General features: G+C 41.8%; 1 protein-coding gene across 4 annotated transcripts; it reads left to right on the plus strand.

The window, feature by feature from the left end:
- The first annotated feature begins 28,433 nt into the window (after nucleotides 1-28,433).
- Nucleotides 28,434-115,513, plus strand: ST6GAL2 (ST6 beta-galactoside alpha-2,6-sialyltransferase 2). 4 transcript variants are annotated; one of them, XM_009184891.3, is made up of 6 exons: nucleotides 28,434-28,647; nucleotides 72,836-73,835; nucleotides 83,026-83,123; nucleotides 84,504-84,605; nucleotides 86,940-87,114; nucleotides 110,203-115,513. In XM_009184891.3, exons 2-6 carry the CDS (start codon nucleotides 72,893-72,895, stop codon nucleotides 110,472-110,474), a joined length of 1,590 nt encoding a protein of 529 aa, XP_009183155.1. In that variant the 5' UTR covers nucleotides 28,434-28,647; nucleotides 72,836-72,892; the 3' UTR covers nucleotides 110,475-115,513. The 4 variants fall into 4 exon arrangements, with proteins under 4 accessions (XP_009183155.1, XP_009183153.1, XP_009183156.1 ...); XM_009184889.4 differs by lacking the exon at nucleotides 28,434-28,647 and adding an exon at nucleotides 28,719-29,083; XM_009184892.3 differs by lacking the exon at nucleotides 28,434-28,647 and adding an exon at nucleotides 29,218-29,725.
- Nucleotides 115,514-144,179: the final 28,666 nt, after the last annotated feature.

Consider the following 144,179-nt stretch of genomic DNA (forward strand, 5'->3'; position numbering starts at 1 on the left):
AGTCAGCCTCCTGGACAATATTGTTCCAGCCCTGCAAGGCATTGCTACCTTGCTGGCACCATAGCTGAGTCTTCAAAAGGCCATGCCAACATTCTATCAAACCAGTTGTTTCAGGATGGCAGAGAACATAGTGGGACTGGTAGATTCCATGAGCTTGGGCCCATCACTACACTTCTCTTGCTGTGAACTCAGTCATTTATCAGAAGCAATGCTGGATGGAATACCATGACAGCAGATATGGCATTTTGTAAGTCCACAGATGGTAGTTTTGGCCAAAGCACTACATACAAGGAAGGCAAATCTTTATCCAGAATAAATATTGAATCAAATAAGGGCAAATTGCTGCCCCCTACATCATGAAATGGTCCAATGTAATCAATCCACCACCAAGTACGTGGCTGATCACCCCAAGGAATGGGGCCATGTCAGGGACTCAGTGTGATCTCTTTTGCTGGCAGATTGGGCCCTCAGTGGCGGCATAGCCAGACTGACCTTGGTAAATGAAAGTCCATGTCGCTGAGTCCATGCATCGACTCCACCCCTGCCACCGTGGCCACTTTTTTCATGAGCTCATTGAGTGATGACTAGAGTGGCTGGAGAAAGAGGCTGACTCATACCACAGAATGGATTGTCACATCCACTTTATTAAAATCCTCTGCTGAAGTCATGTCACAAAAATGTCTCCATATTTTTGCCAAATTCAGAGAAATCTATCCATATACCTCTTTTTGAAATTTCTTTGTGGCCAAGTTTTCCAATTATGTTCTTTCCAAATTCATGACCATCCAGCGAAACCACTGGCCACGACCCATGAATTAGTATATAATTGTCCTTTTTGTTCTTCCTCTTTCCAAGCAAAGTGAGCAATCAGGTGCACTGCTCAAAGTTCTGCCCACTGGGAGCATTTTCCTTCATCAGTGTTCAGGAATGTCCCAGAGACAGGCTGTAGTGCTGCCGCTTTCCACCTCTAGTTGGTGCCTGGATGTTGTGAAGCCCCATCTGTAAACCAGTCTGAGTCCTCTCTTCCTCTGCAGATGGATCCAAAAGAACTCCCCATGAGGCCACAGATGCAGGTTAGGAGAGAGAGGGCAGTATAGCAGGAGCAGGGCCATGAGTACTTGCGCTACTTTTTCATGTAAATTACCTGTGCCTTCAGGGCCTGCTTGAGTTCAGTCTTATATATACCGCTTCTATTTGACTGTTGCTGTGCCTGCCAAACTTAATGGCTTAGTGGATCAGATTACACTGGTTCATGATGGGCAAGACAAGTCTCATAGTAACTCCACGGCCAATGGTTAAATGTTCAGTCTCCACTAAGGCCCAGTAGCAAGCCAAGAGCTGCTTCTCAAAAGAAAAACAGTTATCTGTTCACTGTGATTCACCTGTAGGGACCTGCCAAAGGTGCCAAACAGCATGTCTGTCTGCTACTGATGCTTCAACCACCATTGGATCTGCTGATGACACGGCCCAAGCAGTAGGGCAACTTGTACAGCAGCCTGGACCTGTTGTACAACTTTCTTCTGTTCTGGGTCCCACCACTCACCCTTACCCCTAGTGACCCACTAGCAAACACTAGCAGCTTTCTGGTTCACTCAACAAATGGGCCACAGCAACATATCCGAATGGGAAATACATTGCTTTCAAAATCCCAAGAGGGTCCCTAGGCTTTGTGCCTATTTTTTGTGTGTGTGTGCGTGTGTGTGTGTGTATTAGAAGGGGCCAGATGAAACAACTTATCATTTACCTTAGAGGGGATATCTCAACGTGCCCCACACCACTGGACCCCTAGGAATCGCACTGATGGAAGCCCTCTGAATTTTTATCAGATTTATTTTGCATCCTTCAGCATGCAAATATCTTACAAATTTGTCTAGAATAGTTGCTACTTCTTGCTCACTAGGTACAGTTAGCATAATGTCATCAATGTCATGAGCAACGTTATATCTCAGGGAAGGGAAAGGTGATCATAATCTCTGTGAAATAACGTATGACACAGGGCTGGCGAGCTGATAAATCCCTAAGGCTAACTGCTTACAGTGGATCTTATGGACAGAGATGAAGAAAAAGGGATTTGCCAGACCAATAGCTGCATATCGGGCACCAGGAAATGTGTTAATTTGCTCAAACAATGTAACCACATCTGGCGTAGCAGCTGCAATTGGAGTCACCACCTGGTTAAGCTTACAATAATCCACTGTCATTCTCCAAGATCCATGTGTCTTGTGCACAGGCCAAATAGGAGAATTACATGGGGATGTGGTGGAAATCACTACCCTTGCATCTTTCAAGTCCTTGATGGTGGCACTAATCTCCGCAGTCCCTCCAGGAATGTAATATTGCTTTTGGTTTACTATTTTTCTAGGCAGAGGTTTATTTAGTGGCTTCCACTTGGCTTTTTCCATCATAATAACCCTCACACCATAGCTCAGGGAACCAATGTGGGCATTCTGCCAGTTGCTGATTAAATGTATTTAAATCATGCTTTTCAGAACTAAAAATAACCACAAGATGAATTTGGGGACCCACTGGGCCGACGCTGAAATGTATCTGAGCTAAAACTGTATTGATCACCTGACCTCCATAAGCCCCTACTCTGAGTGATAGACCATAGTGATGTTTGGGTCTCCTAGAATTAGTGTCAGTTCAGAACCAGTGTCCAGCAGTTCCCAAAATGACCGGTTATTTCCTTTTCCCCAATGCACTGTTACCCTAATAAAAAACTGAAGGAAAGATAGGAGAAAGATTAACAATATAAATGTTTGGTAGTATTTAAGGGTTCTTCCTCAACGGAATGCAATGTAGGGTCCCCTTCATCCAAGAGGTTTTGGGTCTGTGAACTGACTCAGGTCTGTAATCGATTCAGGGACTGTGACTCTCTATTTTTATAGTTTAGGTTAGACTTTTGTTCACTTGACCTAGAACTTTCTGCTTATACAGATCAAGTAAACATTGAGTAGGCTTTCTATTTTGGTTCTAGGAACACCGTCATCAGCTAGCCCATGTCCTGGGTCTGCAGTAGTCAAACCCTTCTGCTTGCTGCCTTGACTCTACTGTCCATTGACTTAGTCATGCTCACCTTGCCTTTGATGGTTGAGTGCAGCCCCCACTTGGCCCTTGCCACCCTGGGATTCAGTTACACCCATTGCATTTAGGTTTCCCAATTAAGTGGCCATAGTTCCCACTGAAACGTCTGGCCTACAGAGAAGAGTAATTATGGAGCTCTTCAACAATAATGCGGCTCCCTCCACAAATATATTTCTCACAGTATTGGTGAAAGCAAGTCTTCTTTATCCTCCGTGTGGATGAGTAGGTCTTAAATGACATATCCACTGTAACATTCCACTCTAAGTCTTTGAATCTCTTCCTCCACATTAAATTAGGATACACTAGACATTTCCAATTTGCTCACCATGGGACATCTTTTGGTCTGTATTTCAGCCAACCAACCAGACAGTTAGAACACCTTATGACTCTGCAAGCTACAATATTTAATGCCAAATCTCTACTTAGTGAGCTCATATCAATAAATTTGACCTGATTCAACTTTATTTTCCTTCCACCGTTAGCCCGCACTCTTAGCGTCCATTCCCATACATATTCCCTAGATCAGAAAATTCAAGTCGTTAATTTGGTGTGCAGCACACCTAGTCATGCGTCATACCTTGTAACTTTGGGTCAAAGGTCCAAAGCATATCTTGTCATGGGTCAAAGCACACTTCGTCGTGGGTCATACTTTGTACCATTAGGGGTCTTCTGGGATTTGAAGTAATGGTCTAGGAACAATGAGAGATGGTGTGGTGGGTACTGAGGAGAAACAGTGTTGTCTTGCATAGCAACTGCCTGAGGAGAGGCCATTCCACTTTACTCAGGCAATGCACAATTATATCCCTCAAATGGGGTGTAAAGGCAGATATCACTAGGGGTGGGCTGCTGCCATTGGGATAGAGTAGCTTCTTCCACCAGGGGTGGGGAGACCTCTTTCACTAGCAAAGAAGACTAAGAATGTAGGGGCTCAATTTCCACAACTTCACCAGTACCTTCCTACATGTCTCCAGTTCAACTTATAGAGTCCCATTCTTTCTCAGTCAATGCTCTCAATCTAATAACAGAACACTGTGAGGCAGGGGATTCAGTTCAACCAGTGACAAGATGAGATTCTGCATTTGATTTTCAGCAGTCTCAGCTCTGCCACTACAGGAGATAAGGATTTCCTTCCAGGCACACATTAAAGCCTTTAAATCATTTGTATGGGACTGGAGCCACGAATTCAAATCCCTGAGCTCAACTTTTTCTTTCACCACTTTATCCAGTGACATTAGGAGCAATTAGGCAACCTTACTATGTTCATTAGTTTTCCAAAAATGTTTCCAAATATTATGTACAGTTACCCAGCTTCTTGCTTCTTATAAGTGGTTCATAAAAAGTACCCATGCAGATATATTGTGTATTATTATTGCCAGATCACACCATGAACAGAGTTCTCCTTAGTACTGAAAATAGAGTCATCAGAATTTTTTAGTCTAATTCAAATACAGAGCAAATTTCAGAAACCCCAGAGCAAATTCAGAAAACTCATACTTAAAATTATATTTCTCTATAACTGTTTTTGGTTCCGAAATCCCTGCGAGTCAAGGATCTCCAGAGAAATAAGACCTATAAGTGATATATACATACACACACACACACACACACACACACCTATAGTGCTCTTTCTCTCTATATATATGCATATATGTATCTATATGTGTGTGTACATACATGCATATATATACACACACATCCATGTATCTGTAGATAGATATAAACACACATATATACATACACACACATATATATACACGCATACATATAAAGAAGTTTATTATAAGGAATTGGCTTATGTTATTACGCAGGCTTGTGAGTTCAAAATCTACAATGTGGGCCAGGAGGCTGGATGCCCAGAAAAGCCTATACTGCAGATTAAGTTTGAACACAGTCTGTTGGAGAATTTCCTCTTGTTTAGGGAGGTTAGTCTTTCTCTTCTATTCAGGCTTTCAAATGATTGGATGAGGTTCATTCATATTATGGAGGTCAGTCTGCTTACTCAAAATTCACTGATTTAGATGTTAATCTCATCCAAAATTACCCTACAAGTTTATGCATAAAATTAACCATTGCTCCTGGTGCATTTTATAAAATACTGATGCTCAGGTCCCATCCCCAGAGATCCGGATTTTCTTGGTCTGGGATGCAGTCTGGGCATCTGGAGGTTTAAAAGTTCCCAGGATGTTTGTATTATGCTGCCAAGGTTAAGAACCTCTGGATTAGATCAATTAAGATTTACACCCTAAAACCGGAAGAGAGCCTGGCCTTTCTGGAAGCACAGGCCTCCTGATACCCAAACAAAATTGGGGTTAGCAAGGAAGAAGCAAGAGAGACACGCCACAGTTAGTGACTGGTTTTAGATTAGGAACCCATCATCTCTACCACAAACCTTAAACATAAACTATTTTTCTCATTGTGTATTAATATTTGCCATCCTCCTTGATTTATATGTGACTATTTAAATTTAAGCGTAAATAAATTAAATATAAATAAAACTAAACATTGGATTCATCAGTCACACGAGGTGCTTTTCACATGCTTAGGAGGTACCTATGACCAGTGTCTACCATATCAGTCAGTGCAAAGAGAGGATAATTTCCATCTTCACGGAAGGTCTGCTTGTGCAGCACTGACCTAGAGTGACACATATAAGCCCAGTTCGGTCTTCTCTGCAGCAAAAACCAAAGATACAGAGATTATCAAGGCCCAATTATACCCTCACAAAGCTTACCATGTGACTGAAGGAACATAGGATGAAAATGAATAATTACAATAAAGTGTGATATTAACTATCATAACTCCTTCACTCCACAAATATTTTGGAGGAAAAATGTATCATAATCTATTTCTTCATTTTTTTTTTGTTTTTTTATTAACCATCTACTTTTTAAAACATTTAAGGCCCATTTTTCTCCTAGGTATTAAAACAATACTTTCAAAAGAAGAATGTCTCTAAGCTTAGTTAACAGAGTGAGTGAGATAAAAGAGACCGCATGCGGCATGCACCTGTATTCCCAGCTTCTTGGGAGATAGAGTCTTGCTCTGTCACCCAGGCTGGAGAGCAGTGGTGCGATCTCAGCACCGCAGCCTCTGCCTCCCAAGTTCAAGTGGTTCTTCTTGCGCAGCCTCCCAAGAAGCTGGGAATACAGGTGCATGCCGCATGCCTGGCTAATTTTTGTATTTTTAGTAGAGATGGAGTTTCACCATGTTGGCCAGGATGGTCTCAATCTCCTGACCTCGTGATCCACCCGCCTTAGCCTCCCAAAGTGCTGGAATTACAGGTGTGAGCTACCGTGCCCGGCAGACATTTTTTAAGGTATCTGCCCATCCCACGAAAAACGACCTGCCCTTCGTTTTCCTCAGATCAGGAGTTGACTCATAGCAACCATTTTTGTAAAGCGTGACCACAAACTCTTAGCCATATTTGATGGGATCAGGAAGACTTCCATCTCAGTGCATCTGTGTTGCTATAAAGGATTACCTGAGGCTGGGTAATGTATAAAGTAAAGAGGTTTATTTGGCTCATGGTTCCGCAGACTGTACAAGAAGCAAGGCACCAGCGTCTGCTTCTGGTGAGAGCTTCAGGCTATTTCCACTCATGGCGGAAGCTGAAGGGAAGCTTGTGTGCGCAGAGACCACATAGTGAGAGTTGAGGGAAGAGTAGGGGGTGTCAGGATGTTTGTGGGAAACAACCAGTTTTCAACCTGAGTGGGAATGAGAAGCATGAATCCTGAAAGTTCACCAGGTGTTGGCCCTCCCTTGGAAAAGTCACAAGACACAGAGGTCTGCAACCAGAATGCAGCACGCCAACTCTGACATTTATAGTTAAGCTGATAAAGACATAATTTTACCTGCTCTGGTATAGACAAGCTCCCTGGGCAACCCAGTCATGAAAGAGTTGTGTGGCATTACAGTTATTCCATTTGAAAAGAGCAGTCTGGGGTGGCCTGGAGTGGCCACTGTCACACACACATGAAAGAATACTCATCAGGCTGTCTAGACGTGCCAAGAAAACAGGGACCTCAACAGTGGAAAAGAGAAATGGACCCATTTTGGAAGTTTTGTTTTTTGGTCAGCCAGTGAAATATTCTTTGTCTTCACTCTTTCTTCGGCCACTAACTCAATCTTTGCCACTAAAATTCCCAACAGAGACTTGTTTTAAGACGTTGTGTTAGCTCTTGTTTTTGCCACTCCACACTCCCCTGCACTGGCTGAGATGGATGGTTCCAGGACCCTGGTCTTGCCAATCAAGATCTTCCTGCCTGATGGGTCTGTCTGGAGCTGGCCAGGGGTGGGAGGTGACCAGAGACCTCTGATCTCTGCAGTTGCGGAGCTGACCAAATGAGAAGCTAACTTCAATTCTTGAAGCCCTGTCTCCTGCCATGTGGAGGAAGCTTCTTGCTCTAGCAGAGAATAGTGGGCATTCGGAAACCTTTAGAGGAATTTGCAAACCTTTAAGTGGATTACTAATGCTGTTTTTTCGGAGAGCAGAAATGCTGTAAAGGGAAAATATAAATAGAGAATGAAAGATGTTTGCTTTTCCAATATAGCCTAATGTTATTATAACTTTAATTCTGGGAAGTACATCTAAAAAAAAAATGCTGAAGTGGATTGAATGATGGTCCCTAAAAGATATATTTGAGTCCTAACCCTTGGAACCTATAAATGTGACACTGTTTGGGCAAAAGGTATTTGCAGGTGGAATTAAGGATTGCAAGATGAAATCACCCTAGATTACCAGGTGGGCCATAAATTCAATGACCAGTATCTTTATAAGAGACATACAGAGGAGACAGACCTAGAGATACAGAATGCTTTGTGAAGATGAAGGCAGAGACTGGAGTGATACAGCCTAAACCAAGGAATACCTGGAGCCATCAGAAGCTGAAAGGCACAAGGAGGATTCTCCCTGATAGGGTCTTCAGAGGGGGTCCTCTTACCAAAAGCTTGATTCTTGGGCTTCTGGTTGTCAGAATTGGAAGGAAGTAAATTTCTATTATTTTAAGCCAACAATTTCTTGGCAATTCTTTATAGCAGCCCTAGAAAACTAATACAAATGTTATATAAAAACCATGGTTGGCTGAATCATTCAAAACTGTGGCTTTAGGAGCTATATACCTCAAAACTTTGGCTTTAGGAGGTATATACCTAAAACCAGCTTCCTGTTTGTGTTAATTCTTGGTCTAACATTAAAAGAAAATTCAATAAAATGTTTGGTGTGTATCCAAAAATATTTTCTTTCAAGCTAAGCCAGATTTGGGGAAAGTCCTGGCTTGGTTTCACAGATGGGCTTTGAATTCTATTTGTTAAGTGAAAATCCATGTCATTTTTGACTGCCATTAGAGGTAGCAGATAAAGAGAATTTAAAAGAGAATCTTTATCTTTAAATAAATTTCAGACTGCTTATATAGGGTAAGACGTTTCTAACCATGCGAGTGTTTTGACAGATACACTTATGGCATTTAAAAGGACTTTCCTTGTCAGATTCCATAATCTTACATTTCAGGCTAAGAGAAAACATGCAGAAAGGGTAAAGTTGCTGTTATCCTTTAGGAAATAGGGGACACAGTCTCTTCCATACATTTCTTCATATGTTTACATGTTTCTAAGGCGTGTAGCAACCAAGGAGCAGAAATGGCACCTCCCTCTTAGAAAGCATCATAGGGTCCCCAGCAAGGAAATCATCCTAAGTGATTGTAAGGAAAATTAAGCAATTACATTTTAATTGATTCTTACAATGCCCCAGTGTGGTGGTTCAATATTTTTTCCAATCTCTTGGTGAAGAACTGAAGTGTTAAATGATTTTCCCCACAGCCTGCAGTGGCTCAGGATAGAGCTCTGTCTCCCAGGCATTTGCTTTAGAACACCGGGTCCTAAGTATTCATTTAATCATCCATATTGCTCACCTGCCTAGTCAAATCTTCAGAGAGGCACTGCTTGTCCTTAGTTCGAAGCCAGGTGTGGACTGCTTCCAGAACAGCTGCTTCCAGAATAGCTGTAGGTGGCTACCCATTTGCAGTTGCTTATGTCTGTTATCAACGCCAGAAAAAATCGAAGCTGGCATCTCCCTCCCACCCCACAACAGGCAGCCACTCTCAAAGGCTCAGATGCCTGAATTGCCATTAGATCCTCATTCGCCTCTCAGAATGCAACTCAGCCTGCAGCGATAACACACTCAATTGCTATCATTTCAGCATGGATTTGTCCAATACCATATAAAGAGATGAAGCCTGGGGTTCTTGAGAGCATGGGGATGTTCTTGAAGAAGACTGGGACAGGGAAAGTTCTCACAAAGGGCAGTGGAGATGCTGAAGCATTCCTCCTAAATAATGCTCCCACCACACAGAGAAACAAAAATCACAGAAGAAGGATGCAACTAAAGGAGGCATTTTTTAAAATCCAGGTATTTTATGCTGGCTACCAATATGTGGCAGTGGAGCATTACAGGTACCCTCTAGGTAATGTTGTTGATGCTGTGGTACTGTGCCACCCTGTATCAGGCTTTGCCACTGCAGTGCACCAGGCTGACTTCCAAATGCCATTATTCCTTTCTTTCTTTCTTTTTCTCTTTCTTTCTTTCTCTTTCTTTCTTTCTTTCACTCTTTCACTCTTTTTCCCTCCTTCCTTCCTTCCTTCCTTCCTTCCTTCCTTCCTTCGTTCCTTCGTTCCTTCCTTCCTTTCTCTCTCTCTCTCTCTCTCTCTCTCTCTTTCTTTTTGGCAGAGTCTCGCTCTGATGCCCAGGCTGGAGTGCAGTGGTATGATCTTGGCTCACTACAACCTCCGCCTCCTGAGTTCAAGCAATTCTCTGCCTCACCCTCCCGAGTAGCTGGGATTACACGTGTCCACCACCATGTCCAGCTAATTTTTGTATTTTTTAGTAAAGACAGGGTCTCACCATCTTGTCCAGGCTGATCTTGAACTCCTGACTTCATGATTCACCTGCCTTGGCCTCCCAAAGTTCTGGAATTACAGGTGTGAGCCACCACACCTGGCCCAAATGCCATTATTTCATCTCTGCGCCAGGGAACATCCTCTGGCAGCTGGAGTCCTGTCACTCCAGCTTGGTAACACCCCCTTTATCCCCAGGCAGCCCTTGAACAGAGACTCATGCATCCAAAACCCAGCTGTTCTGAAGCATTCCTCCTAACAGGAACAGAAAATCATGTATCCATACCCCAGCTCCTCCACATTCTGAGCTATGGGTACCGTGCTGGTACCCACAGCAGAGCAGCAAGATCAAGGTCCAATGCCCAGGTTGGTCATTTGCCTCACGGTGCACTTCTTTTTGGCTGTCTTTCTTTCCTGTCTTCCTTTTCCTTTCTATTAGTGTTTCCTGAGATCAGCTCCAAACAAGCACACACTTGTCTCAAGGTCTGATTCTGGGGAAACCAAACTAGGAGGGTTGGCAAAATTGTCTGTAGGGAGAACCTCTCTTCTGCCTAAATGACTTCTGGCTTTGCATTTCCAAAACCTTCTCTGTTGAAGTGTGCTCTCCTTCTTTCAAGAAAAGCTCAACCAGAGTAGTTATCTGGTCTAAATTCACATTTTCCTTCTTGCCTTACGATTTAATTGTTGACAGAGAAATACTTTCAGATCTATCATTTTTAATATACCTAGAAAGGATAATATGCCAGGGTACCAAGGTGGCATGGGGTGGGGGGAGGCCTAGGTGAATACCTAAACTTTCTCCCTACCCAGCAACACCAGGGAGTCTAACCCTGATCCCAGCTATCAACAGAGCCAAATGAAGAACTGGGGCTTTCTCCACCACCTTGAGAATAACCAACTGACTGCCACTTTTCCCCAATGGAATGGTGTCAGATGCACCCTTCTGAAACACAGAATTTAAATAAGATCCTAAATCTTATATTAGTCAAAACACTCAGGTTTCAATAAAAAACATCTCTTGTCATACAAAACACTAGGAAGATCTCAAACTAAATGAGAAAAGACAATACACACCAACACCAAGATGAAATCAACGTGAGAAATATCTGACAAGGGTTCAAAGAAGTCATCATAAAGATGCTTCAATTGCCAATTATAAAAAGACTTAAAACCAATTTTTAATATGAAAAATCTCAGAAAAGATTTGAAGATATAAAGAAGTACCAGAAAAATGTTTAGAACTAAAAAATACAATACTATGGAGAGGTCTACACATATAATTTTGACAACTGAGATGAAATGAACCTATTTCTCAAAAAATACACTATCACAACCCACTCAATGTCAAATAGTTGATGTGAATAGCCCTACAACTATAAAGGAATTGAATTTTTAATTTTAATTCAATTAAAATCTCCAGGCTCAAAGGGGAATGGAGAATTCAAACAGATGTTTTAAAAAGAATTAACACCATTCTAACAACACCTTCCAAAAAAATAAAAGAGAAGGAATAACTTTTCTTTTGGTTCAGGTTAAAGACCTAAATACAAAAAAGAACAAACAAAACCACAGTCCAATATCCCTTAATAATATAGATGTGACAATTCTTAATATAATATTAGCAAATGGAATTGTTGATATTATAAAGACAAGGTAGGTCTTTATGTCATGGCCTAGTAGGGGTTATTCTAGAGATGCAAGACTGGTTCAATATGCAAAAAGCAATCAATGTAATCCACTATATTAACAGGTTAAAGAAGCAAAATCACGTGATCATATCAATTGATACAGGATTGACAGTCAAATATAACACTCACTAATGACAAATACTGACAATACAGAAAGCAATGAATAAAGAATAACTTCCTCAACTTCATAAAGAACATTTCTAAAAACCTACAGCTAATATCATACATAGTGGTAAAAGAGTAAATTCTTTGCCCTTAACACCAGGAAAAGGCATGGATTTCCACTATTAACACTGCTATTCAACATACTACTAGAAGGTCTGGACAGAGCAAGAAGACAAAAAAGGAAGTAAAAGATAAACAGATTATAACAAAGAAATAATGCTGTCTATATTTACAAATTTCATGATAGTCTGCGTAGAAAATACCCAAAAGAATCTACAAAAAACCTCGTAGAAATAATAAGTGAACTCAATGAGTTTGCACGATACAAGATTGACATACAGACATACATTGTATGTTTATATACTAGCAATGAACATGCGGATGAAATTCTTAGAAATAAATCTAAAACCTGTACAGGAGTTGTATGCTGAAAACTACAAAATACTGATGAAAGAAATCAAAGCAGATAATAAATGGAGAGGCATACCAAATTAATAGATTAGAAGACTCAATAGAGTCAAGAAGTCATTTTCCTCCAAATCAATAAACGGATTTAACAAAATTCCTATCACAATCCCAGGAATAATTTCTGTAGATATAGACACCATTATCTTAAAACTTATGTGGAAAGGCAAAGAAACTAGATAAAATAACTAAAACATTTCTGAAAATAAAGTGGGAGGAATCATTTAATCCAATTTTAAAACTTAGATAGCTATAGTAATCAAGACTGTGTAGGACTGGGGTAGTAACAACACATAGATCCATGGTTCAGATCAAAGACTGACAAATAGCTCCACACAATTAGGACCAACTAATAACAAAGGCCTAAAAGCATTTATATGGAGGAGGGCTAGTCTTTCTAACAACTGGTGCTAGAGTGATGGCTATCTATTGGCAAAAAGTGAACCTAGACCTAAGTCTCAAATCTAACTCAATGTAGATTTAAATGGTAAACATAAAACCATTAAACTTTTTAGAAGACAACAGAGAATTTCTTTGGGACCTAGGTCTTGATGAAGAGTTCTAAAATAAAACACTAAAAACATAATTCATAAAAGAAAAATTTTGACACAGTGGACTACAACAATGTTTGAAACTTTTGCTCTGCAAAAGACCCTGTTAAAATGAAAAGACAAAGTAATATTTGCAAATTTCATATATAACAAAAGACTAATCTATACTGTATAAAAAACTCTCAGAAATCAACATTAAAAACATAATCCAATTAAAAAATGGCTAACAACATGAAGAGATATATGAACAGCAAAAATGCACATGAGCAGATGTTCAACATAAGTAACCATTAGGAAAATGCAAATTACGACCATGATGATATATCTGCGCACATGTACCAGAGCAACTAAAATTAAAAATGGGGACAATACCAAATGCTGGCAAGGATACAGAGAAAATGGATCACTCATACATTGTTGGTGGGAATGTAAAATGATCCAGCAATGCTCAAAGAACATGCATTCTTTTGTGTCTGAACTAGTTCACTAAACATTATGTTTGTGAGACTCACCTATGTTGTTGCATGTAGCTATAGTTTACTTATTTTATTATAGTATAATATTACACATATGGATATGTCATTATTTATGTTTTATGGTTGAAGGACTTTGGAATGCTTGCAGATTGGGATAATAGAAATAATACAGTGATGATATTTGTAATTATTGGTCTTGTCAGTCTTTTATTAAATTGTAATAATTCTGTTATGGAAAATAATTACAGATTTAATTTTCATATCTGTGCTTACAAAGGAGGTTGACTATCATTTCAGGTTTGTGGGTCATCTGCATGTCCTCTTTTGGGAGTCACCTGTTCAGTCTTGCTTACTTTCTATAGAGCTGCTGTGCTTCTTCATTTGTAAATGTTGCAAGTGTCTTCTTCCATTCTGTGAATTGCATTTTCTCTTAGTAATGTCTTTGGATGAACCCTTTTTTATACAGTACAGAGAAATTTCCTGTTTCAAGGGAAGAGAGAGGCCAAGGCATTACCATGTTTCCATAAAGATGGTGTAGTTTTGGAAGAAGGATGAAGTCCATAGGTGAGGATGCTTCCTGGTGCACCTTTGGTGTACTGAGGCAACAGTAAGCAGCACCCGCAAACTGTTGTGCCAACCCCAGGACCCAAAGGAGGCACCGACAGCTTGAAGGGCAGACAGTGCTCAGCAAGGACTGAAGCACATGAAAGCTTTTTGAACACAAATGAGATCCTACCCTTCCCTCCTTCCTCCAAATTCAGGAATCCTGGAAATAAAATGAGCAAGACTGAGACTGAGACAATGCAAAGTGTCTAGCAATGAGGAACCAGAAAACGAGCTTGCAAAATTCCACTTGTTAGGGTTGATGGTGCTAGGATATTGTGACCTAGAGGGGAAAAAAAATTAAAGGTGGGCAAAGAAAGAAATACTTGCTCGGATTTCAGAGAGTTACCAGTCTCATGATAGAAGTAACTGTTAGGATATGGTAGTCAAAAGAAGTGGTCAGTGTCAGGAAGGGATAGCTCCATTGGGTTGGGAAAAAAACTGAGATCTAAATAACTTGAGAAAGAGAGAAGTTTAAACGAAAGTTCCTCAAACTGAGTTTATCATGACCATTAACATCTCAGAAATGCTTCAAGGTGCATCTAGGCCAAAAGAAATATCTGATAGTGTAGCTCCATTTAATCATTAGTTAAGTTGGCACAATTTAAAAAGTATCTGTTTTGACAGCTTACAGAGGATCCTCATTATTTGCCTACTTACTACAATGTGTTTGTAATCCCAAGACCAAGCCTCACAGTGCTTTTTCAAGTCACTCAGGGACAAGAACAAGATACTGAACATTTTGAGTCACTTGAGCCACATGTTCCCAGCAGAGGTGACAACGCATTGCTCTGTCTTCTTGTTAAAGTGAATGTACTTTCTGTGGTTTGGTGCCACATTTCTCTCATCTTTTGTGTTTTACGTTAGTGAATTTGCTGTTTAAAATGACCCGAAACATAGTATTGGAGTGCTTTCTAGTGTCCCTAAGCTCAGGAAGGCTGTGATGTAACTTACAGAGAACATATATTTGTTAGATATTCTTCGTTCAGGCAGGAGTTACATTACTGTGCTGTAGGCCAAGAGTTCTATATTAACAAATCTACTCTATATAAAATAGGGTGTTTTTAAACAGAAGCTCACATAAAGCAAGGTTATGTATTGGTTGGTTGATGAAACTGTTGTGGTCAGAAGCTCGCAGGAACCACTCCTGTATTTCCCCTAGGAATAATAGTTCAGTATTAGCGAATTCAGTGTCCGAGGTGACTTTACGGAACATAACTACTGCGGATAATGAGAATTAACTGTAGTTATTTGAAAAGCAATACATATAAATTGAAGGAAAAAATATGCCTTTTCTTCATTCTTAAATATCCCAAATCACTTAAGAATGCGTGTTCTTGCTGAGTGCTATACAAGTTCTCAAACGTGGAATCAGACTGAGAACCACCACGTTCGTTTCTGGTTCCACTTTGCTTTTCACATACATTTAATAACAACAATTGCCGGAAACACAATTTCAAGAAGATGTAACATCTTCAATACAAATATTGCATGCTCTAATGATGAGATAGGCAAGTTACATTATCCCACAGGAATATCGCGTCTTCTGTGCTTCCCTTGGAAATTTAAACTATCCTGCAGAATCTTAGTAAATGTGCTGTGATGTCCTGGGCACCTCAGCACACTCTTTGGGAACTGTGGGTCTAATTAAAGAAAGTATAAAGCCAGAGTGAAACTAAATGCAGTTGGCCAACGAACAACATGGATTTGAAATGCACAGGTCCACGTATACATGAATTTTTTTCAATAAAAGTTACAAGTGACTGCATTGTATTCCATGGTGTATATGTACCACATTTTCTTCATCTAGTCTATCATTGATGGGCATTTGGGTCGATTCCATGTCTTTGCTATTGTGAATAGTGCTGCAACGAAAATACACATGCATGCATCTTTGCAGGGACATGGATGAGGCTGGAGGCCATTATTCTCAGCAAACTAAGACAGGAACAGAAAACTAAACACTACATCTTCTCACTTATAAAGTGGGAGCTGAACAATGAAAACACATGGACACAGGGAGGGGAACAACACTCACTGGGGCCTGTCAAGGGAGGACATGAGAGAAAAAAGCTAATGCATGCTGGCTTTAATACCTAGATTATAGGTTGATAGATGCAGCAAACCACCATGGCACACATTTACCTGTGTCAAACCTGCATATCCTGCACATGTACCCCAGAACTTAAAAAAAAAAGTTTTAAAATATTACAAGTGGAGTGTGCTTCCCTCTCCTGCCTCCCCTTCACTTGCCTCCTCCATCTCCTCCTCCTCCACTGTTCCTGGGACAGAAGGGCCTATACCTTCTCTTCCTCCTCCTCAGCCTACTCAACATGAGGATGCCAAGGATGAAGACTTTTCTGATGATCCACTTCCACTTAATCAATAGTAAATGTATTTTCTCTTTTTCATTGTTTTCTTCATAACATTTTTGTGGTCAAGGATCAACTTTATTCTGTTTGAGAGATAACCAATATGGTTATTTTTCCAATATAGAAAATTTATGAGAAATGGCAAAAATGTGGCTGGAAAACGAATTTTGAACTAGCAGATGAATACCACTTTGAAAGTGTTTAGTTTTTGTTCTGAAGCTAACAGAGATTCAAAGAAAGTTTTAAAGAGGAGAGAGTGGATTGGTAAATCTGTACATCGATATGCTTATATATAGATATATCTATGCATAGAGATAGATAAACTTATGTGTGCACGTGCGTGTTTGTGTGTGTGTGTGTGTGTATTATTGTTAAGTTTTAGGAGCATAACATGGTGGCCATGAGGGGTGGATTGAATTGAGGAGAAATTACAGGCATGGAGACTGGCCCATATAATAATTTTAGTGCAAGTTGAATAAGAATCTTACCCAAAGCATTAGGAAAATACTCTTTTCAAGAATATACTAAATTGGCTGGGTGTGGTGGCTCACACTTGTAATCCCAGCACTTTGGGAGGCCAAGGTAGGTGGATAACCTGAGGTCAGGAGTTCGAGACCAGCCTGGCCAACCAACATGGCAAAACTCCATCTCTACTAAAAATACAAAACTTAGCCAGGCATGGTGGTGTGCGCCTGTAATCCCATCTACTCAGGAGGCTGAGGCAGGAGAATCGCTTGAACCTGGGAGGTGGAGGTTGCAGTGAGCCAAGATGACGCCAACTGCACTCCAGCCTGGTTGACAGAGTGAGACTCTGTCTCAAAAAAATAAATAAATAAAAGAATATATTAAGTAGATTTTGTGAATACAGGGTTCAAAGGATTTAGTTAGTTATTAGAAATAAAGTGATGTGTACGTATCCTCTGACTCCTGGCTTCTTAGATTGGGCAGCTAGGTGGAAGATGATGCTATTAGCTAAGCTATATCCTGACCTGCCTTTCATATTATTTCCACTCCTGTGAGCTGTGGATAAATTAAAATTCAGTTTAGTCCATGTGTCAGGTGATCTCTAACATCACTGCTGGTGTCCATCACTGTTTCATTTTCTATCAATGCCAAACCATATTCCACGCCGAAGACAAGGAATATTGCTAATTTTAGAGTTTCAGGGACCCAAGCCTATACATTCCAGGCTATTTTCAGATTTTGTTTTCGAGTCAAGCCTTATTAAGTCAAACCTATGCCCATTAGTAAAGGCACCCAGGCAACTTTTCTACAATGAGCACACATGTGTAACAGTTAACACTCATCTTCCCTCTGGATTGTAAACACTGCCCATTAAACACAGAGACAGGGCTTACTAGAGGAGAAAGAGGTTGGGGTGAGTTTGACCACAGTCAAAGCCTGAGGAGTTCTAGGTGCCCAGTGGGCAGACACACTCCTGGATCTGGCCTTTGGAAGAGGTCAGTAGGTGCCCCCAGACAGGGAGACATCATCTCAGGAGCAGGCTGGTATCTTGCTGTCCCGCCAAGGAGCTGAGCAGGCCAAGCCTTTCCCTACTGAGGGAAGCCTCCATTTGCAGGGCAGGTTGAGGGAAAGAAACTAAAGCAAGGGCAGCCAGATTTTACAAGCAAGAGGACAGTGTACTTAGATGGAAGCTACCTCATGAATGTCAGGTGAAGAGGCAGAGCTAGCACTGATCATTTGGCATTCGCCTAACAAATATTTACAGAACACAGAACACAATGGATGACATCCTCGCTATTATTGATTCAAGCAGGGAAAGAGATGTCAAAGAATATATGTAATTATACTTTAAAAGTATTTACTGCCTTAAAATATTTAATAAATAGCTCACCTATATGATCATTGCTTCTTGCTATTCCTTCTTCTCCTGATATCCTGGGGCTTGATCCAATTGGATTTTCTCATTCATCTTTTCAGCAAGGATTTCCTTGAACAGCCCTTTAAAAATAGCAAAACTCCCACTCCCAGCATTCTCTGTCTTATTTTTCTCTGTAGCTCTTATCATCACCTAATATAACTATATAATTCATGTATGAATGTGCTTATTGTCTATCTCCTCTTCACCCCACACAACAATGTCAACCCTATAAAACCTGGGATTTTTTTTTTAAATCATATTTTTCACTGCTGTTTTCCAGCATCTGAAATAGGTCCTAGCATATAGAAGACACTCCATAAATACTTCCTGAATGTAGTTACAGTTTTGTTAAATGCAACAAGAAGAAAAAATACTGTATGCCATGACGTTGTATTTCGAAAGAATTTAACATGATCAGTCTGGGGTATCAGTAAGCTTTCTCTGAGAAAATGAGATTTAAGCTGATGATACGGAAGCAGGTAAGGGAAGTGATGGGAAGGGAAAAGAGTGGTCCCTTTAAATGATATCGAAGTGGGGAAGGGTGTGGTCCCGCCTAGGGATCCACCCCCGGGCCTGTGCTCAGTACCTAGGTGAGGACAGGCGTTTTGTTTTCCTGCCCAAATGTTGCATTTCCCAAGACCACCCTGGCCTGCCACGCCCCCATGCTGTGCCTGTAATAACCCTGAGAGCCTAGCAGGCAGACACACAGGCGGCCGGCCGTGGAGAGAAGTACATCAGCGGAGGAACACACTGGCGGCTGCATGTCAAGAGGACGGCACTAACAGGCACTGGCAGGCCAAGAGACCATCCACCGGCAGAACGATGCGGAGTTTGGGAGCGCGGGAGAGCCCCGGCCTCCGAGGGGCCTGACTCCAGGGGAAAACCATGTCCCTTCTGGCTTCTCCATCTGCTGAGAGCTACTTAAGCTCATTCGCCAAGCCTGCATGTGATCCATTTCTTGCGGTACACCAAGGCAAGAACCCCCGGATACAGAAAGCCCTGTCTTTGCAATAAGGCAGGGGTCTAATTGAGCTAACACAAGCCGCCTATGGAAGGCTGAGCTAAAAGAGCATCCTGTAACACACGCCTACTGGGGTTTCAGCTGTAAACATGCACCCTTAGACTAGTACATCCGTGGAGTTGTGGGGTCGGAGCCCAACAGCCTGCCTGTCTGTATGCTTCCCTAGAGGTTTGAGCAGCGGGGCACTGAACAAGCGAGCCACGCCCCCATCGCACACCCTACTTCCCGCTTCACTGAGACCAGAAGGTTGAGAAGAAAGGGGATCAAGGAGGCAGAACGCAGGCACCAGGCAGGGAGGAGCAGGCAGGGGCCGGGCAGGGAGGCCCTGTGCAAGGAGTGTGGGGACGGGTGCGAGCAGGAAGAGGGAGCTGCAAGACAGCCACTGCATGTGAACCTCACAGGCAGGGGAAGGCAATTATTGAGGGCCTTTTTCAAGCTGAACGGAGACTGTGGAGCTCTGGCTATTATGGAGGAGCTGAGCATCCTGGTCACATTTTAGAACATTTTCATGGAAAAACGTGCTCCAATCCTGCACCACAGTGGTTCTTAAACTTTTTCATCTCAGGACTCCTTTCCACTTTTAAAAACCACTGAAGATCCCAAAGAACTTTAATGTTTTTATTTTTATTTTTTTTTAATTTATCTCGTGTGTGTGTGTGTGATGGAGTCTCACTCTGTCACCCAGGCTGGAGTGCAGTGGCGCAATGTCGGCTCACTGCAACCTCTGCCTCCGGAGTTCAAGCGATTCTCCTGCCTCAGCCTCCGGAGTAGCTGGGATTACAGGTGAGAGCCACCACACCCAGTTAATTTTTGTAGTTTTAGTAGAGACAGGATTTCTCCATGACGGCCAGACTGGTCTCAAACTCTTGACCTCAAGAGATCCACCTGCCTCAGCCTCCCAAAGTGCTGGGATTACAGGCCTGAGCCATCACGCGTGGCCCCCAAAGAACTTTTATTTATGTGGGCTTTATCAGCATTATCTATTGATATTTATTGTATTTGAAATCAAAAGTGGGAAATTTTTAAAATAATTCATTTAAAAATAACAAAAATAAGCTATTACAGTAGCCTTGCCATCTTGGTGGGAGATCTGTTTCAAGACCCCCAGTGGATGCCTGAAACCAAGGAAAATACAGAACCTGATGGCTGTCAGTCCCAACATGTTCCCCTTTGTGTCTTCCACCCACAAATTTAATGACTTTTTCACCTTAACTAAGCACCTAGCACTCACTGTGGCCATAACTTCTGCAGTTTGAGATGTGACAGTAAAGCCAGTACAATTTTTTTCTTCATTGGAATTTCATGGATAGAAGATTCATTCTTACTGCAGATCTTAGCAACCTCAGCATCTAATTTTTTTCTTAGTAAGTCAGAAACTCTTGCTTTTGCTTAAAGGAATAAATTTATAGCTTTCTTTTTGGCATCTCCAAATTGCCAGCATCACCACTCTTGTCCTTTGGGACCATTATGAAGTAAAATAATGGTTTCTTGCACAAAAATACTGCAATATTGAGACGGTGTATCTGATCACTGAGACAGCTGAGTGACCAGGGGGTGGGTGGCAGAGACAAACGTGAATGCATTGGACAAAGGGAAGATTCACATCCTGGGCAAGACAGTGGTGCAGCAAAGGTTTCATCACACCGCTTGGAACAGTGCACAATTTAACACTCAGAAATTGTTTATTTCTGGAATTTTCCATTGACTATTTTCAGACAGTGATGGACCGTTTCTGCAGGTTACTAAAACCTCCAAAAGCAAAACCAAGTTTATAGGAGGAATACTGCACATGCTAACTGAAAGCACATATTTTGGCGGAAAAGTCACTCTATTTTTTTAAATCTCATGAGATGAATCACATCATTTCTCGTTTTTGCAAACTGTTTTAATGTCTGGCTTAAAAAAACTGTTAGGTCCTCATGGCTGCATGTGCAGTCACTCTGCTGCAGCATCACATGCCACAACCTCAAGAAAATCCACGTTGCCTCACAAGAGATAGCAAGTGAAAAAGGCAAATAACACTTAGTAATATTACAAAAATAATAAATCTGACTCCACCAGCCCTTTCCAGAGGGCCTTGAGCACCCCAGAGCCCCTGGCCACACATAGAGGCCCATGGCCCCAAGAACCTGCCTGCATGTGGCCAGCCTACGCTGACATGTTTGGACTGTGACTTCTAGAGCATTCTTCCATGGACATTACCATTCTCAACAGTAATAAAATCATGAAGGTATATGTATTTTTCCTCTTATCATCTCTCAATGACTCATAGATAGGAGCATCCGGAGCATCCTCCACCACCCATGTGTGTCAGACCATCCTTGCATTGCTGTAAATAAATGTCTGAGGCTGGGCAATTTATAAACAAAAGAGGTTTACTGGCTTGTGATTCTGCAGGCTGTAGAAGCCTGGCGTTAGCAACTGCTCAGCTTTCAGGGAAGGTTCAGGGAGCTTTTACTCATGACAGAAGATTAAACAGGGTGGATGTATCACATGGCCAGACCAGGAGCAAGAGAGAGAGTTGGGGAAGATGCTGCACACTTCTAAGCAACCAGATCTCTTGAGAATTCACTCACTATCAGAGGACAGCACCCAACAAGAGGGATCTGTCCCCATGTCCCAAAAACCTCCTACCAGGCCCCACCTCTACCACAAAGGATTAAATTTCAACATGAGATTCAGAGGGGACAACCTTCAAAACATTATCAGCATGTAAACTATAAAACAAAAGGGCACATTTTAAAAAGTGCTAACCTTTTCAGAACAAATGATTCATTATGTCTCATTAATACTGCCACTGTAAGTTATCTGAACTAAAAGGGTAGAAGAAATTTATTCCATCTCTCTAACATTTCTACATGTCACAAGATAATTAGTTTCCCTAGTCAAGTCACTCAAAAATTTAAAAATTATTTCTTGCATGTAATGTGATGCAGTTTACTTTGGTATTTTTTTCACTTTTGTTTATTTTTTGAATTAAGAAATTTATGGCTATCTAGGCTTGGCACGGTGGCTCATGCCTGTAATCCCAACACTTTGGGAGGCCGAGGCAGGTGGATCACAATGTCAGGAGATTGAGACCATCCTGGCTAACACGGTGAAACTCCATCTCTACTAAAAAAACAAAGACAAAATTAGCCGGGTGTGGTGGCGGGCGCCTGTAGTCCCAGCTACTCCGGAGGCTGAAGCGGGAGAATGGTGTGAACCCGGGAGGTGGAGCTTGCAGTGAGCCGAGATCGCACCACTGCACTCCAGCCTGGGTGACAGAGCAAGACTCTGTCTCAAAACAGCAACAACAAAAAAAGACATTTGTGGATATCTGAATTGTGCTATTTAATATATAACTTACGATCAATTGCAATCATGTAAGAATACTCTTGGGAAACATGTATTGATTTTAAGCTGTGTTGGAGACCTAGAAATATGTTGGGGGGAATAACTTGAGCTGAACAAGAGAAATATGAAACAATCTAGTAGTACTTTTAAAAAACTGTGTAAAGTTTTTTTTTTTTAATTTAGTCCAAAGTTTCTACTTTGTATTCATGCTTCTGATGTCTCTTAAATTAGCGTCATTATTATCCATTAGTTTCTATAACTAAAGCTATTTTATAGTAGTTCTATCATTGACTGAAAAAAAAATTTAAATTGCTGTAGGATTTAGACTTCTGAAATGGAATGGTGTTTTCAACTCTGCTGTAATTGTGCGTCAGTGCGGGCTGCTTCACCTTAGAGTGATGAGGGTTTTGTGAGAGATGTATAACAAATTGCAGGGCTAATCAAGGGAAAATTACCCAGCAGTTGAGGTGGGTTTTAATTAATTATATTGCTAGCTTGTTAGGGAGAGGTCTTTGAAAAGGTAATCAAAGAAACATCACATATGGGTTATTTGTTCTCTTAGCACTATTTTTAAAATGGAAAATTCTCTACTACTCTTTAGTCCATCGTCAAAGCCTCTCAAGGTCTTGGAGTGGAGCTAGGTGTCCTTCTGGTAACTTTCTGATTTGTCTCCCTTCTCCCTGTGTGGAAATAAACAAAAACCACTGAAATAAGAACAAACGAAGGGTGTTTGTTCAGAGCTTGCCATAGCAAGGGAGTTGGCCACCATCACTTGTGTTGGCAGAGACTCAAAGGCAGGCAGAGGAGTGGGAAACCTTCTTGGTGGAAAGAGGGGAGGGAAGGCTCCAAGCATGCCCTGATTGGAGGCTGTTGGTGTGGAGGAGCTGGAAGTGACTAACTAGAAATAGGGTCTCCTGTGTGATTGGTTAGGGGGGGTATGTTTGGCTTACTCTCTTTCCTGGAAAATATACAAGATAGTAAGAGCAGGCACCTGTTCCATTATTAACATCTATATCCACAAACTCTAGAACTGAACTCCTCTTTAAAGGGTGACCAAAAGCACTTGCACATGGCGGGGACGCAGTGGCTCACGCCTGTAATCCTAGCACTTTGGGAGGCTGAGGCAGGTGGATTACTTGAGGTCAGGAGTTCGAGAACAGCCTGGCCAACATGGTGAAACCCCATCTCTACTAAAAATACAAAAATTAGCTGGGTGTGATGGTGCATGTATGCCTATGATTCCAGCTACTTGGGAGACTGAGGCAGGAGAATCGCTTGAACCCAGGAGGTGGGAGTTTGCAGTGAGCCAAGATCGCGCCACTGCACTCCAGCCTGGGTGATAGAGCAAAACTCTGTCTCACAAAAAAAAAAAAAAAAAAAAAAAAACCTCTTCTTTATAGCAAAACACCAACCACAAAGTGCAAAGGAGCAATGGAAGTAGAAAATCACCAGCGTTGCTAGTGGAACCATAAATGACGGCTTAAACTAGCAGTGACTGTTTCTTTCTGTTTCTCTTTGAGACAGCCTCCAAGTATGTCCACGCACATTACCTTTTAATTTGAAAGGAATGAAACTAGTAACTTCACAGTGGGGAAAACGGGTAGGTACCACCTTAACCAAGTAACCAGTTAATCTAATCCAGGATTGGAACAAATAAACATAGCCTTTTGCAAAGTATGCACTGAGAGGAACATAACACTCAGTGGCCTTCCTGGTGAAAAAGATAAAGATACAGGATAAAAAGCATAACCTAAATTTAATCTAACTCTGATCACGTGGGAAACAACAGATGAGCCCGAATTGAGGAACATTTAACAAAACAAATAGTTTGAATTCTGCAAAAATGTTAATGTCATGTAACCAGTACACAGAGGAACTGTTTCAGATTAAATAGGCTAAAGAAACATGACAGCTAACTAGCACACATGATTCTGGATTGGATCCTGAACGGAATGTGGGGTTTCTGGTTTGTTTTTTGCTTAAAGGACATTAGTTGGATAATTGGTGAAATTCTAATAAACTGATATTAGATAATATTATTATCTATTTCCTTAATTATGCTATTTCCCTAATTATGATAACTGCACTCTGGTTACATAAGACACTGTTCCTGCTCTTAGGAAACACAAAATGAAGTATTTAGGGTTAAAGGGGTATGTTATATGTCACTTGCTTTCTGACAGTTCAGGAGGAAACATAAACAGTCGAAGAATGCTAAAGCAAACACAGGAAAGTGGTGATATTTGGGAAATATGGACAACTGGTATTATTTAGATTTTCTGTAAGTCAGAAAGTATTTCAAAATAAAAAGTTAAATGTGAAAGAAGTTAAAATTAAACCTGTTACGAGGATTAAATGAGTTAATGCTTACAAAGGATTTAGAACATAGACCTTCAAATATTAATGATTAGATGTAATTATTATTATCATAGAATTAAGAAGTGGCAAGGCTACCTCTATCTGGCCTATAAACCATTATCCTTAATTCCCTCATCCCTGAACTTCATCATTCAGAGTTTGGAGAAATCCAATGAGATATGGATAGAAAAGTCTTCACATAAACTGTGAAGTGTTGTGGTTTGGAGAATGCCTGTAAGCTTGGATATGAACTCAGATTCTTGTGTGCAGCTATCTGATGACCTTTGTCTCTATTGCTGATGAGGTTCTTTGAACTCAGAAAGTTCAAATAACATCACTGAAGGGACAAAGTCAGAACTAAAACCCAGAGATCCCAGCTTTCAGTTCCTGTCTTTTTAATATTGGACAGTGGGTTACAAGGAGAAGTTTGGGAAAGGATAGTTTTTCTCACATACCCACGTTTTTCTATTGCTCTCTCTGGTAGAGCTCACTGCCAGCTGAGGTCAGGTTGTGGCCCCAGGACCCCACCTCTGAGACCAGCCTCTATTTCCCGGACGGGAGCCCACAGACTAGCGCAGGTGTCAGCAAGCCTAAGGGCAACCAATTGCATTTTGGTGTTATCTTTCCTACTGCTGATACTGAAAATGGCATCATTCCTATATCTGAGGCTAAAAAATACTGTTTTTCTCTCCACCTGAAAATGTTGACAGAAAGCTAGGAGAAGCTCCTGTTGGTCGAGGATTTTGGCCCCTACACATATCCAAATACCTGAAGCGTTTTTTTCTAATGGTGGTCTATTTCCTTATGAATATTTCCAAAGACAAAGGGAACTATTTTTTTAAAAAATCTATGAGTTGGCTAGGAAACAAATGTTTCTACCTAATCTTAGCAGTGGATAATGGGTTCCAAAAAGCAAGAATCTGAAATTTTTTTTTTTTATACTGATCGGCCACATGAAAATTTGTTTCACTGATTAAATAGGAGGAGCCCAGATATTGAAGATTTTCCTTTCTGAGGTACTAATTTCCCAAGCAAGGGAAGAAATCAATGTGTTTCTGCAAAGCTACAGATGGAAAATCTCAGGTAAATCAGAAAAAGAAGACATCATGTTTAGAGAAAATGGTCCTAAAAGTTTCTATCGGTGAGTTTTCTCATCTGTAAAATAATCTATATAGGTTTATTGCGAAATTCGAGTAGCATAATGAATGGGAGAAAAATATATTGATATGAACAATAGTTAAGTGAAACAAAATAGCCCAGATTCACCAATGGTGGAGTTAGAAAATATTTACTCTTCATCCCTGGCCCACCTGAGTGCTTCTCAGCTGAGTAACTGAGCTTCCTGATTTGGTTCATTGTTCATGATGTGCTTCAAATTCCTGATATGGGAAGGAATTGTCCCTGTGAAAGCTTAGCTGGTTAGTTAACACGGGGTGAGAAAAGGAGAACTGAGAAACCCTGAATTTAAAAAAAGAAAGGAAATTCATGTTATTATGAGCAAATGGATAACAGCAAGTGGATTTCTGAATGCTGCCTATCTGTAGGAGTAAGTTTGTTGTGGTTTGTTGTTTTTGATGATGTTTTTAAGGAAAATAATATTATAGTGCCAGAGGAGCTCAGGAATTCCTCATGAATCTATAGACCAATAAAATAATTAAATAATCTGCTCCTGGTGTCTCTGAGCAATTAAAGGGTGCCAAAATATTTTATTTACCATTACACTTTGACAGACGCAGTCATCAGCATATAGCTTTCTGTATATAAACTGGCATTGTGGTTTCGTTGGGAAGCAATAGATTTAAGTCAGTTGAGTGACTGTGTATTTACGGCCTCGATCATAAGTAATGAACTCAATGCACTTAAAATTTTACAACAGTAGTTTGCATATTCTCCTTAAGATGGTAGTTTTTCTACTTCTATAAAGTTGACTGTTATTGGGACACTTTTATTTAACTCATTAAAATTTCTTTAAGACATCAACTTTGGCAACGTTTATGCAGAAAGGATAGTAAGTGTATAAAATACATATACACTATAAGAAGTGTATAATTTTTTTCTGTTTCAAGATAATGGCTACTGTCATTTATTAATTACTACAATTTATTAGGTATAACATGTCAGGCACTGGGGGAGATGCTTTTAACACATGATCTCTACCTCTTACAACAAACCCTGAAGGTAGGTACTTTTTTTTTTTTGAGACGGAGTTTCTCTCTGTCGCCCAGACTGGAGTGCAGTGGCGCCAGCTCGGCTCACTGCAACCTCCGCCTCTGGGTTCAAGCGATTCTTCTGTCTCAGTCTCGAGTAGCTGGGACTACAGGCTCATACCACCAAGCCCGGCTCATTTTTGTATTTTTAGTAGAGACAGGTGATCCTGTCCACCTCGGCCTCCCAAAGTACTGGGATTACAGGAGTGAGCCACTGCGTCGGGCTTAAGGTAGGTACTGTTATACCCATTATACAGAAGAGAAACAGAAGCCCACAGACTTTGCCCTCTGTGCCCCTCTGCTATTAAGAGAGTGAGTCTGCAGTATTTCCTTTCTCTATCCCCACCAGCCATGGGTCTCTATCAGGTTGTTTTTTTGTTTTTGTTTTGTTTTGTTTTTGTCACTTTTAACCACACTGTATTTCACATTTATAAAATATAATTTTTTTTAAGAAATCTATGTGACACATTGTTCATTCAGGCATTTCCGCAGAATTCCATGTGTCAGACATAATTAATACAATTGGGGAAATACTGAGTAAGCGTTTTCAGCCCACACTTTTGTTTGAACACAGTGCATTATGCCCACTCGATTTTAGTTTAATTCCCGTGTTGTTTTACATTCCTGTAAACTCTTTGAGGGAGTTTTGGGCGCCCACTGTCTAACTCAGAGTTCCAGGCTCAAGGTAGGCACTAATGAATGCTGAACAAATTGGGTAGCCAGTTAATTGCTTCCCCACCCCCCAAAAAAGCGTAAACTACTTAAATTAACGTAATTGTGGATTTTTAAATAATACATTTAATGGAAGATCTCTGTCTCCAAAATGTGCCTCCTTGTAGCGATTGAGGGTGTGGGGTGGGGTGAGGGGTGACTAACCAGTCCCCCTGAAATGGGCCCAACCTTAGCAATATTACCCATCTGCCTGGCACTCCCCTACACCTGAGCAGCTTTTTGGGTCCGCGAGAGAACCAGCGGGGTGGGGCACCCAATGCCAGGAGAGCGCGCGGAGAGCCACGTTGAAGTTCAGAGGAGAGTATTTACCAGCAAACAAAGGGCGGCGCGGTTCGGGGTCCTAGGACCAGCTGCAGCCGCCTCTAGAAAACGCAAGGGCCGCAGTGATAAGTGGACATTCCGCACGCGACCAGACGGACACTCGATCTGCACCTCCCCGCGGCCCCGCCCGCAGGCTCCAGCTGCCCGGCCCGCAGCCGCCCACTGGCTCCCGAGGCCGCTTCACCACGTGTCCTGCAGGCCGCTACCCCAAGAACTTTCCGTCCCTCTTGGGGTTGGGGACTGGCAGTGGGGAAGGGCGGGCAGGTGGGGGTCTCCAGGGAGCACCGTTACAGGACTTGGCGAGGGACCCTTTCCAAATGGAAGGTGGCCCGCTCCCAAGTCCATCCCAGATCCTTAGAGAAGCTCCGGGAGCGAGGGCCAGGCAGCAGCTCGGAGCCTGGCTGAGAGAGAGGAACAAAGGGAGCGAGCGAGCTGGGGAGGATGCTGCGCTTCCCTGCGCCCCACCCAGCCGGCTGCCAGGCGCTGCCAGGCGCGCAGGTAGCCCGGCCTTCGGCGCTGGCGGAGGGAGGTGTTGGAGAGGGTACATAAAGACTCACTTCCGCCGGGGCAGGCGCCCGGACTCCCTCCCCGCCGCCCACAGCCTGTGGGCATTCCTGCATCCCTGCCGCCGCCCGGGACCCGAGTGCCCCGGGGGTGTCCAGGCGCGGTGCCAGGCGGGTACTGTGCAGGTAACCCTCGGAGGAACTAGGGCTGGATGGAGGCGGCGGCCGGGGAGAAACACGCCTTTTTAGGCAGCCGTGCTGCCCCGCACCGCCCCACGCAGCCCAAGTCTGCAATCACTCTCCGCGAGAAGCAGGGATCCGCGCGCAGCCAGGGAGCGCCCCGCCTGCGCTCGCCGGCGGGCAGAGCTGCCGGGCCGGGGGCGCGGGGAGGGGGCAGCCCAACTTCCCAGTGCGCGGCTCCCGCCCGCTAGGTGAGCCTGCAGCTGGGAGGATGAAAGGGATGGCGAAGAGGGAGGGGGCTCTGGGGCGAGCGGAGGGGGCGAGCGGAGCTCGGGGGCGGGGCGCGGCGCAGCCTCGGTGCGGGGGCCGGGAGCCGCTGCCTCTCCCCGGGGCTCCGGGCCGCGGTTCCTCTAGCCGCGGGAGCCGCCGCCGCGTTGTCCGAAACAATGAGGCGTGCGGCGCGGGGCTGAGCGCAGCCCCCCGCCGGCTTTGAGGCCGAGCCACCCGCTGTGCCCAGCCGCCCGCGCTTGCAGCTGCCGCCGGCGTGGAGCAGCGCTGGCTCCGGAGAGGTGATCCCGCAGGCCGCCCGGGACCGGAGCGCTGGGCAGCTGGAAGACCCCGGAGTGGGAGGAGGAGGACTCGAGGACGACTCCAGCCGCACACTAGCCTTTTGCAGCCCCCAAGTTCGGCGGCGTGAGTCGGGAGCCCCCGGCTGGGGTCCCAGCTCTAGCGGGCGTCAGTGTGAGTGTGGGAGCGCGTGGCGCGCGCACCCGAGCGGCTGCTGGGGAATAAAATGTGACACGCACGCCTCGGACTCCAGTGCCGCGCGGCCAGGGGGAGCGCCGAGCACCACGGTGTCGTGCGCTTCGAGGCGCGGTTTAGGCAGAAAGCTGGTAAGAGAGGGCACTGGCTGAGGGTGGGCGACACCTTCCTCGGTGGCGCTGCAGCCTGCGCGCTGCTCTGCGCGGAGTTACACTCCCCGTTTAGGGGCCAGACCCGTGTGTGGGGAATATTGAAGGTGGTTTGGGGAGAAGCAGGAAATTCTGGAGAAGCGAACAGGAGGACGCCTTGCACTTTGGGGAAGGGCGGATCCAGTTGTGCCCCTGTGGCTCAGTAACGGTGATCTTTTATTTTTGGCTCTGGAAGGGAGTGAAGATTTTTGTCTTTCTTCAGTACAAAACTGCACTTCTTAAAGGTTAAAGTGTGTTCTGTTGATTTCTGGTTCTCTGTAGCTATAATGTTAGGGGTAGTAGGGATCTTTAGAATCCTAAATACGCGAGTGTTAATTCTTATGTAGTTGGCAGGCGGCAAACTCCGCTTTTGGGTTTACTTTCCGCGGTGTACAGAGTGGATATTTGATGCATTCTTTGGAGTAGGGAGTGTGACGTCCATCTCATTCGGATTTGCCGGTTCTGTGTTGGGGGACGGAACTCATGGCTCTCGCAAGTGCTGCCTTCCAAAGAGCTGAATAGCTGTGTTTGGAGAAGCTGTGCTTTCCAGGAATTTAAATGAGACTTTTTGTGATTGCCTTCCAGGTCTCTCCTCCTAGTACCATATTTGTTTTGTCAGGCTGAACTTTCAAAGCTGTTTTGTAATCTGAGAAGCACTTTTGGGGGGAAAGTAATGCTTGGCTGGATTTTTGTGAACTTATTGTTATTGGACATGCGAAAAATTTGGCGAGAGGCAAACCATATTTGGTTGAAATCATTGTCTTTTGCACCACTGCCCTTCTGACCATAAAGGGACATGCTGGCCCTCCTCGCCGCGGACTGCCTGCTTGGGTGAGGGGATCTTTGGTGGACCGGCAGCACATTTTGTATTTAGAGAACTTTCTGCACACTTGAAAAACCGCATGCTGGTTACTTTGATGCTTCAATTTTTTGAAATTCTGATCAACATTTTTTGCCAACTTGAAATATAATTTATGACTAAGGAGAATTCCAGTAAAGGGAAGTGCTATATATATATATGATGTATATGTATATACATACACATAGGATGATATACACACACACACATATATATATCATCCTGTTGCTGCAAATTTAAGGTTAAACTTCTGAAAACTCTGAAAATTTAGGGTTAAAACCTCTTTTAAAAGGAAAAATGATGAGTGGCCTTGAACCAGTTTTTACTTACTCCCCTTCCCCCATTATTTTTCTGGAACTGACAACCAAAATTTTTATAGCACATGAGGAATTTTATACTAACGCATTAAAAGAAACTGTTGGCAAAGGTAAATGGATATTGTGCTCAAAACTGATGAAACCTTAAAATAATAGGTGAAGTGCCTTGAAATTTACTGCAAAGTTAAAAAGGTACTCAGACTTTTTGGAATTCTCTCTCCGATTGTTACTTCAATAGGTATAAATTACAGCATCTTACCTTTTTGCTTGATGCTGTGAAAGCTTCTGGAGTTTTGAGTTAAATCTCTTGTAGAGATTGTGATAGGAGTCACCGCTTTATATGGAGTACTGAGCCCCACAGTTCAGAGAGGCTTTGGATGGATACTCTTGGAAAGAGGTCAGAGCGAGGACCAACATTTGTTGAGTTTGCTATGTGGTGCACACGATCTAGGAAGCAAGGATACAAAATTGAGGATATTTAGACTAGAGGATTCAAGGTTGAGACAATTTAACATTTGAAAATATGTGAATGATTTATTATGCAGCAGAGGGCAATTATCTGTGTTGAGTTTCTGATGAGGATAATTAAGAGGGAAAAGGTTTACTCTGTGGGGTGAAGACATAAGTTGAGTCTAGAGTGTTGTGGCCAATCCAGCCAGCAAAGATTGGTTAAACAGTGGAAGGACTGCTGAAAAAATTCCTGTACGTGCTTATTTCTGGAGGTTCCATCCCCCAACCCCGAGCTTCTCCTCTTTCTGAGATGACTTAAGTGTGTGAGGCTCTGTTCTATTGCTTATACTGATACTGATTGAAATTTTACCCTCCAGGTTTAGAATTTATCCAAGCATTTCTCAGGTGCTTAAATCTTTTCTGAAATGACAAACTCATTTCTAGGCTTCTGCCCCTCCTGCTTAGGTAAATAAATGATAGGTTCCTTTCCAAAAACTTGGAGATATTTGTCCTCTGGGAAGCTCTTAATTAAAATGCAGATTTGCTACCTCATTGGTGAGACTTTGAATAAAAATATCTTATGCGTGATAATAAGGACAGTCTTTGTTAATGCATTTGTTCTTTAAGAATATTGTGTTATTCCTGATCGATTGAGTTTTTTCTTCTCCTGGATTTTCTGTAATAAGATCTTAAAATTTAATTGCTTAAATTAAATTAAGTACTTAATTCAACATGCGTAAATATCTAAGGGAATTAGATAGTACCCTCATGGCAGGTGTATGTTAAGGTTTGATTTTCTAAGCATTGAAACCTGAAAGCCCATCCCTTTAAAAAAATGGGATGAAATTCCCAAATGACTATAGAAGTAATAATTGCATATAATTATATACTAATTTTGGAAAGTGGAAGGGAAACACAGGTGCGTATTTGCACAGAAATTTTCAATGTTCTTACACCAATTGTTGATGCCAGTGCCAAACACTGAATGGGCTGTGGATGACCAGCCACCGTTAGTCAATTACTACATTTTCAGTTTAATATGGCTACCATTTTCCCGAAAGCTCTCCTTCCAACTTTTGAGACATTTGTTTCTAAATGTTATCAAGTACACAGTGCAAAGATATCAGTGTTAGAGAAACACGGATTTATTATGCCCCTTCCAAAATTTGAAGTTTTCCCTTACTTGGTCCCAGCCACCTCCCACCCCTCCCATGGGATTGATAGGGGAACGGTTGCAATTCAGAATACTTGGAGTCTACCTAGTCCACAGGTGAAATACATTTAAAGGGGATGAAGTATGACCTGGGCAGTCCTAAGGCTTTGCAGGAGTTGGTGATCTGGTCCAGCCCCAGCATTGGTCCTAGCCCTGGTAAAAGCAGGGTCCCTGCAGTTGTGGGACTATTATCTTCACTTGCAGGTTCCTGATTATCCCACAGTACCCAGTGCCTACTGGTTGGTTGGGGGAATTGTTCTGTGCATGGAAATGACATCAGAGGCATGCTGCCCACTATGGGGGACTTCTATCTGGACAGAACTGTTGTGTGCCCTGCTGGCTTCTACTGCCCTCTGTGGTCTTGTCTAGGGAAGAAGTCCAAATTGAAGGCAGGTGGTGGCTTCAAAAAGCTAGAAGCATGTGAAGCCTAGTTTTGTAGTTTTGCACTGGACTTTCTTAGAGAGCTAAGGAAAGCTATTGGCAGGTGCTCCTGCAGTGACCAGCACTGGAGAAAGACAGCCTTATCAGAGCTCAGTTTCCAGGGCCGGAAACGGAAGGTTGACATGAAATCCTTTCCAATATGTCTTCTGGTGTGAGATTCCACAAAATTGATCATTGTAAGTTTTGGCATACTTAAAAGCTAATTCCTCTGCAACCCCAGGAGATAGGAGTAATTCAAAGAATAATAGTAGTAACTAATTTGCACTTATGAGGTACCACATCCTGCCATTTGCTTTGCACGGATTATCAAAGTGCACTTTAGCCACAATCCTGGGAGGTATCATTACGCCCATTTTACAGACGAGAAGACTGAACCTCAGAAAGGTCAAGTGCCTTGGCAGAGCTGGGATTTGAACCTGTGTCTCAGTGTCCAAAACCCATGCTGTTAGACTGAGATCCACTCAACAGAGGAAAACAAGAATGACAACTCCTGCCATTGTGTGGGGCCAGAGACCAACTGTGACTGTAAGTTTCATGTCCTCAAACCAGGCTGAGCCTGCTGAATGGGGAAAATTGTATACAATGGAAGAGGATGTCAGGGAACCCATGTATACAGAAAGCATGTGTTCATCAGAACCTGGAAGCAGAAAAAGGTTTAAGGTGCAACTTAAAAATGGACTATGAAATGTGGAATATCCAGGCAGTCAATATCAGAATGAGATTTGGGCTGATATGAAGCATGTCATATCAAGTGAAATTTCCAAGGAAAAATTGAGGCTAAGATTCAAGAAAATGATCCATCTGCTTTGAGTTACTGGGTTGGTAAGGAGAGCAAGCTCAAAAAGTAGTCTCCTGGTGCATTTAGAAATACATTGGCTAAAGCATTAGAGAATACACTGTAAAGAAAAATTCTACAATGTCTTGATTATAAGCCCTTGTTTTCAGAAGTTTATAATTCACACATTAAATTCTACTCTGGGCTGCTTCTACTGTTTAAGCCCAAGAGAAAAATGCTTTATTAAATTTAAAACAATTGGTTTTTCATGTTCAAATTATACAAATGTTTCAAGTAGAGGTTCTTGCATGTTGGTAATTGTTGTTTCTAAAATGACTTCTCTTTAAATTAAATATAGTAAAGGGTTGGTCTCTTAGATAATCCAATAGCTTTCATTATTCAGAAGTAAAATGTAAAAGTAGCTTCTTTGAAAGTGTAATGATGACCTTTCTGAAATGTAAGTATATTGCTAGGTGTTAAAAACCCATAATTGTGCCACTGACCTCAAATGGGTAGAAAAAAGTACAGTTAATATAGTTACAAAATGGAACTGTACATGTAGGATTAAATGAATGGATTTGTTTTTATTGTTAGAAGAGGGATCTTGCTATGTAAATCATATTTTAAAATTAGGGCAAGTGTACCCCATTGGAAATCTCTGTATGGGCCCTGTGCGGTGCCTATAATACCAGCACTTTGGGAGGCTGCTGCAGGCGATTGCTTGAGCCCAGAAGTTTAACACTAGCCTGGGCAACATAGCAAGACCCCCATATCTACATAAAATTAAGAAAAAACTAGCTGCGTGTGGGGTCGTGCACCTGTAGTCCCAGCTACTCAGGAGGCTGAGTTGGGAGAATGACCTGAGCCCGGGAGTTTGAGGCTGCAGTGAGCCAGGATCACTCCACTGCACTCCAGCCTGGGTGACAGAGTGACCCTATCTCAGAAAATAAAGAAATAAATAAAAGAAATTTTCATATGAAAAAAAGGATTGTCTTTAAAAAGAACATATGTGCACACATACACACACAGACACACTCACTTGCAAGTAGGTACCAGAGGAATAAATTCTTGCATTATGTGTTGTTACATCAGCAATCAGGAGTGGGAACTTGAACTAAGATACTTGAGCATTAATTGTTGAGATTCATGGCTGTTGCCTAACAAAATCAGGACAAGAGCCTAGCCCTTCCAACTGAAGGAAGAATATTCTCTTTCCTATATGGCTTATCTCTGAGAAAATTTTATGTTCCAAATTATATGTGGCTTGTGAGAAGCCAACCAAAATGTTTAAGGTTTAAACTTTCTCTTAGTTTGTTATAAACAGGATACATATGGAAAACATACTTTTACTTATGTATGTAAATATATGTGAGTGTGCATGTTTGTGTAAATGTTCTTTATGATGACAGCAGACATCATGCTCAACATGCAAGAACCTCTACTCCCTTGGTCCCTTTGGTGATATGCAGAATGCATTTGACTGTTGAGACTAACTTTTGACATTGGCTTCTCAGGCAGGTCCTTCCGGGAACCTGGCCCAGGCTGATGACTGGAATCCTACATATTGGTTAGCTGGTCTCTGTGATGACAGAGACTGAACCACTTGAGATGTTTTAGGTCAGCCAGAAGTTCACCGAATACTATAGGTGATTCAATCTTTTTTCTGGAGACCAGGCAACTATTTGGAATTGCCCTGAATTATAGTGCCTTTTAATCACTATAGACATAGGCAAAATAATTAAGACCGTAAGCCTAAGAGTTATTTTAAAAGAAAACTATATGCTCTAATTTCTAAGGTAAATTTTAAATAATTTATGAATAAATGGGAAATAGACAAGTGTAATATGGTTTTCTTTTAAAAGTATGCCAATATATGTAGAGCTATGTATATAATTGGTCTATAATTTCTATTATATACATTAGATATGTATATAATTGGTCTATAATAGTATATTATTGGTCTATATGTATATATAATAGTATATTATTGGTCTATATGTGTATATAATAGTATATAATTGGTCTATATGTATATATAATAGTATATAGTTGATCTATATGTATATATAATAGTATATAATTGGTTTATATGTATATATAATAGTATATAATTGGTCTATGTAATTGGTCTATATGTATAATAGTATATAATTGGTCTATATGTATATATGTAGGTCTATATGTATAATATAGTGTATATTAATTATAGTTTATATATAGATTATTTATATATAGACTATATATATAGTATATAACTGGTCTATATAATTGGTCTGTATGTATAATAGTATATAGTTGGTCTCTCTATATAATGGTATATGATTGGTCTATATAATAGTATATAATTGGTCTGTAATGTATATAATTGAGCTACAATGTATAATTTCTATCATATACATTAGATATATATATAATTGGTCTATAATAGATATGCATATAATTGGTCTATAATTTCTGTTGTTTAAAGGGCAGCTTACCCCCTCTGAGTGACAGTGTCGTTAAAAAACATTCTTCTGCCTGATGTTCAAAATTAGTAGCTGGGAGAGTTGAACTAATTAAGTAATTGGCCTGACTCAATACTTGATATGTTGGAATAACATTCATGGGGTGCCATTAATAGGTTATTTCATTAACTATTTGAGGTGGGAGAGTTTCCAGAGTTGACTTGATAGCAGTAAGAAAGTGTCTGAAAGATATGGCTTTAAAATAATGTGATTGCTTCCATAAGTTAAATCTAAACATTTGTTACTTGCTTCACTCTACACGTTGCCTCACAGAATTAAAACACGTCATGCTGTATTATCATCATATCCTAATAATACCCCACATATCACCACTGGATACATACACAGAAAAAGCAGGGTTAATTTTTTTTGTTTGGCTTTTTTTTCAATATTGTCTGAGGACTGTTAAACACAGTATTAGTTGTAGAACCAGAAGTGGATGAAAGAAAAGCTTTAGACTGTATAACACAAGTGCCTCTTAAGGGGTAATGGAAGGACTCCTGGCCTAAGGAACCTCGGTTGTTTCTAGATGGTGCATATCTATCCCAATTATAATTTGGAAGCCCATGAGTATAATCAAGGGCTTAATGTGCATGTTTTACAGGTAAAACTAAACAAACCCATGTTACTCCGTGTCGATCCCTATCTTTCAATTGCCCGAGTTAGGTCAATCTTCTTACCACACTGTGTTGAAAATGAGAGGTGATTTCATAATGTAGAAATATAGTCTTCCCTCGGTATCCTTAGGGGATTGGTTCCAGTATTCTCCATGGATACCCTAATCCATGGATGCTCAAGTCCCTGATATAAAATGGCATAGTATCTTTGCATAACCTAGGCAGATTCTCCTGTATATTTTAAATCAATTGTTTCTAGGTTACTTATAGTACCTAATACAATGTAAATTCTATCTAAACAGTTATGCTGTTTTTTGTTTTATTTTTCTTTGAGGGACAGGAGTCTTACTGTTCTCTCCAGGCTGGTCTTGAACTCCTGGACTCAAGTGATCCTCCTACCTTGCTCTCCCAAAAATGCTGGGATTACTGGCACATGCCACCACGCCCAGCCTGGTTTTTATCTTTTATAATCAGGATTTCACTCTGTTGCCTAGGCTGGAGAACAGTGGTGTGATCATGGCTCACCTCAGCCTCAACTTCTTGGGCTCAGACAATCCTCCCCGCTCAGCCTCCTGAGTAACTGGGATTACAGGTGTGCACGACCACACCTGGTTACTTTTTAAAATTTTTTGGAGAGACAGGGTCGCACTCTGTTGCCCAGCCTGGTCTTGAACTTCTGGTCTGTAGCGATCCTCCCACCCCAACCACTAAAGTGCTGGGACTACAGGCATGAGCCACTATGCCAGCCTATACTGTGTTTTTATTGGTATTAATTTTATTGTTGTATTGTTATTTATTTATTTCTTTTTCCAAATATTTTTGAGTTGTGGTGGATGGCATCTGTGGATGTGGAACCTGTGGATGCAGAGGGTCAACTGTGACTGGCATACAGATTTGGTTTGGGAATTACTGTGTACATTCAGCACCTAAGCAATAGCCACTGAATTTTCAGGGTGGTGGACACAACCTCCAGCCAGGCACCAGGGTGCAGCCCTTCAGGTCCCTCCTGAACCCAGACAGTAAGACCTTGGTCACAAGGCTGTTCCTTAGAGCTGTTCCTCACTGAACCGAAAGGCATACCCACATTGGTTGGTTTGTTTCTCCTTCAGTAACATTCAAGTCTGTGTGTGAGGAGAGGTTGTAGGGAACAGGATATAGGAAGGTGCTCATGCCTGTTTTTGTTTGTTTGTTTTATATATATATGGTGGATAGAAAATAAGGATTAATGAATGCAGTAAGGTATTTGAGCACTCTTGTTTATCTTGTGTAGGTGCCAACCAAATATTTTTATAAAGATGTGGTTAAGCCTCTTGGCATGTTCAACTGTGTATTTCAAAATAAAATTTTCTTCATTTGGTACTGAGAGTCTCTAAGGTGGGGGAGAAATAGAGACTAACTCACAGGCCCCATTGTTTGTGATGGTAGAATGGGAGGTAGACACTAAATTTTACCGAAGGAAGCTCACAGGTGCTGATGCGTTCAGACGCTTGGGTGAGTGACGAATTTGCACACAACGAAGGTGTGGAGCTCGCAGGCCTTCTATCGTGTGTGTGTACATATATATGTAATATTTTAATCCAGATTTACTTTCATGTGACATTGTCAGCTCCATGTAATCTCACCTGTCAGATTTCACCAACTTCAAGTACAAAAGATCGAGGTGGAATATTGCCCCCAAACCACCTTGTGGGATCGAAGGCCTACAAGAAGCCAACTTGGCTATATCCCCAGCTTGAAAATCACAGAGGCCATAAGAGGATTTCCTAAACTTTCTAAAGGTGGTATTGTAGTCAGTAACCACTGGCCCATGGGATGCATTCCCCTCATAGTCTTCAAACCAGAAATGTCAAAGGAACATTTCTGCATGATGTCAAATGGGATTTGGGAGGAGAAAAGGGTACAAAGAAACATGTCAGCTTTACTTTCCCCCACCTACCACCTTTTTTGTCTCTAAATAGACTCTTTGGAGTCCTGAACTTTTCTCTTCCTCATTTTCTTCCTCTCAAAGCATGTCTTTCTCACCAACGTGCCTCTTCTGTCCACAAGCGGAGGGAGGAAGTTATGGTGCCTGCTGCCTCCAAGGTGCAGATTTACTCTGGCTTTTATGCAGTTACTCTACCTGTCGTGTTTTCTTCAGCCGTATGCCTTAACCAGAAAATTGCTACATGAAAAAAATAATTATTAAATCTTTTGCCAGTGGTAACTTGCATAGAGCATGTGTACGGTTTGATGAACTGTCATAAACTAAATATACCTATATAACCAGCATATCAAGAAGCAATTCTTACCAGCACCCCGGAAGCCTCCTGGTGCCCTCTTCTGGTCACTGTCCCCCAATGGGTACTCACTATTCTGATTTATATCAGAGTAGATTAGTTTTGTGTCACCTGCTCACCAGCTTATACTTAAAGTTTAAACAAAATAACTTTTAAACAATTTATGTTTTTAAAGTTAAAGTAAAATTTAACCAGGAGTGAAGTATTGGTTGTGCCATTAAAATACGAAAGTTCAATATTCGTTCATCATTGAAACTTTCATGCTGTCTGAAGTTCATTTTGTTATTAACAACCCCAGGATTGTTGTAATGTAGGATCTTAGTTTTGCCATTTGTTTAGTGCTGTAGATCTTCCTTCAGTTGACTATAACCAGAAGACCAAAATTAAATTTTAAAATATAGTACAAGTCAGTACATTTTACTCTAAATCTTAAAGATGTATTTTAATATATTCCAGTTTATTAAAAATAATGCTGGACATATAACATTTATATGGAAAAAACACACTTTAAAAATGCAATTTGTGTCCAGGCATGGTGACTTGCACTTTTAATCTCAGCTGCTCAGGAGGTTGAGGCAGGAGGATCTCTTGAGCCTAGAGGAGTTCGAGACTGCAGTGAGCTATGATCGCTCCAGTGCACTTCAGCCTGGGAACGGAACGAGACCTCGTCTATTTACAAAAAAAAGAAATTTACTAACTGAATTCAATTTTATTTGGCATTGAACTTGTAGCCTCTGAATTGTGAATTTGGAAAAATTTAATATTGCAAGTGGACATTGATATAAGACTCTTAGCCCAAGGAACCTCTGTTGTTTCCAGATGATATATATCTATTCCCGTTATAATATGGAAGCTTATGATATGGACAGTTCTAGAAGCTTTTATACATAATATAATTAGATTCTCTTCGGAGATGTTTTAAAGAACTAGCTCATCAGGAAAAGTTCATCAGGACATGGAAGATTAAAGTCATATAGATTCCTGGTAGTTTTTGTTCTTATAGAGAAATTCTGCATTGCAATTTGGAAATAATAAATGTAAATATAAAAACCCAGTCCAGGCCTGTCCCATACCCCATCTGTTGCTGGTCCGTACTTGGAGTGTGCCGGCCAGTTTTGAGAGATGTGTCCATGATACCAAAATCTAACGTTCAAAGGAATATAAAGAAAAAGTAGAATGGGCTGGGCGCAGTGGCTCACGCCTGTAATCCCAGCACTTTGGGAGGATGATTGGACTGCCTGAGCTCAGGAGTTCAAGATCAGCCTGGGCAACATAGCGAAACCCTGTCTCTACCAAAAATACAAAAAATTAGCCAAGAGTGGTGGTGCTTGCCTGTGGTCCCAGCTACCCTGGAGGCTGAGGTTGAGGGAATGGCTTGACCCTGGGAGGCGGAGGTTGCAGTGAGCTGAGATTGCATCCTGCACTCCAGGCTGGATGACCGACAGAGTGGGACCCCATTTAAAAAAGAAAAGAAAAAAAGTAAAATGATATCTTAAAATGGAGTAGAACGGAAGAGAATAAGAAATATAAATGTGATTTCAAAAGTATAAAAGGAGAACAGGCAGACTGCCTAATGAAGGTCAGATGTACTTGTATTATATTGTATATATTCAGAATTTTCTTAAAGCCTAAGAAGTTGGCTTAAATTCACAGCCAGATGCAAATGGTACTGTTTGGTGTGGAGCTGCATATTTGGCAGCCACAGCTGACACAGCGTTAAGGTTCTGATGATTTGGTGTCTGTTTCCTGAAGAGGAACTGCCTCTGCTACCTGCTGCTGCAAATGCTGGCTTGTCTACAACGTGCCCTTGGGCATGTGCTATTTAAGAGGCTTGAAACTATGTGATTATGCTTCACGTGCTTGTCCACAGTTTCTGCCCTTATGGAAACAGTGACATTTACAGTTTTAGAGGGTGAAGTGTTTCTTGGGCCTCAGCATCCAGTGTTTATCGCACTCTTTAAGGAAAAAATTGAGTGGAAGCCATGCACTGTTCATAGCTAACGGAGCATTTTATATTAGAATTCGTTTTACAGATGTCTCCATCCACTCTCGTCCCTCCTGCACACCCATCCCTTTGCCGCTTTGGCCAAGAGTCCTCCTTCCAAACCTTAAGCTCGATTGTGTGCATCCTCGCCTCCTTAGATTCCCCAGTCATCCTCCATTACATACGGGACATTGTCTGCCATTTTTAGAACATCATGTGCTTCTGGCTTGGGTCCAAGCTCATGGTCTCCACTTTCCTGCTTCACTATTAGCCACAGTTACCTTCAGGATCTCTCCTTGACCTGATTGTTACGGACTTGGTTCTTTCCCTCTCCTTTTGACCGCCTCCCAACCCCTAACTTCCACCGGCTCCCGTTAACTTACCAGCAAGCCTTCCCTGACACACACACACCTAACATGATTTAATGGTCCCTACTTGCACCACAGTGTCATCCCTCTGTTGCTACACTTGCTATACTCTGTTGTAATTGACTTTGCTCCATTCCCATCCCTGCTAAACTATAAGTTCCTTGCAGGCAGCCTCCAGAACTCTGTGTCCCAGCTATCAAGCATGTTGTGTGGTACTGAGCCCTGGAGGTTCTTCGTGAATCTGTGTCGAATGGAGGGATCTAAGAGTCCTGTTAGATAGAAAGGATGGCTGTCCACTCCCTAAATGCGATTTCTAAAACAAAAGAGAGTAGGTTGGATTTTTTCCCTCTTTCTTCAAGTTGAATTGCCGTGAACAGAGCTCCTCAAATTCTAGTGATCCATTTATAAACAGTGTATTCTCTAAGGACAAGAGACCATGGCCCAGATGGGCCATTCTGCACATACACTGTCCTATACTTCAGAGTTGCCACTAATCACTTGGGAGAAACACATTTACTAGCAATGTTAGGAAATCACTGCTAAACCATTCAACCTCATAATTTTTGTGCCACTTGTGAATCTCACAGAGAAAACCTGAAATTCACGTTTCTCTTGAAAATGATTAAAAATAAGGTTCAGCATCTTTGTTTCTTCCTTCAGCGAAGTATTCAGAACTAACGGACATGTGTAATCAGTAAATAATTAGTAAATATCTTGGGTTGGATCTGTCCATTTGGAATTTATAAAAGCACTTTGTCTTGGATTCATAAATGTTGTACAAATCCTGCAATTAGAACTACATACATTTTCAGCACCTGGTGTGATAATAAGGCCGTTCCAGAACGAATGGGCTCAGCAGTGTTTTGCTATTATGCTGCCCGCCCAAGAATCGTCTATGAATAGCCATTAAAATTTGAAAAAGGTACCTCTACACCAGGGGAGTGTACAACATCGGTTGTCCATGAAGAATTAAAAATGCAGGGCCTTAATCTTGGGTTCAGCCCAACGCCATTGCAGATGGAGAAACTAACGCACACCTTTAGCTTAAAGCCCAGGGAAGCTGCTGCACTGTCCCCTGCCTGTGTGTATCAGATGCATGGCCATGACTTCATTCTGCCATCGCTCCCTGCAGGAGATGACCACAGGGCTGGGGACATCTACGGAGATAAATGAAGGGTTAGTGAGCGTTAGGGGTCATTAGAGTTTATATGAAACTTTGTATAAATTTTCAGAATTTCTTCCGAGACTCACATCCTTCTGAGTGAGTGTTTTGTTTAGTTTTGTTTTTTGAAATTTTACAGCTTCCCAAAGGCGAGGTTAAAATCAGGGGCATGCCTGGCACATGTCAGTTAATTAAAAGCACTCTTTTCCTTACTCTGAATCTATACCAGAATCGAAATTTGAAAAACTACCAGCAAATGAAGTTAGGAACATTAAGTGATCTTCAGTGTTAAATAGAACTTCACAGGATGTAATGAAGGCACATGAAGTTTAAAACAAAAGGAACCTCGTCTCTCCTAAAAATACAAAAAATCAGCTGGGTGTGGTGGCGGACACCTGTAAGCCCAGCTACTCCGGAGGCTGAGGCAGGAGAATCTCTTGAATCCGGGAGGCGGAGGTTGCAGTGAGCCGAGATCATGGCACTGCCCTCCATCCTGGGCGACAAGAGCTAAACTCTGTCTCAAAAATAAATAAATAGATAAATAAATAAATAAATAAATAAATAAATAAATAACAAAAGGATGTGTGTGGGGCATTTGAATAAATGATGTCACTTCTCCATTTATGTTAGACACAAGGGACCTGTCATACACGTGAAGAAAGAAGAGCCTAAGTGTGGATGTCCTCACATCCGTGGAAATCATTTTAAATCACCTTCATAAGCAACTGAAATGGACTTCAGTGACTTCATGGATGCTGACTGTTAGTGGTTGTCATTCTGACTATGTCAGCTTGGCAGTCCCCACCACTGCCCGGGGCTGTTCCTGATTTCCACAACGTAAGCACAAACTCAGGTTTGGCCCTGGACTCATGCACCAGGCAAAGAAGAAAACTTGGTCTTCTATTAGGAAACTCAGTTGGTTCCTAGAGCACTTCAGCATTGATGTTATTTCAGAGAGTATACAGTCATGTGCCACATACAACATTCAGTCAATGACAGACCACATATAACACGGAGGTCTCCGGAGATTATAATGGAGCTACCACATTCCAATCTCTTAGAGACTTGTAGCTGCCGTAAGGTTGTACTGCAGTGCATTACTGCGTTATTTGTAAGTGATGATGCTGGTATAAAGAAACCTACTATATGCCAGTCATAGAAAAGTCTATCACATACAATTATGTACAGGGCATAATACTTGATAATGATTATAAACGATAATAAAATAACAATAATAAATGTGTTACTGGTTTGTGTATTTACTATACTACTATCATTCTTTTAGAGTGTACTCCTTCTAATTAATAAAAAAGAAAAGCTACCTGTAAAATGGTCTCAGGCAGGTCCTTCGGGAGGATTCCAGAAGAAGGTGTTGCTATCATAGGTGATGGCGGCTCCATGCATGTTACTGCCCCTGAAGACCTTCCAGTGGGACAAGATGTGGGAGGTGGAAGACAGTGATACTGATGACCATGACGCTGTGTAGGTGTAGGCTAATTTGTGGGTTTGTGTCTTAGCTTTTAACAAAACTTAAAAAGCGAAAAATAAAATAAAAAAGTTTAAGCATAGAAAAATGCTTGTAGAATAAATATAAAGAAAAGGTATTTTGCACAGCTGTACAATGGGTTTGTGTTTTAAGCTAAGTGTTACAAAAGAGTCCAAAGTTCCACAAAAATAAAAAGTTTATGGAGTTAAAAAGTTACTAAGCTAAGTTACTAATCTTAAGCTAAGATGTATTCTTGAAGAAAGAAAACCGTTGTTTTTTGTAAATTTCGTGTAAACTTACAATTTGCCTAAGTGTCCAGTGTTTATAAAGTCTACAGTAGCATATAGTAATGTCCTAAGACCTTCGCATTCACTTACCACTTACTGACTTACCCAGAGCAACTTCTAGTCATGGAAGTTCCATTTATGGTAAGTGTCCTGTACAGCTGTACCATTTTTAAATCTTTTATACCATATTTGTACTGTACTTTTCCTATGTTTAGGTATGTTTAGACACACAGATACCATTGTGTCACAATTGCCTAGTATGCCGTACAGTGACATGCCGTACACGTTTGCAGTCTAGGAGCAAAGCAATAGGCCATACCACATGGCCTAGGTGTGCAATAGGCGGTACCGTCTAGATTTTTTGTGAGTACATGCTGTGATTTCATACAACGATGGATTGCCCAAGGATGCATTTCTCAGAATGTATCTCTGTCATGAGCAAGGCGTGACTGTATTACATTAAAAAATCTGTTAAAATTCTTTCACTTTGCTTAATGACCTTAGATCCCCGCACACCCCCAAGCCTTTTTCATTTTCCTTATGAGCCATGCTATGCCATATTAATAGGGTTTACATTGCCGGTTGGTTTCTCTGCACTTTTTAATTATATTGTTGTCCTGGAGAAGTTTTTTGATGACTGGATGTGGTTAGAAAGGTCTGTGACTGTATTCCGGAATGTTAATGTCTAGGAAGCCCTCATCCTGTGCCCAAACCAACCTGTCAACCTGAAGAATGTTGCACTCTTCAGGAAGCCCGTAATTATTGGATATTGGCACTGGATTTGAAAGGATCTCAAGCTTTTGGGAGAAGAGATGAACCTGGCCTGGGCACACCTTCAGTAATGAGTTTGGTGTTTTGCTTGTTTATTTGTTAGACTGCTTTTTCAACTGATTTATATTCGTTGAGAACATGTACTCTCAGGCAGTGAAAGTAAACACAATTTTGTGGCTTCCTCGAAAACTGGTAATAAATAACATGGATCTAACAAGAAGAAGTGGCCTGGGTTTACCTGTTTACATTTCATGACTATCCGAGCTCAGTGGAAGTTTTCACATTTTTCACCCTGTTAGTGATTTACTATTAAACATTCAGTTTATACATCAAAATAACCATCTTTATTCATTTTTGGAAAGAAAGGCTGTCTCTTGGTGTCCAGGAAACAGAGGACTAGCATCAGGCTGGGGGCTCTGCACAATTCCACGACTCACTCTCTCTGGCCAATGAAGGGTGGGGAAAATCTCATTCTGTGGGGATCAGATGATTCCTGTGCAAAAAGTGACTGAGTGTAACACTTCCTACCCGCTAGGTGACTGCCTGTACAGAGCTGGCTTTCCCCCCGTCCTCTCACTGGCCATCTTGCAGACAGACCCCAGGCACGTCACCTTCGTTAGTTGTGTTGGTCCGTCACCCAGGTGAAGTGGAAAGTGGCACAGCACAGTGGCTAGCCTCATCACAAAGTCTCCACAATTAAATCAAGGATTGGCTCTCTCCCTGGCTCAAAGGTCAGGTGCCTTGTGGGCAGGGCCGTCTGTTCAGTCCTGCTTGGTGTCTGGAAGGGGTGAGGTGCAGAGAGGACAGTCGGAGGCCCGGCCACCTGGGCAGGTGCGAGGGAGAGCAGCCAACGGGTGTCCCCTTGGAGCTGTCTGGGCTCCAACATCAGATTTGGATGCCCCCCACTGCTGTGTGTGAGCCTCCCTATCAGTCAACTTAATGAGAAGAGCTTAAAAACAAACAAACCCTTTCTTCCCTCCCCAGGGTTCTTTCATGTTCTCAAAGGTCTGACTGATAGCTTTGAAGGCCCTGCTTCTGCCCAGAGAGCCAAAGCAGCAGCGGGAGGGGCGTCTGCACTTTGTGAACAGTCAGCCCATGCCCTCCCTGACTGGGTGGGAGCTAGAGCCTCTCCCGCCCCCATTGCCAAATCACGGGCTTCCAAGGATGGGAGCAGTTATCCCTGAGTTTAAAGGGCGGTCGGTATTTTGAAGTTCCTGGGGGAGAAGATGGAAGGATGAAACAAGATGTGTTACAGTTTGCTGCAGAAAATTAACAGAGTGGCCCTACTTTTGTTTTCATCCAAATATCTCAATGGAAGAAGACAAGCTCTGTGCACAAGGAAGCTGCCAGAGGCCCACACCCCTTTCTCCATTGGTTGCACCTGTTTGAAAAGTGCCCTTCCCCTCCAAATGAAGAATTCTAGGGAGTCTGCAGCTCCCTTCCAGGCCTTCCTCTCCTGGAGTACCTGTCTTGTACTTGTGGAATATTCTGTTCACTCCCAAAATCCCCTCCAAAGCCCACCACCCCTCCCCAGCCACCAGTTCTTAAGATACGGGAGCTCATCTCATTTGCCTTTATATCCCCAGTGGTTAGCAAATTTCTTCCATAGATGTTTGTTAAATAAAAGAAGCTACTTTCATTCACCATAGTGGGTTTGTTACAAGCTAACAATGGCCCACCGCCAGTCTACTTTGAATCTTACCACCAGCTTACAGCAGAATGTAATGACCCTCCCTCCACGAATAATGCATTTAATAAGTGGGGTTGTTTTGTATTGCATTCCCTGATTCATGCTTTTTAGCCACAATTCACACGTGGGGACAAAATTTTCAGACATTTGAAAAACAAGTTGACCTATGATGTCTCTGAGACCCCCAAACTCTACACAGATGGTCGATTGATGACGGTTTTGTCATATTGGGTTCTCTCCTTGGCATTCTTCAGTTTCTATTCTCCCAGTCCGTTTCTTTCTCATCTCCCGTCTCTGTCTCTGATAACGGCAGTTCTAAGTGTTAGCAGCAAGCATGTTTGAAGCACTGCTATAGGCTTCCAGTGCAGTGATCTTCGCTTTGGGACTTGTACACAGATATTTAGTTTATTATGGCCGGTTCTAAAAATTTATGAACTATGAAGAGTTTATTTTCAGTAAAACTGAAGTCAGAATTGGACATTTAATCCGAAATCCATATGGCACTGAGATGCGCAGTGCAGGAATGCACTTTGTAGCCTGTAGGGGGCAGCCTGTGAGGAGAGAGAGAGGCTTTGGAGTCCACAGATTTTAGTCTTAAATTCCAGGCCCTGCACCTTGCGGGGATTTGTGTGAGTTACCTTTTTCTTTCCTTCTTTCTTTTCCTTCTGTTTGTTTTAACAAACCACGAAAAAGTTAACCGTATTCCAGGCTTCAGTTTCTTCCCCTGTAAAGTGAGAGTAAATGATCTAGTTTCTTTTGACAAACAGTATTTTAAATTGCCAGCCAGCACACCTGTGCTGGGCTCAAAGGTAGCATTTGTGGCTATTATCATTAGGACACAATAGAAGAATTAAAAGAAATAGAATTGGTGGCATGTCAAGCACATGTTTTGGCTCTTGCTTAAGCAGCGTAAGTGGCATAGGGTTTTGTTTGTTAGTTTCGCTCTTGCCTTACCTTCTTATATAATACCTTATCCTTTGAGATGACTTATGATTGGTTTAACTTACAACCCAGACAATGGCTTTTGCAGGGGGAGGAAGCAGTTGAGGAAGGAAAAACAGAAAGTCTTGGATAGAAATCCCCTGACTTTGAGTCCTCCGTGGGACACAAGCAAACAGAATTTTAATCTGCTGCTTCTAGTCCACGTTCAGTGTTCAGTGGAACAAACCCTCTTTGAAACTGAATGCCTACTTAGCAGCCAGTGCTTATTTTGGCAGTGGGGGTCGGGTGGGGGATGGGTTCGTAACCACACTGTGCTCTGAAAGATTAGACCTGCATGAAGTGCAGCCTCTGCTTAGAGACGTAATCAAGTATTAGGAGGAAAAAAAAAAAAGCAGAAAGACTTTGAAGTTGCATAAACCTGGTCACTTGGGATTTTGGAGGTTCTTAGAAATGACTTCGCCTTTGTTGTCTCTAAAATCCTAGGCTTTGCCGATGCACCACCGGGTAACAGAGTTAGATGTCCCTGGCACAGAGTGAATACTTGTTCAATGAATGGAGAAAGCACAGCTTAAATGATTGAGAGAAAAGGGAAAAAATTAAGAAAAAGGAAGAGGGATAAACAATTGTCACATGTCCAGATTGCCAACAGTGGAATCATGACAAAAATTTTCTGAAACTGAAGAGCCTTGTTGCTTAAAATAAAAGGCTGAATAAAATGGGGTCAAAGCAAAGGAGCTTTGGAGTCAGTTTGGATTCAGATACTGACTCTGATGCTTCCAAGTTGTGTGACAGCCAGGGCTGGCTGTGAGACCCTGTGCGAGATTAGAATGTGGAGCCATTTATTCAAAAACCAGGAAAGAAGTGCCCTCCAAGGTGCTAAAACAAAATGTTTTGCCCTTTCCTTCCCACTGCTTCCCTGCCCTCCTTTCCCTTCTCTTCCTTCCCTCTTGAACTGTCACAGTATTTTAAATGTTCTAAGTAAAGAAATATTAAAAATTTAGTTATTGGTATGATTTTTTCTATTCATTAACTCGTGCAATGCCAGTTTTAATTGCAAATTTAAGAGCATTTAACTTGTTTGTATAATCACTGAAGTTACACAATTTGTATTTCATAGCTGTTACATGCCTATGCATTTATTTCTGACCAGAACAGAGGAAACGCTGCCAAAAACTAATTCTGTTGTTTTTATTTCACTTCTTGATCCATGCATGTTTTATCAACACATTCTACCTTCAGCTTCCTGATGACTAAGGCAGGACTTTCCTTCTCTGTCACCATTTGGAGCACGAGTGGCTGGCCAATACAAGGAAATAAGAAAGGACATGATAGGAGCCTTGGTCGGTTGTGTTTCTTAAAGTACAGTTGCCTTATTTTTGTGTTTGAAGCTAGTTCTGGTTCTAACAGAAAGCATGGCCTCTGGGAGCTGTGGGATCCTCCACTTCTCGTAGAGGTGTCATACTCACCTTGCACTCGTTTTGGGTCCTGCTGAACTCCCAAGCATTGTGGCCTCACCAGAGTCCTGTGCTCATGAGGCATCATGAATGTTGTCGGCAAGTGGGCAGCAAGGAACGGTGGACAGGATGTGGTACACATATGACCCCTGTCTGCTTCATCGTTCCACTCTCTCCCATCTAACTTCAGGTACAGCACACAAAGTCAAAGACAGAGTTACTGAGAAATTCAGGCCAGTGGCAGGAGAGCATTAAAACAAGTGTGGCTCTTCTGAGTGTGGGGTCCCACATGACTACACAGGTCACATGCCCAGGAAGCCAGCCCTAGAGACTCCTGATGGATTCTTAACCTCAAGGAGCCTCCGTTTCTTCATCATAAAATTGAGGTCATAATATGACCTAACTTGTAGGTGGTTCTTCTGTTTCAATGAAGCCATCTTTATAATTTATTTTCTGATATCCTTAGTACCTAATAAACCTTTAATGAAAATTAATTCCTACCACTTCTTCTACGGAGCAAGTTTTCAAACATGATGGCTCTCTTGTGGTAAAGACAGCCTAATGCAAATGCAAGTCAGGGTCATTAAATGTCACTTCTAGAACTGAGCAGGCTGCAAACAAAATTGTATACGTCACAAATATATTTTATTATCTCTTGAAAACAGTCAGCGTACAAATGAATAAGCAAATAAAATATAGTAGCCTAAAGGCTTTGGAGAGCTAATCCATTTGATAAAAGTATAAGGCCTGAATTCCAATCCCACATCTCTTTAACTGTGGGCAACTCGCTTTCCTCCTCTGTACCTCCATTTCCTTGTGCCTGAAGTGAGAGTGGCACACGTGTCTGACAGGGACCCTAAAAATTATTACATCGTGGCTTAGTGTCGTACAGCGAGGATGGACCTAAGGTAAAAGTTAAGCCACGCAAATAAATGTATGTAATAAGGACAAGATGGAGAGAAGAGGTGTAACAAATTTTACTCTTGCTTACTACCTATTACTGTTGACAGGGTATTTCCATGTGTTAAGCCCTATGCAGCTTTCTTTCTCCCCAGACAAGGTTTTTCCCTAGCAGAGCTGATGCACATGTATAGCATGTCAGTATTATATAGACACGTACTGTTTTGTAGCTATGTTTCACCTCTGTAGAAACTCTTAAGCATGTGTTTTCTGCATCTCTTTAAAAGGTCCTGCATAAAGAAAGCTCTCCAGGTAGGCGGAAATGCCTGGAATTAATACTTCCCTAAGGGCAGAGTTCTCCTGATGGAGTAAGATACAGTAGTGTGCTGGAGTTGGCTTGTACCTTTTCAGGAATTTTATGAGCCACTTTAAAAACAAAGGTGGCAAATGCTGCACACTCATCACTTTCTGATTATTTTATTTCATTTTGCAGTTTATTTCATATTATTTGCGCTCTTGAAGTTATTTACTCTTATTGTATCTGTGTGGTGGAAATACTCATACAATAATGAGCTCTGGCACATCGCATCCCAGTTCTGTTCAGTAACATCCCATTGGTAGTTTGAAATTGGCTATAGTGGATGCGTTTACACCATAGAATGCGCAAACACTGACAATCAGGATTCTTCCTCTACTCCCCCTCCCTGAGAGATGATTGTAAAACATTTAATAGCATGCTACTGAGGAGGAATCAAATTTACTGTCGGAGTTCCTTTTGGAAGATTTGTTACAAGCTGTGGCTATTGCAGACTATTAGAGAACCCATTAGAAAGTGTGAAAAGGGAAAAGGACAAGAAGAGAATGAACATTTTTTGAGCATCTGTGCCTGGCAATACATTAATTGCCTTTCCTATGGAGCCCAATTAAAATCTTCCAAAGGCGGGCTAGGTTGTATGATATTACATCTGTCTTCCAGTTGAAGAAACTGATGTGAGGTTTAATAACCTGCCCAAGTTGATACAGCTGGTAAATGAGAAAAAAACTTACGTTGGAAATGTATTTGAATCCAGGTATTTGTTACTCAAATGCTTATTAGCTTTGCCTTCTCGAACGGAAATGTGAATACATTTTGCAAAAAGAATAGTGTTAAATGCTATAGTAAGATTTTTGTGAATTCCATATTCTATCTTTCATTCAAGTATTTGTACATCACACGCTGAAAGTAAACTGTGCCGGTCACTGGTCATGTAAAGGTTCTGCCTGGGGAGGAATAGTTACCTATGAAGTGTTGCAGGAACATGGGAGAAGACCGGGGGCCATCAGAGCAGGAGGCTTAAGAAAACAACCCTTGCACAGGCTTGCAGGTGTGTGTCTGCCAGTGCCTGGAGTCTCCAGAGCTTGAAGTGCTGCAGGGAGAGAGCTTGGTTTTGGTAGAGGTAACAAGAATTACAGGATTGAAATCAGACAGACATCGGTGGGTAGTCTGGAGATTCCAACCAGTGGGTTGAACACTGTTTCTGTGGAATGCGGTTGCCCATCTTCCCAGCCTCCTCTGGCTTTTAGTCCCTGGATCTCTTCTAGTGAAGCCCTTCTAGGGGCATGCAATCCAAAAGAAAGTTTTGACATGACAGGATCATGGGCCACTCCCCCCTAGATTTCATTTCAGTGAATCTGGGATAGAACCCAGGAAGTTGCATTTTAAATACACCTCCTTAGAGGTTCTGAGGCAGCACCAGGCACCACACTTCCAGAAATAATATTGGTTTGTAGCTTCTGTGCTGTCTTCCCAAGAGGAAAGAACATGCATGTAATGATACTATCTCTTCCTAGCTCCACATCATCTTTTATACCCCGTCTCTATCGATCCCCACAGTTACCTTGTGAGATGTTCAGAGCACTTAATTACTCTTCTTATTTTACAGTTGGGAGAACTGGGGATAGGAGAGGTTAATGAAGTAGTGCCAGGTCCTACCTTTAGCAAGTGGAGGACCCAGATTTCTCAGTATTTTGCAGGTGTATTTCCTTGATTGCACAGTGCCCCATAGGGCTGCTGCCCACATGTTCTACGATGCCACCTCATGGCGGTCTGCTTGGGAACCAGCCTCAGAAACATTGTGCGTTAGACAAGGGGTCACCTGTGCTCCCCAAATTATCTTGAACTCTGTTGGAATGATTCTACACATTTACAGCGTAGGGGTTTTGTTCTTGAGGTTCCTCATTCCCAGCTTCTGCAGCATCGTGTTTAGCTACAGAACTCCAAAACACCCAAGAAGCAAAAATCCATGATCCAATTTGTTCTGTATCATTGGGTGACAAGGAGCATATCGTGAGTGGAATAGACTTCTGTAGGTTGTAAGTATTTCAGTCCCTTTCCATCACTTTATGATGGAGAACAAGAGGGCAAACGTGAGCCAGGCAACCTGTCCTCTCATTCTGTGTCTTCCTCCAGCTAGCTTTGTAACCATAGGTAACTTGCCTCGTTTCTCCAGACCACAGGCTCCTCATTTGTACAAGAAAGAAATTTGGAGTCCTTCTAAGGCCTGTCCCAGCTGTAACACACATGATGGCAAACTTCCAAGGGAGAAGAATATCCCCAGGAATACCCTGTTCTTTGGCTTCTTTAATAGAAAAAAAAAAGACATTTACATTGCAAGCAATGCACTCATGATTCTATTATTGTATTCATTTATTTTTAGATTGGGAAAAATATTTTATCAAATTAATTAGATTTAAAATAGCTCAGTGATTTGTTTTCTCCAGCACTTAGTCATTTTCTTGGCTGATTTGCCCTGTCTCTGTCTAGAAATGTTTTTTCTGTGCCCTGCCTCAGGTTGGTGCCTGGGTCATAAAGTAAAGCATAATGAAAGTACATTCCTCTCAGCCCATGCTTCTCACTTGTTTTCACTTAGACTGATATTTTGTTTTATTGCAGAATTGGGACTAAAAATTTTACTGCAAGTTAAGCAACCAAGCCAGAAATAATTCATAATTCATTGTAAACCCATAGTAGCCATACATGGCTTACCTTGAACTTTACATTCTAAGAGAGCCAGAACATTTTTTAGGGTATTTTTTTTTCTTTGAAGTCAAAGTAATAAGCCCACACTGTTCAGAAATGAATTCTCGGTGTAGATTTTTGTCAGACTCATCTGACACTTTAAATAAATTTCAGACTGATGAATTCAGTGTTTGTTTGATAGATATCATAAACATTTTCCTTTCTTGAAAAGCAATCTAGGGAGTATGTATTTGTACTGTAGTTAATGCTGTGTTATGTCACTGTAATATAGCTGCTGCAAACATTTGTAGAGCAAAGGAAAAAAGCCTTTATTTAAATCTTGCCAGGAGCAGAAATAAAATGAGCAAAAGCACACTGGAGTGAGAGGCAACATAAAGATGGGTACTGCTTCACGACTCTGGTGCAGCGGCATTAGCATTTCATTTGAGCTGCATATCATATACGGAATCATCTCTCATAATTTCATGTCTGACTCTGTGGCTTACAAGAGATGTTTGTTGAGTGAATAAGTGTTGGATTAGTGCTTTCTTTTGTGATACAGAACTGTCATTTAATCAGTGTGGAGATTGGATGCAGATACCCTTATTGTAATTCCGTTTGTATATTTACATAAGAGTATGAAATAAGAATAAATGAGGTTGGATGCCATGGCTGATGCCTGTAAACCCAGCACTTTGGGAGGCCAAGGGCGGGCAGACCACTTGAGGTCAGGAGTTCAAGACCAGCCTGGCCAACATGCTGAAACCCCATCTCCATCAAAAAATACAAAAATTAGTCAGTCATGGTGCTCGGTGGTGGGCACCTGTAGTCCCAGCTAGTCGGGAGGCTGAGGTGGAGAATCACTTGAACCTGGGAGATAGAGGTTGAAGTTAGCCAAGATCACGGCTGCTGCACTCCAGCCTGGGTGACAGAGTGAGACCCTGTCTCAAAAAAAAAAAAAAAAAGACCATCGATTTTACTTAGTAATGAAATATTCTTGGCTGACACAGACACAATGAAGGCTTCACCAGTTATTTCCACTAAATTATAGGATCATGAAAGATAAGACCATGTTGTATTGTCTTTTTAAATCCCCACCATCTAGCACAGTGCCTGGATATATAATAAATGTCTAATCCACACACACACACAATTATATATAAAAATGGGTATTCTTGGCCGGGCGCGGTGGCTCAAGCCTGTAATCCCAGCACTTTGGGAGGCCGAGACGGGCGGATCACGAGGTCAGGAGATCGAGACCATCCTGGCTAACACGGTGAAACCCCGTCTCTACTAAAAAATACAAAAAATTAGCCGGGCGTGGTGGCGGCGCCTGTAGTCCCAGCTACTCGGGAGGCTGAGGCAGGAGAATGGCGGGAACCCGGGAGGCGGAGCTTGCAGTGAGCCGAGATCGCGCCACTGCACTCCAGCCTGGGGGCGACAGAGCGAGACTCCGTCTCAAAAAAAAAAAAAAAAAAAAAAAAAATGGGTATTCTTATCAAGGGGTAGGTTGGCAGTTTATATGCCATGACTTATTTACAAATTGGGAGAAAGAGATTTCCATAGGTCAGAGAGAGGTTAGGGCAGTGAGGAAAAAGGGCCAGGATGGGCTGAGATGAGAAGATAAACAGATGACTTGTTTAATATGAATATTAAAGCAGAGTTCATCAGGCTTTGTGATTCTTGGTGACATCTTGGAGACACACAATTTTTTAATAGCGTTTTTAAATAGCGTGAGGAAAGAACACGCATGTAATGATAGTATCTCTTCTAGCTCCACATCGTCTTTTATACCCAGTCTCTATTGATCCCCACAATTACTTTGTGAGATGTTCAGAGCACTTAATTACTCTTAATTAATTTTTAAAATAGCGTTTTTAAATAGCGTTTTTCTTCCCCTTTGCTGTGCTATTTTCCTGTGTCATCCTGGTTAGTTTTATGTTTATAGTCTGATGATTTAGCCACAGTTAGGGTCTCACTCTTCTACTCTTCCTTTAATTTCTATCACTGACATTTCAAGAGCAGATTCAGGTTTCTAGCATTTGGCATTGGTGCCTCCTAAGCGTGTTAAGACTGTAAAACTGCTGAAGCCAGCAAAATTTTGTGCAGTCAATCGAAGCGGGGAGGGTATAGCTATGTTATTGTTTTCACTTTTCTCTTTTTCTAGTTCCGTACAACACAAAATAAGCTTTCACACGTAATTCTAAGTTTTCATATCCCAATTGTATATGGTTGAGTTTTAGCCAAAACCATTTGTGAGGGAAGGTCTTTACTGATCTCGGATGTGGATGCTGAAACCCATTGCACCTTATTCATGTACTTAGACGTGATAAAAACATTAAAATTATATTTCAAAAGTTGTTGTTAGTCGATTTCATAGAAGCTTCTTTCACAATGTGTTTATAGAGTCAGTAACAGGTGGTTTGATCTTCATAAAGAGGACCTGTGATACAGCCATGTACCTGCCCGTGTTGCAGTACATGGTGTACAGCTCTCAGCTGCCCTGCCCTTTGCAGCTCTTGTTTCCTGCACGTGAGATGCACTCCGTCCCCAAGTACCTAACTCCTCACTAGCCATTTGTTCCCTGCTTAAATTTTTCTGCCTCCAAAAGACCTTCCCAGGCTCCCCCATTGAAATTATGCCCTAAGTCTTTTGTCTCACCGCAGCACCTTAATCATTTCCTCCTTGACCTCCTTCCTGGACTGACAGACTTCTTACTATGTGCCAGGCACTGTTCCAGTCTGAGGACGCATGGTCAGCCAGAAAGAGAGATCTCCCTGCAGGAGCTTAGGGCTCACTAGAGAAGAAAGGCAGTAAACAAATAAGCATATCCGGTGGCGTCAGTGCCAAATATCCAAGCAAAGATGACCAAGAGAGGTAGAGAGAAAGGGATGCAAACGTGCTAGAGGGAAACCCTTACCGAATAGGTAGCATTTGAGCTAAGACTTCAACAAAACTAGGAGGAAGCCAAGCCGGGTTCTAGAGTAGACTTGTCCCACGCAGAGGGAAGGGCCCAAGCAAATGCCCAGAAGCTGTGTGAGCTGACTCAGGGGCAGCAAGGGACCGGGTAGGAGGGAGCAAGGAGGCCAGGGAATGGGTAAGTGATGAGAGCAGAGAGACAAGCAGGGACACAGCCTTGCAGGCCACTGCAAAGGGTCTGTCTTTTTTTTTTTTTTTTTTTTTTAATTCTTAGTATAAGGAAGAATAATGGAGGGTTGAGCACAGGAATTTTCCACGTTGAAGTTCCATTTGAAAAGTGTCACTCCAATTGCTGCATGGAGCATCTGCAGAAGACAGACAGGATGGAAGCAGGGAGACCAGTTCAAAAGTTCTTACACAGTTCAGGTGAGAGATGACTGGGTCCACATGGGGGCAGTGGAGAAGGCAACGCATTGTCAGAGTCTAGATGTATTTTGGAGTTAGGGTTGTCAGGGTTTGCTTGTGGTTGGGATTGGATATGGTTGTAAGTGGAAAGAGGAATCAAGAACAACACCTGGGCAACTGAGTGACTGGCCGTGCTATTTACTGGATGGGGAAGACTAAGGAAGGAAAAAAGAATAACAGATATTTGTTTGGACGTTAAGTTTGAGGTTCTCAGAACACATTTAAGTAGTGATATCACATATTTTATTGATTATATGGATCTGTAGTCCAGGGGAGAAACCAACGATATGGATGTCAACATGGCGACATCAGTATAGAGAGAACACAGCACAATTATAACTGTGCATGTGTGTAGCAGATGTGTATTTTCCATCCACTTCCACAAGTATTCAAAAAATGCAACTTTATCTAAGTTCGACTTAGGCTATATTTTGAGACCACATTCCACTGAGAACAGGGAAGTTTTATTGCCAATTCAGCCAACGCTTTTGGGTGATTAAATAAAGTTGACATTGTAAACATAGGTTCTTTATTCTCCCTCTAATTCCGGGGGGCATAGACAGCCTCGTGACATCAGGAAGATTGTCTGGTCCTTAGTTAGCATCCACTTGCACATATGTTGTACTGTCCCAGCATTGGCAGCCAGCCTGGTCTCCCGTTCTGTGAAGCATTACAACATGTGCTGCCGTCTGCTGCCTGCCCCCACTCCCATGCCTGCACACCTTCTTCTTTAGTTGTGCAGATTTTTCCTTCTTTGGGGCCCATCTGGCTGTCCTCCCTTGCCATTCTGAGCACAGACAACTCTGGCTCACACATTCATCACAGTGCTTCCATTTCCAGTAGGGTAGGGAATTCCTGCAAGATCCTCACATCTAAGATTCAGAGGTGCAGAGTGGGTCAAGATCTCTTCTACATTCAACCCCCAAACTGACCTAGGGCTCTAGCGTCCTCTTCCTCTTGGTGCTAGCCCAAGAGGGTTTGGTGTTGGCAGGATATGGGAATCCTCTTTGGAGACACTTGCCAGTATCTAACTCATCTACTCCCACTCTTGTTTTCCATCAGCCCAGAGATAATTTTTATCTTCCCTTGGCCAAAAGAAAACTGGCTTAGCAAGTATTCTTTCCATTTTTTGACCTCCCTTCTTCACTCCTTGAAACACAGCGTTTGAACTTAAAAGCCAAGAATTGACGTAATTCTCCTCTGATTCCTTTGCCCCAATTATCCTTTAGGGCTGGGGAGTCTTGAGTTTATCACCGTGAATGGAGGAAGGTCATGGGGTAAAAAGGAATGGAAAAAAATCAGGTAAAACTACACAGTGTCCTGAAGAATTTGTATAATTTCTCTCTTTCCCACATTACTGTCAGCTGAATGCGGGAGAAGTTCTTTTTGATTTGCTCAGCATTTTTACCTAGACTTCAATACAGAGCAGGTGCTCAAATATCTGCAAAATGAGTAAAGTGAGTAAAAAACATGACTAAAGCAAGTAAAAAGGTAAATGAGTAAAGTAAGTGAATGTGTAACGCATGATCAGTTCTGTGCTCATATGTACACATGGCGCACATACACAAAAAAGCTTTTATGCTGCTGTTCACATGGGAACAGTGACTCACTGACTGGCCATGACGAGCTTATTGATAAGAAGAAGATATGACAGCGAGATAGTGCTCAGAGGTAGAAACCTCAAAAATTATTTTGTAATATTCAGAAATTACTCATAATCTAGTATCTGTTTTTACTGGCATTGAAAAGTGAACACTGGACAAGTAGGCTGGAGAGAAAACACGTGACCTGTGTGTAGGTTATTCTTGTTAGCAGCGAGGCCTTGTTCTTGAGTGTCACCCCAGCAACCTCCTAAGGCCGTGCTGCTCACACCTGCCCAGAGAGGCCCCTCTACGGACAGAGAACACTCAGCTCAAGATGATCAGAGGACAGAGCTGAAAACCCCACACGAAGAAATTTCTTTGAAGGGCCATATTTTGTATTAAATTTTCAAGTTGATTTTATATTTGACTCCAAAATGTGTGTGTATGTATGTGTGGGTTTTTTTGGTTTTGTTTTGTTTTGTTTTTGAGATGGGGTCTTGCTGTGTTGCCCAGGCTGGAGTGCAGTGGCACAATCTCAGCTCACTGCAACCTCTGCCTCCTGGATGTAAGCAATTCTTCTGCCTCGGCCTCCCGAGTAGCTGAGATTACAGGCACCTGCCACCACGCCCAGGTGATTTTTTTATTTTTAGTAGAGACAGAGTTTCACCATGTTGACCAGGCTGGTCTCAAACTCCTGACCTTAGGTGATCCGCCCGCCTTGGCCTCCCAATATGCTGGAATTACAGGCATGAGCTACTGCACCTGGCCGTATATGTGTTTTAATATAAAAATTAATGGGTTTCTCTCAGCCCAAGTCTTTTATTAAAATCAACACCCCATGGCTGACTTTTCCTGTGACTTCTACGGATAATGTATCACATCATATAAGGCAAGGTGTTAGGTCATTAGCAACTTGGCATTTTATTTGAATAAGGTCTTAAAATTCCATCCTCAGAAATCAAACTTAAGTAGTGTCGATACTACTCTACCACAGCCTCTTCATAGCCTTGCCAAGCAAACAGCTTCCATCTGCCCATGCCCAGAAAAACGCTCACCTGTCTGTGACTTTCACTGGCCCCTCTGCATCTGCCAAGGTGATTTTTCTGCATGCCAGGATCATCTTTTCATTTACACTTATTTTATGAAACCAAAAATTGACCCAGATTCCGGTGGCATATTATTAAATCTACTGACTGTTCCTCATGTCATGAAAATTGAACAAACTGGTAGAACATCTAAACTCAAAATGTTCTTGCCAATGCATTTTTTCTTGGTTATTTTCAATAATACCGGGAGGTGATGAGAGCAAATGTCATTGTCAAATGTCCTTATTTTGACTGCCTTCAAAGATACCAGGTCCTGTCTTACCTTCACCACACAGTAACAAGTGGTGCTTTTAAGTAATTAATACCTCACTATCATTCATTTTTCTCATCCATAAAATGGGCTTGACCATAGCTCCTCAGTCATAGGATGTGAGGGAAACTGAAATAGTAACTGCTCAACACCATAGTTGGTGCCATGAATGTCAAACAGAGGAGGGTAAAAATCTCAAGGATGCTAGTGAAAAAGCCAGATGAAGCTTGTGTCCTGGAGGTGAGCAACAAATTGGGTAGCCAGTCCTCCCTTTTCCCTTCCACACTCAAGTCTAGATCTTGAAGAAACCCATTTGAGGGACAGTTTGGGTCTCCAGAGACTCACACCATGATCCATGTCTCTTAGTGGACTGGGGACTCCTTTTCTGTGGGAAGGATTAAAAGGTGGAGTGAGAAGCCAGGGATGTTACCTGTGGGCTGTCCCCTAACATGGAAAGAGGAGAGATGCCATTATCCCAGGCGGTTAGGAGCCAAGGTAGAATACGTGAGTGCTTAGCTCAGCCTGCAGGCACACGGCAGAGCTGGGATTTTTACATGTCTATTATTTATAGGAGTTACACTTTATTTGCATTTTCTCTTTTTTTTTTTTTTTTTTTTTTGAGACGGAGTCTCGCTCTGTCGCCCAGGCTGGATTGCAGTGGCCCGATCTCGGCTCACTGCAAGCTCCGCCTCCCGGGTTCACGCCATTCTCCTGCCTCAGCCTCCGGAGTAGCTGGGACTACAGGCGCCCGCCACCACGCCCGGCTAGTTTTTTGTATCTTTTAGTAGAGACGGGGTTTCATCGTGTTAGCCAGGATGGTCTCGATCGCCTGACCTTGTGATCCGCCCGTCTCGGCCTCCCAAAGTGCTGGGATTACAGGCTTGAGCCACCGCGCCCGGCCCATTTTCTCTTTTAACATATGTTATTCTATGACAACTCTGTGAGGTTGGGATGCTCTTCATTTTACAGAAGATGCAGCCAAGGCACAAAGAGGTAAAGAAACCTTCCCAAGTTTACATGGATAGTAGGAGTCAGGATTGTTCCACCAGAAGCTCAGCGCTTTGCGACGCTTTCATAAACCATTATAGCATTCAGTAATTCTTGTCTTGACTGGTCATGTCAAGACCAGACGAAGGCTTTAACTAAATCTGGAGTTCAGTGTAAAATGTTAGATGTATGTTTTGTGTTACTAGATCAGCAAGAATTGTTACCTAAGGGGATTGATTTGGAAATCGAGATGAAATATGAATTATTTCTCTTACTTTAGAACTTTTTACAACTTTTATTACAACTCTATTTTTATAAATTTTTATTGTTTAAAATTATTATATACTTTATGTGGTAAAATAGATAAACTAATATAAGAGAGTTTATGTACCCAGATGTAACACATACTAATATTTTGCCATATTTACTTCCAACTTTTTCTTCTTTTTTTTTTTTTTTTTTTTGAGACACAGTCTGGCTCTGTCGCCCAGGCTGGAGTGCAGTGGCCGGATCTCAGCTCACTGCAAGCTCCGCCTCCTGGGTTCACGCCATTCTCCCGCCTCAGCCTCCCGAGTAGCTGGGACCACAGGTGCCCGCCACCTCGCCCGGCTAATTTTTTGTATTTTTTAGTAGAGACGGGGTTTCACCGTGTTAGCCAGCATGGTCTCGATCTCCTGACCTCGTGATCCGCCCATCTCGGCCTCCCAAAGTGCTGGGATTACAGGCTTGAGCCACCGCGCCCGGCCACTTCCAACTTTTTCTTTGTAAGGAAGGAAATACTTGAGTAATGAAGCAGGCATCCCTTCTCTCACTCATCCAAACTCCTTTCCTCCCTCCTCAGAGGCAGCTACTAGGTGGTTTATATTATGTGTTTAAACATTTTACATAAATAGCCCAGTTCTGTATGTTGGTTTTGCAGCCTCTATTTTCCTCTCAACTGTTACACAGGAAGTTGGCCCACAGAGATAGAGCTAAGAGATTTAGCTTTGCTTTATCTTTTTAGGTGTAGCTCTTATCACATAAAACACCATTTCCAAAGAGAGAAACAGATGCCATGTGGGGCCTTTGCAGTCCTCTGAATGGGTGCCCCTAAGCATCCTTTCTTTCCTGGGTTCCTGTGAGAGGCCCCACTGGTCTGGACTGAAGAGAGATTCTGGAATTTGAATCTACAGTATCCTTTGGTTCACCCTTGTTACACAAGAATTTAAATACTTCCCAAGAACAGAGTCAGTTCTCCAAGGGCAAGGTATCATGTGCTGTATGTGCCACCTGATGATAGACTTAATAATATTTGCTGAATTATAGCAGTGTAAGTTATAAAAAGCTGATTAACACAGTGAACCCATTAGAAGACATTTATCAGGTATGCAGTCCCTGACAGGGTTACTTTTTATGACTGAGACACGAGAGAGAGGTCTTTATTTAGGCAGCCCTTATTCAGTGCTTATTAGCTTGAGTCAGATACTCATGTTTATCTAAACCAGGGTATGTCAGTTTATGGTCAGTTAAAGAGAGATGCCTCCTGGTAAACCTTCAGGTTTATACACATGGCACCAATACAGTATATTATAATACATATAATGTAACAAATTACTGTATGTGATAGATATTAAATTATTTAGTATAATATACAGTAATATACAATACAATACACTAATACAATGAAATCCATGCACGTTATGCCATCTTTTCCACTTTTACAGAATTTCAAAACTTGGACTGAAAAATACTTATTGTGCTCTCTTTTTCGGCCAGGCACAGTGCTCAGCACATGACTGTATTCATTCATCTCATCAAGCAGTGATGATCTTACAATTTACATTTGATGAAACTGAGGCTTATCCAACATCAGGGCTTATCCAAAATTAGGCAGCTGCCAACAGCGCTTTCTGGTCAACCGTGCATGGCCTTTACTCCTCAGAGGAGGTAGCATTATCTATCTCACTCTGTAACACCCACGGAAAGAAATGTGGCCTCTGCTGGTACAGAAGCCTCCTTGTAAAAGCCACCTGCTGGCCACCTATGCTTTTACCTCAAAGCCCGCTTCACATTTTAGGAGTTCTCCTAACCTTTCAAGTCTCAATGGCAGGTATACATCGTCCATCTTCTTAGTATCAGCCATCAGGATTGAAGCGAATTTACAGCTCCAGTCATGAGCCTTGGCACATTTCTGGTATGAAGTATAAATATTTGAATGCTAATTATTGTAAAACAAACAGGCCACTGAGTCCAAAGCAGATGAATGCTGTTTCTGGAAGCCAGCAGACCCTAACTAGTAGGCAGCTTGTGTTGTGTCTCTGCACAATCACTGATAGACGTCTGGAATCATTTCCACCTCCCCCTTCCTCAACTGGGAGCTGCCCAGAGTGGCTCACATATGTGAATCTTTGCCTTTTAAACTAGTTCCCATCTGCCCTGTCTCTTGAGCAAAAACCCTGTACTGCTGGAATGACCTGACCCAGAAAGATAATGGCATCATCTTTCTAAGAGCAGCTCACCCTTGTCCAGCCTCAGCTCACCGTGAGTCTGTCCAGCATGCACATTCTCATCCGTGGCACACTGGACCCCAGCATTCCACTGGATTGAAACCACTGATTCTCCTCCATACCCATGCATCCTTCGAGGTCCAGCTCTGGACCTCCTCTTCTTTGAAGGCTTCCAGGCTTACTTTAATCCATATTGCTTGTCATTTATTTAGCAGTCCTGGGACCAAGCAACAACGCAGACAGAACCGTTTTGCCTTCCTGCCGAGGCAGCAAACCCCTGCAACCGTGGGCCTAACGCCTGTAGTCTCTTCGGAAATGTTAGTAAATTGGTAGCCCATTCTGCCCAGGCAAAATCCACTTGGCAGGTGTCCCAAGACTAAGCTAGCTCTGACAAATGCGGGGCATGCGAAGGTATGGATTGTAAAGCCTAACTGGGAACATCGTTTACTCCAGCAAACAAAGATAGGGGTGTCAGAGGATCACTTGTTCTGCTAAATGTAGGGAGCTGGAGTGAAATTAGACATAGTACTTTGTGGCCAAAAGGAAAAATAAATCTGATTAAAATTTTAAGGCTGGTGCTTGAGTTGACTCCAGCAATCTTTTCTGGCTTCGTGTTCTAGTGAAAAAAAGACAGGGGCTTTGGGACAGTAAACCAGAGGGAATCAGTTGGAGCTTTCGTAGGCCTAAGCTTAGAGACAAATTGTGTTTACTAAGGAATTTGTTGTCAAGATTAAACTGAGACGAGGAATTGAAACGAGACAATGTGAGTGAGGTAGATACGGTGCCCAGCAGAGCACAGGCATTTGGCCAGTGGCAGCCTGGGATACCTTTGCTGCTCGTGTACCCACCAGCCTGCTGACTCCTGCCACGACTGCTGTTAATGACTCGGACCTAACCCTACAACAGCCTAACCGTGGTTTTGCCTGCAGACACCCAGACACTTCTGCCAGGCTGAGAAACACAGTAGATGAGGAACCCTTGCCCTCCAGGACCAACCAACAGCCCCTGGTCAGGCAATGCCATGACAGTACATTTCCCCCACTTATTTTGTTAATTTCAGACATTCATTGATTTCAGGAATATTTATTGGGAGCCTTCCACAGGCCAGCCCACGTTGGTTGGTGGGAATACAAGACTGAGTAAGATGTAGTCCCCACCTTCAGGAACCTTACAGGCATCCCCATTGAGGGTTACTCAAACATCTGAATTTTACACTAACCGGAAGCCCAGGCACCAGTGTTTTAAACTTATGACTCAACCAAGCGAGGTCACTGGGTCGGCCAGCGGTGCCCTTCTTAGCAGGTGGGATTGCCCCATGCATTCTGGTGTCAAACAGCGCCATCAAAAGGAGGGGGCGCTGCCTGCAGGGGGGCTGCCCTTCTGAGGAGGCAAGGACTTGAAATCCCGCAGGGTTGTACTCCTTAGAGAGAGGGACGGCCTCCCCCACCCCAGGCTCCGCTGACCTGGCCGACCTTTTTCTTTCTTTTCTTCTGGACATTGGCTTAAGAATAGACAGAGACTAGAGGGAGAATGAATGAGGGAGTGCCTCCTTGGTGTCCTGGCTTTAGCAGTAGCAGTCTGGAGACTCTCACATTTACCAAAAGCAAAGAAAGAAAAGAGAAGGGCCCATTTGTAAAAAGTGCCAATAAGGGTGTTAAGAGATAAAAGAATTCCAGCTGAGGGAGGTATCTTCCTCTCTGCTGCAGACTGGATGTTTTCTTGGATATGTGACAAGAACTAATTTTAGAAAAAATGATTCTTGAAAGAAAATGACTCCTGAAGGCCATTAAGATACACGAGTATCTCACCACAGCTCACATGCTAAATCTTCTTTATTATTTCAACATTAAAATAAATACTTAGACTTCACATTAGTCCAGACAACTCTTCGACACAAAAAAGGACATGAGCGTGTCTCAGACCCACAGAAAACCTGGGCAGCTGGTAATTCATAGCAGACACATCCATCAAAGTGTGAAAAAAAAAAAAAAAATGAAAACCACTCTGCAGTCAAGAAAATGGGCAATAAAGCTCGTCAACCACAAGGCTTAAGAGAGACATCGTTAACGTGGTAAGACCTAGAATTAACTTCTCTTTGCCCTTGAACAAAATAAGAAGTTAGCTGCATTAACCTTAAGCTGCGTTGCAATGTTCCTCTGTGGCAGTGTTTACATTTCATGGTTTCATCTGACAACTCGTAATAAATTGTGCCTTTTGGAAAGTGGGATTTCTCTCAGAACGATTTGAAGGAGAATTTAAACACTCTTTTGTGCTAGTTCGAATATCCGTAAGAAATGTGACTCGTGTCTTTGTTTGGGAATTAGTATCTCAGATATGGGTACTGACTTCTTCCTAAGCAAGTGGAACAATCGCCGTGATTTCCAGCAGAGGGGCACTTTTGATTTTGCCTCTAAAAATAGAAGTTCCCTAGAGGCCTGGCCAGAAAGGGCAAAGAACAGGGAGAAAGAATGGAAATGGAGAAAAGTAATCCAAATAGGCAGTGAATATCCACTGGGAATTCAAACCTTTGCATTGCCAGGTAATAATGTTAGAATTGCAGTGGAAAGGAAAAGAAAGTTACACCCAATCCAGTATGAGTATAATCTTGCCAGTGCTCTTCCCAGGGGAAAACTGGCAAGAACTCGACAGCCCCAGTCACTTAAACCATCACAGAGAAAGCACATGTGAAGGTGTGATTAAGGAGCACTTTCCCATTGGTGCCTGGGGCCAAACAATTTGCCTGATGGGCCTCTTATATCCCCTGATGTCATTTATATCACACCAGCTAATGATGAGATATGGCAATGAGTATCACCGACAACTTTCTTTAAGCTGTATAATTATACTATTTCAGATATACTATATCAGAGGAAAAGACGTGTTTTCTCTTGCTTAGCTAAGCCTTCCTATTATTGGGCTTATGGTCATTTCAAGGAAAACAGTGATCCAGGGCTGTAACATTGATGGTGTCCCTCGCCTCTCTCTAACCTGGATTCGTTACAGATATGCTGATGACTGAGACCCATGGTACAGATCGTGATTTCTGTAGCATTTTGCTAGCAGAGGATTTGACGTTGCCTTGAGACTTCATCATTTTGGAGAATGTTCCCTTAATTGGCAGCAGAAGGTTTGCAGCTCCAGAGGCTGTAGCAGAGGCTTTTGTATTATTAAAAGTTGAGACCTAATCACAAATTGAGGCAGTGCAGCAAATCCACTCCTTCCTATTATTCTTGTGCATTAGGAGCCACTTAAGCTCCACCTAATGAAGAGTCTTCATTCTTTGCATTGGAATACTCCTTTAAAGATGCTCAGAGAGCTTCACAAATCCTGCCTCTTTCTACTCCCCAGCACAGCAGGCAGAGAGAGCAAACTCTGCCACAGGGTCCTGGCACCGACGCAGCCCCCTCTATCCTGCCAGGCGCTTCTTCTCTTTATTTGTGTCCTCTGACATCCTCTCATCCTTCTCCTTTCCTTTCTCGTATGTCATCTCCCCATGGCAAACAAGGCTTCCCACCTTCTGGTTCGAAACTAGGCGTTTTCATATAATGGAGGCTACGTCTGTGTTGATGCAAAGAAAAACAAAAAGCCCTGTAAAATATTTAAACCCGAGCCACTGTGAGTGACCATGGCCCAGGGAACAGTCTTAGGAAGTCCTGAGAACATGTGCCTGAGGCAACTGGGTCACAGTTTGGTTTTACACACTTTAGGGAGACAGGAATTGTGGAAACAGTCATTAATCAATACATGAAAGGTGTGCACTGGTTCAGCCTAAAGTGGTGGGATATTTTGAAATGGGGCCTTATAGGTCATAGGTACATTCAAAGATTTTCTGATTGGCAACCAACTGATTGGCAGTTGATTGAAAGAGTTAAGCTTTGTCTCAAGACTTGAAGTCAGTAGAAATACATGCCTGAGTTAAGAGGGTTGTGGAAGCCAAGGTTCTTGTTATAGAGATGACGCCTCATAGGGGATATCCTTCAGAGAGGATAGATGTACATGTCTCTTTTGGGACTTTAAAGGTGTCACATTCATATTTAATCTCTCCTAGGTCCAGGAAAGGCCTAGAAGGGGAAAGGTAGGCTGCGTTAATGGAGATTCTCTACCAATGCAAATTTCCCCCACCAAAGACAGCTTTGCTTGGCCATTTCAAAATATGTCAAAGAAATATATTTTGGGGTAAAATATTTTTATTTCCTTCGGGGTCTGCTATCTGTCATGTGATGCTATACCAGAGTCAGGTTGGAATTTGGTATCTTATCACCACGAAGAGTTTGGTCGGTTTATGATGTCTATTTTAATATTAATCCTGGTCAGTTGTGTCCAAACTCCAAAGGGAGAGGGAGTATCTGGAGGCCTGTCTGACCTCCCTTCCAGTCATGACTGGAAATTCAGTTTTTCAGGTTTCTCTGGGGTCCGTCTGGCCACGAAGGGTCTGTCGGGTCAGTTGAGGGGTTTAGGAGTGTATTTTCAGTTTACATCTGTGTCAACCTTCAGAAAATATGATTAAGTACAGAGTTTATTTGAGTGCAAAGCTTGAGGCTGGCCACCTGGGAAAGCACCAACTGCAGATGAATGGGGTCAGTGTTTCCAAAACGGAGAAGTTAAAAGTTTCAATTATATAGGCAGAGACAGAGAAGTTCCTGCAGGATCACAGCATTTTCCATACGAGACCAGGTATATATGCCACAGCTGTTTGACTGGTTACAGATTGTTCCATTTTAAGCAAGAATACTTTACTATTCCATGAGGAGGGGTAATGATCTGAGGGGGTCTCATCTCTGGTGCTGTTTGATCTTTCTAATTATTTACAGGAACCAAAAGGCAGAAGTTGCAGCTGTCTGACGCAGGCGGCATAGCCACATTCCTCTCAAGGCTCAAGATAATTTCAAGTTCCAATAGCTTTAAATTTGAATTATTTTAAATTTGAATTATTTAATTTTACATCTGATCATTTGAATCCTGCCATGAAATTTCCCAAGTTCACTTTCTCAGCTAGAGTTCCTGCAGCTTCTTGACTCATCAAACTAAGGTCGTATTACCTTCTGTGGTGTGGGGGGCACTGGCTCTCAGCCCCAAGCCCTCTAGGCCAGAGGTTTTGAGCTCCTCCCAGCAGCTCAACGCTTTTTTGTTGTTGTTGCACTTCCCATCACTCTGCACACATCTCATCTTTGCCTCTGTTTTTTAAAAATATTTTCTGGAGCAAAAATATTTTCTGATTTGCTGAAATCAGAAACCTATCTCGTTTTTCAGTTGCCCACCAGAGCTGTTGCTCAGTGCAGGGAAACCAGGAAATGATGACTACCAGTTAGAAACAAAAAGACTAGCTTTTAAGTCAGCTGCTGCAGCCTTGGCATTCCCAGCATGGAACTTCTAAAACTTATGGAATTTCCTTAGTGATAGGACTGCTTTCATTTTGCTAATGAGGGAACTTACTTTGCTTTCCCAGAGAGCTTCACCTTGGGCTCTGATCACCAGAAAGGTCAACCAGATGAAATTGCAGGGTTTCAGGAGGCTGAGGCAGGAGAATCACTTGAACCCGGTTGGTGGAGGTTGCAGTAAAACAAGATCGTACCACTGCACACTCCAGCCTGGGTGACAGAGCAAGACTCTGTCAAAGAAAGAAAGAAAGAGAGAAAGAGAGAAAGAGAGAGAGAGAGAGAAAGAGAGGAAGGAAGGAGAGGGAGGAAGGAAGGAAGGAAGGAAGGAGAGGGAGGAAGGAAGGAAGGAAGGAGAGGGAGGAAGGGAGGAAGGGAAAAGGAGAAAAAAGAAATTGCAGGGTTATTGCAGGATTTGAGCTTTTTGAACCTTGAGCTGCCAGACCTCCAGGGAGAAGAGCGGCACTGGAGATTAAGTTCACTCACATGGCCAGTGATTTAATCAATCATGCCTCTCTAATGGAACCCTAATAACAACTCTAGATGCTGGGGTTCACTGGAGCTTCTGATTCATGAACACACTGATGTGCTGGGAGAGTGATACACCCAGATTCCACAGGGAAAGAACGTGGAACTGCATTCACCCCAGATCTCACCCTGTGTGCATCCTTTACAGTAAAACCATAGCCGTAAATATAGTACTTTCCTGACTTCTGTTAGTCATGTTAGCAGATTATCCAACCTGAAGTGTGTCCTAGAGTCTGGGGATTGGTAGTTGAACAGGTAAAAGTGTGAGTGGCTTTGAGTAACTTGTGAGTAACTTGCCCAGAACCACAGAGCTAGCAAGCAGCAGATACTACATGCAAATCCACACAGCTGGTATGTGAAATGAGGGCAGTCTCCTGGAGACCTGAGCCCTTAACACATGGGGTCTGCACTGACTCCCAGTAGCAAGTGTCAGAATTATACTGCAGTGCACCCGGTGGGATGCAACAGAATAACTGTTATTAAGGAGAATTTTGCAATTTCTTACAGAAGTCTTGAAATATTAGAAACGGCTTCTAGACCTTTATGTTGAGCATTACAGCTCAAAGCACTGTCCCTGGGTGGACAGGTTAGACAGATCATGCGGAAGGTGCTCCTCAAAGTGTGGGCCCAGACTATGCACATCCACAACTGTTCATTACCAGTTCCTGGTAAGATGTTTACGGAACTTGAGAGCCGGCATATAGAAACTTTTATAGCAATTGGACAATGCCAAGACATTCAGAAATGGAAATATTAAAATATCACACAGTGACAGTTTGGATAAAAAATTATCCTTCACCACAGATAGTTTGAGGAGTGTAAATTTAGAAAATATAGCCTTGGTTGGTATGATCAGATGGAATTAGAACTTAGTGTGAGAGGTGTGAGCCATAGGATGAAGCAGATGGATTTGCATGTAATATCTGCTGCTTGCTAGCTCTGTGGTCCTGGGCAAGTTACTTAATTGCTCTGGGACTCAGTTCCCTCATCTAGAAAATGGATATGACAGTATTTCCTGTCTAATTCGATGCTGGAAAGACCAAATAAAATAATCCAGAACAAATGCTAACCACAAACCTGTATATATAGTAAGTTAACTGTGGATATTAATTCTTCTATGTTCGCTTCTTGGCATCTGTGGTTCTGGCTTGGTTAAAGTATATTCTGGCTATGTAGGTTTGATGTATTACTGTATATAAAATCTATAGCCTTGCTCTCATGTGAATACAAAATAAAGCAAACACTGTTTAAAAGCCACAATTTATACATGTAAGCGAATGTTGCTTTTTGTAGAATCCCTCTGGGATGCTAGAGTCCTATCTGAAAATGTTGCAATTGTTGGAAGCATTTTTAGGACTTTTTCTTTTTTGCTTAATTTTTCTTTCTAATTATTATGGGTCCAAGATAGTTGTATATGTTACTGATGATTCTGGGAACTTATTTAGCATTTCCATTAGAACCTGTTCCAGTGATCCTCTGATGTAACAAATCACCTTAAAATGTAGGAGTTTACTCAGCATCGTGCAATATGCCCCTGTGACAAACCTGCACATGTACCCCTGAATCTAAAATTTGAAACAAATACATATATAGGTAGATAAATGTATTTATACACATCTATACATATCTCAAACCAAAGCCAACAAAAAATAACGTCGTGGTTTAGAACAACAGTCTATCATTATCACTCACCATTGACTGACTGGGCTAGACTGGTTCTCCTGTCTGGTCTTCCACAGGGTTGCAGTCAGATGTTGGCTGGGGATGGAGTCATTGGAAAGTGCAACAGGCTGGACATCCAGAATGACTTCTTTGCGCTTCACATTTGGTGCCTGGGCTGGGATGGCTGGGACGGCTGGAACAGCTTGGGGCTGGCTGGGTATCTCTCATTCCATGTGGACTCTCCTAGCTTGGGTTTCCTAGATGTATGCTGGGCTAAGCTTAGGGACGTGTCTTCACTGGTGGCTGGCTTCCCCCAGAGTGAGTGTTCTGAGAGGTGGGAAGTGGAAAATGCTAGATCTGGGCCTGGTAACTGGCATAGTATCACCACCGCCATATTCTACTAGTCCAAGCAGTCATTGAGCCTGTCCTTATTTAACAGGGGGGAGACACAGACCCTGCCTCTCTCTAGGTGGAGGGTCAAAGAATCTGTGTCCACCTTTCACCTGCCATAAAGCTACAAAAGGAATGTAGTTTTCTTACTTTAGCATGTCCTTTCCCACCAGCGACATTGTATGATTTCCCAAGGTGACCACATTGAGGTAGGAATATTCATTTTGCTTTCAGTTCCTTCTTTTTGAGTGAAAACACAACCATTGTGTTACAGCCATGCCCGACATGCCTTTGTGTTTTGGCATTAGTCAGCCTGTACTCAGGAAGGAGCATGGGAGTCACAGATTTCGCCTGGCAGGCCCTCCCCTCAGAATCACCCTACTTTCTGAGTATCTGATTTCTACTAGTGACCTCCTTGTAGTCTGTGTTGCCTCCCTGTATTCTTCTCTGCCTTACCTGCCACCAAGGAATCTCCTGAAAGCCCGTGGAACCAGTGCATCACGCCCTTGCTCTCAGAACTTCACTTTCTCCCCATGTCTTATACGGCATGTGTCCCACACATCCAGGTAGGGACTACAGACCCTCCACAGCTGGAATAGGATAGCTTTCCAATTATGTTTTCCCCAAATGGTCTTGCTGCTTCTTTCAGCATCCCCACCAAAACACCCATGCATCGCCACAGACACACAAGGCGCTCTGCAAAACACACACACAAACACAAGCTCACATCATTTACCCAGCCAATATTTATTGAATATCTGCCTGTGCTGGGCTTTGTACTCAGCTTGAAGTTCCAGCAAGCTTAATTATTATTTTATTATGCCACAAACATACCTTAGGTTATTTTCCCTTTCCAGGACTTTGCTTAAGTTCCTGAGGTTAGGAGCATTTCTTATTAATGTTTTATTGTTTCCTTTGGTACCAAGTGCTGTGCTACCCACGTAGCAATACATATTAGTTGCAATGCTGTACAGAGGAGAGGTTCATTCTGTCTTTCATTGTATCTTACTTTTCATCTCTGCCCTTTTTGTTACCCTTTCTCTGAGTCTCATCTAGAATCAGCAAGCTCTCTCCTCATCTCTCCTCCTATTTAAAGTTTTAATGTACTTCCCTCTTATCTCACCAAAAGTTCATGGTAAGGGTGAAGTAGGAGGGTAGTCTTGAGGACATTGTTCAGGCACCCTGAAATAACATTCACCCGCAGACACAGTCAGTGAAGCATTGTTTTATTCAGTGCCATCGGCGGACTTCTGGTATGTTCTAGGCAGCCTTCCAGACTGGGGAGAACAGGAAGAATCAGATATGGTTGTCACTCCTTAGAAGTGCACAGCAGCTACTGTAATATCTATGAGCTGTGAGCTTTTGGTGGTCTGATAAGCAGACAAGAGAGGGCAAACTATGCTTACCTCTCTGGGTTTGCTTTATCAAATTGGAATTTTATAATCTCAAAAGTAGGGGGAACTTGTGGGCAGGGGCCCTACTGTCTTATCAAAGTGGGAAGGCGGACTTGTCCCTGAGTCCCATGGGGAAGATTTTGCAAATATACACTCATCCATCGCCTCTCTCCAAAGACTCACCTGAAATGGTGAGATCCCTTGTTTTGCAGAGGTTGGTGGGAGGTGGGGTTGGGGCAGGGACAGATATGACACCTGGATTTAGCTAAAACTCCTGGATGATTCTGGTTTCTAGTGCCCCTTCTACAACCCCACTCCACCACCTACAGAAACACTGCTCAGGATAGGATGTCCCCAGCAGCATCTGAGCAGATGCCCTATGCTGGCTAACTGTGCCATCTGGCTGTTTTCCAGGTTCATTCTGCCACCCATCTGCTTTAAGACACAAGGTGCTGACCGCAGAGACCTGCCATGAAACCACACTTGAAGCAATGGAGACAACGAATGCTTTTCGGAATATTCGCTTGGGGGCTCCTCTTTTTGCTGATTTTCATCTACTTCACCGACAGCAACCCCGCTGAGCCTGTGCCCAGCTCCCTCTCCTTCCTGGAGACCAGGAGGCTCCTGCCGGTGCAGGGGAAGCAGCGGGCCATCATGGGCGCCGCGCACGAGCCCTCCCCGCCTGGGGGTCTGGACGCACGCCAGGGGCTGTCCCGCGCCCACCCAGCCAGTTCCTTTCACGCGGGGCCTGGAGACCCGCAGAAATGGGCCCAGTCCCAACATGGGTTTGAACATGAAGAGTTTTTTTCATCCCAGGTGGGAAGAAAATCTCAAAGTGCTTTCTACCCGGAGGATGACGACTACTTTTTTGCTGCTGGGCAGCCAGGGTGGCACAGCCACACTCAGGGGACATTGGGATTCCCTTCCCCTAGGGAGCCAGGCCCGCGGGATGGGGCTTTTCCGGCTGCACAGGTCCAGAGGAGGCGGGTGAAGAAGAGGCACCGGAGGCAGAGAAGGAGCCACGTGTTGGAGGAGGGCGACGACGGCGACAGGCTGTACTCCTCCATGTCCAGGGCCTTCCTGTACCGGCTCTGGAAGGGGAACGTCTCCTCCAAAATGCTGAACCCGCGCCTGCAGAAGGCGATGAAGGATTACCTGACCGCCAACAAGCACGGGGTGCGCTTCCGCGGGAAGCGGGAGACCGGGCTGAGCAGGGCACAGCTACTGTGCCAGCTGCGGAGCCGCGCGCCCGTGCGGACGCTGGACGGCACCGAGGCGCCCTTCTCTGCGCTGGGCTGGCGGCGCCTGGTGCCCGCCGTGCCCCTGAGCCAGCTGCACCCGCGCGGCTTGCGCAGCTGCGCTGTCGTCATGTCTGCAGGCTCAATCCTCAACTCCTCCTTGGGCGAGGAAATAGGTAGGTCTCAGTGCGGGGACCAGGTCGCCTTGTCTTGAGCCAGTGTGTCCCTGGGAGCTGGTTCTTTCCGTGCGCGCCTCTGGATCTCACTGGCGGGGCAGGCTGGGGTCTCCACACCAGGTGTTTCTTGTGTGAGCTGGAGATTCTTCAGGTGATTTCCCCTTGCTGGCGCAGAATGAGTCTCTCTGGGGTCACAGCAGAAGTACTCTTTGGGGGACTCTTAGAGCAAGGATTTGGGGAATGCTGGGGAGCAAGAAGGGTCCTCCCCATAGCTGATGCCAGTGGGCAGTGGAAGAAAAGCGCCGCCCCTTGCTTCCAGTGTCCTTCTCACTGTTCAGACTTCGTATCCCATAGAAACCACAGTCTGCATGGATAGGCTCCCAGGCTGGCCCCGGAAAGCCGGGTGAACCCATCTTGCAGTGGGAATATGGGAAGGGAACAAGAGGAGGAGGAGGCAGGAAAGCAAGAGCTGCTCAATCAGGGCATCACCTCCAAAGAGCAGGGTGCATGAAGATCATGTTGGTTACTGTGGGCTCTGAGAAGAGCCCAGCTGCTGTTGGGAACATCTTTCCCATGGGAGCATAAGTTCTGGCCTCCCAACTGTTGGTGCATATCCAACCTTTGGGGCTCTGCCAGTGCACCTACCGGGGACCTTCTCCAAGATGGTAAGTAACACACAACACCTGGGCTTCCTCCCTCCCTGCCAGGCTCTGTCTTCACATCCCTGTCAAGAGCGCTGGAGCACATCTGTTTCCCGACTCCTGTATCAGTCAGGGTTCTCCAGAGAGACACACCAGGAGGATATGTGTCTATACCGAGAAAGATTTATTTTAAGGACTTGACTCTCATGATCGTGAAGGCTGGCGAGTCTGAAATAGGTAGTGCAGGCCAGCAGATGGGAAACTCAGGCGGAGCTTCTGTGTTGCTGTCTTGAGGCAGAATTTCTTGTTAAGGAAACTTCAGTCTTTGTTCTTCAGGCATTCACCTGGCTTGAGGAAGCACACCTGCATTGTGAGAGTTGTCTGCTTTTCTCAAAGTCTAGTGATTTCACTGTTAATCACATCTTAAAAACACCTTCCCAGCAACATCTAGACTAGTGTTTGACCAACCAGCTGGGCACTGTGGCCTAGCCAAGATGGCACACAACATGAGCCATCGCTATGTCTTCCTAGTTTTGAAGTGCCAGTTCTAATCTTTTTTGATTGATGGGGGCATGGCAGGGTTCAAATACATTTGCCTCCTGCAGAGTGGTGTAGGTTCTGCACCAGATGGGCCAGCATTGGCCCTCCTCAGAATTCCGCTTCCTGGCCGGATCACATTCATTTCCCTACCTGCCCCAGCCTCTCACCCTGTCTTGCCGGAGATACCCAGGCTCTTGTGTTCCCATAGCTGGGCTTTCTCCCTCAGCAGTTTCAGATCCCTTTGCTCCCAGAACTGCCCCCGTTCCCAGGCTAGTTCCATTGCTGCACCAGTCAGCAAGCAGCTTGGCCCTTTAGGCTCATTCATTCGACAAATATGTGTTTAGCCCCTAATATGTGCTTGACTCTGTACTAGGAGCAGGAAAACAAATGTGAATCAAATACAGCATCAGCCTCAAGTCCAGATGTAAGACAATCGCGTCCTGTACACTCTCACAGTAGGCAGTGTTAGGTCATAACTGGTCTGGAAGCAACATTCAGGGAATGTTGCTCCCTCTTTGCAAATAAGTAAAATTTGTTGTCTTCATTTTAAGTGGATCCATTAGTTGTTCTGTGTCCTGGAAGAGTGGCCCATGTTCCAGAGTTGTCTTAGGATAGGGTGAAGCCACTGTAGGCAGGCTCAGAAACCGAGACCTCAGCTCAGCAGAAGTCCTTGGGCATGAGGCTAAATGAGAAATATTTTTAAAGTTAAAAAAAAAAAAAAAAAGATAGTGAGTCTGGAATCAAGGTCTGGGGTCCCTGTGTCCCTGTGCTGACATTACAGCAGGCTCATAATAACACAGTCCATGTGTCACATAAGCTTGTAGCCAAAGCCAGAGCAGAGCAGCCTGCAATTTATTAAGAAGAAGCAGTGGTTTAAGAGGTCCCCGGGGTGAAATAACACCACAGTTCTTTCTCATTTCTGAGGGCCAATATTAATAATGTAGAGAAGGAATTTAAGTATTATGCTTGAAGCAGGCAGTAACTTGCTTCCGGTTTGGTTTTGTTTTAAACACCTCTGCATCAGAGGTGAAGATCTGGATTGCTCTTGCATGCCAGTGAGCAGTCCCTTGTCCTTTATTTCTGCGTAAATATCCCTGACCAGAATCTTGTAAACTCTAGAATTTGGAAGAGAGCATGAAAGACACTGAGAGGTCCATGTTTCTGGGAAACTTGAAATGCCAGTTATATCTTTGTTAATTTCTAGTATCCAAATCTAATTTATTTTGCATGCCTTTAAGAACGGTAGAATCACAACTGAAGAACATGCCTGGAAATTTCTTTAAAATTATCTTTATTGTTTTGTCTAGGGTCTTTTGGATCAGATTGTGTATCTACTATTTTAAGAACATGTAACCATAGCGTGGCTCAATTTGTATAAACAAAAAGTTTCATTTGTATAAGTTGGTATCTCAGCATCAGCACTTTACATGCCAGGTGCCGACCTCGCTCCTTCCTGTTCACCTGAATATGTGCAAGCAAACCCACGTAGTTATGAATGGCTTGCAGAATACAAACAAACTCTGGCAGCAGATTCCTTTAGGCCCCTTAGAGTATTGGGGGCAGCTGTAGCTAAATTCATGTTGGTCCCTAAGTATCTACTTGTGAATTGGCTAAGTGAAGATCAAAAGACTTACCAAAGATCACAATCTTATGAAAAACTGAAGACAGAGCTAGAAAGTATCTCAGATGGTCAGTGCTTATCAGCCCTACCTCCGCTCTGCCAGGAGGCCACCTGTACACGCTTATGTCCAGGGAAGACCCAGTCTCAGGTTTGCTTACTGGCTGCCCTTTAGCTCCCCCTGGTGTTTGTTCCACTGGCAGTGCGGCCCCCATCCGCCTACCCTTCTGTTGGAACTGAGTCACACAAAGGAATTGGTTTTGGTTAGGAAAGTATAGCATTTGTAAACACTTTCGCTATGAATATGTTATTGAAAAACCAACTAATTGTTTTGGAAACCTGGATCGTTCTCTCCTAGAGTCATAAGATGATCTGTTTTCACCCCTGCATATAAGCAATAATAATTTGCTTCTGTGCAGTGCTACTGGCATTCATGTGGAAACACGTTACGGAGGAGAAAGTTCTGCTCTAAACCACCAGTGATAGCCTTCATGTGGGAAACCAAGATCTGTGTACTTGAAACTCAAATTCTGGCAAGTGCATGGGAAGTGGGACGTGGAGGGAGAGACTGGGGATGGGATGCATAGACTGGTGGAGAGGGCTTGAGATTTGACATGTCCTGTTACTTTTAAAAAAAAGCAAGAAAGAAGAAAGCAGTCCATATACTCTTCCGATGAGCGTTATTTATTGGTCACCAACTCTCCACCGGATCCTGTGCTAGACACAAAACTGAAGAGGTCACGGGCCCGAGCATCCATACTGGCACACTTCAGTGGTAAACAGACAATTCCCGTGTTGTGGATTGGAGAAGGACAGGGAGATATGTAGGCTGACAAGGCAGAAATGATGATGAATTCCTAACTCCCCTGAGGGCTGGTGGCGGGGCAGAGGGAAGAGGTTGGTAAAGACTGCTCCAGGGAGAGGAGAGCAAGCTGAAAGCCCAGCATCATATGGAAGTGAGAAACAGCGTGGTATACGGGTGGTGAGAGCTACAGGGAGTACACGGGCTCATAGGGACAGAAGAGAGAAGCCAACTTGGAAGGCAGATCATCTTCCTAGATGTCCTTGCAAGCCACTCTGAAAATTATTCTTTACTTAACAATTGTAATCATAGATACCACTTATAGTACAGACAAGGCCCCGTTCAGAATCCTTTTTTTTTTTTCTTTTTTTCTTTTTTTTTTTTTTCCAAGAGGGGGTCTCCCACTGTTGCCCAGGCTGGAGTGTAGTGGCACAATCTTGGCTCACTACAACCTCCACTTCCCAGGTTCAAGCAATTCTCCTGCCTCAGTCTCCCAAGTAGCTGGAATGACAGGTGCCCACCACCCTATCCAGCTAATTTTTGTATTTTTAGTAGAGATGGGGTTTCACCATGTTGACCAGGCTGATCTTGAACTCCTGACCTCAAGTGATCTTCCTGCCTCAGCCTCCCAAAGTGCTAGGATGACAAGCATGAGCCACCGTGCCCGGCCCAAAATGCTCTTTTTGTGCTAACTGTTGTAAACCTTACAGCCCTGACTGATAGATAAGTTTGTTCCCATTTTATAGATAAGGAAATACCTCCAGTCACACGTGCAGAGCCTGGGTTCAAACCCCAGTGTGGGTCTCCAGAAACACTAGCTCTCACCCCTGTGCCGGCAATGCACAGCCATCGCAGATAGTTGCTATAGAGATCACGCCAGAGCCTGGGCTTGAGGCTGCGAGGGAAGTAAGTCAGGAGGTGAGGGTTACAGGTCCTGGGGAAAAACAAGGCCTCCGCGGTGCTGGGAAAACATCGCTTCGTCCAATCCCAGGTAGGCCATTCTCTAGTGACTGGAGGCTTGCTCTCCCGCTGTGTGAATTTTCTCATCAGCGTAGGAGAGGAGGGGGTTGTGGGGGATGGGCCCCAGGGCAGGGCAGTGACCGGGTGCTGGAGGGCTTGCTGGCCCAGCAGCTCCTTGAAGGACTTTAATTTTCCTTCCATGGATGCACTTGTCTGGCTCCATTCTCAAGGTCAACACGGCATGGTTCTGGCCTGGGAATGTCTTCTCCAGAAATGAAACTTGACTTTCTTCCCGTTGCGTTTGCTGTCTGACCTATTCCTTTTTGTCTAAATAGGAATGGACAGCTTCTATTCTCACAGTGCATTATCAGGGCATGCACAGCCAGGTGTACGTTTATAAAACATGTCTGTGTGACAGACGACAGTCTCAGTGCACCCTCCCCTTCCATCCCCACCCCATGCTGCTCATACAGGCTGTTCATAGAGGGCTTGCACTGGGCCTAGCCACAAGCCTACATGACCCTGCTTCCCTGTCCTCTGCACGCAGGTGGCCTCTTAACTCTGCAGACTAATACCACCTCCAAAGGAATTACACTGCTTTATCTTTCTGTGCCCTGTGCCTCGTGAAGTCCTTGGATGGCTTAGAGCACAGCTCCACAATAAGACAACGGGCATTTAAATGCTGGAAAGTTTTCAAGGGTGATGCAATTAATTCACATTTATTAGTCAACTAATAGAAATGCACCCACCGCTTGGGGCCCTTGGCTAGGCTGTGTCTGAGGGGTTGTCAGCATGGTTTGGAGAGAACTGGGGCTGAGGATTGCTGGCATCACACTTCCCCTCAGGCTCGGGGTGACTCCCTCCCAGCACCTGCAGTCACCTCGCTGTCTGGAGTCTCCTCTCACTGTCTGCAGCCAGAGGGTTGCCCTGGCTTGGCAGTTGGCACAGTGAGATCTAAGCTTACCCTTAGACTTTCCAAGGCCCTTTCGAGGGTCCATGAGAAAAAACTATTGTGGTAAGTATACTCACAGTTCTTTTCCTTCCAGTTGTTGACATTATCACTGGTGGTACAAACACAATGATGCGTGGGACTGGGGCTTCTTAGCACAAGTCAGGGTAGCAGAACCCAAAGCTCAACCTTTGAATATGTGTTTTTTCAGATTCAGTGGGACTCATGGGGAAATAGGAGAAAAACGCTTATGTGTGCCAGTTCACAAAGGAAAAGCCCCTGTGTAATTGCATTGTGAGCCGAACTAGCCACTTTTTTCATGAAATGCAATTTCAACTTGAAAAGAAATGTTAATTATTCAGACTTGGATATTTGACAGATATGTTCTCAAAAAGGAATCAAGGGAGCGTGTCACTTTTAGGAAAATAACTGATAGTATTTCTTGCCAATGATAAAATTCAAGCTTTGAACCACGAACTTGGAAGTTATCCAGACTTTAAAAACTGGTGAACTCCATGGTGATACTAACCAATGTGGTGTTTCAATTCTTTTTTTTTTTTTGAGACGGAGTTTTGCTCTTGTTGCTCAGGCTGGAGTGCAATGGTACGATCTCGGCTCACCGAAACGTCTGCCCCCTGGGTTCAAGCGATTCTCCTACCTCAGCCTCCCGAGTAACTGGGATTACAGGCATGCACCACCATGCTCAGCTAATTTTCCTTCTTTCTTTCTTTCTTTCTTTCTTTTTTTTTTTTTTTTTTTTTTTTTTTGCATTTTTAGTAGGGACGGGGTTTCTCCCTGGTGGTCAGGCTGGTCTCCAACTCCTGACCTCAGGTGATCCGCCCATCTGGGTCTCCCAAAGTGCTGGGATTACAGGCATGAGCCACCACGCCCACAGTCAGTGTTTCAACTCTTTATTACAAAATGCATCACCATTTGGAAGGTCTGCCTAACATATATATATATATAACTTATATATAACTATGCCTAGCTGATAGTTTTCAGGTGATCATTGTACAATATTATACAATTACGCATGAGTGGAAGGTCTATTTTAAGAGAAAAATAGACCACAAGTTTTAATGTAACAGAGCACAAAAAGTTCGTTGACAGGTTTCAGATTCCAAATTATAACCAACCCTAAGAAACTAGCCCTCGTAGAGTTTTGTTAGGTATCAAAGAAGAATATTCACAGTTCTTTGAAAGGATTCTTTAAATAGCTTTCTCAATTCAACAATGTGTCTGAGCCTTCATATACTTCAAATAAAACAACATATTGCAACAAGTTGAATTCGAAAGCAGATATGAGAAACCAACTTTCTAAAAAACCAGACCTAAAAGAGACTTGCAAACATTGAAAACGGTGCCAGTCTTCTCAGTATTCTTTTGGTTTTTGAAAATACAGGGGTTTTTTTAAATTGAAAAAACTCTATTTTAAAATAAATTAATAGACATTTAAAAATTCCCTGCTTTACTTTCTAGTATGGTAAATATCAGTAGATATATTCCATATGCCTAAAAAGTGTTTGGATTATCAATAAATTTCAAGAGTCTACTGTTTGGGGTAATCTAGTTTTTCCACCTCAAATATTATTTGAATTTTTTGACAAAACGTTATTCAATAAAAATAAATAATAAATCCATTATCTCAATAAAGTATGAACAAATCCTTAAATTGTGAAGTAAAGAACAGGTTTTTTTTTGTTTTTTGTTTTTTTTTTTTGAGACGGAGTCTCGCTCTGTCGCCCAGGCTGGAGTGCAGTGGCCGGATCTCAGCTCACTGCAAGCTCCGCCTCCCGGGTTCACGCCATTCTCCTGCCTCAGCCTCCCGAGTAGCTGGGACTACAGGCGCCCGCCACATCGCCCGGCTAGTTTTTTGTATTTTTTTTAGTAGAGACGGGGTTTCACCGTGTTAGCTAGGATGGTCTCGATCTCCTGACCTCGTGATCCGCCCGTCTCGGCCTCCCAAAGTGCTGGGATTACAGGCTTGAGCCACCGCGCCCGGCCAAGAACAGGTTTTAACTTGGAGGCATTTACGTATGTTGGCATCATTTATACCCAGAGTAGATCCCCTTGAATCTAGAGATTGGCAGACTTTTTTTACAGAGCCTGGTAGTAAATATTTTAGGTTTTGTGAACCATATCTCTGTTTCTGTCTCAACAGTTCAACTCTGCAGTTATAGACAGCGTGTACAGTGGATGTGTCTATGTTATGGTGGAACTTGATTTACTAAAACAAGTGGCAGGCCAGATTTGGCCAGAAGGTCATAGTTTGCCAACTCCTGCAAAATTTCCCCTAAAAGAACGTTGCAGGGTTTTGATGACATAGCCACCTACACCCTACGCATTCATGTCTTCCAAAAGTGGATTAATTTTGGCGCTAAAGCTGGACTTTGAATTCTTTTAGTTCAGGGCTTGACAGTGAAGACACCTTTTTTCACATTGTTTTAGTGGGGGCATGCATGGTAAGTTTCTGCTATTTGGGGAGCAAGAAGAAGACTCCAAAGGAGCAGGTAGCAGGGACTGGGGAAGAAGGCAGCTGCCTTAGGCACTTGTGTGGGACTCGGGGACTGTACATGCAGCTCCCCTTGGGCATGACAGAAATACCTCTTTTCACCTCTCCCTCACAGACAGGCACTGTCCTTGCTCCAGGCGGAGCTTGGAATCTGCATGAGATATTTGCAGCTAAAGATGGCCCTTAGAAAATTGCTTTCTTGCTCATTGACTCTTCAGGCTGGTTTCTAGGAATTTCAAGACACATGTATGTTTATAGACTGCCTTATGCAAAGGGAACATATCCCCTCTTCCCAGTGCTAAATCAGGTGAACCCACTTTCCTGTGCCTCCCACTCTTCACCACCTTGTCAGCCTCCAGGATAGGGGTAACTTGTTTTCATCCAGGTCCTCCCAGCCCAGCATTCAGAGAACTTGGGCAAGTCGGGCTGTCAGGTTGAATGAAGTGAGATGTATATTTATGTTGCATTCATAGTTCAACTTTGGTGAAGCACAGTGTGTGGTTATAGAACATAAGAGCCCTGGCAGCTGGTGGCATTGGTGGTCTCTCCATCTTGCCCATCCTCTGGGCTACAGCGGTCTGGTCTGCTGCTAACGCAGAATGCTCTAAGGTTGCTTTCACACAGGTATTCTTGCCATCGGCAGCAGTACGTCAGGTTGCATGGAAGTCAGGACTGGCTTTCTTTCTTTCTGCGACATTAAATGCAGAATCTCTGCTGAAGGGTTGGCTTTCTTTTTAAGCATACATCAGCACCAGAAAGCAGCTCTTGCCTTCTGGTGTCTTTATCTGCTCCAGTACAGTCTCCCTCAAGATGTATTGGAAGCTTTGGGAGAATGGCTGCATCAAGCATGACACTTGTAAAGAATGCCATAAAGGTAGCAGGTATCTAAATATCACTTAGATGATACAGTATCGCCCATAATTGAACAGATTATATATACATATATATTATATATATAATATATATATATATCCATATTGATGTTTCCTCTAGCCAAGATCTCATTCTCCATGAAGAGTAAATTCTCTGCAAATCATGTGGGGACATCTTAACTTTATTGATGGTGTATCATTAGCTTCAGGTATTGAAAGGTTTGCTTTAACATTTTTTCCTAGATTATGTGATTCTACAGAGAACAAAAGTAAGCTTGTCACTTATGTGCCCTTAGATTCTCATGATGCAGTTTTGAGATTTAACTCTGCTCCTACACGTGGTTATGAGAAAGATGTTGGGAATAAAACCACCGTACGCATCATTAATTCGCAGGTAAGACAGATGGAGTGTTTTCATGGATGTGTGTTTCTTAGGTTTAACTGGATGAGTGAAGAGAAATGAGTTTAACTGGATGAGTGAAGAGAAGTTACCTGGTTAATTATGACCATGGTACTTGTTTATTTCTATCAATCTTATAATTAATGCAAATTAATGAGGAAAACTGCAGAGAAATGGTAATTTAGACATGACATGAATAGGAGGAAATGAATAAGATTAAAAGGAAAAATCAGTAGAAATAGAAATATATATACATATTTGTAATCATAGACTTAGCATGTTGCATTGTGTGAACTGACCAAAGTTAAACTTAGAAGAAATGGCAATAAAGAAAGCAGAGGATAAAGAGGAGAAAAGCAAAGTATAAAATCTGGGAGTTCATAGGAGATCTTTGCAACTTTAGTCTGCCATTTGGAAATTTTAAAAAATGAAAAGGAATTATTTAATTGGAAATGAAAATACCTCGTTTATTCACGTTCTTAATAAGAATACCTTGCAAATGTATAGCAAAATTATCCTCAGAACAAACCACAACAATTTCTGGAGTTTCAAAATATGTAGAAAAAATGAGGTGATGAGTGATTTATGGTGAATTGCTTACAGAACAAAAGATTAGCTTTCTGCACAGTTCACTGCACCAGGCAGCCTGCCTCAAGGTAAGAAACAATGACCATATTTCCTTAATTCAGAGATGTCATTTGACTGTAAAATCTGCCATTCATTTAATAACAACTTTTTGCAAAGGAGGAGATAAATGCCACCAAATTAGAATACATATCATCTGTAACATACATTCTAACTTAGAAACTTTAACGTGAAGGAAAAAAGTGTATCGTAATAATGGTTACAAAAAATGTGTCTTAAAACCGAGGGAAAATAATACGTTGTTTTTTCCTGAAACAATAATTTTAAAAAGATGATTGGCAGCTGAGATTGAAGAATTCATTTAGAACTAGGTAGGGCCACAGAGGGAAGCTGGCACGCTGGAGGCTCCTTCGGGACTCACTTCATCCACACCTGCAACGCTCTCTCCAAATTACACGTGGAGGCAATTGTAGAAGAGGTTGTGGGACTTGAATTAGCTGGGGAATTGCATCCTTCAGGATCTGGATTCAGTACCACCAGACATGAGTACATTGCTGGTGAAAAGTCAGAACTTGTGTTTTTTTAAAAAAAATAATAATAATAATTTCCTTAAACATTCTTTAAGTGCTTCTGCATGCAATGCCTGCGTCTCTCCCTCCCCCAGAAGAAACTACAAAGTCTGAGTCACCTTTTTCTTGTCCTAGTTGTTTTTAATTTTCACCTCTTTTTAAAATGCAATTTTTAAAAACCAAACCCTGGCTTCGAAATGGTTTTTCTGTGTGTTTGCAGATCCTGACCAATCCCAGCCATCATTTCATTGACAGTTCACTGTATAAAGACGTCATTTTGGTGGCCTGGGATCCTGCGCCATATTCCGCAAATCTTAACCTGGTAAGTGTTTCCCTGGATTCGCCCACCCCAACAGTCAGACAATGGCTTTGACTAATTGATCATAAGATCTAGGCGAGGATTAAGCTTTGACAGACAACGAAGGTACCCATCAATATCAATTTCATGCATGTTTGTGAATACCGCATTGATACCCAGTTACAGTAGCACACTTGTGAACATTAGTCATCTAATGCCAAAGTGCTTTTGTGCAGAATTGGTGGGCAGGGCAGCCGGGTGGGGGAAATGTAGAATATCTAAATATTCAGAAATTTCTAGTTACACTAAAGGGTTGACTGATTACAGTCAGAATTGTTTCACTGTGTTGGGGCTACATTACCTTTCAAGTAGTTGGAAGACCTTTTGAAATAAATTGAAAGTGATTGGCACGAGAATCTCAACTTTGTGAATCCACAGCTCATTTTTATTTAAATGGGGCCTGTTCCAGGCTTTTCTTGAGTGTGTTCCTCTTTGGCTTCTGCTTCTGAATCTGCTTAATTTTATGCAATAGGGCTGAAACAAGTTTATTACTAGCCATAAAAACACAAACAGGTTATATTTGGGATATTCTGGTAAATCATTGCCTATCTAAACAAGCAACCAGCTACTTTTGGTGAAACCTTTCATGAAAAGCCAGCATGCTTGTTTTTCAATGAGGGCTGGAAAAGATGGATAGTATTTAGCCTAGTAAGAGATGCTGTCATTTCTGTAAACGAGTGTCTTTGACTTGTTTAGTGAAGACCAGAGAGGATGCAACCTTCTTAAGATGAGTGTCAGGGAAAGATCTTTGCTTCTTCGAGAGGTAACCTCCCAAGATAGAAGCAGCTCCTGGAGAAGGAGCATGTTGGTCACTGTTGACCTTGAGACTGAGGCTGGACATTTACCTCGTATGATTACTTACAATTCCTGACCAGTCGTGCAAGTCAAAATCACCTGGAGAGTATTTTTCAAAATCTGTCAGAGCCCCATCTCCGGAAATGTAGGATATATATAGCCTCAATGTATATTTTTTGAGAGGGCTCTTTGATTCTCATATGTACCCTCCACTGAGAATCAAGCATCAGATGGGTGTTTGAACTTTTCAACTTCCTTTCCAGCCTGAGGCTCCCTGGTTTTAAACTCTTGCAGCTTTCTTGCTATTTGTGAGCAGACTGAGAGTTTCTAGCTGTTGGACCTTATTTCTTCCTCTGTTGGAAGCAGCCCAACCCAGGGCACAGAGCTGGCCACCTGGCAGTGCTAAAATCCCAGTGGCAAGTCCACTTTCTGTAAGGCCTTTACTGCCATGTGAGGCCCCAAGAGGAGGGAGGGTAAAGGAACGACTCTCGCTCTGACTCCACATTCCTCTTGCTCCGTTGCCAGGGCCACATGGCTTGGGGCTTCGATTATGAAAGATACTCTGGTCCAGTCATTCTCAAAGCTTTTAAAGCGACAGCGCCATTTCATTAGTGAAATATTACCTGTGATCTTAATGTATACCCACTATACACCGCTGCTGTCTGTTTAAAGGGAGTTCTATGAGCTAAGCTTCTTCCCACCCACCCTCTCCAAATCCATGTCATGGTTACAGCTGAGACGCTTCTGAAAACTTCCTTTTTGAAAAACATCCTTACTGATTTTTCATACAATAGCATACATTGTGTAAACAAATATAAGTGTACATTTTGAAGAATGATAACAAATCTATATACTCATGTATCTACCATCATAATGAAAAACTGGAATATTTCCTTCACCCCAGAGAGTTCCTTTGTCAATCCATCCTAGTCAATCTTCCCAGCCCCAACCCAGGCCCAGGCAGCAGCAATACAATTTCTGTCACTATAGATGAAATTTGGAAAACTTATTTTTGAAATACACTGATCCAGTCCCCAGGGGCCAACAAACTACACCCATGGGCCAAATCTAGCCACCACCTGCCTTCATAAATAGTGTTTTATTAGAACACAGCACGCCCATTCAGTATTTATTGTCCATGGCTGCTTCTGTGCTACGATGGTACAGTTGAGTAGAGACGATCGACTCTATGGCCTGCAAAGCCCAAGGTGTTGATTATCTGGCCCTTTGCAGAAGAGGGATGCTGATCCGTGACCTAGTCCATTTTTCTCATTTGACCAAAGCACAAAGCATTATCTCTGCTAGGGATAGCACCCTGGTCTCTCTTTGTTTTCATCCCCTCGTCCCAATGAGGAAGTATCTGTAGATGGAATGAGTCGTGATCCTTCCCCATCCTCTAGCCCCAGCCTGGCCCCTCTGCCTCGAATCAACCAGCCATGCCCTGTCTCCTTTCACGGTTTAGTTCTTTCTACTTGACTGCATTGATTTTTTTTTTTTCCTTAGTGGTACAAAAAACCGGATTACAACCTGTTCACTCCATATATTCAGCATCGTCAGAGAAACCCAAATCAGCCATTTTACATTCTTCATCCTAAATTTATATGGCAGCTCTGGGATATTATCCAGGAGAACACTAAAGAGAAGATTCAGCCAAACCCACCTTCTTCTGGTTTCATTGGTAGGTGTCATATTAAAAATTGGAATGAGGGGGGGGCAGACAGGATGAGATCTAATATTTAACAAATATACAGTCATGTTGTACGGGTTGAGAATACCTTCTCTGAAATGCCTGGAACCAGAAGTGTTTCTGATTTTGGATTTTTTTCAGATTTCAGAATATTCACAGATACTTAACTGGTTGAGAATGTCTAATCCAAAAATCCAAAATGCTTCAATGAGCCTTTGCTTTGAGTGCCATGTGGACACACAAAAAGTTTTGAATTTTGGAGCATTTCAGCTTTTGGTTATTCAGATTAGGCATGTTCCACCTGTACAGTAAGAGCCATTAACAGGTGGTTTTGGAGGAAAGGTAGGTTAACTAAGGAAAAAAGAAACACTTGTGTAACAGACTACTCCAAAATTTCAAGGTGTAAAAGAAAGAACTGTTTTATTTTTCTCATGATTGTATAGGTCAGGACAGGCCTGACTGGGCAGTTCTTTCTGTTCCATATGGCATCCATGGAGGTCGTCTGGTGCATTCCGCTCTTTATGGGATGACTTCACTCCCACATCCCTCCGGTCCCTTTGCAGGGATGGCTAAAGGCCCAGCTCGGCTGGGACAGTTGACCATGTGCCTGCACATAGTCTCTTTTGCATGGTGGTCTGAAAGTAACTGGACTTCTTAAATGGCAGCTTATGAATCCCAGGGAGAACATTCGAAAACACAGGAAGTCAAGAATTTGAATTTCAAGAATTTGAATTCTTCTCTGCCACTGCCAGTTTCTTAAGGCCAACACCTAGGGGCTGGTACACCATCACAGGTGCAATTCTATTGGCCAGAGTCATTTCAGGGTTTATTGATTCCAGGGGAGAAAACATAGACCCCGCCTCTTGAGGGAGGTGAGGCAGGCATGTCCAGGAATGTGCGGCATCGTGAATCTACCACCCATGCCTGTTCATGTAGCTTATGCCATGCTTGGTTGTGGAGCTCAATCTGTGACCATAGGAGAGAGTGTTGGTTTTCAAGACTATGAGTTGGTATGGGCTTTGATGAGACTAGTTCCAGTATCTCATTTAGCTCTCTTCACCGAAGAGTATCTTTCATCTACAGATGGGTTTTATGTAACAAGAGCATCACACTGGGCCTACATTGTCTTCTAGTCAAGCTTTGATCCTCAGAGTTTTTGGTTTTTACCTCATTTCTTTATCTGTGTTTTAGCTCATCACCCCATTGTCTCTTTGATATTACCTGAGTAGGGTAATATTAAGGAATATCCTAGACCCTTTTGGCAATATGAAAACCTACACAAGAACCAAACGATACTGGTTTTGTCTGTAAAGAACTGTAATGTTCTCTTCCCCAATTTCAATGAATTTACAACCCTTTTCCTTTCTTGGGCTGCACAGTGGTTCGCCATGAATAAAGGAAGGACTTGTGGAGATAACACTGGTTTGGTTATGAATTCAGGACACACAGGTATCCTGAATTGAAGCTTGCAGATTTTAGAGTGGGTTTTTGGTATCATAATAATGTGAATTATTTTACATATAATTTAAGAAAAAAATTTACAATATGACTGCATACTCTTTTCCATAAGCTCAGCTTTTTCTCTCCCTTTTAAACTCATGCCTTTGACACTCTTTGTTTCTGAATCACTCTTTTGAAATCCTAAGTTCTTTATCTTTGGTGTGGTTTCATAGGATCTTGTTGATTTAGGGAAAAAAGTATAATCTAGTTTGTCAGCAAAGAGTAAACAGGATAGAATAATGCCTAGACAGCATAACAAGATGTGACAGAAGTTTAATAAAGTCTTTTTCATATCCTCACCCTCTCATAAATTCATGTGGCTAATATTTGATTAGAGCAAAAGTTTTAAAGCACAGTTAGAGGGGCCTGTCAGATACACTTATTATCAACACGTGGTTTAAAAAATTCAAGTTAGATAGTCATAACTGAAAAAAAAGTACTTTCCTATGTTGTTTTTGCTAAAAGAAATCATGCCACGTATAGCCAGCTTCCTTTTAAAGCTCTTTACTGAGAATTTAAAGTTTCAGAAGCTGAAGATTATCTTTAAGGCTTCTTTGACTTGAAGGGGCTGCAGTTTGATGTCACTGCAAGAGGTTGAGGTGGCAGAGGATGGGTTGAGTTTGAATTCCCCTCGGCCGCTTGCTGGCTTGCTGACCTTGGGCAAGTTACTTAATCCTCTGACCCTGAATATCCACAGATGAGAAATGGAAGTACTAATAATCGTTATTATTTTCTAACACTGTACTGACCAATATGGCTACTTACATTTCAGTTACTTCAAACTAAATAAGAGGAAACCTTTTGTTTCTCAATCTCACTAGCCCCATCTCAAATTCTGAGTCACCACATGCTCCTAATGGCTACCATATTGGATAGTACAGAGACAGAACAATTCCATTGTCCCAGAAAGTTATGTAGGACAGCACTGTTATGTTTTGCTAGTCACAAAAGAATGAAAAACAGCAAGTTGATAAGAAATCCCTCAGTGCCCACTGGGCAGGCTGTGTTCTGTGGGTAAGGGTTAGGGTCGGGCGAGGATAGAAGAGGCAACAGAAGATGTGGTCTGGCGTTGTTAAGTTTATTTGTGGCCCTTGTGCCTTGTCATGGTGAAGCATGTGAGAACCCTCACCAAAGATGGGCAGTGGAGACAGCTTGGATGAGTTCTGCTCAGAAAACCTCCAGCACCTTCTGATTACCCACAAGACTGCAGCAGTCTTTGCCCCTCTTCTTTGATCTTGATCATAAATAGGCTGAGAGCCAGAATCTGTTTTATAATTTATCCGACATCCTTAAATAGCAGTAAAATGATGTCACCCACATCTCAATCTGTCTGCTATGAGAATTTTAAAAATCAATGACTGGTTTGTTTTTTTTTTCTGTTATCAAAAAAATGTTCTCCAAATGCCCCCTTCATGTACTGAGGTCATGTTGAGAAGGCATTGACTTGTTGTCTCAGGACCTCATTGTTTCCAAGTGCTCTAACCTCTAACGTCAGCTGCTGAACGAAAGAACCCATCGAAGAGCTGTTAGAAGGGATTAGAACATTTCAGTTTGCACAGTCCCATCTTCAGCCCTGGGTCCACCGGTCAGCAGGACGGTCACCATCACAAAAGATCACCCTGGCAGTGTCCCCGGCCTCTGGTTGTTCTGATCCACAAGGGGCTGCCCTGGAGGTGAAACAGTGTGCCCCGCTTCCTTTACTGATGTGCTCATTAGATACATATATATACACATAACTGCACACATGGTTGGCTTCATAGGGCTTTTGGTTTCCAATATTTTTGAACTAAAACCTTTCCTAATGTGTCCATCCTTATAGTCTCCCATGCAATTACTTATATTTCTAAACCCTCTGACATGGTTCGGGTATTTGTCCCCACCTAGATCTCATGCTGAATTGTAATCCCCACTTCACCTGGGCCTCGTGGGAGGTGTTTGGATCATGCGGACAGATCCTTCATGGCTTGGTGCTGTCTTCATGATAGTGAGTTCTCATGAGATTTGGTTGTTTTCTGATTTTTTTTTTTTTTTTGAGACAGAGTCTCGCTCTGTCACCCAGGCTGGAGTGCAGTGGCATGATCTCAGCTCACTGCAACCTCCGCCTCTTGGGTTCAAGCAATTCTCCTACCTCAGCCTCCCAAGTAGCTGGGACTACAGATTTGGTTATTTGAGATCGTTGTGGCACCAACTCCCGCCTACTCTGTCTCTTGCTCCTGCTTTCAACATGTGAAGTGTCAACTCTGACTTTGCCTTCCAAAGTCAGAGGCCTCCTAAGAAGCAAATGCCAGCACTATGTTTCCTGCACAGCTTGCGAAACTATGAGCCAATTAAATCTCTTTTCTTTATATTTTACCCAGTCTCAGGTATTTTATTATAGCAGTGCAAGAACAGACTAACACATCCACTGCATACATTTTCTTTATACATGCTTAGGAATCTGCATGTTTGAAATAGAGAGACTCTAAAAAGCTGACTATTTTGAACACAAAAGACATTTCTTTGTATGGAGATTATCCAGCGGCAGTTGGATTCCCCGGGAGATGTTACTGAGCCCCTTAAATGTAGTGCTGTTAGTGCTATTCAAGGCCTCGTTACTGGGGCCTGAATCCTTCATATAGGCGAAAGGTAGTGAGCAAGGAAGGTAAGGGTCATACTCAAGTGGATATTAATTGCACACTTCCTGTGTGCCAGACACAGGACTGGGCCCCAGAAACCCAGTGGTGAAGAAACCAGGCAAGGGTCGTGCCCACCCAAAACTTGCAGGACAGACGTAAATAAAATCGTTATAAAGTATGATAAGTCCAACGAAGGAAAAGAAAAGAATGCATCAAGGAATGTTCTGTGTCTGTTTTGCCCATCACTGTATTTCTGCTGTTAGCCTGGTACATAGTAGATACAAATAATAATTACTTGGTGAGTGAATGAATGTTTTAGCTCAATGTTTTTCAAAATTTAGCATGTGTCAGAATCACGCAAAAGGTTTGTGTGCTAATAAACCATTCCTGCAAAGCAAAAGTTAGATTCTAAAAAGAATAATAAGCATTTATTCTTTCACAGTTTCCATGGGTCAGTAATCTGGGAGCAGATTGGTTGGATGATTCTGGCTCACAGTGTCTCCTAAGGTTACAATCAAACTGTCTGGATTCGGGCTGGATAATGTGTTTCCAAGATGACTCACTTGCGTAGCTGAGGGCAGGAGGCCTCAGTTCCTTACCACATGAACCTCTTTCCATAGCACTGCTTGGGCATCCTCACAACATGGCAGCTGGCTTCCAGAGAACAGGGGATCTGAGAAAGAGCAGGGAGGAAGGCCCAATGGTTTTATGATGTCATAAGCTAACACATCTGCTACATTATCTTTGTTACACAAGTCAGCACCATTGTTATGGGACGAAACTACACAAAAAACATGAATAGCAGGCACCAATCGTTATGGAGTCAGTTTGGAGGGTGGCTGTCACAGTTTTGTAAACCAGATTACTGGGCCTACTCCCAGAGTTTTTGAGTAGCTGGAGACTGTGAGAATTTGCATTTCGAACAAGTTCCCAAGTGATACTGACACTGTTGGTTCAGGGGCCACGCCTTGAGAACCATTCTTTTAGCTTTGTGGAATCTTAAGAACTTCAAAAATCTAGTCCACAGGCTCTGTACTGATGGATGTACCAGCAAATGATATGCATTTGGCTCAGTAGGAGGACTCAGGAATCTTGAATAACGACTAATCATGTACTTATTGCAATCTTCAATCCCAAGTGGGATAATTATTTTTATTTGTCTTTAGTTAAAATAATGTAACATATTACTAAAAATATAACTTTTTATATATTTTTGCCTTTTGAAATTCTGTAACATTAAATCCTATATTCCAGCAGTATTGGATGTGTGTGTGTGTTTTTTGTGTTTGTTTGTTTGAGATGGAGTCTCGCTCTGTTGCCCAGGCTGGAGTGCAGTGGAGCAATCTCAGCTCACTGAAACCTCCGCCTCCTGGGTTCAAGCAGTTCTCCTGCCTCAGCCTCCCAACTAGCTGGGACTACAGGCACATGCCACCATGCCTCGCTAATATTTTGTATTTGTAGTAGAGATGGGGTTTCACCATGTTAGCCAGGATGGTCTCGATCTCCTGAACTCAAGATCTGCCCACCTTGGCCTTCCAAAATCCTGGGATTATGGGCGTGAGCCACTGTGCCTGGCCTATTCCAGCATTACTGGATGTTTTAATTATCAATACAATTATTCTTTTTGATTCTTTGGAAGACATAACTATAAAATTTACTCACTTCACTAATGAACTCAGGTTTTGTCCTTAAAACTTATTGTGAAATGACATACATAACAGTGTGGACTGTAAATGTTTTCCTCAAAAGTGGATTTTTGTTTGTTCCTATCAAGTTGGGACCCAGATTCTTGGATATACTGATTAGTGGGGTATAAGTTTGTAAAAAGCAAGCAAAGTTCCAACTCTCGTTGATTTCAGGAAGGCATTCTCTCACTAACATTTGGGCAGATGAAATTCGGTGTGATCGACTTGAATGTTTCTCCCTGTAAAATTTGTATGTTGAAATTCTAACCCTCAAGGTGATATTAGCAGGTGGGACCATTGGGAGGTGATTAGGTCATGAAGGTGGAGCTTCCCTCATGGATAGGATTGGTGCCCTTGTAAAAGAGACCCCAGACAGCTCATTTGCCTCTTCCACTGTGAAGACACAACAGAAAGATGGCCATCAATGAACCAGTAAGTGGGCCCTCATGAGGCATTGAATCTGCCGTGTATTGTTCATGGACTTTCAGGCCCCTAAAACTATGAAAAATAAATTATTGTCATTTATAAGCCACCCAGTTTATTGCATTTCAGTACAGCAGCCCAAATGGAATAAAACATTCAGCCAACACCTTCCTCTCAAAAAGCATAACATACTTTTTGCACTTTCATTAGGAACCCCTAGCCCAGTACCAGTAGTCTCTTTGATGGCTCATACATCACATGGTCTTGTCTTATTGGATTAAGAACTCTGTCTGTCTGTCTGTCTCTCTCTCTCTCTCTCTCTCTGTGTGTGTGTGTGTGTGTGCACGCACGTGTGTTTTCTGCTGAGAAAAGGAAAGCAATAAATATTAAAGGGAAAAGGAGTATAGAAGCAACTTCTGTTCAGTGCACCAGTCTGAATGTTTCTTGGTTAGTAGGCCTGGAGATATTTTGACATCAGAATTGTCATTGATCCAGTACCCCATAGGCTGGGCTGAGCTTTTTCTTTGGTGCTGTAAGATCTGTGCACTATTTCCTATGGAAAAGAAAATCAGATTTCCTAGTGAAATCAGATTTGGACAGAAATACTTAAGTTTGTAGCCAATAAATTCTTCCTGTTTTTCTGAAAATAACAGGGCTTCCTTTTCTGCTTAAAGAGAAAGAACAATAGGTTTCAAAATTTTAAGAACACATTGATATAGCATTGAAGAAAGCAAACTCTAAGAACCTCTTCAACAAAAGCCATTTTATTGTTGGAAAAACACCTGATTTCAGAAGTTTGCAATTTACGAACACAGAAAATGTATCAAAGATAAGAATGATTGTTTTCCTTATAATAAATGAATTCCAAAACATGTGAACAATTATATTCTTGACACAATATAAACACATTCTAATATGAAATTAAACTATGCTTTTATTACAAGCTTACTTCAATATTAATAAGATTCTTATTAATGGAGAAACCGCATGGCAAAAACGGCAAAAACCATAATTACTTTTGTACCAACCTAGTATAATTTGAAGTCAGGTCATGTGATTTCCCCCAGTTTTGTTCTTTTCACTCAGGATAGTTTTGGCTATTCTGGGTCATTCTATTGAATAAGTCTTTTATGATTACATATAAATATTAAGATTAAGATTGTTTTTTCTGTTTCTGTGAAGAATATCATTGGTATTTTGATAGGGATTGTATTGAATCTGTCGATTGCTTTGGGTCAGATGGACATGTGAACAATATTGATTCTTCCAACCCATGAACATGGAATATATTTCTATATTTTTGTGGCCTCTTCAACTTCTTTCATGGATGTTTTATAATTTTCATTATAGAGATCTTTCACTTCTTTGGTTAATTCCTATGTATTTTATTTGTACTTATTGTAAATAGGATTACCGTCTTGATCTCTTTTTCAGATTTTTCATTGTTGGCATATAGAAATGCTACTGATTTTTGTATGTTGATTTTGTATCCTGCAGCTTTACTGAATGTTTATCAGTTCTAATTAGGTTTTTCCAAATATAAGATCATGTCATCTGCAAACAAGGATCATTTGACTGCTTCTATTTGAATTTGGATGCCCTTTACTTCTTTCTCTTGTCTGATTGCTCTAGCTAGGACTTTCAGTACTATGTTGAATAACAGTGATGAAAGTGGGCATCCTTGCCATGTTCCAGATCTTAGAGGAAAAGTTTTCAATTTTTCTCCATTCATTATGATATTAGCTCTGTCATATATGGCTTTTATTGTGTTGAATTATGTTCCTTTTATTCCCACTATTTTGAAGGGATTTTATCATGAAACGATGTTGAATTTTATCAAATGCTTTTTCAGCATCAGTTGAAATGATTATATGTTTTTTGTCCTTCATTTTGTTAATGTATCACATTGATTGATTGCGTATGTTGAACCATCCTTGCATTCCAGGGATAACTCCCACTTGGTTGTGATGAATAGTTTTTTAATGTGTTGTTGAATTCAATTTACTAGCATTTTATTGAGGATTTTTTAAGTCAATATTTGTCAAAGATGTTGGCCTGTAGTTTTCTTTTTTGATGTGTCTTTGTCTGGTTTTAGTATCAGGATGACTTGTAGAATGAGGTTGGAAGTATTCCCTCCTCCTTTATTTTTCAGAATGGTTTGAGTAAGATTGGTATTAGTTCTTCTTTAAATGTTTTGTAAAATTCAGCAGTAAAGCCATTGAATCCTGGGCTTTTCTTTGCTGGGAAACTTTACTACAATTTTGATCTCATTAATTGTTATTGGTCTGTTCAGGTTTTGGATTTCTTTATAACTCAATCTTACTAGATTGTATGCGTCTAGGAATGTATTCATTTCTCTAGGTTTTCCAATTTATTGGTGTATAGCTGCTCATAGTAGCCTCTAATGAGCCTTTGGATTTTTGTGACATCGGTTGTATTATGTCTCCTTTTTCATCTCTGACTTTATTTATCTGAGTCTTCTTTCTTTTTATCTTTGTCTGGCTAAAGATTTTTTCAATTTTGTTTATCTTTTCAAAAAGCCAACTTTATGTTCCATTGACCTTTGTATCATTTTCTTCATTTCAATTTCATTCATTTTGCTTGATCTCTATTATTTCTTCCACTAAATATGGTTTTGGTTTGCTCTTGCTTTTCTACTTTTTAAAGATACATCATTTAGTTGTTTCCTTGAAGTTGTTCTACTTTTTTATGTAGATGCTTATAGCTATAAACTTTCCTCTCACTACTACTATTGCTTTATCTCATAGGTTTTGGTATGTTGTGTTTTCATTATCATTTGTTTCAAGAAACTTTAAAATTTTTTCTAAATGTTTTCACTGGACCATTGGTCATTCAGGAGAATACCATTTTATTTTCATGTGTTTATATAGTTTCCAAAATTCATCTTTTTAATTCCAACATTCCTCTTGTTAATTCTAGTTATATTCCATGGTGGTCAGAGAAGATACTTGATACAATTTCAGTTTTTTTCAAATTTTTTAAGACTTGTTTTCTGCCATAACATATGGTCTATCCTTGAGAATGATCCAGGTGCTGAGGAAAAGAATGTGTATTCTGCAGCCATTGGATGAAATGTCCTGTAAATAATTATAGGTCCATTTGGTCTGTGATACAGATTAAGTCTAATGTTTCTTTGTTGATTTTCAGTCTGTATGATCTGTCCAGTGCTGGAAGTGGGGTGTTAAAGTCTCCAGCTTTTATTGTTTTGGGGTCTATCTCTCTCTTTAGCTCTAGTAATATTTGCTTTATGGATCTGGGTGCTCCAGTGTTGGGTCCAATATATATTTACGATTGTTATATCTTCTTGCTGAATTGACCCCTTTATCATTATATAATGACCTACTTGGTCTTTTTTTTAATAGGTTTTTGGCTGGAAATCTATTTTGTCTGATACAAGTGTAGCTACTCCTGCTTTCAGTTGGGAAGTGGGTTCCATTAGCATGGAATGTCTTTTTCTGTCTCCTTGTTTTCAGTCTATGTGTGTCTTTATTGGTGAAGTGTGTTTCTTGTAGGCAGTAGATCACTGGGTCTTGTTTTTTCATCCATTCAGCCACTCTATGTATTTGATTGGAGAGTTTAGTCCACTTACATTCAGTGTTATTATTGATAAGTAAGGACTTGTTCCTGCCATTTTGTTGTTTTCTGATTGTTTTTGCAGTCTCCTCTTCCTTCTTTCCTTCCTTCTCATCTTCCTTTTAGTGAAGGTGATTTTCTCTGGTGGTATTTTCATTTCTTGCTTTTTACTTTTTGTGTACCTGTTGCATGTTTTTCAATTTGAGGTTACCGTGAGGTAAAACCTTTGATAAAACCTTTTTTATCAAAAAAGCATTTGATAAAATTCAACATCGTTTCATGATAAAATCCCTTCAAAATAGTGGGAATAAAAGGAACTTTTTGTGTACCTGTTGTGTGTTTTTCAATTTGAGGTTACCATGAGGTTGGCGCAAATAATATCTTAACAATCCATTATTTTAAACTGATGACAAAACTGATTGCATAAATAAAGAGAAAACCAATAAAAATTCTACACTTTAATGTCATCCTCCCAGTTTTAAAGTTTTTGTTGTTTTTCTTTATATCTTTTTTTAAATGTCTGTGTCTTGAAAAGTCATTATAGTTATTATTTTTTTATCATTTTTCAGTCTTTCTACTCAAGATATGAATAGTTTACAGGCTACAATTAAGTATTATAATATTCTATGGACTTACTATTACCAGTGAGTTTTGTACCTTCAGATTTCTTGTTACTCATTAACATTCTTTTCTTTCAGATTGAAGAATTCCCTTTAGCATTTCGTGTTAGATATGTCTAGTTTTCTTGAAATCCCTCAGTTTTTGTGTGTCTTGGAAGGTCTTTATTTCTCCTTTATGTTTGAAGGACATTTTTGCTGGATATACTATTCTAAGATAAAAGTGTATTTGTTTTTCCTTCTGCACTTTAAATATGTCATGCCACTCTTTCCTGGCCTGTAAGGTTTTCATTGAGAAGTCTGCTACCAAACATATTAGAGTTTCATTGTATGCTATTATTATTTGTTTTTCTTTCTCTTGCTGCCTTTAGGATCCTTTCTTTATCCTTGAGCTGTGGTAGTTTGGTTATTACATTTCTTGAGGTATTCTTTTTCAAGTTAAATCTGCTTGGTGTTCTTATACTGGAATATTGGTATATTTCTCTAGGTTTTGGAAGTTTTCTGTTATTATCCCTTTGAATAAACCCTCTAGCCCTATATCTTGCTCTACCTCCTCTTTAAGACCAATAACTCTTAGATTTGTCCTTTTGAGGCTATTTTCTAGATCCTGCAGGTGTACTTTATTCTTTCTTCTTCTTTTTACTTTTGTCCCTTCTGACTATATATTTTCAAATAGCCTGTCTTCAAGCTCAGTAATTCTTTCTTCTGCTTGAATAATTTTGCTGTTAAGAGACCCTGATGCATTCCTTGGTATGTCAATTGCATTTTTCAACTCTGGAATTTCTGCCTGATTGTATTTAATTATTTCAATCTCTTTGTTAAATTTATCTGATAGGATTCTGAATTTCTTCTTTCTGTTATCTTGAATTTCACTGACTTTCTTCAGAAGAGCTATTTTGCATTTTCTGTTCAAAGGTCACGTATGTCTGTCTCTCTGGGTTTGGTCACTGGTGCCTTATTTAATTTGTTTGATGAGGTCATTTTCCTGGATGGTTTTGAGGCTTGTGGATGTTTTCTGGTGTCTGGGCATTCAGGTGTTAGGTATTATTGTAGTCTTCACCGTCTGGGCTTGTTTGTACCCAGCCTTTTTGAGAAGGCTTTCCAGGTTTTTGAAAGGAGTTGTATGGTATTATGATCTAAGTGTTTGGTCACTTCAGCTGTATCTGCATTAAGGGGCACCCTGAGCCCAGTAACACTCTGGCCCTTGCAGACTTGTAGAGGTACTGCCTTGGTGGTCCTGGATAAGATCCAGATGAATTCTCTGGATTGCCAGTCAGAGACTTGTTTTCTTCCCTCACTTTCTGTCAAACAAACAGAGTCTTTCTCTCTGTGCTGAGCTGCCTAGACTGGGGAACGGGGGACAAAAGCACCTCTGTGGCCACCATCACTGGGACTGTACTGGGTAAGATTTGAAGCCAGCATAGCACTGGGTCTCACCTAAGGACCATGGTAACCACTGGCTGGCTACTGCCTATGTTCACTCAATGTCCCAGGACTCTACAATCAGCAAATGATGAAGCCAGCCAGCTTATGTCCTTCCCTTCAGGGCAATGAGTTCCCTCTGGCCCCAGGTGGGTCTTGAAATGCCATCTGGAAGCCAGGGCCTAGAGTCGGAAACTTAGGAGTCTACCTGATATTGTACTTAGCACAGCCAACCTGGCACCCAAGGCATAAGACAAAGTCCTCTCCCACTGTTCTCTCCCCTTTTCACAAGCAGAGGAGTGTCTCCCATGGCCACTACCAGCCCAGACTCACAGTGAGCATTATCTGGCTTCCACCAATGTACATTTAAGGCCCAAGGACTCTTCAGTTAGCTTATGGTAAATGCTACCAGACCTGGGATTCTCCTTTCAAGGCAGGGGGCCGCCCTCTGGCCCAGGGCAGGTCAAGAAGGGCTGTGTGAGAGCCAAGGCCTGGAATCTGGCACCCCAAGAGCCTGCTTGGTGCTCTACCCTACTTTGCCCAAGCTGGTATCTTTGCTGCAAGACAAAGTGCCCTTTACTCTTCCTTCTCCTTTTTTCAAGCAGGAGTTCCTCTCTGTAGCCACCACCACTGGGAAAATGCTGAGTGTCACCTGAAGCCAACATGGCTCTTGAGTCTCACCCAAGGCCCACAGTGAGTACTGCCTGAGTACCACTGCTGATTATTCAAGACCTGACAGCTCTTTAGTCAGCAGATGATGGATCCTGCCAGGACTGAGTCCTCTCCATGAAGCAGGTTCCCTTTTGGCTCAGGTGTGTCTAGAAATGTCATCCAGAAGCTAGGGGCTGGAATGGGGGCCTCAGGACTCTACTTGGTGCCCTATCCTACTGTGGCTGAGCTAGTATCCAAGTTGTAAGACAAAGTCCTCTTTACTCTTCTCTCTCCTCTCCTCACAAGGAAGGAAGGAGTCTCTTCCAGAGCTGCAACCTGTGCTGCCTGGAGCTGGGGGAAGAGTGGTACAAGCACTCCCTTGGCTGCCCTAGCTTGTGTCTCAACCGGGTTGCATGCCTCCAGGTCCACTGGCTCTGAACCCAGCACAGCACTAGGACGTGCCCAGGAATGGAAGCCATTGAAGTTTACTTAGGACACAGGAGCACTTTAGCCCCTGGTAGTGAGGCTTGCCAGACTACCATCCCAGTGGTCAGGTTGTGACTGGGATGGATGATTTGCCTTTGGCCAGGGCTCTTCTAAATGCTCCCTCCATAGGTGCTGGCTAAGTTCTGTCCGGTGTTGCTTTCTGCTGTAACAGGGCAGCACCGAGTTCCATTGCAAAGTCTCCCAGTCACTGCACTTTCCTTCCCCACAAGTGCACAGGTTCTCCTCCCTGCTGGTGGATGGAGGAGGCATGGTGCTGGCAGTGTAAGACTGAATTTCCTACTCTCTTCAGTGCTCCTTTCAGTGATAGGAAGTTAAAAACAGATACTGTGATCACTCGCCTGATTTTTAGTTCTTACAAAGATGCTTTTCTTGTGTGGATAGTTGTTGACTTTGATGTTCCTGCTGGGAGGACAATTGGTGGAGGATTCTATTCAGCCATCTTGCTCTGCCTCCCTATATCTTTATTGAGGTTTTAAAACTAGTGTATACTGAAGTTAGCCCTCTCAAATTTCTAAATTAATATTTTTAAATCATGTTTTCTATGTTTTTAACGTCAGATTTTTGTTATTACTGAGCAACTCCACCTAACAAAATATTCTGAAGAATCATTATTAGAGTTGACTATTTACTGCAATTTATCATGGAAACCTGACTCAAAGTTGCATATCGATTATTGATAATTATTTTTCAAAACATTTAAACCATAACTTTGCAAATATGTTTTGCTTTTGGTATCAAGATTCTTACTTGAAATTCAGTAAAAGCCTGATAGCTTTTTAAGAAATCCCATTTTATTAACATATGTAAGGCTGAGGAGGTTTAGAGTTACTATTTATTCTCACATAAGTATGTGTCCAAAGCTTTCACCAAACCTTAAGGAAGAGAATGACTCTGCCTTACTTCATTAGTTTCTCTTTGCAACTTTTTTGAATAATCCCCTAGAACTTTGCAGTCTTTATAAAAAGAAAGAAAATAACAATACAACTAAATGCTTACACATTTTTTGAAACACCAAATAACTCCACCCCATTTTCTGGTACTGCCATCGTGACTTGACTTTAGTGTATACTCTTCCAAATCTTGACCACATCCAGATCTTAGCATTGTTGTAATGAACGAGGCTCCCTCACTGTGAAGCACCACAGCCCAGTGCACGGTGTTCCCTGAATGAAAACACAAATGAATGAATGGGAGGCTGTAATTTATGTCATCTTATAGACTCTCACCTTTGATTTAACTGGTCTCATATGTAGAAGGGTGGCCACCCTCCTGACCTGTCACTTTATGTGTGCACTATGGCTAAGACCTTAGATTCCACAGAGACCAGAATAAAATCTTGGTCCTACCACTGAATAGCTATATGACCTTGAACAAGTTACTTAGCATCTCTAAAGCCCAGTTCCTTCATCTGTAAAATGAAGATACGGATAGTACCTTTAACTTTGAATTATCATGTGCCTAAGCACAATAACTAATATTTACTATTCGCTATTATTGTAATGTGTGTCATCTAAAAATTTATGCTAGGTCAAATAAGACTCTTTCCCAAATAGAAAAGGACTGTTCTTTCATTAACACCTATAATCAAGGTGAAAATAGACTTTTGTTTTCTTTGCTATTACAGAGATCATATAATTACATCAAACAGGTGTATCATAATGTATGCCTTTGTTAGTTGTTGAGTATTCTGGTTGTTTCAGAGTGCTTGATATTATCAAACAATTATGTTGACAAGTCATTACTATATTTATGTGTTAATATAGATTATGTGCAGTATGTGACTACAGAGGCTTTTCTTTAAACTATTTCCTTAAGATAAATTCCCAGGAGTATTAGTGCCAGTGCAAAGGGTATGACATGCTGATGATTGTTGATAAGAGCTGATATATTGCTTTCCCAAGAATTATGTAGTTGGGTTTCTAATTAGACTCCATATTTGTCCTGTGGGTTCACAGAAGAAAGGACACTAGTAGATACATTGGATTGGATTGCATGTACTATCTCCTTCTCTAGAGAAGCAATAAAGGAATTCATAAACTTATTATTGGACTGCACATGTATTTTTAAAACCAAAAAGATGTAACATGAATCAGGGTAATTTAGATGATCCATAAGGACTCGTTTCTTTGGAACAACTTCTCCATCTCATTAGCTTCCTTACACTCAGCCCATTGGGAGCTACTTGTTCACATATGAAGAGCATTTCTCTCTTTCATCCCTAGTCGGATAGTAGAGATTTTATCTTGTTATTCAGTGCAATGAAGTCATTTTGAAATGTGCCTGACTGAGGATAAGCAATAATTTACTTGGAGTCCTGCAGCTTCTATTTTGCCCACGTAATGACATATTTTTATAGGTGAGTGATCTCACCTGGGGTCTTCAAGCATGGCTGGATGGGTTTGCCATCTGCATGCAGTAGGGCATCCAGGCACACCAGCAGGCACCAGCCTCACCCACTCTGGCTCCCAGCCTGAGTGCTGACAGGCAAACAGACCTTGTAGCCAGGGGATCCGCCCAACATACACACGGACGTGGAACTCCTTTTTAAGGTACAATTACCAATTCTTTTCATTGCAGAAGCCACCAACACCCCCACCCTGACTTTTTTTCTTTTTTTAATGCAACCACTACTCATAATATTATAACTAATATTTCTGAAGTTTACAGGTGCAAACACTGTAATTTCAGGCTAATTTATATATGCACAAGAATAATAGGCTTAAAAATATGTCATAACTTCTTGCTTTTCCATTTTATATTGGTTTTTGGAATCTCATTTTTTAATATGTCACCCAAACTCAGAACATTAGCACAAAATGATAAACTACGGATTGTGTAAAATGTGTCACAGTTTTGTTGGTTAGGAACAACTTTTTGTATTTTCCTGTAAATAATGAATCCTGAGTGTGTGATAACAAGAAATAATGAGCTACAAATTGACCTTCCAGTATTATTCTTGCATTATACTATTTTGTTTAGGGTGGTAGAGTCTTCTTAAATGACATCAGGTTCAAATTTCCAAAGCATCTTTTAGTTACAAATATTTTCTAGAACTGCCACTTAAAAAGTCACTTTTATCTCTTTAAGAATCTCAGGTGTAGCTCTCATTATTTTCCATTTTATGATTGAATTTAAGCAGAAACCACAGAACAGCTGCTAGAGTTTTATTAGCCTGGCATATTTAATACACTTAGCCTTTCACCCTCACCCCTCATTCAGAAAAGTGTTCTGCAGTGTTCTATTGGTGACTCGTAGAAACTGCTAATTTACTTCATGTGTGAGTTATGTTCAAGTGTTTATTAGAACTGATTTAAACTGGTAGTTTTCCTGTTACTTGTATTATGTTCTGTTTTATATCCATAGCTCATTTTGCTATTTAATGAAAGGCTGTTTCATCAAGGAGAAAATTTTGTTTTTCTCAATGATTTGGGATGTTATTTTAAATATTCTGCCAAGTGAAAAACAAGATAGTTTTGGCATAACCACAGTTAAGCTAAATGCTAAATGATTATACTAGGCTCTGATAACACATCAAATATATCTATATATGCCAATTAAAGATGTATAAAGGAAACCTCAGCCATCTAGAATTTGTGATAATCTGAGCATGTGTCAAAGTTTGCCTTTTATCCAGGTTTTAGAACAAATAAGTGCTCATTCTGCTTATTATGCTGAATCATATAACATGACATTTTATAAAGACCAGTAGAAATGCTTTTTAATTGGTTTGATAATTGTCTTGCATTATACAACGTTTAAAAGCATACAGTTTAGCAAATGAATGCTTCTTGAGTCATAATTGCCTAGAAAATACTAATGCTTATTTTCTTCAAATGAATCCCTCATATGGACTCATTTGTAACAACTGGCCATATAAGAAACTTAACATTCATACCGTTTAAAGATTCTAAACAGCTGGTCCCACACCCATTTGATTGGCTTGGAAAAATAACATTAAAAAGTGTCTAAATCTTGATCTGCCTATCAAAAAGTCCAGCCTCATGTTGAAAGCAGTAAAACTTTTATAAGCGATTAAAGTTGTTAATTTTTGGTAGTCCTTAAACAAAATTACTTAACATAAAAGTTTCTTAAATGCTTTTTAAAAGCTGTCCTTTACTGAATTGCATATTATTAGATGATTTGTATTCTTCTTGCATTTTGGGTAGTCCTGAGCAGACATAAGAGAGGAAATAAAAAAAGAATCAATAACATTTTTAGCATAACCAGATGTGAATTCCCCACATCAATCTGGCATGGGGAAATGATTACGAAGTAATGTGAGACTTTGAATTTGTGCATATATGGTATCAGGGCAGAAAAGACAACATGGCCAGCTTGACTGCTTATCCTCAGGAAGGCGTGCTTGCAAGACTGGCCCTTGGCTGATGTCTGGGAACTTGGATTTTTTGGGAAGGTTCCCACCCCTCTAATTGATAAGCGTTGTTCACTGTGTGTGTACTGTTTATGCAAGAAATGTGTTTTATGCTGGATACTTGCTTTCCTTCCTAGAGTCTGGAATTTTAGTACATGCCAGGCAGAGACTGCTGACATGACCAGTTTCAAATAAAAACACTGAGTACTGAGTCTCTGAAAAGATTCCCTGGTTGGCAACATTTCATTTGTGTTGCTGTCTCCATTATTTCTGGCTGCTATAACAAATACCATAGACTGGATGTCTTAAACAACAGAAAGTTCTGTCTCATGGTTCTGGAGGTGAGAAGTTAGAGAGCAGGCACTGGTCAGTTTGGCTCCGGGTGTGGACTCTCTTCCTGGTTCGGAGACGGAGCCTTCTTGCTGGTTCCACACATGGTGGTGTTGCAGAGAGAAATCATCTCCCCAACGTCTTTTCTTACAAAGGCACTAATCCCATTCATGAGGGCTCCACTCACATGACCTAATCATTTCCCAAGGCCTCGCTTCCTAACACCATCACATTAAGGATTAGGAAGGATCTCAACCTGTGAGTGGGGGATGGAGACACATTTGGTTCATAGCAGTTGTCACAACTCAGTGCTGGGGGAATTCAGTCCCTGTGCCATTCCCTGGGAGAGGATTCTTGAGGCTCGCACCTGGTGCCCCCTGGACTGTTTACCCCGTGCACCTTTTCCTTGTGCTGATTTTGCTTTGTATCATTTTGTATAAATCATCATCATGAGTAAAACTCTGTGCTAGATACTGGGTCTTCCTATTGAATCATTGAACCTAAGGGTGTGTTGGGAACTGACAGTACCTTAATGGTGGTGACACAGAGTTCGTTTGAGAGCTGTGTGCTGTTGGTAGTCATTTGTGAACGACAAGGCTCAGCACTGGGGCATTGCGGAAGAGATCTCATGGTAATTCATAAACATTTTTCTCAGTATGACGTTTAAGATACTTTCTTCAAGCCATCCTGAGAATGGTCATGGGCCTTCTACCTGTCATTAAATTTAAAGGTGAAATCTTTAGTTTTGTTTAATTTTTAAAGAAAGGTGCTCTAAATCTCTGATGATTGGTAACGTGGACAGTTTGATAGACGTTGAATTTAATTGAGGAGGCCTCAAACAGCACTTAAAGACTCTATTCTTCCCTAATCCTGTCCCCGTTCTGCCTGCCTGCAGTATCTACTCCCTACATACCCCATTCTGAACCATGTAAGAGCTATTATTGTATATGTCCAAACATTGACATCTACCTAGTTCTTTTTTGCAAAGTATGAAGAAATTTATTCTTCAAGTGTTTGTGTATTGCTAAGTACTATTATTAACTCTTAGGAAAATTGATGTGTAGATGGAATGAAATTTAATACTAATAATTTTCACTATTATATGACAGAGTCTGAATCTAAACTCAAATTTATGTGTAACAACAGCCTTAAAGAAAATTAAAAAGCAAAGTATGCATATGCTAAATGAATTGATCATGCTGTCTGAAAAATATTAAAGAATATTCTACATCTTTGACACCATAAATCTCCTTGTCTACCTTTCACATAACGCAATTAGTTTTATTTTTATTACTAGTTTTTTTTTTTTTGGACAGGATGTCACTCTGTCACTCAGGCTGGAGTGCAGTGGCACAATCATGGCTCACTGCAGCCTCACCTCTGAGCTGAAGTGATCCTGCCACCTCAGCCTCTGAAGTAGCTGGCACCAAAGGCACAAGCCACCATGCCTGGCTGATTTTTTTGTATTATTTTGTATTTTTTTTTTTTTTTGTAGAGACAGGGTTTCACCATGTTGACCAGGCTGGTCTCAAACTCCTCGGTTCAAGTGATCCACCTGCCTTGACCTCCCAAAGTACTGGGATTACAGGCGTGAGCCACTGCACGCCTTACTCCATAGTGAGTTTTAAATTAATTTTTTCTTTTTTTTTTTTTGGAAGATGCCTCCATACCAATTCCATATCAGTGGCTGCAGCTGGCTGCCACTTAAACACTCAGGGTAGATTCTACTGTTACTTTAATTTTAGGATGCTCCAAGCCATGGTTCATAGTTTCAGGCAGCCACAAGTTCATGAGACTACAAAACAAGATGGAGAAATCATTGTTGCTAAATCTGTATCCAATAGGCAAAGATCAGGAAGAACTGTGCAGAAAACTCAGGTCAAACACCCACTCTCATAGCATCTATTGGCTTTCAATTTGGACTGCCATGAGCTAACTGACAAATCCCTCTATTTCTGAAGCTGAAGAAGTTCTTTTTAAATATAGAGTACTTATATAAGAAAATACTAAAAGTGTACCTATTTACATATATTGAAAGCATAACTATTTGCATAGTCTGTGACAAAATCTATATTGTATATTTAGCAGACAACATGATTTAAGATATAACGGTTAACTAGCAGCAAGAGTAAAATTTGTCTCTGGAAAAACAATCAGATTCAAGCATCTGATAGCTCTCTGAGTCCAAGAGGATAGCAAGGATGTATAGGGGAACTCCCCAGAGTTACTTGGATTTGGTAGCAGTTCAAATCTAGATTAGCTGTCAACATACAGAATGTCTTCCTGCCTATGAGACAACTTAGGGATTCCTCAGCCGTTCTCAAAAAATGTGTGTTCGAACAACCTTTTCTTTAAAGCAGGAGACGAGACCAGCACTGGTCCAGGAACGTGTCTTATTGCTCTGCAACTAGGTTACTGTAGAAACTGGAAGGATTTACACACCTTACAGCAATTTCCCGTAGCCATGGCATCCAAATAGGTGATCATTTTTCTCATAATTCCTCATTATGGTGTTTTACAAAAGCATTGGTCTGTGATAGTTTGGAGATTTTCTCTAACTGGCCTTTCACCTAAAGGGAATGCTCGTTAAAAATTCAGATTCCTGGACCCCAGCACAAACCAATGGAACCTGAATTTCTGGAAATGAAGACAAGTCCCAGGAATCTGCATTTGATCAAGCTGCCTGTGTCGTTCTTTTCTATGCTGAACTTTGAGGACAACTGCTTCATGGGGAGGACCAACTGCATGGCTAACATACTCCCCTAAGTATAAGATTGGCTTTTGAAAACCATCCAGTTTAAGAGCCAGAGTTGCAAAGGTCACAACTCCAACACAATTGACTCCAGTCCTTATGGATGCCATTGTGTTATTAGCTCATAGAAATGCCCAAGTAGCAAAGAATTGTGGTTTCTGGGTACAGTTCCACTGCTAGGTTATACAGTGACTTTGTGCAAAAGACACCCTTGGAGCCACCTCCCTGCCATGTGCAAGGAAAGTGTTGTAATAAATATATTGATTAATGATGCCCGTGATGAAGTCCACCTCCTTCAATGTGGTTCCTTGTGCAGAGCTGGCAGAGCAGATGTCACACCCAGGTGAGAGGGAGCCCCCAGTGCTGGGGAATGCACAGCAACTTGGTCTGTAGCCCCTGATTAGAAAGCATGAAGCTGTCCTCAGCTCCACAGACACAGGCTCTGGGAAAACTTCAGCCACCAGAGAACATTCACACCAGAGCGTTTCTTGTTTGTTTAGGTTTGTCTGTGGGTTGTTTTGTTTTGTTTTGAGACAGAGTCACACTCTGTCGCCCAGGCTGGAGTGCAGTGGTGCAGTCTTGGCTCACTGCATCCTCCACCTCCCAGGCTCAAGTGATTCTCCTGCCTCAGCCTCTCAAGTAGCTAAGAATACCAGCGCATGCCACCATGCCCAGCTAGTTTTTTGTATTTTTAGTAGAGATGGGATTTCACCACGTCGGCAAGTGACTGGAAATAAAAGAATTTAATTCTCCATGGGCAGATGTCATTCACCATGTGAATTCCTTGTATATGATTTTATGCAGGGGAGAAAAAATGTTTGAGAGCAGTCATTACTAATCAGGAGGCAAACTTTTGACCACCTGCATTCATGTTTCTCCACGGGTGCAGACACTCCGAGCATCTGGGGGGCGCTGCTTCCTTGTTCTCAGTTGGTGCCACCTGAATGCCTGAATCACATGCTTTGGGCTAACCTAAGGGAGTGGCAGCGGCCAGGCAGCCGTGGAAGAAGGAAGGAAAGTGGTAGAAGGACCTGGGAGAAAAACAAGAGGAATTGATCCAGTAACCTGAGGTTCTGACCATCGCTCTTGAGAGCAACTTGACTGCATAGAATTTGAACTGCATAATCCCCTTCTCTTTGTTAAGAGTGTGTTTTACTCTCAACTATGATACCGTATCATGACTCTGACATCTTCTATGCAAGCTATCCTTGCTGTCTCTGGAGCAGTATCCCTTCTCCTGTTTCCTTCTACCAGGCAGCCCCTTGAGCTTCACACTTCTCCACCTTTGGGCAACCTTTCTGGATCCCCTCAGCAAAATTAGGCCCCTTCTCTCTTCTCTCCCAGTGTCCCTTATACAGGACTTCTCTGATACGAGATTTTTGTGTTGCACACATGGTTGATTAATTAGGGAATATTACTGTCATCTTCAGATAAATATTGGCTATATAACAAGAATAACTGCTGCTTTATGTTTTTTATAACAAGGGATATCCCTTTCAGAAAACAGATAAGCATGTTTTTTTTTTAACTTTCAAGTTAATAGTGGCACTGATGGTGTTGAGAAAAGAAAGAAAGCCATTAGTCTAGATGAAGAATAAAATGTACTCAGGCTGGGCGCGGTGGCTCGCGCCTGTAATCCCAGCACTTTGAGAGGCCGAGGTGGGCGGATCACAAGGTCAGGAGATCGACACCATCCTGGCTAAAACGGTGAAATCCTGTCTCTACTAAAAATACAAAAAATTAGCCAGGCGTGGTGGTGGGCACCTGTAGTCCTAGCTACTCAGGAGGCTGAGGGAAGAGAATGGCGTGAATCTGGGAGGTGGAGCTTGCAGTGAGCAGAGATCGCGCCACTGCACTCCAACCTGGGTGACACAGTGAGACTCTGTCTCAAAAAAAAGAAAAAAAAGAATAAAATGTACTCAGTGATGATTAGCTGTTATAGCTGTTTATTTGAAACATGAAAAAATTAAACCTTTAACAGTGATAGTGCAGTGAGAAAAATAATTTTGTTAATATGAATCTTAAACTCTGTGTCCCTCTAACTCCATTTCTTTCCATTCAGAGAACTATAGTATTTTATAAGAGCTGGTCCATTGTACAGTTTTATGTTACAACTTTTCGAACAACTGTATTATAGTCAATTTATAATCAAGCAACTATTTTATAATTCAGTTTTTATGGCATTTGTTTCTTTGGAATGTAACAGTCCCACCATTGCAAACCAGATGGGACATGTGTATAGAACGTGATATAGGAGACTCTGATTTGGGGGTTGCAAATCTGTTCTTCACTAGAGTGTGGTTCCCTTAAGTTCACTGACTTCTTTTCATCTCTCCTTACCAGGCCCACAGTGATAAATTGAATGAGTGAATAGATATATAGATATATATATAGTATTACATTTTAATATGTACCCATACTCCATGAACTGCATACACACCACTTAATGGAAGTTATAACATTGCAAATGTAACAATAACAAAAAAGTGAATGCAAAGCAAGTGTCTCTTGCCACAGTCATACCCCATCACAACCACCCGCCCCCCCAAAAAAAATCATTCCTCTCATGTGGAGTTGTTCATTAGGTTCTAATTTTTCGTTTTCATGTCAGGAATCCTCATCATGATGTCCATGTGCAGAGAGGTGCACGTGTACGAATACATCCCGTCCGTGCGGCAGACGGAGCTGTGCCACTACCACGAGCTGTACTACGACGCAGCCTGCACCCTTGGGGCGTACCACCCGCTGCTCTATGAGAAGCTTCTGGTGCAGCGCCTGAACACAGGCACGCAGGGGGATTTGCAACGCAAGGGCAAGGTGGTTCTGCCTGGCTTCCAGACGGTGCACTGCCCTGCACCGAGTCCAGTCATTCCACACTCTTAAAAAGGGTTTCTTGGGAATCAATGTGCAATAAGGTACTACTGTTGTACTCAAAGTCACAAAAGAATACTTGAAGATAGATTTTAGACAATGTAGTTTTGAGTCTTTAAACTGTAATTTAGTGGTGGTCATGAGAATTCTTCACTTTCTAAGCCATTGAGTATTTATTACTGCTTTGAATATAGAAACGGATTTTTTAAAAAGTAGGGCACAAGAAAGATGCAAAACAAAGGATAGCTAGAAAGAAAACACGTGTATGACCATGGGTATGGTACCTCCAGAAATGTTAACAACTTACTCTTCTGCCATGAGTACCCCTCATCAGGATTGGTTTCAGTAATAGGTTTTGGTGATGCTCCTGACCACAGGAAGTGGTTTATATTTAGAAACATCCAAGTTGAGGGACATCATTTACAGCATCAAGTGCATCACCGATACATGCCTTCATCATTAAATATCCTAGGTTTTATGACAAACATTGAAATTATCACTCAGATGTGTTTTACAGCAAAAATTCCCAGCACATCCTGGCAAATGCTTGTGTTTCCAGCCGTTGCATTCTTCATCTCTGCTTCCCATTGCCCACTGAATGCTTTGCTTTCTGTGTGTCAAGACGGAGCTCTAGAACCAGAAAACATACACCTTGAAAGGTCCAAGAAAAAGCCAAATTCCATATAGCAGCACAGAGGAGGCCCTTTGTTTCCCTGCAGAATTTCAACCAGGAGCATTAGTATCACATCCACCAGGAGGCACATCACTGGCAAGTAACACAGAATCACGGGGCTGCAGGTGCCCCTGGACACTCCCCGGTTCCGGCTGTTCTGCCTTGTACCTCCTCACCTGCAGATCTACCCCACAGCTTTTGCGTAGTCAGTGATACACCTGACAATTGGCACAGCCATGCTGGGGAAGACAGGAGACACCTCGCTCCTTCCAAACTAGAAGGAAAGATTTCGGAGCCGTCACTCTGTGCTTCTAGGGATGCACGCCTGTCTTTATTGTATGAGTTTCTGGCAGGTTTCATCAACCAGGGGGAGCTCAAGAGTGATGAGCACTGAATCTTCACTAAATCTTCCTACAGACATTTAGGAATCCAATCCTTGCTTTCGCAGATATGTTTTATGTCAGCAGCATGACAAAGCCATATAATTAAATCATTTATGCGAAAGCATTGCTTATTAACAAGGAAAATATCTAAATGCTTCAGAGGGAAAGGCACCTAGAGGGAAATTTTCATCCCAATATGTTAGCTATATTCAGGGTTGATTTTTTTTTTAAATCTCAACTGTCACTGATACACTGAACATTTTTTGCCGAGAATACAGTGAAACAGAAACATTTTGTAATACTTTAATTAAACATGCTATTATTTCAATGTATAACCAAAACGTATCTCCATGGTACAGTTAAGACTTGTTGCAGTGACAATAGCAGCTTAATTAAAGGCGTTCTCCCTTGCAAAGTGTATGAATGTCAGGAGAGTTTAGTGGAAAAGTTTTACTTGTTTCAGGATTGGTTTCTAGACTGTTCTCAGGACTATTTTCTTGAGCAAGAACGGCTTACAGAGACTGGCGGCTTCTGTTTGGTTAGTCTATTCAGCAGATATGGAGCTGAATAACAAGACATCTCCTATAGCTTATTATAATAGTGAAGGAAAAATTGGAAAGTCTTAATCACAACAATATCCAATAAAAGCCCATTTTGAGAGTTTTGTTATTAAGTCTATGAGAAGGGATAGATAACTTTGTCCTATGTATTAACTTATGTCTAAATAGACATGGTTAAGCCATGTTCCTTTCTAATTTCTTTTTTTTTTTTTTTTGAAACGGAGTCTCGTTGTGTCACCCAGGCTGGAGTGCAGTGGTGCCATCTCGGCTCACTGCCAGCTCCACCTCCTGGGTTCACACCATTCTTCTGCCTCAGCCTCCCAAGTAGCTGGGACTACAGGTGCCCGCCACCACGCCCGGCTACTTTTTTGTATTTTTAGTAGAGACAGGGTTTCACCATGTTAGCCACGATGGTCTCGATCTCCTGACCTTGTGATCTGCCTGCCTTGGCCTCCCAAAGTGCTGGGATTACAGGCGTGAGCCACCCGTGCCCGGCCGTTCCTTTCTAATTTCTTGAAAGAACTTGGTCTCGTCCTTATGTTTACATGTGTGTAATCAGTTCAGCAGCTCTGGAATGTGGGTGAGGTGGCTCTGGTGGGTGAATATTACTCCCTACAATCCTTGGATCTTTCTAGATCTTCCCGGCCATTAAATGCCCCTGATTATTGAAGCTCCTTTTATAGTTTTGCGAGTGGATTTACTTGTAGGCATCCTCACTATCCAGCACAATCCCCCTTGGCTGACATGAGAACTTGGTTAGAGGAGAATTTATGGGGGTCAGTGTAAGTATTCAAGTTCAAAAGCCTCAGAACCCCACACTTAAAAGATTTTTAAATAGAATTTTGTTGTAATCATTGTACTTTTAAAATAGTACTTTCAGTTTCACTGAGGTTACAAGAAAGACTGAAGAGTACGACGGAAATTTAATTACAATTTTTGCTTTTATTATAGCCTTAAAGACTCTTGGGAATCAGGGTCTGTTCAACAGTCAGTAAATGTAATACACATATTAATATAGTATTGACTGGGCATTCTTCTATAAAAGTTTAAGTTATTTAACTTCTAAAAAATGTTAGGCAGTTATAGTTAACGTGATGACTACTTCTAGTATTAGCCAAATGGGTCCTAAGTGGCAGTATTTTGCCAGACATTGACTAAATCTTTACATGCCTAAATCCTTACATTTACTGAATTCCAGTAAACACACAGTTCTTCTGTGGAGTAGTTAACAATAAGTGGCAGCTCACTGAATTTCTCCCAGGTTCTGTCTCTTCCAAAATCCTCCATCCTCTCTTATGAAGGGAAGCTGGTAAAAAATCCTCTTGGTGCAAGCCAAAGCTGTTAAGGATTCCTTTTTGCACTCTCAGGACCAACAAACATTCTTTTGTATTTCAAGATAATTTCACCCATTGTTGTTGTTGTTATCACAAAGAAACAAATTTTGACCAGCAATGACAATTCAACCACATCTAGACTCTCCCTAACTTATTTCTCCAGCGGGTCACACCAAGCAGGCGGGTAACCTTTAACAGACCTGGTGTTCTCATGGAATACCAATGCTCGTCCCAGGGAGCTGACCTTTCCCACTACGTCCTTATAGAGCTGCTCCTACAGAGAACTTTGTGCTCAGGACCAAGGGATGGCCAATTAAAAGTTGCATGTCAGCATCAGGCTTGTGCATTAAAATGGGCAAGGGGGGCTTTTATACATCTTTGAATGACCAGGTATTTCCTTGTCTGCCTGAAGGCAGAGCTTTGAGGAACAGCACTTCCCATGTGTCTGGTCCTCTTGGTCTCTCAGCTAGACACTTAATCAACCCTGGACTCTCCAGTAGTCCTCGGTCATTGTAGCCATAGCATCTGCACAAAAAGAAGTGCTAAAATAATCATTAGCATTTTCAAAATTAGGAAATCAAAGTAGCTGGGTCACTCTCTTACATGTATATGAGCCAGGTCATTCTGCTGGGACGGATCATACTCATGCTGCTGATTGACTCTTCTAAGCAGTAACACATCTCCTGCATTAATTAGGTAGATCCCGTTTGGGTGCATTAAGTGGGATCAGTCTTAGATGAGTGCCAGTATATGATAGAAGAATTTCATACAAACAAATGCCATGATTCAAGTTCTCTCTCCAATTTTTCTTATCGATCAACATGCAGTACATGTGGTCAGTTACCTGGTTGAATTTCTGCTTAGCTGTGGTAAGAGACAGAGAAAGGGAGTGAGGTGGGATCAGGGGAATTATCAGAGAGACATGAGTGAACCTATTGGCCAGGTAGCTTCCAAGTCTGTTCTATTGTATTGTCTGTTTTGATTTCTGACTTTCTGATAGTTTAGAACTCTTACCCAGTGGTTACGTGACTGATCAAGGCAACTCTATCTGGAAATCAATTGTTTAGGTAAAATGTTCCTGAGTTTCAACTTGTCTTTTATACTCTGGATATCCTCATTGTGAGATTATTATGCATGTTTGTGTCACATGGGCATTATTTACACACTTGATAAATGAAAGGTATTTGTCGGTTCAAGGAAATAAAATGTAAGTTCTTGTTTTATTAAATGAATGAAGCCTTTTGGTTAAAAAAAAAGTAATCTAACATGTTTCTGTTCAAACTTGAGCTAATGAAATTTAAAGAAGTAAAGACAATGATCTAGTTCTTAGTATAAAAAGCATACATGTAGTAGATATAGTTATATAATTGTGTATATACATATCTACAAACATGGTTGGTTTCATATTGCTTTTTCATCAATGTTTTTGACTGAAGCCTTTACTATAAATTTTATTTTAATTATGTAACCACTAATATTTTAAGAGAAGGAAACAAATGTTATATGTCCTTCTGTTAAAAAAAAAAAATTCAGTCCTCCGCCAACCGCTTCCCACACACTCATACTCTGCACATCTTGGATACGTTAAAATGGTCTGACAGAATTATTTAAAAGGCACTATGTAGGTAGAACACTACCTTAATATTGTATCCTAGTCAGAAGCCTGATTTAACACTGAACTTTGAAGGGAAGCTTAGCTATAGCTCATGGCTTTCAAAGACTAGAAGAAACTTTTACTGGTTCTATGGAAAATAGTCTTCTTGCTAGGTAGATTTGAAACAAAGAAATTGCACCGGGAGTGTTAAAATGTAACATTTATAACAAATCCTGTTTTACTCTAGATGAAATACTTAGTTCTTCCAGTGGAAACCAGTGAACTTTTTTAACAGCTTTGGGAATTCTTTTGTATAATAATTTTTAAAATGAAATGTGTACTCTTCAAACTAATTAAGGCTTGAAGTTTTCCAGGAGTCGCATTTTAAAAGTGTTTGTACACATTTTAACACTTTGATATTTTCTATTTTGGTTTTGTATATTTTTATGTATACACAATGTACAGACTTTTTTCTTGTAAATAAAACATGTTTTCATTTGTCTAGAAGTTTCTTGTTTTAATTCATAGAAGTTACACATACAAATGCGGAAGTGGCAAAGTAACAATCCATCCCTAGGAAAACAAATGGCAAAGCTGAAATCTAATTAGAAGACTGAGTGGCAACAGAAGGAACAGCAGCAGGCCTTCAGCCATGAATATGGACACAGCCTGGGCCTGAAACCACAGGTGGGCGGGGTTTTTTCTTCCAGGGAGTAATTGCCACATGCAGGAGAATGAAAGTGGCGAAATCAAGTGGAAAAGGCATATTGAGGCTAACAAATCTTGATGTTGACTTAATAAGCCAGGGTTTTGATGAATGCATGGCTTTGGGAGACTCTTCCTCGGCTTGACAGGGCATTCAGTCTTGGAAAACATAAATAAGTTATTTGAGAAAAGCCTAAAGACAGCTGAGTCACCTGCAACCCACCACAATGTCAAATTAGCCTTGATATTTTCATACTTGTGACGTGAAGGGAAAATCAGTTAATTAGGCTCCTGGAAAGAAATTCTCAGTCATTTGCGCTTTCTGTTTAGAATGTGAGGAAATCCTCCAATCAAGGAAGTCTTTGGGGTTTTTGGTGTGAGGACAGTGTGAGCAGGTAGGAAATTCAGAGTCTTCCATCACCTCAAACAGCTGTGCTGAATCAGAGACGACTCCACCACCTTCGTGCTGTTGTCATATTTCGTTCCCCACAAGCTGACCACTTTCTTCCAGGTAATTAAAAGGTAGACCTGGCTACACCAGCTCTGATCGGGAAGGGCTGGAGTAGATCACTGGAAGGATACTATTCCATGCTCTCGGAGAAGCCAGGCATGCGCAAACCCCAGGGACTTTGAGGGGCACACACAGGAGACTTGGTGTCAGTTAGCGCTAGATGCTGCTGGGAGGATTCAGAGGAAGAGAAAGGAATTGTATAAGATAAGTTGCACTCACAGACGGCAGGAGCTAGGGGAAGGAGGTGAAGTGAACAGCAGGATAGAGAGAGAAGGCTAAAGTGAGAGGGAGTGAAAAGTAAGTCCAGGGGTCCCAGATGCCATTTGCATATCAAAATCAACGATTTTTTGCAATCAGAAACAGAACTACCTCACAACCAAAGGCATACCCAGGCAACCCCACTGAATGCACTGAAGCGCTGTGTTCAAGACACCCTGGTGCACACAGCGTGGCAGGGAGAAGGCCCTCCTGCACTAGATCTCTGCAAGCCCCTCGTTGCCTAGAGCAGGGGCTGGCCCACAACCTACTTTTGTAAATAAAGTGTTATTGGAACACAGCCACACTCATTCATTCACATGTCTATGGTTGCTTTCACCCTACAAGGGTAGAGTTGAGTTGCAACAGAGACTCTGCAGCCACCATGCCAACCTGGCCCTTTACAGAAACAGTTTGCTGACCTCTGATCATGAATACAATCTGTGGAAAACTCTAGGCTGGTCTTGTGGTAGATGATGTACATGTAATCATCATAAGAACACCTTCTAAAATAGGTACTATATTAGCCCAAGAAAGTTGAAGTCAGAGCGGTTAGGTGTCAGCCTCTGACACACAGCCAGGAAATGACAGAGCCAGGCATGCAATCTCTGACTGGCTTCTAAGCCTTTGGTGAGAAGCATTGTGTTAGTCTTCTAACAGCAGCCTTGCCCTGGGATGCTGCCCTAACACTCAAAAATTCTACAGAGGATCATTGCACTTTGAATATTGTGAGAAACTGTGCTTTCAAATTTATGGAGACTAACATTGGGCTTTTCCAGAGGCTTTTCCAGTCCTCTAAATCCCCAGAGCCCCGGAATCTTTCTGAACTGTATGAGTCAGTCAAGTACAATTATTTTGTTATAAGAAGGCAGCCTCTATGATTGTCACAGCCCAATGTAAAGAGTGCCTCTGATGTGGTGTAGAGAACGCAGCCAGGAAAGATTGACATTCCACAAACTCTATGCCCAGCCACTCTCCTAGCTCGATTGTATCATGCTGGAGAAACAGGCAGTACTTAAGAATGAGGAACCCCCTGAGAAACTGATCAGAAAAGTAAAGCAAAAGAAAAATCAATGACTGGAAAATATGTCTTCTCTTGTCATTGCTGGCTTACCGTCCCAAGGATGGGGAAAAAAAGGTGATAGAAACAACAACATGCTCTTTAGTTTTTAAAACAATGCTGGCATGAAGAGGTTGAAGAGGGTATGGGAGAGCCGAGGTGGGTGCTAGAAAACCTAGAAGAAGACATCCAGGGACCTTGGCCACCCATGTGGGCCCAAGTAGAGAAAGAGCCAGCAGTGATGGTGACTCACAGAACTCATTTTAGGAATATTGTGCAAGTAATTGCATTCTCGGACGACTTTCTTCTAAAAACTACATAGTAGGTATGTGTGAGAAACAAATATTTTTCCCTAACTAAATTTATTTCTTACCTTGAACCCCTTTTCAATGCAAGGTAAAAACTACCCTATTTCATCTAATCTAAGACATCGCAAAGTATAAAATGCACCATTCTTTTGCACTCCAGTACAAAGAAAAACGTAATCAAACTAGAACACGAGTCTCCTGTCCCACTTAGGTGTGCGCTGTGAAGCACAGTAGCCATGAGCCACATGTGAATTTGGCGTAGTTGAAATGTGGCCAGTCCTGAATTGAGGTGTGAAGTGGAAAATACAGGCTGGACTTCCAAGACTTAGTATGAAAAGGTGAATGTAAAATACCTCAATAACTTTGTTATATTGAGTACATGTTGAACTGATATTTTCCATATATTTCTTCAAATAAAAACATGTTACTAAGATTAATTTTGACGTTCCTTTTTATATCTTTGAACATGCTTACTAGAAGATTTAAAATTGTCTGCTCACATTGTATTTCCAGCAAACAATAGTAGCTTCGAACTTCCATATTTGTTGAAAAACCATTTTAGTCTTATTTAGGCATAGATTTTTCATTACATATCACCAAGGGATACAAAGGAAAGCACAATATGTGTGAAACTGATGATTTAAATTATTCTTAAAACATTTATACTTACGGTAGTTCTCTTCTGAATCACCTTTTGAATAAGTCATTAATTACTTCTTTTTTTTTCTTTTTTTCTTTTTTTACTTCTTCCTTTTTTTCTTTCTTTCTTTTTTTTTTTTTTTTCAGACACAGTTTTCACTCTTTTTGCCCAGGTTGGAGGGTAATGGTGCAGTCTTGGCACAGTAAACCTCTGCCTTCCGGGTACAAGCGATTCTCCTGCCTCAGCCTCCTGAGTAGCTAGGATTACAGGCTTGTGCCACCACGCCTGATTAATTTTGTATTTTTAGTAGAAACAGGGTTTCATCATGTTGGTCCGGCTGGTCTTGAACTCCTGACCTCAAGTGATCCACCTACCTCAGCCTCCCAAAGTGCTGGGAATACAGGCACGAGACACCATGCCCAGCCAATTGCTATGATTTTTTTTCTATCCCAAATTGTCTTCTGCACCATCAGAAGCAATGACAATGCACTACTTTTAAAGAGCACTCCATGACTGTTTCCAGAATTTTCTTCTAAGCTACTGATACATTCTGTAATTATAACCATGAGTATGCCTGAAGATCAACAAAGGAAATTTCTGAGCTAAGAATGATAATTTATTCCTTGAATTTACAATTTTTCTTCATTTGTGACTTAATAGTTTTGTCATTTCCCGGCATCATTAGCAGACAACAGTAGGGGCCAACGGCTTAAGAGAAAAATAAGGATGGTGTACTTTACATTGAGAAAAATTTAGCAATTATCGTAGTTTTTACACCCACCTGCAAATTAGGAAATGATTTCTATATTAATAAAGCAAGTTGTTGTTGTAACAACTCCCAAGTATAAAATTTGGGTTGTGCATCCATGATAGTTCAATAGAGTGCTTGGTCAACATCCTTCCACATGGGGAATGCAGATACAGGTTTCTACACCTTGAGGCTCTTCCCCCTGCCTGAAGGCTGCAGCGCCCCCCATTGCAGCCTCTGCATGAGCCACCAGATGGGGAGAGAGCTGCAGGACCTCTTGGACACTTTCAGGCCTAGCCTGGGATGGTATGCAGGACTTCTGCCCACTGTGCTGAAATCAATCACATGCTAGTTATGTGACCTTGTATATTACCTGATTTGGAAGATGATGTTGAATAGTTAAGAGCTAATATTTATTAAGCACTTCATTCTGCCTAATGTCCTACCTTATCATACCACATGAAAGAATGTATTTAGTCTTATAGACAAAATACTATTGATTCTGCATTTGACAAATGAGAAAACTGAGACATGGAGAAATAACCTAGGTTGCAGAGCTGGTAAGGGGCAGAGCCAATCCAGGTAGCTGGCTCCATAGCCCTTGATCCCTTTGTTATGCTATTACTGTGTTATCGACTGTTAAAAGGAGCCTGCCACAAAGCCTTATTAGCCACCAGACATACTAAACAGCCATACTTAATGGACAGTATGAGACAAATAATTAGTATTTAAAATTTAGCCTCTATCTGCCTTCCCCAAGGAAAATAAGCCCGGAAAGTAGAAAATAACATACATGTTGAGACTGAACACCCACTATGTAGCAGATGCTGCACCAACATTACCTCATTAATTCTCACAACATCCTTGGAAGATAGATATCATCACCCCCATTTGATACATAAGGAAATAGAGGCTCTAGGAGGCTCTCTTCCTTGATCAAGGTCACTGTGGCAGGGCAGGATATCAGCCTAGGTCCTTTGGCTCAAAGTCTCTAATATGTTCACCCCCACTTCTTTGCATAAGAAACAAAGCAAATGCAGGTATAAAGATGGGGGCTTGCCTGTGTCAAAAACATGGGGACATCCACCGTGAATGGGATTTCCAAGAAGATTATCTTAGACTCTAGCTCTTTTATGTCCTAACTCAGTGAAAACATCATAGAATGACTGCAACAAGGCCTTGGGGAGTTCCATGCAGCCATGAAAACCATGTCTTCAAGCAAAAGTGTATGACGTGGGAACTAATATGATGTAATGTTAAGGGAAACAAGTATGATAGAAAACTATTTATGTCATAATCTCTTTATTATTCATATAGATACATATATTTCTTATAAATTTATACACAGATATATGTATATGAGTCATACCTATATACTTCTATGACTTAAAAATCTTTAAAGATGGCCAGGTGCAGTGGCTCATGTCTGTAATCCCAGCACTTTGAGAGGCCAAGACAGGCAGATCACCTGAGGTCAGGAGTTTGAGACCAACCCGGTCAACATAGTGAAACCCCGTCTCTACTAAAAATACAAACATTAGCCAGGCATGGTGGCGGGCACCTGTAGTCCCAGCTACTTGGGAGGCTGAGGCAGGAGAATAGCTTGAACCTGGGATGTGGAGGTTGCAGTGAGCCGAGCTCAGGCCACTGCACTCCAGCCTGGGCGACAGAGCTAGACTCTGTCTCAAAACAAACAAACAAACAAAAAACAAAAATCTTTAAAGATGTCAAAATATAACAATAGTTATTATCTTTGGGCAGTGGGGAAAAGGGTAGTTTCTATCTTGTCCTAATATCTTATATCACACTCATGTTTAGAAGGACAGTAAATACAATCACAAATTTTAAAAAGCAAGTTTAAAAAACATTAGGGAAGACTTGGGGTCTAGTGAAAAGAGACTGGGCTTTGATAAATGGTGTGAGTGATCAGAGAAGAAAATTCACATCCTGATTTTTGTTTATGCATTGTTTTAATCCAAGTGTGATGAGGGCCAGAGCCACAAATGTCCACAGCAACACAGGCTGCATAGCACCCGGTGACCAGAATTGCATCTATATCCAAGCCCTTGGGGCAAGCACCTGGGATCGCATTATTGATTAGAAAGGCATGGGTCAGTCCCTGCCTCCCAAACTAGCTATGTGACCTTGTGTATATTACTTATTTTCTCTGAGTTTAGTTTCCTCATGCATAAAATAGAGATACTGACAGTACCTACTCATTGACTTATTGCAATTATTAATTTAGACACTGCATATAAATTATTTAACACAGTCTGACACCTAGTGAATATGAACTGGTGGTGGTATTATTATTATTATATTTTGATCTCCCCAGTCCAGTATATCTAAATAATTAATAGAGGGGAACACTGATGAATGCTACACGTTGCAGATGGTTGCTTTTTCAGGGAAGTTGCATCTGCTTAATTTTTAAAAGTGAAATAAAACCGAGTCTTTGTGGTGATGATTTGTTTTCAAGGTCCTCTAAACAAAACTCTGCAGGAATCCTTTTCCGTGAAATGAGAAGTATAGGTAAAAATGTTTTTCAACATTTTCTCTTGTCCTGTGTTTTTTGTTTGTTTGTTTTGTTTTTTCCATATAGAGGATCTGCGCCTGTTGTTGAGAGGTCTCCGATTCATGGCCCCCAAGGACGGGGTCAAACATGTTCAAATGATGCTTGTCAGAATGCACACACCCACTAAACAAATGAAGCTAGCAGACGGAGGGAGTGTTGTAAACAGCACAGCGACCCTCTGCGCTCTCTTCTTTCCAGCTTCGCGCCTTACTGGAGCTTTCCCACTGTGGTTATTGGTTATCTTGTGGCACAACAGACTGCAGTGGCTCAAAACAATTGTGATGTGTCATTCCTCATGCTTCCGAGGTTTTGCTGGGGAGCTCCTCTGCTCGCTTCTCCTGGCACGCTCCAGCAGCTATGTTCGGCTGGAAAGGCAGCGGGGCTGGACGGTTCGAGATGGTCACATTCACATGTCCAGCAGGTGGCACTGGCCATCGCCTGGATTCCCTCCTTTCTCCTCCATGGAGGCGCCCAGGCTCCAGTGAGCCAGGGTGGCTCCCTTCCAGCAGACCTCAAAGTAGGGTTCTAAGAGGATAAAAGGGAGAAGGTGGCCAAATGACCTTGAAAAGGGACATGTGTCAGGATGGGCCAATTTGTGGCTGTAGAGCAGCTCACCACACTTGAGTGTGAGCCCTCACTTCTGCTGCTGCAAGCCAATTGCCCCTTGCCCAAGTCACTGTGTTTCCATTTTCCCATAACTTCATCCAAATTGGGAGCAAGATTCCCCACCCATGGAAAAGCAGAGAGATGTTCTCGCACAGGACAGTCTGCAGTTGACTCGCTATTGCCAATGCTGCACCCTGGGGTCCCCTCTACAATGCGGAAAAGAAGCTGTGCACCCCATCTCCCCGGAATCTTCACTCCATGTGGGTCTGGGTAAGAGTGTCAATCAGAGGCATTCAAAGGAGATTTCAAAGATCAAAGAGAGTGAAGGGCCATGAGTTTCTAGAGGCAACTGGGGACAAAGGTGTGAGCAGATGCGATTCACAGCAGCTTCCCAGCAACTTCTGAAGACCCCCCTACTTCATTGCTTCTACTGGGAGAATGGCAGTAGCTTGCCATAAGTTCTGGAGAATTATGGGGGCTTCTTGGGGTGCACTTAAGAACAACCCTCAGGTGTGCCAGCTTGAGATCACTGGTGGCAGCTTCCCCAACCTTCACTCATACCTCTTCCAACTGTTTGTGCAAGCCACTATTTCCTTACATTAAAAGCTCTAAACCTTGAGCACATAGTGTGGCTTCTGTTCGCTATCTGAATGTTGAAGGACACAGTTTTTCTTACCAAAGGATTCCTCAGATCTGACCAGATATGAACGTAGTGGAGACCTTATTGCCAGTGGAAAATGGGATGTTTACCACCCATGACATGTTGTGGCAAAGCCATTGAAGTTCTCAAATGCAGTTAGTTGCCTGGAACCAAGTGCCTATAGAAGGCGAAATATGGGAAACTGAGCAGCTGCTACATGGAATGTTCTGATGGAAATGAAGAGTCCAAGGTTTAATGTGGGGCTTAATGGTTATTTCTCAAAGATTTGGGGAAAAGGCAGTGACACGCTTGTCACTTTAAATTCTCATCTTAAGGCATGCATAGAGAGGTTCTACAGCTGTCCTCAAGAAATCCCTTGTTTCTCATAGCTGAACAACCAGGACTCAGGGAAGCTAACCAAGCCAAAACTGAATCCTGAGAGTAGCTGAAATATAATACAAATTGAAATTGCAGTGTTGTCTGGTGTCTTTTGTGAAGTTAAAGTGTTGATCAGGAAAGAACGTCCCTGAGATTAGAATGGGATCAATATGATCCTATTCCTGTGATTCTGAGGACCTAGAATCCCACATCCCAGCAAGCGCCCCACCCTGCCAAAGTAGCCCTTTCTTCCCAAGCAAAGTAAGTGAGCCTCCTCTTACTTGAAGACTGTGTAATAACCGCATTTGAAGTAGTTAGCTTGCAGGGGGTGATGATTCTCCCTCAGACCCACCTCACCAACTCTCAAAGCTTTCACATCTGTAATTAGAGTCTAATAACAGCTATGGGCCAGGCGTGGTGGCTCACGTCTGTAATCCCAGCACTTTGGGAGACTGAGGTGGGTGGATTATGAGGTCAGGATATTGAGACCATCCTGGCTAACACAGTGAAACCCCATCTCTACTAAAAATACAAAAAAATTAGCCGGACTTGGTGGCAGGCGCCTGTAGTCCCAGCTACTTGAGAGGCTGAGGCAGGAGAATGACGTGAACCCGGGCAGTGGAGCTTGCCATGAGCCAACGTTGCGCCACTGCACTCTAGCCTGGGTGGCAGAGCGAGACTCCGTCTCAAAAAATAAATAAATAAATAAAATAAAATAACAGCTATGGATTCACTGTGGACCATCAGGGGAGAGGTATAAAATGTGATCTCAAAAGAGATTCTATATGTGATATGGTTTGGCTCTGTGTCCCCATCCAAATCTAATATCAAATTGCAATTCCCAATGTTGGGAGGGGCACCAGTTGGGAGGTGATTAGATCGTGGGGGTGGATTTCCCCCTTGTTGTTCTCATGATAGTGAGTGAGTTCTCATGACCTCTGGTTGTTTAAGTGTGTAGCACTCCCCTCTTCACTCTCTCTGTCTCTCCTGCTACCATGTGAAAATGTGCTTGCTTCCCCTTCAACCTGCCACCATGATTGTACATTTCCTGAGGTTTCCCCAGCCATGCTTCCTGTGCAGTGTGTGGAACTGTGAGTCAATTAAATCTCTTTGCTTTATGAATTACTCAGTCTCATATAGTTCTTTATAGCAGTGTTAGAATGGACTAATACAATATGCATCAAAATAATTACAAAATTTTATTGGTTTACATTGAGTGTAACCTGAGGAATATGTATAGAAATAGATTCTGAAATAGATTCCTGGTCAAATCTCTATTTGACCATACTGTTCCAACCTGTTTCCCAAGTTACCCATCAGGTTGCCAGATTTGAATGGGTGCCATAGTTACAGAAGGCTCTGTAGCTGATCTAGCCTGCTGGGCAAGAGGCCTTACATAGGGGCCATATGTCTAGCAGGTCCAATGTGGGCATTAGCAGGCCCTGACAGAAGATTACATGTGGAAAATCCCTTAAAATTTTGGAATAAGATCATCCGCTCCTTCGTATAACTCCTCTCCTTTTAAGAAATAACTCCTGACTTGCTTCTGGGCCCTGGTAGCATTATGTAACTCAAGATGCACATTGAGAGGTGCATCTTCTCTAAGTCAGTGATCCCCAACATTTTTGGCACCAGGGGCTCGTTTTGTTGAAGACAATTTTCCCACAAACAGTGATTGTAGGGGGTAGGATGGTTTCAGGATCAAACTCTTTCACCTCAGATCATCAGGCATTAGATTCTCATAAGGAGCACACAACCTAGATCCCTTGATTGCATGGTTCACAATAGGATTCCTGCTCCTGTGAGAATCTAGTGATGCTGCAGATCTGACAGGAGGCAGAGCTCAGGTGATAATGCACACTCACAGACCACTCACCTCCTGCTATGAGACCTGGTTCCTAACAGGCCACGGACCAGTACCAGTCCATGGCCCAAGGATTGTGGAGTCCTGCTGTAAGTCACTGAGCCATAAAGCTGGGTATGGTAGCTGCTGTCCATCATCAAGTCGAACTGCTATATGGGAAATTGGGCTTAAAGGCACAAGTAAGTTGCTTGAACAAGTGGCTTCAACTTTTGTGCAGCTTGTCCTCTTGCACTGATACCTTTACCTCAACTCACGCCACACCAGTGGAGGAGGAGGAGGAGGAGGAGGAGGAGGAGGAGAAGGAGGAGGAGAAGAAGGAGGAGAAGAAGGAGGAGATGAAGGAGGAGAAGGAGAAGGAGAAGGAGAAGGAGAAGAAAGAAGAAGAGGAAGAAGAAGAAAGAAGAAGAGGAAGAAGAAGAGGAAGAAGAAGAGGAAGAGGAAGAGGAAGAGGAAGAGGAAGAGGAAGAGGAAGAAGAAGAAGAAGAAGAAGAAGAAGAAGAAGAAGAAGAAGAAGAAGAAGAAGAAAAAAAAAAAAAACCTTGACTTCATTTTCATATGGTTCAACTGGCATCTTTGAAAGCCAGCAGCTGTAGCTCTACAGCACCACAGGGGAGTGACCTCAAGGGCAGTGGAAAGGGGGGTCCTCCCAGGTTTGTTCTCTATACCTGCGAAGAGAGGGGCCAGAGGTATGGAACCACATTGAGTGAGAGGTCACGCTTAATGGCATCATGGGATGTTCAGGGACTTGGAAGTGAAAAAATCAATGCTCTGGGAAAAGAGTGCTTGAATGGACCTTTCTGAAGTAACAGACCATGAGGACTTGGGCCCCTTGGAAATTCTTCCCAACTATGCTAGAGGTGGCTCTTATCAAACAGCAGAATAGGTAGCCTGATGAATGGCTATCAGTCACTCTTTCTGCCACCTCCCCAACGTGGGCCCACTAGACTTATGTGTGAAGTAATTGTACTGGCAGGTTTGATGGTCAAGTATGAGCGCCACAATATGGGCTTTCCCCCACCAAGGCTGACCCGGCCATAGCATCTACTGAGTGCTGACCCTGACCACAGCAGAGGGTAACACCAAGCCCTCTAATTTAGCAACTTTCTTTCTGGCAGTCAGCTGGCCAGCTGGTTGGATACATTGGACCCTCTTCCCCATCACAGCAAGTGGGGGCAGAGGAAGGGATGTGCCTTCACTGGAATGATCACTTCCTCTAAATATGGATTCACATTCCCTGCCTGCAATACCTCTGCTGGTGCCTCTATTGGACTTTTAGAAGACCTTATTCTCTGTCGTATTCCACAGGACAAGTCTTCCAATCAGGTAACTCATTTTACAATGCAGGAAGTGTGGTGATGACCTTATACCCATGGAATCCACTGGTTTTACCATACACTTTATCACTACAAATTGTAGCATCAACAAGCTAACAGCAACGTGACCAGAGACCAATATATATTGTCATTTTTCCTGTAACTAGAGTACACGGATCAAGGAACTTCTCATAAACCGCCAACAAAATATTGGCTCCCCATTTCCACCTCATTGACCTTGGACGTTGGTTATGGGACTCCTGATGCCGATTGAGCATGAATAGATGTGAATATGTCCAAGTCATGCATTTTTCTAACCTGATTTTTTTTGTTGTTGATTAAAGACATTTTGCATTTAAAGGAAAGGCCACAATTTATTTATTTATTTATTTTTTGTTACTGAAGCTTTATTTTTACAACCAAAAGAAGCCCAGATGGTTCACCCAAATCTCCATTTGGACTTGATGTTTCCTCCTTAGGTGAGAGTCTGGCAGTGGATTCTAGCACATTACTGAGAAGTGACTGAAGATTTTTCAGGCTTGTAATCACAACCCATGCCTTGCCCATGTTTCTTCCCTCCCCAGATACCTTAAAGGAGACCCCAAGTGTACAGTCTGACATGATTCAGTGCTAAACCATTTATTGTGCTCAATTAAATGCTTATCAAGAATGATGCAGGTGCTAATGGGATGTGTATGCAGGATCAAGCCTTGACATTTTGATTTATCTCTTTGTTGGCTAGCGGCAGTGGAAAGGAGCACTGGGAAGGTTAAGAGTTAATATGCTGCCACAGCTCCTGGGGGACTTAGCGTAATAGTGACACGGACAGCTGACCCTGGAGTTTCTAAAAGGCAGCATTTGAGATTAAAAACTTCATGAGCCCAAAAGTCAAGTTTATAATTCCTTTCCCAAAGGAGTGAGCAGATAGTGTATTATATTCCCCAAGCTTTACTTATAGGCAGTACTTCAATGGCAGAGAGGAATACCTTGATATATGTGAACAGCCTTGATGGAGAAACGACTCCCCTTCCCAGTCCTCATTCCACAAAGAAAAATAACAAAAGCAAAACTCCAAGGCTACAGGAGATCAAAAATCTCTTCTTTGTTATCCTGTACCCTACCCAAAGTGCTGCGAACAAGCTTCTCTTTCCTTATTGTGGTCAACATTGTTAGTGCTCTCCAAAATCCAGATTCTTTTCTTTTGGAGTACAAAATAATTTTATTCTGAGGCTAAAACATACGTTTCAGTCTTTATTTGCAAGGTGTTACATCCTAGAGGAAGGAAAATGCTGGGTGGAGGGGATTGTATGGGAACTTTGGGTAATCTGGGTTGTGAGAGCTCAGAGCTCTCATAGAGTTTCGCATGTCTGAGGCCAGCAAGTAGGTCAGTATGAGATATTCAGATTGGGGAATGTGCAAGGACGGAGAGAATCCTGCAATAGAAGGATGTGTTCCTGGGGCTAAAAAGCAGTCAGTCTTGGGTTTTGTAAGAGTGAGTGGGAAGTTACTGGGCATGAATAGTTTCCTAGGAGCCTTGACCCAAGATACACACAAAGACTTCATTTGCCAGCCTTCCTTGCAACTGTCAGTAGTCACATGACTGAGTTTAGCCAGTAGAATGTGAGCAGAGATGGTGCATACCATATCCGCCCATAGCCTCTACAAACCTGCCACATTGCATGTCCAAGTTCTTTCCCCCCTGCAACCAAGTGACAAAGGCCATGTAACCTTGGGAAGCCACTCTGAAAATGGCAGACTTTCCATCAGCCTGAGTTCTACAGCAATACACATCCCTGTTAGGTCAAGACAAAAACTTTGGTAAAATGGTTACTTAATACAACTTGGAAAGGAGGGAAACCAGCTGAAATGCTGCCTGCTGGTGCATTTAACAAGATGCAAGAAAGAGATGAATTTGGGAAATTCTGGCAAGTTTGTAAGCAAAAAAAAAAAAAAAAAAAATCAAAGAGAGAGAGAGAACAGAGAATGTGCGCATAAATTTAGGGTCTGGCAGGGTTAAAAGGAGCAGAAAATATCTAGACCACACGTTTTTAGGAAAAAGACTAAAAAAGGTTTCCATCAATAATGACCCATTAAGTTTTCTCAGTTAAGTGACTTGTCCTGTGGCAAGTATCAGATCAAGGGTGGGGCTTTTTCTCCCCTACCCTTACCAGTGGTTCAAATGGCCTCAGAGCAGCTGCCATTACATTGAGGCTATAATGGAGTCCAGGAAGAAAATAAATTCAGGCTTGATAATTACATCTAGGAAAAGTCTTGTGTTCCCGCACAGAACAGAGTGGAATCACACAGATTAGACGGAAGCCTTCAGAGGTTTGAAAGAATTACCTTGCCAAGAAGGCCAGACAAAATGAAAACAAAAACAAACGCCTTTGATGGTTTGAGTCTTACTGCAACCTTGGCTCCTCAAACTCACATAAGCAGAAAGTGGGCAGTGAAAGTTCATGGTCCCTAAGAGGATATCCTTTCTAATACTCTGAAGTTCCCTTCTGCTGTGAACACATAAAATAAAGAACAAGAAAGCCCTCCCAGAGGACGGAAGCACAAAAATTGATGGATAGGGAAGTTCCTTCTAGGCTACACAGAAGCAACAGAATTGTATCAAGAACTGTGCCCCATGCCAGGGCAGAGGCTTGCAATTCCTGCCTGTAAGGATTTTATTATTGCTACGGACCAATGACTGCTGTATGTGCAAAACCATTCCCTTTTTTAATAGGGACATTTTTGTTGTGGTTTTCTTATTCCTGCTTCAGCATTATGAGTGAGTGTAATGGAGGATGCCAGGCAGAGTAGGAAGATGGTAACTTGTCTTTTACTTTGTCAAACCATACAAAGCTACCTTCAGATGTGGTAGAATAGATTGCACATAACCAGGAGAACTTGGACTTTAAACTTGATGTGGTATCTGGGTAGGTCTTAAATTGTCTCCTCTAGGGAGAGAAGAAGGTATGTTCTCAACCTTCTTCCCAGGAGCCTTGACTCAAGATACACACAAAGACTTCATTTCCCAGCCTTCCTTGCAGCTGTTGGTAGTCACATGACTGCGTTTAGCCAATAGAATGTGAGCAGAGATGGAAATAAGGATATGAATGGATATTTGGGGAACAGAATGATGGACTAGGACAGAGACTGCTGGCATCACACCAGACATCATGTTCTATTCTGCCTTTTGTATATTCAGCTAGACAGTATCTCCTAGTCTCCTTTACAATTAAATGGGGCAACATGACTGAGTTCTAGCCAATGGAATGTGACTGAAAGTGACAGGTACCAATTACTGGGCTGGCCTATAAACACTTCTCATGTGTGATGAGGCTCCAGGTTCTTTCCTTAATGGCTGCGTGGAACCAAGCTCCCCAAATGACCCAAACTACTAGGAACTGCAATATGAGCAGGAAATAAGCTTAGGCTTGTCTTAACCCAATGTATATTTTGGGGTTGATGTATTATTCCAACTAACGTTACTCTAAATAATACACTGATTGTCCCCTTCTGTTTTCCCAATTCCCTAGGCCACTAATCAATATTGAACATATAAATATGCATTTAATTACAATTTTACCAATAGTTGAATGGCCTCTCTCTCTCCTCCACACAGCCTCTTTGTGCTCCATTACCCAAACCTCCTCCATTGGAGATACTTTCTTCAGTTTGCTTTCTTGTTGGTCTCAGGCAAAGCAGTTAAACTCCTGAGTCTTAAAACCATGGTGGATAATAGCAGAAATGTCTTACATGGCAATGTGAGGTATGGCTAAAATAAAATCTAGATTTGAGCACAGTGCCTGATACACAATACACATAATGGGGAAAAACTTTTTCTCTGCCATCTTAGGTTCAAACCTGTAGACTGTAAATTAACTGACAAAAGATTAATAAGAGAAAAGACATACAATATTTATAATATTGTTATGTGCAGAGAGTTTTCACAGAAAAGAAGTAAAAACTCAAAGAATGTTAGACTTGGGGGCTAATATATCATTTTAACAAAGGGTGAGAAATTGTGGAGAAGTGACTAGAAAAAGGAAGGCCGGTTTGGGCTTCTGGGGTCAATAAATTATGGGGAGAGAACTAGCTAATATGTAGGGAAAACTAATGGAAGATAAGAGTTATTTTGGTAAGGTTCATTTATGTAAACTTAGCTCTAGTTCTCTGTCTGTAGTGATAAGAGTCACTCTCCTCATCCTGGTATGGGGACTGGGGTTGAGGGTATTTTAGGCCACTGCACAAAGGGAAATTTATGCTCTGCTTTTAGGCAGAAAGGGGAAGGCAGAGAAGCTTTCTTACATGTGTTGATTCTCAACTGCCTTTAGCTCAAAATAATCCTCATCCCAAAGTAGCATATTTTGAAGTGGCATATTCTGGACCTCTCCATATGTGTTCAGTACATTTTCTGTATGTTTAGTAAATGTGGTTGTTATTGTTATCTTAAAGAGACCCATATTCATGTGAAAATACGACTGGTCTGAATTCTAAGAGGGTAAACACCTTCAAAGGGTGAAAAGAGTATGATTCCACCATGCTTGAGTGGATGACTTAAGACTGGCTGAGGACCCAGATGGGGAGAGTTTGGGGTAAAGGAGCAGACATGGAATTGAACCTGTGACTCATGAGGGGGCCTGGAAACACCACAGCAAAAGCACCCGTGGTAGGATCCGATGGCAGAGCCAGTAAGGGGTGAGGCCGTTGTCATTTCTAACAGTTGATCTTCATCTAAAGCAGACATCTGGTAGCTGAGGGGATGAGGAAACTAGGTTTGGGAATAAACAGAATCATAAAAGAGTAGCAGGCATGTGGGAGAAGACAGTTTAAAAAGTAAATAACTAAGCCGTGGGAACCTAGAGACTTGGGAGCCACTCTCTTGGGACAAACCTATATTTGTTCTTTGCCTGAAGCCAGAACAAGACCCATGTAAGCTCAGTGAAGGAGTGTGGGAGACAGTCAGAGGTGACATCTGAGGCAGAACCAAGCCAGGCAGTAAATCAGTCAAGTCAGGCAAAAAGACCTACTATAGGTAGTTCCAGAATCTCTGAAATTTTAAAATAAGAATGGCTTGGGAGCAGTAATCAGGTTGGAAGCTGCATTAGTATTACGCAATACTGAGAAGAGCTAAATATTCATATAAAAGACTAGTAGGTGGTGTTTGTTCTATTTGACTTAGTATTTAGAGGCATTTTGTAGGGTGAGGGTTCCCAGGGTACCTATTTCCCCATATTGCCAGAAACAGAAGTCTGAGACCAGACATCTATCTAGTTTGTAATGAAAAGCCACATTTGGTTGATCTCAGCCAAGCTTCATAGAGCCCAGAAATAGCAGATATTTGGTTCAGATTCATCTTTCTCATCTCCACCGAGATCCATTTTTTCATAATGCTGCCCTCAGGCCACTCATATTATAATACAGGTTCTTATGCCACATTCCTAGACCCCCTGAGTCAGAACCTCTGGCGGTGGAGCCCAGAAATCTGCACTGTTTACAAGTCTTTTAGTAATCTTTATCACTATCATTGTGAGCTATTTGTCTGTGCAACAGTAGATGCTCAGTAAATGTTCATTTGTTTTTTCCTCCATGTTTTTAAAGAACATTTGAAAAGATCCTTGCCCCTGGAGAATTATCTCCCAGCTCCTACAAAGCCGAGTATCAGAAAGAAATTGAAATGGACTCCTTTACTTGCATATAAATGCCTGCTGTGATCTGAATGTTTGTGCCTTCCCACAAAGTCCTAATTATCGGTGTGAACATGATTAAAGACTTTATAAAAGAGGCCTAAGAAAGACTCCCTGTCCCTTCCACAATGTGAGGACACAGCGAGAAAATGCCTTCTATGAGCCAGGAAACGGGTCCTCACCAGATACCAGATCTATTGGCACCTTGTTCTTAGACTTCCCAGCCTCCAAAATTTTAAGAAATAAATTTCTATTGTTTGTAAGTTGCTCAGTTTGTGATATTTTCTAATAGCAGCCCCAAACAGACTAAGATAATACCACTGCCCTGGCTGTTTCCAAAGGAGCTGTGTTCAGTTGCCTCTTTTATGTTACGTAACTCCAACCTGTAAAATGATCATGGAAAGTCAAACATCTAAGCATTCTGAGTTTTTTGTTAGCTTTTGTGTGTTTCACTGACTTTGTACCTTCAGTGCCTGGCACACAAAAGGTACACAATGAGTACTTATTGTCGTGTATTGAGTTTTAAAATAAGACTCAAACTAGAATCTCGGCTTAGTTTATTGGTACAATTCTATTCATATCGTTCATCATTTATCAGAAGTTCTATAGCAAAAGTTCAGCAGCTTTAGTCTCTATTATGAAATAGCATTGTTCTTAGTGTTCTTTCTGTGCACTTCACTAATCACTGTGACTGAGTAATATATAATTATCAGAGCAAGCTTTGCATTTATATGAGCACTTATTGCATCTATGCATGCCTATTAAGACATGCCACAATTTTTAACAGTAGGAGAAAAAAATATTAAAATTGCCATGGAGATTTTATTTGCTGTTGTTTATGAAGTGTGTTCCAATTAAGACCATCAGTCTTGAATTCATTTTTGATCATTTCACTCTAACTACACTCTTAAAATAATTCTTGAATAGGATACTAGTTTTCATCACTTACAATGGAGAAAGACAATATCAGAAAAGGAAAATAATCAGCACTGAATTCATCCAAAAAAATTTATGTGGATTTTTGTGTGATGCCTTCAAATAGCATGTACTACGTATCAGGTACTATTCTAGCAGGTGGGGCATTCAAAGAAGAGAAACACAAGATCTCTGCTCTTTGGGCATCTCATAGGAGAGATACAAGTATTTGCAAATAGTTGCCCAATGGACACCACTGCTTGTTCTCTCTCTCTTGTTCATCCCATACTAGTTAATAACATGGATCCAGGAAAAGTAAGAGGACACAGTATGTACAGCAACCTGAAGAGTGGCATGTTCTGTTAACCACCCAGAGTCAGTTAGGAGAAGAGGTGGGCTGGTAGATGGAAAGCAATGCTTCCTACTCTCGCGGAATGCTCTCTCTAGAGGAGAGAAAGGAATTGTAGTACCATCAGCATTTCCTTAAGAAAGGACAGTGCATATATGTTACATCGTGAACGGGGCACAGGGTAGGATGCCTGGCCAAAGCCTGGTACACAGGGCAGGCTCAGCAGTCAGCTTTCTGGCTTGGTGTTAGCACTGGGGTTTCCTGCAGCCCTGGAATGAGCACCATGAAAACATCCCTGACCTCTACAAGCTTGCAGTACAGTTGAAATGACAGAATAAATGAACCGTTCAATTAGAGAGCATGGAAGGACCAAACCGTAGTGACGGTAAGTTTATTGTCCAGTCCTGCTCCCCACTAGCAGCAAGTCAGCTGGTAAATTGCTGAAGCTCCCTTTGTCTCTCCTTTTTATTACAGTGAGGATCTACTCATATCCCCAACCTTTTGTGTTGTGGTGTTCGATGAGGGGACATGGATAAAGTGCTTGGGAGGCAGTCATAATACAACGCATGCTCTACACATATGAGGTCTGCCTATTCTTTGCTGAGAGGCAACCACAGAAATCTGCCCAGGCCAATACTGTGCCTGAGAGCTCTCTAAGTTAAAAGAGATTCCCAAACAGCACTCACTTCATGCTACAAGAGAAAGAGGTGGTGGTTTTCAAGAAGAACAGCAGACGTTCATGACTGTGCAGGGAAGACATCCTTACCTTCTTGTTGGGAGCAGGTTTGTAAGTAAGTGTGCTACTCCACAGGTGTGGGCTAGCGACAAAAGGTCATCCTCTCCAAGATCAGTGGCAAAGAGACAACAGTCAAGATGATATATGTTTTTTCTCAAAAGAAAGACTCCTAATTCCTTTCCATGAAGACCACATTTTAGTAGCAGCCTGGTTGAATTAAAGGCATCTCAGGGTTTAATTTAAAGAGAAAATAAGGTTTGCCACAGTAATTAACCAAAAAAGAGACAAGATGTCTTAGAAGAGAGATTCAAATTATCCCAATGCTGAAGTTAATAGGAATGCTTTTTTGCTTTTCTCCCTAGAGGTTATGTCGATCTGGCAAATTAGTAATGTGCCTCAGCTCATTGCTATTCTATGCCGAGAACTTGTGCTGCAAGATAAAAGAATGTGACTGTGGAAGTAAACCCTACAATAATGCCTTTCCCTGAGCTTCTCTAGGGGGTATCTGGTTTATTCACCCTTCCCTTTCTCAGCCTAGTGATTCCTGAGCACTTATCCATGAATCCCTATTGTAAAAGAAAAGGTAGATAGTAAGGTTAATTTTCATAGCACAGGCAAGAAAGTCAAAGAGTCATAGCCAAAGGAATAGTCATAAATAACCAAGAAAACAGCCAGTGTGAGGAAAACCCAGGGACACCCAGTTGCTACATAGTACCCCCCGCAACCCAGTCCCATCTCCAGGAAGCCTGACTGCCCTTCCACCAGGCTTTCTTTCCTTCCTTTATTCATCCATTCATTTATCATTTGTCAGATATTGAATGGCCATCTGTCATATTTCGGGCACTCTGCCACCCATTCGAGGTACAGGCATAAATTAGACAAGCACTGTGTGTCTTAGCTGGGGTTAGGTGTTCCCCAGCTCCAGTCTTCTGTAAATCTGTCCACCTCTCTCAGAAGCCCAATTATAAATTCTATCTTCATTGTTCCTTGAATGTTTTAGTTAATATGTCCTTTTGTTTTTTCTGGATCTCCTTAATAGACATTTCAGATTTCATTAAGTTGAATATTTTTTCAGATGGTCAAATCCAGTCTCATAGCTCGAAATGCTATCTACATACCAACAACTACCAACCAATTCTTTACCTTTTGGATTCTAGAATTTTATATCGAAATGCTTTCTTGACGTCTCTACTTGTAGAGACTTGTAGATCTCTAACAGAGATCTCAAAGTTAACATGTCCAAAATTCAGCTCCCAATTTTTCCCCTCAAAATCTCCCACAGACCTCCATCTTCATAAATACAATCTCCCTTCCTCTATTTGCCTAGAAAAGGAAGAATAAAGTCACCTTTGACTCTTCTCTTTCACACACACCCCCGTATCCAATTCAGTCACAAATGTTGCTAATCTTCTACCTTTGTGAGATTTTGAACATCACCACTGGTCTAAACCATCATCTTCTTTTCTGAGAAATATTGAAGGATCCTTCTAATTGGTCTTCATGCTTTCTTTCTTGCTTCCCTTCTGTGTGACAACTTGGAAAAAAAAGTTCCAAACCTATCACAGGTAAGCATTAAAAGTGTTTGCTTGTTGAATAAAGAATGTTGGAAATTTCTCATAATCCAGCAGGTTTTGTATCCTATTGCTACATCAACTGGATGGTTTCTTTCCTGAACTTCAACATATGGTAGTTCAACAAAGAAAAATCACACCATGCTTTGGACTTAAATTCTAGGGACTCCCAATACCATGTTAATTAACTAGATCTACTGGGCTTCCTCCTTAAATGCTCTGTGGGTCCACCCCTTAAAAGGAGATGGTGCCCAGTAGTGGCTGCCACCTTCTTCCCAGAGTAGAGGTTGCCGCATCCTACCTTGGTCTGTCACTCCTGTGCCCCGACAGACCCATCTCAGTCATCTGCTTTGTGAATTCCAACTCCTGCTCTGCTGTAGGCTCCAGATGAACAAGCAGCTTCACTTGTCTGTTTTCTGGCTCATTGATTCCTCCACTTGACTTTAAATTCTAACCAAATACCTTTTCCTACTTCTTTCCTGGGATTCCTTTGTCCCCTGCCTCTGTGCTATATGTCTGAGTGCTGTCATTATCACCCAACTCAGTAGAGGCATTTCAGAAGAGACTTGAGACAAAACACGAACATCATAATGAAACTATGTATCTTTATGGTTGCCATTATCTTAATATAAAGAAGGAATGACTTTTAAGGGATTAATAAATGATGTTGAGAATTTAGGAATGTTAATAAATATGTGTGAGTCTGCTTTCTATTAAAATTTACAGCTTATAGGAATGAAGCTTGGCTACTTTGTATAAGGAGAAAAAGAACAAGAAAGAAAGAAATCACTGACAAACTTCCCAGGAGCCAATTCACAAGATTTTTTTTAAACAACATTATTTCTTCAAGTAAAGAGTTGATGTTTAATAAAGCCTTTCATACTTTTTTATAAAATGCATTTCCTTAAATTTGATTATATTCAGTTGTTCTTGAGAAAAACTCTCCAAATTAGAAAAAATAGTGATAGATTTCTAAGAAGGCATATTTTCAAGATGTGCATCAAGTTACTGCTCATGCATATTTATTCACATTCAGATCAGAGTCTTATTGACAGAGAAACTAGCTTTTTTCATTTCTACAAGTATCAGAACATTTAAGGTCATTTAACAAACAACTGATACATGCTAGGAACCACTTTAATATTTAGGAATCAATGGCCACCAAACCAGAAATGCCAAAGAATTATGGCAGCCAAAAACTCAGTAGACTATTTCCTGCCACACGGTTGGGTGTGTCCACAGTGTGTACTTCCGTGCTGCGGTCTACCACTTCTAGTCTATTAGACACAGGGGCAACTATTGAAGTTCTACTTAGCATAGTGAATAGCAAACTTCTGAAACAAAAACTGTCTCAAGATATGATAAAATAAATACACATAGGGAGAGAATTCTGGCAAGATGCTGAAATAGGAAGCTCCAGGAATCTGTTTCCCCATCCAGACAACAACTGCACTGGCAGAATCTGCCTGATGTAACTATTTTGGAATTCTGGAGTCTATTGAAGGATTGCAACCTCCACGGAATGTCTTAGAAGTAAATTTCAGTTAATTTTGGTCAACTTGGACTCAGCCCAGTAGTAACTACCTATTGACCACTCCAGCCCTGTGGCAGGCGGCTGTGCACATCACCTGAAGAAACCTGTATACAGTTTGTGGGAGCCAGGGTGGGCAATAAGGACCCAGTCCTCCAAATATCTGTGTTGTGATTACTGATTGCTACTTCTCATCACAGAAGTATAGACAAAGAGGCAGGTGGCCATTGCTATTGTTCCACCCTCATTATTGCTAGCCTCTCTCTGGCTGAAGTGACTTCCAGGGTACTTAAAAGCCCAGCATTATTTTTCCTCTCTTTAATTTTTATCTTTTCCCCTTTTGGGAGACATCCATTAGAGACTGGAACATTCCAAAGTGACTGCATATATGGGGGACATTGGAAGGTGACTATGCAGGCCCAAGGAAAGGTACAGGCTCAGAAAGACCTGAGAAGACCTTAAGTTTACACCTCAGGCTAACCCTCAGCACTGAGACAGCCTGCAACAATTAAAAAAACAAAAACAGTAAGCAACAACAACAACAAAAAACAAAACCAAGAACAAAAGCCCAGCAAACCCCAGGGAAGGGAGAGAACCTAATTTCCAGTGTTATCAAATCATTAACTTCAAATGTCCATTTTTAACAAAAAAAATCAAGAGACATACAAAAGAAAAGGAATGTATGGACCATTTTAATGGAAGAAAGAAGAAGCTGCTCCTGAAAAAGATCTGATGTCAGATCTACTAAACAAAAACAATTATCTTCAAGATACTCAAAGAGCTAAAGAAAGATGAAGAAAAAGCCAAGAAAATGACCTAAGGACAAAATAGAAATATTTGTAAACATATAGAAAACCTATGAAGAAACAAAAAATAAGTTTGATGCTAAAAAGTGCTCTAACTGAAATAAAAAATTCACTAGAGGATTTTTCAAAGGCTGATATGAGAAGGAAGAAGAATCAACAAATTTGAAAATAGGACAAAGGAAATCATTGAATCTGAGGAACAGAAAGTAAAATGATTGAAGAAAAGTGAAGCGAGCTTAAGGGACTTCTGGAACACTGCTGAGCAGAACAACCACATGTGTGGTGGTAGGCTCAGAAAGAGAAGAGAAAACAGGGAAGGTAAGCTATTAGGAGAATTGATGGCCAAAATCTTTATAGATTTGATAAAAAACGTAAGTAAAAATATTCAAGAAACTCAGTAACTCCAAGTACGATGAACTCAAAAAGATCCACACTGAGACACAATATAATCAAACTGTCAAAAGCCAAAGACAGAGTCTTGAAAGTTGCAACAGAAAAGTGATTCATCACATAAGATGATCATCAATAAGATTATGGGTCCAAAGATACAGAGTTCTAGTGTTTGATAACACAGTAGGGCGACTAGTTAACAAGAAAATATTTCATATTTCATGATAGCTAGGAGAGAAGATGTAAAATACTCCCAACACAAAGAAATGATAAATGTTCAAGTTGATGGATATCCTAAGTATCATGATTTGATCATTGATTGTATATTGAATACACAGCATATGCATTGTATATTCTTGTATCAAAATATCACATGTATCCCACAAATATGTTTAATTACTGTATATCTCTAGAAACATTTAAAAATAGTAAATAATAAATTATGAGATTAAAAAGAGAGAGTCTCATCATAAATATTGGAGACCAAAAGGCAGTGGGCTGATATATTCAAAGTGCTAAAAGAAATAAAAATATGAACCCCAAATTCTATATTTGGTAAAATTGTCCTTCAAAAGTGAAGGAGAATTACAATATTCCCAGATTAACAAAAGCTAAGGTAATTTGTTACCTCTAGACATACCCTACAAGAAACGCTCAAGGGAGTTCTTCAGGTTGAAATAAAAGGACGCTACTCAGTAACTCAGAGCCATATGAAGAAATAAACATCTCAGTAAAGATCGACACATAGGCAATTACAAAAGCTAGTAATATAACAACGGTTTGTAACACGGCTTTGTTTTATACATGATTTAAAAGACTTTTTTTAAAAATTTAAACAACAGCAATTTATTTTCTCACAGGTCTGAAAACTGGAAGGTGAAGATCAAGTTGTCCATAGGGTTGGTTTCTTCTGAGGGCCATTCAACTTGGTATATAGATGACCATCTTCACAAGATCCTCAGTGTGTGTAAAAGACTGTTTAAAAAACAAAATAAGAAACAATTAGTCTAAAAGCTAGAATTACTGTAACTTTGGGTTGTAACCACATTTTGTTTCTTACATAATCTAAGAGACTAATTCACTTTTAAAAGCTATTGGTTTATGTTGTTGAACATACAAAGTATGCAGATGTAATTATGGGACATTAACAACTGAAAGGGAGCAGAGACAGAGATGTAAAGAAGCAGTGTTTTCATATGTTATTGAACTTAAGCTGGTTTACATACAAATTAGAGCACTATAACTTTATAATATTAAGGATAATCTCAAGAGTAACCACAAAGAAAACAGCTATAGAATATACACAAAAATAAGAAAGGAATTTAAATATTTCACTGTAAAGAATTAAACACAAAAGAGGACAGTAATGCAAGAAAGGAAAGACAGAAAAGCTGTAAGCCATGTAGAAAACGAATAGCAAAATGACAAAAGTAAGTCTCTCCCTATCAGTTAGCCTTAAGAAGAAAGGAAATTCCAACATATGCTACAGCATGAATGAGTCTTGAGCACATTATTCTCAGTGACATAAACCAGTCAAAAAAAGACAGCGACTGCATTATTCCACTTGCATGAGGCAGATAGAGTAGTCAAAATCATAGATACAGAAAGTAGAATGGTGATTTTCAGAGGCTAGAGGAAGCGGAGATGGGGTTATCGTTTAATGGGTGCAGAATTTTGATTTGGGAAGATGAAGTTCTAGAGATACATGATGGTAATAGTTATATAACAATCTAACTGTACTTAATAATACTGAACTGTACACTTAAAAATAGTTAGGGTGGTAAACTTTAAGTTATTTGCATTTTACTACAATAAAAAATTAGAAAAGAAATGAATACGCTAAATTAATGAAGCATTATGATCTATTTAAGGTTGAGGAATTTATCCAATGTCCTTGAAAGGACGACACAATGTTTTAGTATTGTTGTACTTCATGAACGTTTGAAGTGATACTATGGTGTCCACAGATATTTCTTTCTACTATTATCAATATCAGAAAGATAATATTGGGTAAGATGGACTATGATGATGGTCTATGTCTTTATGTTAAAATTTCATACTGAATGCTTAGTCCAGTAGAAATAGAATTGTTTTGGCTTGTTTGAGTGAGGAAAGCCTTTGAATGCTGTGCTTTGCGACAACATGGGTGAATCTCAAAATATCATGCTGAGTAAAAGAAGCCTTATCAAAGAGTACACACGGTAGAATTCCATTTACATGAATTTCGAGAAAGGGCAAAACTAACCTATGGCAGCAAAAAAAATCAGAAGAGTCGTTGCTTTTTTAAATTTACAGTGGCTGTAAATTTAACTGAAGAAAACAGATTGGCCAGACACGGTGGCTCATGTCTGTAATCCCAGCATTTTGAGAGGCCGAGGTGGGTGGATCACTTGAGGTCAGGAGTTTGAGACGAGCCTGGCCAACATGAAGAAACCTTGTGTCTACTAAAAATACAAAAATTAGCCTGGCATGGTGGCACATGCCTGTAATCCCAGCTACTTGGGAGCCTGAGGCAGGAGGATTGGTAAAACCCAGGAGGTGGAGATGGCAGTGAGCCTAGATCACGCCACTGCCCTCCAGCCTGAGCAACAGAGCAAGACTGTCTCAATAGCAAAACAACAACAACAAAGAATGTCAAAAGACAGACTGATGGAAACACCATATGTTTTAATGTTTTGCACACATGGGAGTTCACAGAAAAGAAGAGAAACTCAAAGAAGCAGACTTGGGGCTTATATACCATTTTAACCAAGGAAAGAAGGTTTGAGCTTCTAGGAGTGATAAATTACGGAAAAGTGACTAGGAAATATTAGGTTGGTGCAAAAATTATTGCAGTTTTGTCATTACTTTGGCGGAAACTGCAATTACCTTTGCACCAACTTATGTGCGAAATTAATGGAAGTTGAATGTTATTTTCCTTAGGTCTGTTTATGCAAACTCGTTGGTGCCAACTGTGTCTCTGGTGATGAGTTGCTCTCATCTTTCTGGTATAGGACAGAGAAACACTTCACAAAGGGAAATGTATGCCCTTCTTTTTTGGCAGAAAAGGGGAAGAAAGAGAACTCTTCCTCCATCCGTTGATTCTCAATTGTCTATGGCTCAAAATAATCCTTAGGCCAAAGTGGCATATTTTGGGGAGGCATACCTTGAGCCCCTGCAATATGCACACTACAGTATTTCTATTTTATTTCATTTTATTGAGACAGAATTTCACTCTTCTTGCCCAAGCTGGAATGCAATGGCACAATCTTGGTCCTTCTCAACATCTGCCTCCTGGGTTCAAGCAATTCTCCTGTCTCAGCCTCCCAAGTAGCTGGGATTACAAGCGTCCACCACCATGCCCAGCTAATTTTTGTATTTTTAGTAGAGACAGGGTTGTTTCACCATGGTGGCCAGGATGGTCTCAAACTCCTGACCTCAGATAATCCACCAGCCTTGACCTCCCAAAGTGCTGGGATTACAAACATGAGCCACTGCACCCAGTCACACAGTACAGTATTTAGAAGGATGTATACTGAGGTATGGAATTTACTTTCAAACGCGTCAAAAATAAGAGGAATTATGAATAAATGGAGGATTTGATAAAGAAATAGATGTGTAATTTTTTTTTTTTTTTTTTTTGAGACAGGGTCTCATTCTGTTGCCCAGGATGGAGTGCAGTGACACTATCATGGCTTACTGCAGCCTCCAACTCCTGGGTTCAAAAAGTCTTCCCACCTCAGCCTCTCAAGTAGCTGAAGCTACAGGCACATGACACCATGCCTGACTATTTCTCTTATTTTTTGTAGAAATGAGGGCTTTCTATGTTGCCAGGGTTGGTTTCAAACTCCTTGGTTCAAGTGATCCTCTTGCCTTCACCTCCCAAAGTGCTAGGATTATAGGCATGAGTCACCACACTTGGCCTTTTATATATATATATGTGTGTGTGTGTGTGTGTGTGTGTGTGTGTGTGTGTGTGTGTGTGTTAGTGATAGAACTAGGCAGTGAGTATATATAACAGTATCTCAACTTGGATGACTGTTTGCAAATTTTCATAAGAAAGTGCTGGAAACTATGCTGTGTTCATGGGTAGAGCCTCTACTGTCCAGAAAATGACATCTGGGTGACCCCTTTTGTAAGGCTGCCCCACTTGCAAGACCCACAAGCCCATTTCATGGCTTCTCAGTGATTTCAATTGTCTCCCTAAGAATTCTGCATTTTTCTGGAGCCTCTCATTGTGCATACAGGCTTCTGATTTGGACTTTCTGCTTCTGACAAATTGCCATTCGCTACTTCACTATCTGTGGCTTTGTAACCCCACTTCATACCAGAGAGAGCTGGACTAGCCTCTTACCCTTTATTTTCCTTGAAAGCCTCTGAGCAGATTTTCCTGAAACTCAAGAGAGGCAAAGAAGGTTTACATCACTAACTTGAAAACAATGTTTAACTGAATATTTGGATTTCCTGCCTTTAACAAGTGTCCTCTGCTCTTTCTGCCAATTCAAACTCCTATCTCCAGCTCTGTGGTTTTCCTCCTCTCTTTTCATGCCTTACTCTGTGGACGATTTTCTCCCTTTCCAAAGGTCCAAAATAATTTGCTTAACAAACAACTGTTTTCTCCCTAGAGCAGCTCTGTCCAATGGAAATAGAATGTGAGCTGCATTATGTAATTTAAAATTTTCTATGAGCCTCATTAAAAAATAAAGAGAAACAGGTGAAATCAATTTTCATGATGTATTTTATTTAACCTGAAGCATTCAAAATATTGTCGTTTCAATGAAAAGGATTAGGATATGCCACCCAAAAATGTGCTACTGTGGCAAATTGATTATGTTGAGCTGATGGCAACTGAGAAACAGCAGGAGCAAGAAGAGCTTTCTGCTCTCTCCTTTTCTGCCTAAAATCGGAGTGTAGGTTTCCCTCTTCTCCTGGACTAGAATGAAGGGGTGACCCTTATCGCTGGATACGAGGAGCCAGCATCACGAGGATTAAACCTTACTAAAATAACCCTACCTTCCATTGGTTCCCCTCATAGATTTCCTGGTCACGTATTAGCCCTGGAAGCCTCAACCCTTTCCTTTGTCTAGTCACTTCTCAATTGATCACCCATTGTTAAAAAGGTATCCGCCAGGAGCAGTGGCTCCCGCCTGAATCCCAACACTTTGGGAGGCTGAGGTGGGTGGATGACCTGAGGTCAGGAGTTCAAGACCAGCCTGACCAACATGGAGAAACTCCGTCTCTACTAAAAAAAAAAAAAAAAAAAAAAAAAGATTAGCTGGGTATGGTGGTGCATGCCTGTAATCCCAGCTACTTGGGAAGCTAAGACGGGAGAATTGCTTGAACCCGGGAGGCGGAGGTTGCAGTGAGCTGAGATCGCATCATTGCACTCCAGCCTGGGCAACAACAGAGAAACTCCACCCCCGCCTCCCAAAAAAAAGCTATCTAAGCCCCCAAGTCTAATCACTTTATGGGGTCTATACTTTTCTGTGCAGTACTTGTGCACATAAAAATATTAACATCAATAAAAATTTATATGCCTTTTCTCATGTTAATCTTTCTTTTGTCAGTTGCATTTGCTCATCCCAGGCACCGAATCTAAGAGGAGAGAAGAAAAG

This window comes from Papio anubis, chromosome 14 (genome assembly GCF_008728515.1).
Source record: "Papio anubis isolate 15944 chromosome 14, Panubis1.0, whole genome shotgun sequence".
NCBI classification, from domain to species: Eukaryota; Metazoa; Chordata; class Mammalia; order Primates; family Cercopithecidae; genus Papio; species Papio anubis.

What these genes read in the sequence shown, in the direction of transcription:
- ST6GAL2 (XM_009184891.3), top strand. Translation starts at nt 72,893, where the DNA reads ATGAAACCACACTTGAAGCAATGGAGACAACGAATGCTTTTCGGAATA. An exon ending in CTCCTTGGGCGAGGAAATAG is followed by an intron (nt 73,836 to 83,025) that starts GTAGGTCTCAGT and finishes ATGTGCCCTTAG; the next exon opens with ATTCTCATGATGCAGTTTTG. An exon ending in TACGCATCATTAATTCGCAG is followed by an intron (nt 83,124 to 84,503) that starts GTAAGACAGATG and finishes GTGTGTTTGCAG; the next exon opens with ATCCTGACCAATCCCAGCCA.